Genomic DNA, 144,179 nt, shown 5'->3' on the forward strand with positions numbered 1-144,179 from the left:
GTAATGATCAAAAAAATGTATCTTAAATTTTCTAACAGATCAAGATACACATCTATGCCTCATGGATACTCATTGAAAATATCACTTTCAACTAAATAAATATAATTTTTATTAATTGACTGCTCATTATTTACATAAGAGAATAAAAAATCTTCAATGAAGTAGAGAATAGCAAATTTTAGAGCATTGGTGTAATACCCCATACTTTTTCCACCTTAATTTCATTCCTAGAATGTCAAGGATTAACTTCTAAAATGAATAAATTTTTATTTCATATGAAATTTTCCAGATTTAGACCTTCCATGGTGTGGAAAATTGAATAAGCTTACCATCGATATCAAATTCGCTTGAATCCGATACTCAATGAAGAAGTTAGGGCATTTTTAGTAAGCAGTGTGTCAACTGGGTAGTCACCGGGTCACGATGAAGGAAAACTTCATAATTTTCATTTTTCAGTGGACCTCCATGATATTGACGCATCGCGGAGAGTTCTAATTTTTTATTTGTCAATTTCCAGTAAGCTTACGCGATTTCACCTCATTGCGACGATGGTCAAAATAGCATTTCAAAGGAGCACCACGATAGCTTGTGTCACGGAGCATTTTCAATTCCCAATTGTCCGTTATCCAGTGAGCCACTGTGATAGTGGCGCGTCGCGGTGGTCTATTAAATTAGAATTTTGTTCTTTTTTCCAGTTCGTTTACAAGTTTAAAGAGGGTATTTTGGTCAATTCCCAAGCCCCAATCCATCCAAAACATGAGATTAAACCCATTCTAATCGTATTATGTTCATTATTCATCAATTTTCTCTCAAACAAAAACCCTAGAACTCAAAAGTTTTTTATCCAAGAAATCAATTCCACCATTGTTTCTCCAAGAAAGTTCAAAATTGAGGATTTCCAATACAAGATAATCAAGAACTAATCTTCAAGAACTCAAATAGGAATCAATAATTCAAGTTTCTTCGTCTAATCATCAATCAAGGTATGTGGGGTTTATGAACAAGGATCTCCTTCTATCCTTGTTCCCAAAATCAAGTTTTAATTACAAATTCATATGATTTTAAATGATTATACATGAATTTTGGATTAGGGTTCATACCAAATATCATTATTTGCAAGATTATGAGAGTTTATAAAGTATGATTTCTCTATTCATGATTTCAGATTTCAGTATTTCAAATACTCCAGCTTATGTGAGTTATTTACATTTAGCATGCATTGTTTTATAAATTATAATGACGAGATGATGTTTTACTTCTGCATTTCACCCACATATACTCAGTACATCCTCAAAGTATTGATCCACATGTATGTCTATGTGCTACATTGTCTTATAATGTAGGTTTAGGTGCTCAGTATCAGCAGCGTGAGTAGTTCGAGCATCTTAATCTACATCCTACAGTTGGTGAGTCCTCATAGTTTGGGGACTTGATCATGCAAATTCTATAGCTTATTAGTTTTACACGATTCAGTATTTCTCTTCAGACAGTTTGAGTTTCTTGGAAGGTTTTCCCATTGACTCTCTAGTTATTAATCATAGAGGTTTGTCAGACTACTATTTTTGATTTAGATTATTCAGTATTGAGATTTTAGACATTACTTCAGATTATTCTCAGTTATTTCAGATAGTTTTACTGCGTATGGTATGACTCTTATGTCTATATTTCCTTTATTATGAGATTCAGACTTAGAACCAGACAGACAAGGTTATCTTAAGGATACTCATAGTCTTGAGCACCGTGTGACATCTCGGGACTAGGTTTTGGGGCATTACAAACTTAGTATCAGATCTTAAGGTTTATAAGAGTCTTAAGGAGTCAGAAAAGCCACGTTACATAGAGTCTTGATTTATCATGTGTTAAGCGCATCACATTTATGAGAAAGAGGCTACAGGAAATTCTTAGGAAATTATCTCTTTATTTTATGATTTATCATGCTTATAGTGTTTCTATCTTCTTTTACCTCATGCTCTTATGTCAAAGTTGAAAATGCCTCTTTATCGAGCTAATGCCCACAGGAATGATAACCAGCCACCTCAGCCCACAGATCCTTTGAATGAGAATGTGTCCCATGCTGAGTTTAGGGTTACCTTTCAGGCGTTGGCCCAAGCTGTGACTGCTAATGTTCAGGAAAACCATCAGGCTGCAGTCCCACTTCAGCAAAATGGTAATTTAGCAGCAGCTAGTATCAGATATTTTTTTAGAATGAATCTGCCAGAGTTCTTTGGGTCAAAAGTAGGTGAGGACCCACAGCTTTATTTAGATGAGGTGAAAAATATCACCCAGATTATGCATGTTTTTTAGGAAGAGAGTGTAGAGTTAGTATCCTATAGATTAAAGGATATAGCGTATGATTGGGTAGTGATGTAGAAGAATGGTAGAGGTGAGAATGTTGCTCCTATAAGTTGGCAGGCATTTCAGGATACTTTTCTAGGCAGGTTCTTCCCATGTGAGATGAGGGAAGCTAAGATAAAGGAATTTGTGAATTTGAGGTAGGGCTCAATGATAGTGAAGGAGTACTTCCTTAAGTTCAACCAGTTGTCTAAGTATGCCCTTGATACGATGGTTGATCCTAGAACAAGTATGAGTAAGCTTGTTACTGGAGTATCTAGTTTGGTAGTAAAGGAGTGTAGGACTGCCATGCCTATTGGAGACATAGATCTTGCTAGATTGATGATTCATGCTCAATAAATTAAAGCAGAGAAGTTGAAGAAAAGAGAGAGAGGAAACAAGAAAGCTAGAACAGGACAGTTTGAGTATATCCAGGCTAGGTCTAAAGGGGAAATCCTTCATAATTTTAGAATTGTTCGTCTATGCCAGCACCATCTTAAGCTAGTGCTCCTACTCTCAGAGGTAGGCAGGAGCAGTGGGGTAAGTCTTCTATATCCAAATCTTAGAATAGTGTAAGTAGTAAGCCCAGTTATCCTCCATGTGCTAGGTATGGTAAAAGCCATCCTGGTGAGTGTTTAGCTGACAGAAGGGTTGTTTTGGTTATGGTAAGTTGGGTCATGGGATTAGAGATTGTCTGAATATTAAGTAGGGAAACAGAGATGGTCGTCCTCAAACTCAGGCTACTAGTGCACCAACTCCTTTAGGTCTCCCAGTCCCTTCTTAGGGTACATCATCCAATACTGATAGTGGTTAGCGCCAGCATTGGTTTTATGCTTTACCATCCCATCAGGAGCATGAGGATTCACCATATATTGTTACTGGTATGTTTCGTGTCTTTTATCTTGATGTTTATATGTTGTTAGACCCCGGGTCAAGTTTCTCTTATATGACCCCATTAGTTGTAGTCAATTTTGAAATAAGTCCTGAAAAGATCCCTGAGCCTTTCTTGGTTTCTACCCCAGTAGGTGAGTCAGTTGTTGCCAAATAGATCTATAAAAAGTGTCCTATCACTCTCCTTCATATAATCATGTTAGCAGACTTAATAAAGTTAGATATAGTTGACTTTGATCTTATTCTTGGTATAGATTGGATCCATTCTTGTTATGCCTCCATAGATTATCGCACTCGAGTGGTGAAGTTCTAGATGAGCCAGTCTTTGAATGGAAAGGTAATTCAGTATCCCCCAAAAGTCATTTCATATCCTATCTTAAAGCCAGACAGTTGATCTCCAAAGGGTATATCTGCCATCTAGTTAGAGTCAAAGACACTAAGTCTGAGACCCCGAAAGTTTTGTCAGTCAGCATAGTCAATAAGTTTCCTAATGTCTTTCCCGAGGATTTGCCAGGGGTACCTCCCAATAGGGAAATAGAATTCGGTGGTTACCTTCTTCCAGATACTTAACCTATTCTATACCTCCATATCGTATGGCTCCTACCGATCTTAAAGAGTTGAAAGAGCAACTCAAAGATCTTTTAGATAAAGGTTTCATAAGTCCTAGTGTTTCTCCATGGGGTGCTCCCGTCCTATTCGTACGAAAGAAATATGGTTCATTACATATGTACATTGACTATCATCAGCTGAATAAAGTTATAGTCAAAAAGAAATATCCTCTTCCTAGAATTGATGACCTATTTGATCAACTCTAAGGTGCAAGTTATTTCTCAAAGATAGACCTTAGATCCGGCTATTATCAGCTTAAAGTAAGAGAATGTGATATTCCAAAGACAACCCTCAGAACTCATTATGGTCATTTTGAGTTTCTAGTCATGTCCTTCGGACTAACAAATGCCCCAGAAACTTTCATAGACTTTATGAACAGAGTGTTCAAATAGTATCTGGACATGTTTGTCATAGTCTTTATTGATAATATTCTTGTCTACTCTCGTAGTGAGGATGATCATACAGACCATCTTAGAATTATATTACAGACTCTTAGAGATCAATAGTTGTTCGCCAAATTCAGCAAGTGTGAATTTTGGCTAAGATCAATAGATTTCCTTGGTCATATTATTTCCAGTGAGTGTATTAGAGATGATCCCCAAAAGATAGAAGACATAAAAAATTGGCCTAGACCTATCTCTCCATCAGACATTAGAAGTTTCTTGGGTCTAGATGGTTATTATAGACATTTTGTTGAGGGTTTCTCATCTATTGCGTCTCCTATTTCTAGATTGACCCAGAAGAAAGTTAAGTTTTAGTGGTCAGATTCCAGCGAGAAGAGTTTTCAGGAGTTGAATACTCGACTTACTTCAACCACAATATTAGTATTACCTGATGGTACAGATGGTTTTGTAGTGTATTGAGATGCCTCTAGAGTTGGTTTAGGTTGTGTTTTGATGTAGAGAGGTAAGGTCATAGCCTATGCCTTTAGATAGCTTAAACCTCATGAAAAAATTACCCGACCCATGATCTTGAGTTAGCTGCGGTTGTGCTTGCTTTGAAAATCTAGAGACATTATTTGTATGAGGTACATATTGATGTGTTCACGGATCAAAAATTTTGCAGTATGTATTTACCCAAAGGGAGTTAAATCTTCGATAGAGAAGGTGATTAAAATTGTTAAAGGATTATGATATGAGTGTGTTGTATCATCCGAGCAAGGCCAATGTAGTGGCAGATGCCCTCAGTGGATTTTCTATAGGCAGTGTTGCTCACGTGGAGAATGATAAGAAGGAGTTAGTTTGTTAAGTCCATCGATTAGCTAGGTTGGGTATTAAATTGGTTGATCCAGCTGAAGGGAATGTTTGGGTTCAGAGTAGTTCCGAATCTTCTCTAGTTTCGGAAGTGAAAGAGAAGCAAGATGATGATTCTAGTTAGGTCAAACTGAAGGAATCAGTTAAATACCAAAGGTAGAAGTTTTCTCCCAAAGGGGGAGATAGTGTGTTGAGATACAAGAGTAGATTATGTGTGCCATGTGTCGATTATTTGAGGCAGCTGATTATAGTAGAGGCGCATGGTGCGCATTACTCCATGCATCCAGGTGCCACCAAGATGTACCGTGATTTTTAGGAAATTTATTAGTGGAGTGGTATGAAAAGAGATATAGCAGAGTTTGTAGCCAATTGTGCAACTTGTCAATAGGTTAAGGTAGAACACAAAAGACCCAGTGGTATGTTGTAAGAGTTTGGTATCCCCTCTTAGAAGTGGGAAGAGGTGAATATGGATTTTGTAACTGGTTTACCCCATTCGCGTCGTCAGCATAATTCGATTTGGGTTATTGTAAACAGATGGACTAAGTCAGCGTATTTATTTCTAGTTAACACGTCTAACACAGCTAAAGATTATGCTAAGTTGTATATCAGGGAGTTAGTCAGATCGCATTGTGTTCCTTTGTCCATCATCTCACAGAGGGGTACTTAGTTTACCTCTTAGTTTTGGAGAGCCTTTCAGAAGGGTCTTGTTACCCAAGTTCACCTTACTTTAGCTTTTCATCCACAGATAGATCGTCAGGCAGAATAGACCATTCAGACTCTAGAGGACATATTGAGGGCATGTGTTCTTGATTTTAAAGATAGTTAGGATAACCATTTGTCGTTGATTGAGTTCGCTTATAATAACAGTGACCATGATAATATTCAGATGGCTCTATTTGAGGCTCTTTTTAGGCAAAGATGTAGATCGCCAGTTGGTTGGTTTGAAGTGGGTGAAGCCACTTTTATTAGGCCAGACATGGTGTTTGAAACCATGGAAATAGTTTGGTTGATTAGAGAGAGATTAAAAGCATCCTAGAGTCATCAGAAATCTTATACAGATATAAAAAGAAGAGATATTGAGTTTGAGGTTGATGATCTTGTGTATTTGAAAGTTTCACCCATGAAAGGTGTGAAGAGATTTGGCAAGAAACAGAAGCTTAGTCCTCGATATGTAGGCCCCTTCTGAATTTTGAGACGTTTTGGGAAGGTAGTGTATGAGCTTGAACTACCTGCGGATTTATCCTCAGTTCATCCAGTATTCCAAGTGTCCTTGTTGAAGAAGTGGATGGATGATTCATCCGCTATAGTTCCTCTAGAAAGTACAAATATTCAGAATTGCCTTTCATACAAAGAAGTTCCAGAAGAGATTCTTGATCATCAGATCCGTAGACTAAGGAACAAAAAAGTTCCCTTGGTCAAAGTTCTGTGGTGAAATCAGTCCGTTGAGGGTGCTACTTGGGAAGCAGAAGAAGACATATGTACCAAGTATCCTCATATCTTCCCCACAAACTCAGGTTCAGTTGAAGGTAATATTTTTCTTCATTCAGTTATTTTCCCAGTCTCAGATTTAGCTATATAGTTGTTTCCATGAAAACTCATTCACTCACAGATCAGTTCAGCAGCTCATTATGTTGACAATCAATCATTCAGCTTATTTCAGTTGTGTATGATAGCTTATAGCCTCTGATTCTTCAGTATTTTCAACTTAACTAGCCATATTCGAGGATGAATGTTCCCAAGGGGGAGATATTGTAATACCCCATACTTTTATCAGCTTAATTTCATCCTTAGAATGTCAACAATTAGCTTCTAAAATGAATACCTTTTTATTTCAAATTGAATTTACCAAATTTAGATATTTCATGGTGTGGAAAATTGAATAATGTTTCCATTGATATCAAATTCGCCCAATCTGATACTCGGTGAGGAATTTAGGGCATTTTTAGTAAGCAGTGTACCAACTAGGCAGTCACCGCGTCGCGGTGAAGGACAATTTATAATTGTCATTTTTCAGTGGACCTTCGCGATATTGGCTCATCGCAAATAGGTTTTATTTTCTATTTGTCCATTTCCAGTAAGACTATACGATTTTACCACATCGCGATGATAGTCAAAATAGCATTCCAAAGGGGCACTGCGATAGCTCTACGTCACGGAGAGTTTCCAGTTCCCAATTGTCCCTTATCCAGTGAGCCACTGCGATAGTGGCGCGTCACGGTGGCTTACTAAATCAGAATTTTGTTCTCTTTTCCAGTTCTATTTAGAAGTTTAAAGGGGGTATTTTGGTCAATTCCTAAGACCTAATTCATCCAAAACATGAGATTAAACCCATTCTAAGACTATTATGCTTATTATTCATCAATTTCTCTCAAACAAAAACCCTAAAACTCAAAAGCTTGTTCTCTAAGAAATTAATTCCACCATTGTTTCTCCAAGAAAGCTCAAAATTGAGGATTTCCACAACAAGATAATCAAAAACTCATCTTCAAGAACTCAAATAGGAATCAATAATTCAAGTGTCTTCATCTAATCATTAATCAAGGTATGTGGCGTTTATGAACAAGGATCTTCTTCCATCCTTGTGCCCAAAACCAAGTTTTAATTACAAATTCATATGATTTTAAATGATTATACATGAGTTTTGAATTAGGGTTCAGACCCAATATCGTTATTTGCAAGATTATGAGATTTTAAGTGTTTTTAAAAGATGAATGGCATGCCTATTTTCATAATCTCATGCCTATTGCAGTAAATTTTAGATTTTGAGTTGAATTATTATTATTTTTATTACCAAGAATGATTTTTATGATGTTTCGATATGAGATTGATGCATGGGTTATCATCCCAAGATTGAGTATTAGTATTTCAAGAAAGATGATGCTTTAAGCCTATTATGATCAGATTTATTTTAGATTTACAGCAAAGCTTTGATCTTTTGATCCTCAATTTAGTTATGAAATCCACTTTACAGATTTGTTACAGATTACAAAATTTAGATCAGCTTTATTTACAGATTTAATTATATAAATGCATAATTGGTTTCAGATTAATCCTTATGCTAGTTTTTAAAGTGGCTTTCCAATAGAATGAGCATACAGATTTAAAGGGAGTAATATTTAGCACCGAGCGAGAAGTGTAGGATTAACGTGTCCTATCTTTCAGAAAACTACGTAGCCAACGTAGGTACAGATTATCAGATTATTCCCATTTCAATATGAACATCTTAGCTTGTGATCGATCACAAGGTCAGTAGGTTATACTCCCTCGCAAGAGTATGATACCTCTCCCTAACATGAGGTTTCCTCCTTAGGAGGACAAGACGTTGGACTTCATGTTACCTCACATGGTTTATGTCAGTTAGAAGAACCTACCTTACAGATAAGCTTCAGATAAAGTATTTTTCCCTAACAGTAAAGGCTTTCAGAAATGTATAATAGAAAAGCTTTTAGAAAACTAGGTGTAAAGGCTCACAAATTTATTCAAATTATGCTTCACAGAAAGATATTATCTACAAATTTCAAAATTCTTTATTATTTAGTAAAAAAGTATTAGGATAAATTTTGCAAAATTTAGTAAAGCTGAACGAAAAAAGTATTAGGATAAATTCTTTATTAAAGATAAAAGTGAGCTAAAAAGTTGTAATTAAATAATGTAACATCTTAAAATTTATTATTTATGTAAAAAATGCAATTCTCAATTCAATTTCAATTATCCAACCCTGATGACCCAATTTCAACCTAATGACTGATCTAATTCAATTTATCATCTCATCTGTCCATTATTTAGATCAACTATTCAGATTGAATACCCAAATCCTTCCTTTTAATCAATCTAAACACCCTAAATCCCTAAAACCTATAATATTTTCCCGTCATACCAGCCATTACCCATACACCCACGATCTTCACTCTTGTTATTGGCAAAATCCTATCGACTCACCTCAAATTCCTCTCCCCTCTTTTCTTCTCACCGTACCACCAACACCATGATTGCTCCGGTGAACTATCCATTTGGAGAAACTATTTTGAGCAAGTTCCAAGAGATATTCCACTCGAAAATAATTTGAAAGACCTCCTGGTTTCTTATTCTCAAGTCCTATGTGATTGCAGTGTTGTCGAGGCAACTTGAAGTCATTTGGTTAAAAATTTTATGATGGGTTCTTGTAGTCCCTCTCAGGTTGTTAGAAGCTCAAATCTACCAGTTCAGAGAGAAAATGTTCGAAGAGAAATGAAGCTTCTGAAAGAAGCTAGAGAGGAAAATATCTCATTACGAATCTGTGTGTTTACAAAAAAATGTTTCTCTTGCCCTATAAACATAGGCTTTTAGTGTATATATACAAGACCCGAAAATAAGAGACTCAGACAACTAAAAAATGGGCCTATATACCAGTTGGGCCAATGTAAAAGTATGTATAGATGAATTAATAAAAGAATTAGCCCACTCCACAATGATCTATAGTGTCAACACCCCCCTCAAGTTGGAGGGTGAGAGAACTCCCAACTTGCAGAGAAGATAATGATAAGCATCACCAGGCAAAGCCTTAGTAAAGATATTGGTCAGTTGAGAAGCACTAGGAGTATGATGGAGACTGATCAACCCAGCACCAAGCTTGGCACGAACAAAGTAACAATCCAACTTGATATGTTTCGTGCAATCATGGGTGATCGGGTTCTTGGCAATATGGATGGCGAACTGGCTATCATAAAAAACAGGAACATATAGAGAGATTTGGAGACCAAAATCAGAAAGAAGATGCGATAACCAGGTAAGTTCACCCACAGCTTTACTCAACGAATGATATTCAGATTTAACTAAGGAAAGAGAAACCACAGGCTGCTTTTTGGACTTCCAGCTGATCAAACTATCACCAAGCAAGACATAAAACCAGTGACAGAACGACAACTGTCAGGGCAAGACGCCCAATCACTATCACAAAAAACTCAAAGAGTTAGATTAGGAGAGTTACTAAAGAACAAACCAAAACCAAGAGAACCTTTGAGGTAAAAAGATGTAAAGCAGCCTGCATATGAGGCACACAAGGATGTTACAAATACTGACTCAAATACTACACAACAAAAGAGAGATCCGGGTGAGTGTGAGTCAAAAAATTCAATTTTCCTACGAGACTGCGATAAGCCTCAGCCTGAGCCAAAGGATCCCCCATATCAGCATACAATTTCTTATGAAGTTCCAAGGGACAAACCATAGGAGAAGCAATAACACAAGCATAATCAGATAACAAATCAGTAACAAACTTACTTTGATTCAAAAGCAACCAGCAGCAGAGTATAAAACCTCAATGCCCAAGAAGTAATGTAATAATTCCAGATCCTTGATCTTAAACTGATCATGTAAAAAAAACTTAAGGCAGAGATCTCTTCAAGGTCAGTACCAGTCAAAACAATACCATCAACATAAACAACCAAGTTAACCAGAGAATCAGAAGACCCCTTAGTGAATAAAGAGTAATCATTAAAAGAATGAGCATATCCCCTCGACTGAAGAGCATTACATAATTTTGCATACCATTGACGAGAGGCCTAGCGAAGCCTATAAAGGGACTTATTAACCTTGCAAACCATAGGGATAGAACAAGAAATTGATACAGTAAGACCGGGGGCAACTTCGTATAGACTTCTTCATCCAAATCCCCATGTAGAAAGGCATTGTTAACATCAAGTTGGAAAAGAGACCAATGATGTTTAATAGCAACAGCCAGAAGGATCTTAATGGTGATCATTTTGACCACAAGGGAAAATGTTTCGTAAAAATCAATGCTTTCAATTGGAGTGTCACCCCAGACCACCAAGTGAGCGTTATACCTTTCCAAAGAACCATCAGCTCTATACTTGATTTTGTAGACCCACTTGCACCCAATGGGCTTCTTACCAGATAGAAGAGGGACAATGGACCATGTATTATTGGCATTCAAAGCCTTAAATTCTTATCTCATGGCATTTTTTCATTTAGGAAAGAGAGCAGCTTGAAAGTAACTATAAGGCTCAGAAACAGGGTCCTGACCAACCATAAAAGCGTAAGAAGAAGAATAGGAGTAGCGGGGAAGAAAAGAAAAGTCGCAGACATAGTCTTAAAGGTAACCAGGAGGATGTGAAACCCTGCATAATTTCCTAGAAAGAGGGACAGGTGCAGTAGCATGAGAAAAAGTAGAGGGTGAAGAAGTAGAGGCTATTGGGGAAGGTGAAGCAAAGGAATGATTAGGTAAAACAAGATCATCAAAGTAAGAAAAAATAAAGGGACACATAGGAGGGGATGAAGAAGAGGTACAGAGAAAAGGAAAATTAAACTCATGAAAAAAAACATCCCTAGAGACAAAACGAGACCTGGAAAGAAGATTATAAAGTTTGTAACCTTTTTTAGCAAATGGATACCCTACAAATACACAGGGAATGACACAAGGAGAAAGTTTATCTTTATAAGAAATAGGAACTGTGGAGTAACAGAGACAGCCAAAGGCTTTAAGACGAGAATATGAAGGACCTTTGTTCTGAAAGAGCTCTTGTGATGCAGTCTAGGAGAGGGAAATCTATTAATAAGATAGGTGGCAGTCAATTGGCAATCACCCTAGAATCTGATGGGAAGGTGAGATTGGAAAAGTAGAGCTCTAGCAGTTTCTAAAAGAAACTTATGCTTCCTTTCAACAATTCCATTTTGTTGGGGAGTATGAGTACATGAAGTTTGGTGAATAATGCCTTTGGAAGCAAAATATTGAAATCCAGATAAGGAAGAACCAAGCTCCAAAGCATTATCACTTCTAACAGTTTTAACATGAGTATGAAACTGAGTTTCTACTAAGGTAATAAAAGCATTGAAGAGATCAAAAACATTGCTTTTAGCACCCATAAGATATATCCAGGTGGCTCTAGAGTAGTCATCAACAATGGTAAGGAAATACCTAAAACTATCATAGGTGAGGGAATGATAAGGGCCCCAAGTATCAATGTGAATAAGTTCAAAAGGAGAAGAGAAAGTAGAAGAACTATCACTAAAAGGTAATCGAGGTTTCCTAGCAAGGGACATATAGGACAAGTGAAAGATTATTTAGAGGACAAACTACTTGCAATGTTAAGATTATATTTTATTTTTTAGAAGGAGGCATGACCAAGTCTATAGTGCCACAAAACATCAATTTTATTTATAGAACTATCAGTAGTTACAGAAGAACAAGGAACAAATAAACCAAGAGTAAAAGGGGTAGATGGAATAATAGGGGATACATCAAGACCACAAGTAGAAGTAAAAGAAAAAAAAGGACCAGCTAAGGAATCTGATGACCTGAGAAATTTGTAGAGACCATAATCAAGCTTACCAAGCACCACTGGCTTCTTCAGAGAAGAGGCCTGTAAGGTGCAAGAAGACTTGGTAAAATGTAAGGTAAAACCAGGTTGGCCAACTAATTTGGATATAGATATCAAATTACACTGGAAACTAGGAATATATAAAACATTGTGTAGGACAAAGTCAGGAAATAAAGTCAAAGAACTAATATTGGTGACTTTGACCTTATATCCATTGGGCAAGGAAACCAGATAAGGAATTCGAAGGGATTGAACATTAAACAAAAGTGAAAGGTCAGAAATCATATGATCAGATACTCCAAAGTCTATAATCCAAAAAGTTCTAGCTATCCTGGTTAGCAAACATATATGAAGTAGCTTACTAGTAAAATTAGCAGAAGTTAAAGATGGGCAGGTTGTAGACATGTCAGGGAGATGAGCTCTTTGCAACAAAATAAGCAGCTTAGAAAATTCCCCTTTGTTGAGACCAGGAATGTCATAAGGTTGGAGAAGTTTAGGGTCAGAAACAGAGTCATCATTCCCAGGAGTATTAACCTTTTGGACAGAATTGGCAAGTTTAACATGAGCAACTGTTCTTTTAGATAGTGGCTTAGAGAACTTAAAACTTGGAGGAAATCCATGAAGTTTATAATATTTGTCAATAGTATGACCTGGTTTCTTACAATACTTGCAAACTGGAGATGAAGGTCTGGCAGCTTTGAAATTTATTTTTAGAGTGGCATATGATATTGAAACTGCAGCTTGGAAAGAGGCAGACTGCTGAGAGAAAGAAGAACTAGAGGATACATTCCTCTATTTCTCATCGTCTAAGAGGATACTATAAGCAATACTAATGGAAGGAAGGGGCTTCATCATAAGAATATTGCTGCGCACTTATATGTAAGTATCATTGAGACCCATCAGAAACTGGTAGACTTTTTGTTCATTATCAGAGGTCTTAATACCACCACAAGTGCACGCAGCATTAGTATGGGCAGAGAGGGAAGCAAGCTTGTCCCAGAGTTATTTGATTTTGTTAAAATAAGATAAAATGTCTAAATAACCTTGAGAAATAAGAGCTAAATCTTTACGAATCTCAAAAATGCCTTAACATATCTCTCTTCTAACTCAACCCAAATATCCTTAGCAAAATGCAGAAAACTCAATACTCGGGCAATATCCTTGGACAATGAGTTAAGAAGCCAGGAAACTACAAGATCGTTACACCGTTGCCATTATCGAGATAAAGAAGATAAGTCAGGGGGTTTAGATGATGAACCATTTATGAAATCAATTTTATTTCTGACAGATAAGGCTAACAAAATGGTCATGCGCCAACTACCAATCCCAGTCCCATTAAAAAGACATGAGACAAGAGAAGCACCCAACACATCATAAGGATGAAGATATAAAGGGTGACATGGGTGAGTATAGTCCTTACTGTGTAACTAGTAGCCGTAGAACCTGATGGATCCACTGTGGTCGACATAATCACCAAAACAAATCATAAAATAAAAGAAGAGAAATGAGATACAGCTACCAACACCCTCAGAACCGGAAGGAGACGACCTTGAGAATCTACAAAAAGATTTAGCCCACTCCACACCGTCAGAATCGCAAACACAACCACTAAAACGACTTCAATCAAAATCACTGAGAAAAATGAAGAAACCACCAAAAAATCTGGTGAAAGACCAAAAAAAGGAATAACCAACAGTCACCGAACTTCATCTGAGAAATCTCACTGAAAAACCTCAAGGTTAGGATCGGAAGAAAGCTGATGAGCAGATTTACCAGGATCTAAGCTTTGATACCATGTTAGAAGGTCAAATCTATTAGTTCGGAGAGAAAATGCTCAAAGAAAAATGAAGCTTCTCGAAGAATCTAGAGAGGAAAATATCTCATTATGAATCTGTGTATTTACAGAAAAATGTTTCTCTTGCCCTATAAACATGGGCTTTTAGTGTATATATGCAAGACCCCGAAAATAAGAGATTTGGATAAATAAAAAATGAGCCTATACACCAATTGGGCCAATGTAAAAGTATGTACAGATGAATTAATAAAAGAATTAGCACACTCTATAATGATCTATAGTGTCAACACATGTATGATCTTTTATACTTATTATTGTGTTAAAGGTTGTTGATTTGTGTTCAAATGTTTGTTATTGTTATTTGTTTCATCTGTTGTTAATAGAATTTTACTGGTCTCAATTTGGCATGAACTTTGATTATGACATAACCCGAAAGATAATACTAATCTCAAAATTGGCTATTATGATTGTAATTTGGATTGAATTCTAGATACTTAGTTATAGACCAGTATGTCATGTGATCCCCATGTATTATTCATAATTTTGGACTCCAATCCTTTGATATAAACGATCCTAATGTGATTACTCTCCTTTCTAAATCAGATTTGTAACAGTCTTGTGTGCAATTATGGTTCTATGAGATCTTTGCTCGATATAAATTATTTGGCAGTATGTGACAACTTTGGGCATTATTTATTTTTGACAATCTTGACTCTAGCTGTTAATTCATCCCTCCCATCCTTTCCTTAATTATATGATAGCACCATGACTTGTTTATTTTTGGTAAATTTGAGCTTATTTTACACTTGATTGATTCAACAATCTATTTAAGGAAAATAATTTGCCTTGATTGATCTTGAAAATATTCTCTCTTTCTTTTATCATGTGATTGACTACCACCCTAATAATTAGTAGTCCTCCTCACAATTGAGATTGGACATGGACACTCTCAAGGAGAGTTTTTATCATTACTTTCCCTTACATAATATTTTGTCCTCATATTGGGTGGAACTGGAATTTCTTCACGTATTTGTATCACTTTTCACTCTTTACTAATTGCTCACAAGGTCTTATTTGGTGCTACTTAAAGTATGATTTTTGGGTTCTCTTGTTACTTCTGCTATTAACTGGCTAGTTCCCTTAATTAAGCATTCAAATTTTTGTGGGTTTGTTCTATGAAACTTTAAATTCTGCATTATTTAATATAGTTAGGAAAAGAAAATGCCTTAAGCATTTAATGGAAAGCATCCAGGTGTGTTCTCTTAAATTCTTAAGTAAAAGCTTTTTATCTAATTCTCGTTTCGTTAGATGTCTGTCGTTAGTATTTATTTGGATACGGTCTTAATATGGATGGTTTCTTTTGATGTTGTGTTATATGACCTGCTAGATTTCATATGAATTTGTTTTCTGTTTTGGTTTGTTTCTCTCTGTTTACCACCCATCCAGATACTCTAGTTTTACCTTCTCCTTTTTCGGATCACCATGCTTAGAATCAATGACAAACTCTGGAACTATTTGCTTCTTTTGTGATTCTTGAAATTTTGGAGATCTTGACATGTAAGAATTAGTAGCTAAGGGTTGCTACAGGTCTTTTCAGGTTTGGTAGGGTTATGTTTACAACAGTTTCATATTTGTCATGATGTTTTGCAGGTTTCATATCAAAAATCTAATTTGATTTGGGGTAAAGAGAAGAGTTGCCTGGGATTTAGGAGGCTATTGAGACTGTCCAGTTCAACTCTTCAATTTTTTTTCAGCCTTTTATTCTTGTAATCCTTTGGCTTGGAATAAGTGATGCATAAACAGTATTGACTTAATCTAATAAGTAAAGAGCTGCTCAGGATTGGGAAATTATGGCCAATGTGCTCACTTTCCAATTTATAATTTTTCAGATTTATCACTTTTGTTTATTTATTTATTTATTTTTATGCAAATGTTTTAAACTTCAACTCAATTATTTAGATCAATTTTTACGTCTTTATCAAAGTAACAATTCGATTTTATTTTTCACAATTTGGACTGGATGACATTGTACTTTCAGCTATACAAATACCAGCTTCTAACATATAGTTAGCGGGAAGGTAAAAGGAATTACTAAGTTTAATTTCAAATTATAATTTTTGGACCGATGCGTCCCTGGGAGTACCACTTGCCAAAAATTTTCAAAAAAAATGGAGATTAGGTGTGTCTATCTGTAAATATTTCTATGTGTTTATATTCTAAAATTCAAAGTTTTCAATTATGTTTAAAAAAGCATAATATTATCATTTATAACTTAAGAACGACCTCCAATTAAAAATGTTGCAAATGTCAAATGAGTGTGATTATTAATATCAAGGCATCATTCCTTTAAAGCAACAAGTATTTTATTTTTTCAAAGAAAAACAATTCTCTTGATTTTATTCAAATCTTAAAAAATTTTACTCTATTAAATGAAGTTATTTACTATGTTATTTTTATTCCTTTATTTATTTTGGAGTAGTTTTGTTTAATTTTAGCTATTAATTAGCCGATTTCCTATATATTCATTTCAATTCTCTCTTCTTGCATATCCAATTTCCTTCATCTTTTTATTTAGCTTTCATATTCTTACATTAATTAACAAGTATGCATGCTTAACTACTCTGTCACCCAGTTTCATATTAATTAGGTTAGATTGAATTTATTGCCAAATCTATTTATTTGTTTATATAAAAATATTTGATATCACCTACTTATTTAAATTAATGTATTAAGTACACTCAAGTCTCGTTTTTACTTAGTTTAAATAATAATAATTAAATTTGCATGTTAATCTCTTTTATCGCCTAGATTAATATTATTAGATAATAATGAATTTTTGCCTAATTTATTTATTTATCTTAAATAAGAATTTTTCATGACCAATCATGTACATTTTTTCAATTTACTTTTGATAATTTAACATGTTTAATTTTCCAACTCATAATTTATTTTAATAATTAGTTTTCTCCCTTAATTTGTTTACCATTTTTTTTTAAAATATAAATATTTATTTAACTAATAACATAACCATTTTTCTTAATTAATTTTTCTACCTTTGCTTATCACGTAATTCTCAACATAATATATGAATTTGGTTGAGACCCACATTGCTAGACCTCGAGAGGTGCTTAACACCTTCTTTTTTAGGTAACCTAAATCCTTACCTGAGAATCTGGTGACGCAGGCTAATAATTGAATAATTATTAGTATTAATTAGATAATAATGATTTTTTTGCCTAATTTATTTATTTATCTTAAATAAGAATTTTTCATGACCAATTACCTAGTTATTTAAACTTACGGTAATTAAGATTTATTCAAGTGTACTTACATGTACATTTTTTCAATTTCCTTTTGATAATTTAACATGTTTAATTGTTCATCTCATAATTTGTTTTAATAATTAAATTTCTTGCTTAATTTGTTTACTCTTTTTTACAAAAATATATAAAAATATTTATTTGACTAATAACATAACCATTTTTCTTAATTAATTTTTCTACGTTTGTTTATCACGTAATTAATTCTCAACATAATATATAAATTTGGCAGAGATCCACATTGGTGAACCTCGAGAGGTGTTTAACACCTTCTTTTCGAGGTGACCTGAATCCTTACCTAAGAATCTGGTGACATGGGCTAATAATTGAATAATTTCTAATTAGTTTAGAATGGTGTCCTAACGCACCTCAATTCGTTAGGTGGCGACTTTTCTCTTTTAAATCATTCTAAAAGGAGTTGTCACGTTGAATCTGGTTTTTCGCGAGAAAAATGGGGCGCAACTATCAAAAATAAGTACTATATGCTGTCATATTCACTATGGGAAATAGATTTGTCTATATAGGATTTATGAAAAAAAATTATTCTTAAAAAATGAAACACAATCATCTAAACGCAAAGGCGGATCCAGGATTCTGAGGTACTAGATATCATGCCGTCCAAGTAGGATTTGCGGGTCGATTCTTTTAATTTTGGGTTACAATTTGGTTTATTTATCATTTTTTTATTTTATAAGTAAATCGATCAAATACATCTAGTGAGTTATATTCTTTTTTTAGATATTCTGAGATCAAAAACTCCTAAATAGTTTAAATTTTTTTTCGATATAAGAGGTCCTATTCTTCAAAACTTTGAGAGAGAAAAAGATATTTTTCATGTTAAAAATTTAAATTTATATAAACTATATGATACAGTTATCTTAATATATTCATATTCCATTACCTTTATATGTTGAAAATGTTGTTGCAAATATATAATTTGAAAGAATTAAAAATTATAGCTTCAACTTAATCATCTTCACTTAGTTCAAACGATCAAAAACTTTAAATTTTAACATCTCTAACATAATAATATCCATAATTTTATAGACTTGAACTTTTTTAAAAAATTTAATATGTTCTTAATAATATTTATGTGACGTTTAAGATTTAATACTCATTAATTCACACAAATATACTTGAAACACTAGTATCAAGAGATTAATTAAGAGAAAGTTTTAAAAAAGCAGGAATTAATTAAAGAAAAACAACCTATTTAAATTAATAAAAAATAGCAACTAAATGAAATTAATGAAAAAACCTAAAAAGAGGAATAAAAAGACAACTAAGCCCTTGACACACATCTAACGAAAGACACAAAAATGAAGTGGAGGTGGCTGAAGTGCTGAGCAGCTTCCCTTTGTGCAAGCAAGGGAAGGAGGCAAAAATTACAATGCTCATATTGACAGGGATTCGATCTCTGGTCTACAGGGTGGTATTCTCTGTCTATTGCCAGTGGCACTAACGGCCAATTTGTATATGGGGTAGAAAGTATATTATATATTAAATTATTCTGCAATATATACAGTGTCTCAATTGAGGGCTACGAGTATCGTGTCACCCCCATGAGTACACATAGATCCGCCCCTGTAATCGTGTCATAAGTATATCAAATTATAATAGTCTAGTATCATTTGTTACTTTGAGAACAAACTGAGGCGTGTATAATATGAAGAACTTTTCTCTCAAACATTGTCAAAAGCACGACCAAAGCCATGACCTTTTCCATGCTTAGTTTGGTTTAAGTTCATGTTACTCACTTTAGAGAATGAACTAAAATCAATAGGTCGACAATTTTCATAATTTTTCATTCCTATAATCAAATCCAATCAAAATATGTTTGTAAGAATTACATTCTTCAAGTCATCACATCTATTTTTCATATTCCTTAACATTAGAGAATCTTTAACTTTGAGATGATTTAATTTAAAGCCCTCATCAAGAGGTAAATATTGCTTTGGCATGGTCTTAATTTGATGTCTAAATTTTATTTTTGATGATACAAGCTAGACTAATCACATCAAGATGTATTTCAACATCAAACAACCAGGACAACAAATTTAAATTTACTTTCAGGAGTCAACTGCAGATTTACTACTCGAAAGTACTTATGAACTTTATCACTACATAAACAAATTCAGATGTATCAATTTGAGGTTAAATTTAGATTTATAACTTCAGAAGTAAATTTTAGATTTACCACTTTGAGGGGAGATTTTACAGATACGAGGATGAGTTTTGAATTTACCAATTCTGAAATAAACTTCAGATTTACCACTACAGGGGTCGTGAATTTTAGATTTACCACAACGGAAGACCACTATGGGATAAATTTTAGATTTACCATTATAGGGTAAATTTTAGATTTACCACTTCAGAGGTAAATTAGAAAACATTACTGTACCCGAAATAACTAGAGGGATAGTAAGTTTGACATGCAATGAATCCACACGAGGGAGTACCATTGATGACGGTTGTACCCCTGAAGTAGAAATACCATAAGCAGATTCTGGTACAGATGGTGAAACATCACTTGAAGTCTAGTGAATGCTAGGTACACTCAAGGAAACACTCTCTAAGCAACTCAAAAGGTGAATCAACAAATCCTGAAGCACTGGTATCAGCTGAGCTCTGTGAGACCTGACCTAGCCCCACACCCCCTATTAATGGTCATCTCTAGCATTCACAAACTCAGGATCAGAAGAGGTTTTCCTAGCACATTCTCTGGATGGGGCAGCTCCTCGTACCCATCCTCTACCTCTGGGTCAACCACGACCCCTACCTCATCCTCGTAGACTTGGCAGTCTTTTCAGAAGGAACTTGGTACAAAGGTTAAGCTTAGTACTACTTTTTATCCGCAGACCGATGGTCAGTATAAACGTACAATTCAGACATTAGAAGTGTTGACACCTAATTTTTTTCCTACACAACTAAGTTTAATTCCGAGTTTCTTCGATTTTAAATAAAAGTACAATATTTTTGTTTTGTTTGAAAAAAATGTTTCAAAGCATTTATCTAGAAAAAAAAATTATTTTAAGTAGCGATTATATATTATTGTATTCAATTATATGAAATTAAATAATTTTGCTATTTAAATTCTATTTTATGAAATATTGAATTTTAATTAAGCCTTATCTTGAAAAATTAATTCAAATGGGTAAGACCTTGATTTGAATATATTTTGTTCCAAAAAATAATTTATATGGATGAATATTTATTTGGTTATATCTCATCAAGAAGCTCGGGATTAAATAAAGTATTAATTAGTATCGTATTTAGATTTAATTTAGCCAATCTATTAGATTTAGCCATAATTGAAATCAAATTGGTCATAATTGCAATGCAATCCGCCAATTGATTTTTAATTTGGTCAAACTTAAATAAATTTGTCTAAATTTTAAATCCCAATTGGGGTTATATTTTAAATAACCCAAAAATTCCCAAAAACTCTCATAATTTCTACCCAATTTCCACCAAAAATAATTTCAAATTTGAACTATATTGTACGATTTCCCCTCAACCTTGTCCTTTTTCTAATTTTGAAATTAAAAAATTGTACTACATTTTCAATCTTATTAGTTTTATTATCATTTTCTTCTTCATCTTTTTCTTCTTCGTAGTTCATAGTTATAATTTTATTTGTTGGGATTGTTTGCTGTAGATGGCCTTGAAGGCCATAGGACGTTGTGGTATCGATATTGTGGTTATTTTCATGTTCATAGTATAAAAATGAGCTAGCAATAGTTGTACATACCTTTTTGACTTTGTTGATTATTATAGATAAAGTTTGAATCTATGTTTAAAAGATGTACTTAAGCTTTGTTTAAATTCATTGTTGGTAGATATGTTTGTTTTTAGCATGAAAAGTTGTTTCCTTTATGTTGAAAAGAATAGTTAAAATTTTGTTGTTTCTCCTTTTTGAATTTATTCTTTGATTATTATAGATAAAGTTTCAATCTTTGCTTAAAGATGTACTTATGTTTTGTTTAAATTCATAGTTAGCGGATATGATTATTTTTAGCATATAAAGTTGTTTTCTTTATGTTGAAAAGAATAGATAATATTGATTGTTTCTCCCTTTTGACTTTATTCTTTGATTATTATGAATAAAGTTTCAATCATTACTTAAAAGTCGTTCTTATGCTTCGATTAAATTCATTGTTGGCGGATATATTTGTTTTTAGCATGTAAAGTTGTTTTCTTTATGTCAAAAAGAATAATTACTATTGTTTGTTTTGCCTTAATAAAATAGTAATTGGTTAAGTCAAGAACTTTTCATTTGCATGCTAATTATTTTAATGGATTTCAAAATACTCATATGAGAGATGAAGTGCTAGCTATTTTTCATCCAACATGTTTATTCCTTTTTTCGCGTGTTGATTTGTCAAAATAATGAGAAAGTTTGGTCTTTTGTGGCTAAATAGAATTATTTAGATATTTTCGAGTCATGCATAGTGTGATTGTTGAACGATATTTCACTTTTAGAAATGCTAAATTTTTATTCTAATTTTCTTACTCCCTTTGAATTGTTATATGTGCTCTTTGTGTGTGTAAAGACTTGAGTCGTGTCTCTCTTTGATTCATAATATCAAAAGAGAATCAACGATATCTTAGAAAGATAAACCGTAGGTCGTTACTCGTTTTCCCTAAAATGTTGATTGTAATTTAAATATATGAATCTTCGTTAATGTCACCTTAATTGAAATTTAAAGATTCCCTTTCTTGAAAAGTTAGCCTTTATTTTATTTTGTTATATGGATTAGTGTCTATATTTTTTCAATTTTAGAAGTCATGCTTATTTTTCTTATTGCCTCATCCCTTTACTTTCGCAAGCTTACGTTGTTTGTTCTCGCATTAATTCATTGAATATGGCCTTCTTCCTTTTACCTTTATTCATTCTTAATATGAACATAAATCATAAGGAATGTAAGTGGGTGTCTCTGCTTTGAATTTTATCTATTGACTCTCATTCTTGTTATACGTGTGCAAGTGTGCTTATTATTGTAATTCAAAAATTGGTTCTTGATATTTTCTTTTGCTTTGAAATATGTCACTTTTATGCCTTAAATGTATATTAATTTCTTTATATTTTCTTTGCATGTAAAAATATCTCGAGTCCAAATGGACTCCTCTCCTCTTGCATTTCGTAGTGGTCCACTGAGGCCACCTCTTTGAGTCAATTTTGAAGTTTAAACCAAGGTTGACTATATAGCGTGCGGGTGCTAGAAGATAGACGAAGGAGAAAACTGGGTCAAAACCCATTGATGAGGTCACTAAGAAACTTGAAAAGTGTCAATTTTTATTATTGTCTTCTTTTTATTTATACATTTAATCATTCATTTATTCATTCATTTGGCGCCTCGAAGCCAAAGTTGTATTTTAATACAGGTGAAGCCGATTCTTGGCCAATGGATCCAAAAAAATAGTTTAGGACAGGTTACGGGCCAAAACATGATATTTAGATTAGGGTAGGTGCAGGTGGGCTTAAAGCCCAATTAGATTAGGACAGAGTTGATGAATTTGGGCATACGAGCCTAAATCTTCTAATTCTCCCTTTTTTCCTTTACGTGCTTATTTGCTATTTATTTCTTAGACTTGGTTAAATTTCCTACTAAGTCATCAAAAATTAATTTTTTACAAGTTTCATCCTATATCAGTTTCTTTTCAAAAACCAACTTCTCATTTTCAAAGTTAGTTAAAGATGGGTTTCAAATAGTCCGGATAACAGCAAGTTAGAAGACATTTTAGGTGCCTTAAAAACTTTCCTAAAATGTTAATAAAACCCTCTTACCCGGGATTTTCTTAAAAGCCTAAGTCTTTTTCTATTTTAAGACTTAGGATTTTATTTTAAAAAGTTTTCTTAATTTCTTTTTCAATAGATTAAGTGGAGACTCTATAATGTCTTAGATTGTTTTGAAATTTTCTTTAAAGTTTCGAAATAGTTTAAAAAGTCGAAATCAATGTTTTTCAAGCCTTCGAGTTAAAAAGGGATAAAACTGAAATGGAGACTCTGTTGGGGACTTTAATTAGGTTCTAACCAAATGTTTGAATTTATTATCTTTTGACTAGCTGTTTAAACTATTGACGTGATTATATGTTTCAAATTTGCAAAATTTTACTATTGCATTTAATGGCATAATCCCGCATGATGATTATTAAACTGTTTTGGGGTTTCTTGGATGTCCCAGCCCCTGTTGTTCAACTCCAAATAAAGTGTTGGAAATACGACGATTTATTAGCACGTGAGGCGTCTAATGGTTGTTCGGATTTCCAAACCTAAGTCGTCCGCTTGGGAGCCTGGTTCAAACCCACTCTAGAAACCTAGGATAGAGCTAAACCAAAATCCTATTTTAGGCATGAGCCTAGGATGACCCAATACCCGAGGTGGTATTGGACCCATTAGAAAATATGTCCTGCGTCTATTTGCCATGATTCAATTAAAGACGAAGCATATTTATGTATTGAAGGAATATATGTTATTTAATCCAATCCATTATTCTTTGGGGTAGGGAGAAGGCTTACTCTGTTTGCTTTCGTATGAGGATGCTTCAATTATCCACCAATTGAGGAAAAATTAAAATGAGTCAGGCAAGAGGTTGATCAATTTGGACGATTGCTTGATTTCCCAAACTAATGATCTAGAACACAATTCAATTTCAGAAGTTCAATTAAAGGGCCTTTTGGTCTTTTCCTCTCTATTAACTCCCAACCCACGACCTATATTCCCAAAGGAGCGTTATTTTCCTTCCCTTTTTAATAAATTAATAAAATCATCTCTCCCCCTATTCTCAAGAACATCAAGATTAGGATTTCTCTCACCAAGTCACCTTTCAAGTCCCAAAGCCCAAGCTCTCTTCACAAGTCAAGAAATTCTAGGTATGTGGGGTTTATGAACAAGGTTATTATTTCATCCTTGTGCCTAAAAAGTGTACTTTTAAGATTTAATTTACTTGTTTAGAATTAGGGTTCATACCTTAATACCCATAGTCTTAAAGTATGATACTATCATGTGATTGAAAGCTTTAAGTGCATCAAGGTTTACATATGTCTGTATTTTGACTTATAAGATTCATATTGTGATTTGAATTGCATTATCTTGACTGGAATATTATTGAAAGATTTCAAGATGATTATTTAGCATGATGTTTTGTTATGAATTTCTATGAACTAAGGCATGCATTCCAAGTCCTAAGTACAAGTATTGAGTTTACAGGAGGTTGATGCTCTTAAGCCCCATTTATATGTTTTATAACATGATTTAAAGAAAAGCTTGATCTTTTGATCTAAAGATAAGACATGAAATTCACAACTGTTCATCTTAATTATGATCTAAAGTAAAGAGAAGCATAACTATTTCTCATTCTACAAACCCTTATGCTATTTTAAGGTGGATTTCTTAAGTATGAGCATATATATATATTCTAGGAGTAGTATTTAGCACCGAGAAAGGAATGCGGATGAGCGTATCCTAAATTCCTGTAACTACGAGCCACTATAGGTTAAGATTTTTTCCAATATGGATGAAGTTCACCGATCACGTAAGTTAAGGTTCTATTCCCATAGCAAGGGTAGGATAGCTCCCTAACGTGGGTAAGACGTTGGACTCCATGGTAGCTCACATGGTTTATGTCGGTTAAAAGAATCTCCCATAAGAAACAATAAAATTAAAGATTTTAGAAACCAAGTGTTATGGCTCACTAAGCTTGGTTACATGCTTCATTTTTTGTGTTTTATGATCTTGCGGTCTTTAATTTTACTCAAGTCCAAAGTGAGTCATTTACACTTAACATGCATTATTTGAAGGTTTACACACACACACATATATATATACAACTCTCATTTTATCTATGCATTCACCCCCACATACTCAGTACATTCCATAGGCACTGACATACATATATGTTTATAATGTAGGTTCGGGTGCTAGCCTCTAGTAGCTCACATGATTTACGTCGGTAAGAAGAATCTCTCATAAGAAAGAATAAAAAGTAAAGATTTTAGAATTTAAGTGTTATGGCTCACTAAGTTTATTCACATGCTTCATTATCCATGTTTTATGATCTTGCAGTCTTTAATTTTACTCAAGTCTAAGGTGAGACATTTACAATTAGCATGCATTATTTGAAATTTTACACACACACACATATATAGCTTTTGTTTTATTTATGCATTCGCCACCACATACTGACCCATATATATGTCTATGTGCAACATTATCTTATAATGTAGATTCTGATGCTCGTCTCCAGCAGCACGATTGGCTACGGGCATCATCACCTATATTCCGACTTTAAGTGAGTCCTCATAGTCCGAGGACCCAGCTTATCTGACTTTCTTTCAGCGATGAAAGTACTTCAGTTATTTGATTTCCGTTTATGTTTGAGTCAGCTTGGGTCTGTCCTAGTGGCTCTCTAGCCAGTAGTAGAGGCTTGTCAAACTATGTATGTTTTAAGATCAACAAGTTTTTTTTATGTTCCCAAGTTAATGACTTTCATTAAGATATGACATCGCTTACTTTCAGTTTCTATATAAGTTAGTCCTCTTTTCTTCTGAGTTGTAAGTTAAACAAATATCATGGGTTAGCTTAGGGCTATTCGTATCCTTGAGCACACATCCTAAGATGCTCAATCTTCACCTGGTGACAACACAAGCAACGAAATACAAAGTTTGCTACATCCTTCTTTATACCATCCCACTAGTACTGCTGCCTTAAATCATGATACATCTTGGTCACCCCTGGTGAATATTATATCTGGAACAATGCACCTTCTCCAAAATTAGTCTCACCCATCCACCAACTCACGACACATAATATCAACTACCAATCCTTAAAACACCATCAAAATCAAGAAATATCGCATTTGCCTTACCACTCAACACTTTATATCAAATCACTCTCAAACTATCATATCATCAAACTGGTGAGCTTGAATCTGCCCATTAAAGAAGATATAGCATCATCAAAGGATAACACATATCTGGGTGACAAAGTAGGTTTTTGATGAATTCAAGGACGAAAGAAGAAGATGACATAATTGTAAACGAGCTTCGTAATCTAAAGCAGGCAATGAAACACCTCAAGGAAACTTAAGTCAATGAGCATTTGAACTATGAAGATTTATGTATCCATCTAGATGTTGATTTGCCAGTCGGGTTCAAGCCTCCTAAGTTTGACTTGTTTGATGGAACCGGCGATCCTCATACTCATTTATGAGCATATTGTGATAAATTGGTAGGTATTGGCAAAAATGAGAAGCTCATAATAAAGTTATTTGTTAGAAGTTTGTCTAGTGAGGCTCTCATTTGGTACACCAAACAAGACCCTCGTCATTGGTGCAAATGGAGCGACATGGCTGAAGACTTTATGAATCATTTCAAGTTTAACATAGAAATCGCACCTGATCGACTTTCCCTCATTAGTATATAAAAAAAGCCCTTTGAATCATTTCAAGAATATTCTTGACGATGGAGGTCCGAAGCAGGAAAAGCTCAACCACCAATGGACGAAAGTGAATTGATGAAGTATTTTATCCGCAGTCAAAAGGGTGTCTATTTCAAAAAGATAATGTCCAAATTAGGGCAGAAGTTTGTCGATTGTGTCAAGATGGGGAATTTTATTGAAGAGTCAATTGACTCTGGAAGGATTAAGTCGACAAGCATCTCGAGCAAATCTACTCAGTTGGAGTTCATTGAAGGAGCTAAGGTAGAGAATGAAGAAGTATCTATTGTGATACCACACCACTCAACACCTAAATCATCTAATCACTTAAAAATCCTGATAAGGAACTAATGTAAATATCGAGTCACAAACTACATCATGCCTACAATATCCAACAAAATTACCTTCAACCCCAAGCTCCCACATACCAAAATCCATCACGACCATGCATTCCAGTCCAAGTGTCAGTTTATCAAAATCAGACACCTTTTGTGCCAAGACAAAAATCAAAGAGTTAGAACAGTCGAAACCGTACTCAATTTGTTGAACCATTGACACTTTTGTTTGAAAGACTGAGAACTGTAAATTTATTACAACCCAAGCTGGGGAAGATTCCGAGCTCATTGTCTAAATGGTTCAATAAAAGAAAGAGATGTGTTTTCCACTCTGGAGTTCAGGGGCACGATACTGAAGATTGTAATAGGCTAAGGCATAGAACTGAGTGGCTTGATCAAGGTCAGGGCAATCCAATGTGTCAAAGTGCAACCAAATGCAAATACTGATCTAATGCCCAGTCATGAAACTGAAAGAGTGTATATGACATGAGGGACACCATCCTCCACGCCGAGCCGGCAAGGCTTTCATAGAAGCTACTCTACAGAGAAATGCTAACTTTAGTGGAAATACGATGGCAATTAATCCAGGTTGATTGACTCAGAAGTAGGCAATAGAGTCCTATATTTGAGGGCATTGGATTCCCCTCTAATTATCATGTAACAGAACTACGTTCTGACCTGATTTCTCATGGTGAGATACATAGGCAACCCTTATCGGGTTAGGTCGCACTTAAGTAGAATCACTTCCTTTTTGTAATTGGAACTACATGCGACCTGATTCCTTTGGTGGGATACGTCGGCAGCCTATATAAGGCTCGGTCCCTTTATAATACAAAATTTTATTTTTCCCTAATGACGAGCTAAACTTGAACGTGACGGTATCCAGGAAACCCAAAACAATCCGTCAAGACTATCCCAAGATACGCAGCAAAGAATCGTTAAGAAAGTCTCTCCAAGGGACTGGGGCAAAATTTTGAAGAACACTTCAGAAATCAACGAAGGCTAGGACGTTCAACTTGGAAATGTTACAATTAACGTTGATTTGTAACAAATAACGCAAGTCATCACAAAAGTTGCAAGATATTAACAGGGGACAACATATCTATAATATCAAAGAAATGCACCAAGTGTCAATACGAAAGACACTCCCACCACTTAACCAAAGATCTTCTCTACAAATATTGTTAAAAGATACTATCAATACAAATGCTCCAAAATTATATCGACAATCAGCGCAGGATCGAAGACTCATTACTTTAGTCATAAGGAGGTCAACCAAAACTTCAGGAGGATTTTCAGAATATGCTCAAAAGCATTCAAGCTTGGATTATGACTAATACATCAATCGAGGATATCAACATTCAATATCTGTTGACACATGAGATAGCATACGTTGGTGTCAAGGGTATCTCATCATCTTATGAATCAACATCCGAATTCATCAAAAGCACAAGATTCAAAGGTATGTCTTTAAGTCGCTATCTGAAAGCAAATGACATATAAGATTTCTTTGAAATTGACAATTTGAGGATCATCTATAAGTCATATTATTTGAAATAAAATAGTGTGCAAGATTACCTCTGAGTTGATAGTCCATAGGTCATTCGTAAGCCGCAATAACATCCTAACCGGATAGTATACAAAGTTACCCAAAAATTGATAGTCCGAAGGTTATCCATAAGTCGCAACTAAATCCTTATCGGAGAATTTGTGAGATCATCAAATTGATACGTGTAAGGGTTCTCTATAAGCCACGTCATATCCAAGATCGATTATATGCAGGATTACCCTCGGACTAGCAATTTGAGAGATATCTGTAGGTCATATTGTGTCCAAGGTCGGATGATATGCAGGAACACCTGAAAGCTAGCAATTTGAGGGATATCTGTAAGTCATCTCTTATCCAAAGTTGGATAATGTGCAGGATTACCTAAAGGCTAGCAATTCAAAGAATATCTATAAGTCACCTTGTATCCAACATTAAATAATACGCAAGATAATCCAAAGATTGACGATTCAAGGGGAATATATAAGTCGTATTGATACAAAAGATCCGCAAGACTTATCCGAGATCATATGCGAAGAATTACTGGCAATAACCAGAGAGGTTATCATTCCACAAGCATTATAGGTGACTCAAAATGGTTACTGCATCAACATAAGATTACACCGACGCAGGGACCTTTTTGCATAAAGTATCGTTGGTGTCCAAAAGAGGCATCCTACTTTGAAGACATATTCAACTGACAAATGATTATGTGATAACCAAAAAGGTTGTTGTGTTTGTTGTTGCAAGTTATTTACTTCCAAATGGGTACACGAAAGGATGAATGTAGTGGACCAAACAAGAGTTCATATACGAAGATACTCACAAGATAAGGAGACTGTCGAAAAGGCATCCAAGAAATATTCAGAGTTTACGCAAAGAAGACTCGCACTGTACCCAAGCCTCTTACTTCCATAAAATGCAAGTCAGCAAGACTATATATGAAGATAGATTATACAGCGCATTCACTACTCTCTCGCTCAAAACCATGACACGAAAGAGCCAACATTGAGACGTAAATCACAATGCTTGATCAACTCCAACAACTTACAAAAGCATCGCCCAAATTAAGGAATTCTTTGATGTTAGGAAGAAGCGATAAAATATTGAAGACTCTAACATAAGAGACACCGCACGTAATTAACTAAATGGGCTTTTGAAGGCAAGATCACAAATATCAATCTTACCATTCTTCACCCACCCACTCTTATGGCTAGATTTTCTTGATTCTCCTCTCAATTTTCTTGATTCTCCTTATGTGGAACTACATTGTGACTTGATTTCTATTCTAGGATACGTAGGCAGCTTAAGTTAGGCTCGGTCATATCAACAACAAATTTTTTTACATCTTTTCAAATTTTGTTTATCACCTCAAGCCACAACAACCGCGTCATTTTGATGGTAGTCCGAAAGCAAAGAACAAGACAGAGAAAGTTTTCCACCAGAAAGCAAACAGAGAAAGTTTGATGCACAGGTCCTCGTAACTCAACCCTTTCAAACCCTTGATGCCTTCAAGTTGTTTTAATATTTCAACCATAGATTGCATAAGGACGGCATTTTCTGGAGGTTTGGATTTATATTAATGGTGGGTAAATGGTTTCGTTTTGACATAACTTGTATCTAAAGTATGGTGCTTGGATCATGAAAATAAGGCATATTTGAGGTAAAAGTTGGTGGTATATTGTGGATATATAATGTTGTTTGCGAATTTAATGAAGCTGGTCATGTGTTGTATTGTGGTGGGCAAGAATGTGGATATTGGTTGTTTTTAGGAAGCGTATATATGCGACTTGGATTATTTGGGGTTTCTAAGATTGGAAGTGATGGTAAGGGATGACTTATAAATGTGGCGTAAGATTTGATAGCAGTGTTATCCTCAACTTGTGGTTCGAAAGGAGCATTCAAAGTAAGAGGTAGATTGGACAAGTTACGGGCTTGTGACAATTCTCCTAGTAGTTAAAGAATTTTATGTTTCATTTGTAAGATTATCTCATTATGCTCATTTCTAGCATCGTTGTTATCACCCATTTCCTTGTATTGGTGACTAAGCTTTAGGAGAAGAAGACCGAGCCCTTTTCAATTAATGTGAGGAGCAAGAGAATGCATGAATCAATCCTTGGGGTGTGGGAGAAAAAAAAATTAAAAAAAAGAAAGAAAAGAGAAAAAAAAAGTCAAGTTATTAAGGTGAATATGATATATAGTGAAAAAATAAACTTGTTAATATGAAAGAATAACATATTCTATAATGTGCAGAGCCTTATTAAGTCCAAGGTAGGTCTAGGATGACAAATATATGTGACTTATGATATTATAATCCAAGTCTGACGCAATAGAAGTTTTGAATTATAAATTCCTAACCTCATTTGCTCAATCTTTGGTTCGGACTACTTTATCACGATCACAAGAAACATAGCATGAATATTTGTTGTTGGTAGGGATAAGGCGAGAATAAGGAAATACATTTCAAACAATGTTTCACCTTGAGCGAGAAGAAAAATGATGAATTTTTTTTTACATATTTGTCATAGCGCAGATTTTCAAACGAATCAATGTTTGAAAAATAGCAATTTGAACAAAACAGGAGCGAGTGTACCCAGTAAAAGAAGAGATATCATGATAATATGAGTCATTTTGTCAAGGAGGACGAATGGGTGAGTTAGGATTTAAGCTTTAGAAGTGAATTGATGGTAAAAGACAAAAGATAAACGACAAACAAGACTTAGGTACTGTGCATACTTGGAGTTGATGGGGTGAACAAGTAAATAATGATAAGATATTAAAAGATGCACGTAGAATGTTGAAGGCATTTGTTTTGAAAAGAGGAGAGGATTGCAGATTTGAAAATTTTGACGTATTTTGTTTGAAACATTTGAGAAATTGAAAGATTCTAAAAATTCGTTGGAATAAAAAGCTTCTTAGTCTCACCCTTATGACATAATGGAAAGGTGTAAGATATAGAGAATATGATTTGATAGAAAAAAATTGATGGAATGATAAGGATTGTTTCACATTTTCAAATATTAGGACGTTTTGTAAAATAGAGGAAAAAGAAAGACCGCATCCGTATAAAGGATTGCCTACGTATCTTGTTGGAACAAGAATCAGGTCAGACATAGTTCGAAATTTTGAGAGTTATAGAAGTTGAATGGCAAGTGGGATGAATTGGAGGATTTTGAATATGCCCTAAGAGTGCATTGTAGGGCCATAGCATGAAAAGAATATTAAGAGTAAGGAGCTCTGAAGTGAGGGACACTAAGAACAAGGAATGACTAAGACAATAATGAAACAACAAGATAGATAATACATACATAGAAATGCAACACATAGCAAATAATTGTGCATCCTTATAGGGTTGTGAACCCCTTTAGACTTTGAATAAGACTAACATTCAACGCATCAAGGATACCAAGGCATCCTAGGTTGAATGGGATGCGTATTCCTTAGTAAAAGAAATATGTAGCCAAGACCTAAAGGACAGAAGTGGGTTTATGACATGATTCCCTCGAGTGGACAACTCGGGAATGGAAAAGCTTGTGACTGTCGACGCACCGCTGATCGACCGATCCACAAGGCATTTTCCGAAGGGTGTTTTAGAAGAGAACGTCTATGTAACCACGCAACCGTTCATAAAATAAAATCAAAGAGGTTTCAAGTAGAGAAAAATATGAGCGGAATGCCAGATATATAAAGCAGCAGCACATAGCATATAGCAAAGTATAATAACATGCTTAGAAATATAATAAATAAATAAATATCAAAACATATAGCCAACAAAAGGGAGAAGGGAGGAAGGGATGGGCATGAACAGATATGAAAAACACGTAAAAGGGGAAGCAGAAAGGCTAACATGTGAAAAAATGATTTAAGATGTCAATAATCATGAAAATTCACAATCAAAATAAAATTCAAGAAAATAATAGAATCCCACATAAAACATAAACTCATAATGGTTAGAACCTAAGATGCCCCAGCAGAGTCGCCATTCTGTCGCGCCCCATTTTCCTTGCGAAAAGCGGGCTTCGACGTGACAAACTCTTTTTGAATTTTTTTAAGGGTGAATGTGAAGAGCCGCCACCTAACGAATTAAGCTGCGTTAGGGCACCGGTCTAGGCTACTACGAACCTATTTTTGTTGTTTAGTCTTAGATCACTAGAAATTTCTATAAAGGTTCAAATTACCTCGAAAGGAAGGTGTAGGCACCTTTCGAGGTCCACAAAGGTGGTTCCCGGATGAATTCGTATTTTATGTGGGAATTCTATGTGATCAAATAAAGGGTCGCTTTTTATTAACTTAAATGTTGACTAAGTGATAAAGTAATTAATGAGCAATCATTTAACTTACTTATTTTAGCTATTAATTATCTAAGTGATAAAAATCGGTAAAATATGTAAATAGGACAAGCAAGGAGAAAGAAATGACATAATTTATAACAAAAGGGACTTCATATATAATAAACTAACTACCCCAAATAAATAAGCGTATAAAGTAAAAAAGGAATAAAAGGAATTCGTCAAATCAAACAAAGAAATGTTTTTGGTGGCATTCGGATCAGAACCCCAACTTGTTTATCATCATCCAACCCACTGGCCAAACTCTTAGACAAGTCATATGTCTTACCTTTAATGTATGTTGGAGATTATCATTTTCGAATGACTACCCGTCCCATCCCACCTAGGCTGGTTGTAAACTCTAAAGGCGTTCTAAGACAAGGATAAAACTAGCGTCTTTAGTAATTTCTATCGTCCCGCCAATCGTACAAAAGATATTGGAATTTTGTTATTTTGGTTTTGTGGTCTAGACAAAATAAAACTATGTTGCCTGAGACTCAAAACGCGTAACAAGTAGGACGTCACGTAGCACATAATTATCCCAAGTTAGCCTCTTGGTTAATTAAAGTTGATTAATGTGATAAACATATAAAGATAAATAATTATTTATTTGTGTCATTAACCTATGGGTATGATATCTAAGTGTTCAACAATTGATTAATATGACAAAAGGTAACTGTGAATCGTGTATGTAATAATGTGTTGTCAAATTATAGAAAGAGGATGTCAAAGTGTGGTCAATATGTCAAGGCATTGTGCTCACGAATTTCATTGTGCAAATGTTATAAACTAATGAGTATAAGAAATTAACAAATATTGAAAATACATTAACACGCTAAGGCTACTTAATCTAGTGTTTAACATGTTGGAAATGCTCAAAAACCTACATTTTAACATACTGGCAATTGTATTAGTGCGCAAGAAATTCATGTTGACATGCTAAAATTGCAATAACATGCTGAAAATACCTAAAACCCAATGCCTAATATGCTGAAAATTATACTAATGGTACAGAAATTTCATATTAATATGCTGGAAAATGCAATAACATTCTGAAAATGTCTAAAATCTACTATTTTAACATGCCGAAACTTATTTGCTTTAACACGCGTGAAATATACTGCTTTGGAATGTTGAAATGTATTAACGGGTAGAAGTTTAATGTTAACATGCTCTAAAAAACGCTAGCAGCTTAGATTTGTATTTATATACTAAAATATGCGACAACATAATTAATTTCAGTTTTGGCAGTTTTTGAATATTGAAGAGTTCATTAATATGCATACAATTAATTGTTAACATGCTCACCTCGTTATCATGCTCAAATTTATTTTAATATGCCTAAATTGTGTTAACACAAACAATGACATGTTAATAGGTTGTAGTGTTTAACATGCAAAAATTTAATGTAGTAAGCTAACATACTGAAAATATTACCATGCTTAAATTCAATGTGGACATGTTAAAAAAAGGTATTAGCATCCTTAAACTCAATTTAATATGTCGGGTGTTAATTAAAAAAAAACTTAAAGCAGGATTTCTAAACGAGTCAATTAATAAAAGTGTCTAAACGATTCATGTGCTAATAAATCCTAATTTTGTGTGCCTAAATAATCCACGTAGCATGTACCACATATGAAAATCTAAGTTGTGCCTATCTACACTATTCATAGAGCACGTAAATCCCCGGCCCCCAAAGAAGTCCCCAAATTTTATTACTATAATAATAATGTCTGTACAATATTATTACAGGCCATATGAATAATACACTAAAATTAAGAGAAAACAAAAGAATAATCCGTCCTCATTAATTTTCACGGCAACTCTTCAAATCCCATAATCATCAATTTAAACCCGCGAGACAGAATGTAATAGAAAACAAAAGAAACCTATAACAGCAAACGTTCTTATAGACATGCTTTCTAAAGGTTTTCACAACATGATGCAGTCAGCACATAAAGAATGAAAAATTACATCGATTTGAGGACTTACCAGTAAGCAGTAAGTAAAAGAAATAATGAGAATAATAAAGCCAAGCACTTGTAAGAATAATAGCAGGGTGCTTCCAGTAAGCCTCGAAGGAAAACCAAAAAAACCTTTAAAGTATCTAATTTCTTCATATTAAAATAGCTGATGATTTTCGTTTAAGAGAGTAGTGATTGTCATTCAAGAGCTCTCCCTTCAATGAAAAGAGAGGGGTTTACATAGTGTGAAAAAAGGAATCCACCTAAGCGTAAAAAAGATAAGAAATATATGTCAATCAATTCATGAAAATTTTTCTATCAATATAAAATTATATTTATGTCAATTGACTATTAAGAAATAATCATAAAATCAATCCAAGCATGTAAAAGGAAAAGAAATATTAGTCAATCAAATTTTCTTTCCAACATAATATCAAAGACAACCCAATATCCACAATGCCAACAATTACATACCAGAATATTGACATCCAGTAGAAAATTTATGAAATCACTGAACATCATCAAGTAGAAAATTTGGGGTGTAGAATGGGCAAATAATGTTCAACATTAATGCTTACCATATATGACGAAATCAGTAAAATAATTAAAATTATTTCCTGATTTAAATTAACAAAGTGTAAAATCAGATCCAAATTTATCAAAAATATATTATACACCATGTCAAAGTAAATAAGATATTTAAGATTGTCGCAAAGTTATCAATTCCAAAGCTAGAGTGATGAAAATTAGGGATAGAGCATAAAATCAGTTAAGATATCAGTACAACATGATTTGAGGCAGATTACAATTGAAAAATTAGAAGAATTAAGGTTCAATAGTTTATGAAAATTAAGGCTTTTAACATGTGATAATCTAAACAAGTTAACTAACTGAAATTGTAATAAATTAGAACAAAAATGCCTAATGAGTTTCGTTAATTTCAAATAGCAGATTTTGTCCAAAATAAAAGAAGGGGTGGAATATGAAATTAAACCTAGGAACTAAACCTGGAGCGGATTCTAATGAATTCGTCATTTCCCGATGACGAACGAGTTGCATGGCTGATTGAATTCGGTAGTGGTCTTGTGGGCTCGGCTAAAAGGCATCGATGGTGTTGTCATTGGTCGTCAGTCACATGGCAGCGGTTGCTGGTGGCATGGCAGATATGAGATGGTCAGAGATGGCTGAAGCAGCGTCGGTGTCGACTTCTGGAACGGAGCGACGACGGGATGAAAGGGCGCAACGGCGGCTCTGGGCCTTCTCCGGTGGCTGGTTTTTCGCTGCTGTTGGCGCTAGACTTGGTGATATTTTTTGTCAGTGGGAGAAAAGGGAGGAGGCAGACTAGTTGGCATTTGGTGGCGACAGTGTTGTCGTAGGTGGCGGGTGACAGCATGTCTAAAAAAAGAAAGAGAGAAAGAGGGTGGGCGACTGGTAGATTGAAAATGATTATGGTTTTAGGTTATTTGTGGTCTTAATAGGAAAGGAAAATTATATTTTATCTCAGCCATTGGATCAGTTTTGATCAACGATTGAGATTTAAAGGTTGAGAATTTGATCAAAATTTGACTAAAATTAAAAAATTGAATCACAGATTGGCTATAATTGTAATTAAATGGCTAAAATTGCAATGACTTGGGTAAAAATTGGGGCTAAAAAGATAAATAAATTCAGCAAAGAATATTTTGATTTTAAGCTGTTATTTAAATAATAGTAAATAATAATAATAAATAATAATAATAATAATAAAAAATAATATATAATAACAATAATAATAACAATAATTAATAAGTATTGATAATAGTAAATAATAATTATAATAATATATAATACATTATAAATAGTAAATAATGTATTTTTAAATTGTGAGTGTGCACATTTACGTATAAAATAATTTAATAAATTTTAATAAAACTATGTAAAAATATCATATTTGAATTAATAAATATTATAAAAATGATATTAAAAGTTAATAAAATAATTTGTGCTTTTTTCTAAATTATGAATGTGACACGTCGACATATATTTAATATAAGAGTAATGTGTAAAAATATTGATAATTAAAATTAAATAATTTTGATAAAATAGCAGCCTAAAAGTAGTATCGGGGGGTCAAAATTGGATGTCAACAGCCATCACTGTACCCGAAGCAACTAAAGGGATAATAAGTCTGATAGGTAATAAATCCACATGCAAGGGTGCCATAGATTATGATTGTACCCTTGAAGCAGGAATGCCATAAGAAGATGTCAATGCAGATGGCGGAACACCACTCAAAGTTTGGGGAACACAAGGTACACTCAAGGGAACACCTTTCAAGCGACTCAAAAGGTGAATCAACAAATCCTGAAGCACTAGGTAAAATTTGAGCTCTGTGAGAGGTTTGGGAGAGGTTTTCCTACCACGTCCTCTAACTGGGTAAACTCTTTATGCCCATGCTTTACCTTTGGGTTGACCATGACCCCTACCTTAATCTTGGACCGAGGATCTCATATCGGGTATCGGCTCGACATCCCTAGACCCAGTCTTCATCATCTGCACAGAAAAGAATGGAATACAAATTTAGAATATTGGGTATGTACAACCTGCATGATAGGGAATTAAATTAGAAAAGTTTTTTCCTAACAACATCTTACAACCTCTCAAAGATAGATATAAATATTTACATACCTATCCGTGAGACTCTACAAGACATCTTGCTCTTACACTGATGAAACTGGTGAATCTGGTGCTCTGATATCAATTTATCACGATTCAAAGTTGAGGTCATTATGGCAACTACCACAACTCAACCTTGGTATTTAAGCCAAACACTCAAAGAGGAAAATATTGAATTAATACACAAAGTATGACAATGAGAATTCAAAAAAGAAGTCAAGTCAACAAATAATCTTCAATAAGTGAAAGTTTGAAGTAAATGACATAAACACCCCCAAAACCTAGTATTATAAGTACAAGAGCTTCTAAAATATAATCGAGTCTAAAAATACATAATCTATCTCTGAATATGAAACAAAGACATTAAAATGATAATAGGGAGTCTGGTCCCAATGCTATTTTTCTCAATCCATAGCATGCTTTACTTATTTAATAATTACTCATTCCAGTCTAAAGAAAGTTAGTCATACCTACCTTGAGGCATCGAAATCTAATCCTAAAGTCCTTCAACATTGGACTTTCTCTTTCGAAAAACCTCAAAATCAATTAAAACATACAAATACAACATCTACATGTTAAAAAAGCTAATGATACCTATAACAACCATTCTTAAGTAGCTTTAAAAAATAGATTAAAAATTAGTGGGTTAAAATCGAAGTTTTATTTTAGAAATAAATTTTCCAAGGTTATAAGAGGTTACAGTTGAAAACCCACAAAAAAAAATAAGGTCCAAATTAAAGAAAAATCATTTTTAAGTTTTACCAGCAATAATCCTTAAAATTCTGTTTTGAATTCTTGATTAAGGAGTGTTTTTGATGGTATAATCAATGTAAAGTAATGAAAATAAAGTTTTAGAGATTACCCAAACTCAAATGGTGGTGAAAACCCTAAAAATCGTCTAAACACGAAGCTCCAAGGTTTAAAAATAGAGAAAAATTTTGAAAAATGGACTATATATATATTTTTCCAACTTTGGTCGCTTAAGCGGCTAACGGGCACCACTTAAGCGACTGGTGATTGCTAAAGTGGCCTGACCACCGTGGCTAATTCGGCTAAAATGGTCTACCATCAGTAAAACAATAAAGTGCCCACTTTAGATATAGGGTGACTGGTCAAGTGACTGCTAAAGCGGTGCATTTCGCTTAAGCGGCAACCACCAAAATGGTCTTTTGGAGGCTAATGCGGCTGCACCAACAACTTTGCTATTTTACAAAGTTGTCGATTAATCCCTCGAAATTCATTTAGAATCCTGTGAACGCAAGAAACTATGCTAATAGACTAAATTTAGCGTTCCGAACTCAATGACAACATCAAATTTTAGAAAAAAAAGACTGTTTTTAATAAATTAGCCCCCGAGGCCCTTCTAAGGCAAATTTCACTAGTTTTCAAATGGATGATCAAAATGCAAACTAAAGGTTCCGAACTTGAATTAACCCTGTTACTAACTTAAATTTGACATTTCCTATATAACAGAACGTCCAATTGTCGTCTGGCACTCAAAACATCAAAAGTTGACCTAAGTTATCTATAAGACTTTCAAAGCCACTAAAAACCTCAAACTCTTTCAAAACCCTCTTGAAAACATTGAAAATCGTGTCAACCATCACCACACTCCAAAATCAACATGTAATAACTATGGAGAAGAAAAAAATGATCAAATAATATACAAATTAAAATTTCATAAATTAGGTCATTACAAAAATATAGCCAAAGAAGTCGGATGAGAGAGATTTTGTTCTTCTTCAAAACTGATCAGCAAATTATTTGAATTGACTTCATATTTATGAAAGAAAAGAAGTTGCTCCAAAGATTTTCAAAAATTGCTTACAAGTTTTCTGCTTGACCTACTTGCAAATTGCAACCCATCTGCTTAATTGTATGTTTGAAAAAAAAAAATTATTGCAAGGCTTTTTTGAATAATGCTTGCAAGCACTCCAAAGATTTTCAAAAATTGCTTAGAAGTTTTCTGCTTGAGATACTTGCAAATTACAACCCACCTGCTTAATTGCATGTCTGAAAAAAATTATTGCAAGATTTTTTTGAATAATGCTTGCAAGTTATTTGCTTGAGCTACTTGCAAGGCACCATTTCAAGTTTATTCAGAAAACTGTATAATAAACATCCACAACATAGTGCATTTATAAGATATCCTAAAATTTACATATTTTAAATTACTTTCTTCATTTAAAAAAGAATGACCAACTTTTCACTTTAGTCATTTTAAAAAAGAAGATCTTTTTCTTTTTTAGCAATGCTGTAGTTCTAACTTTCAACATAACATGTTTAAGATTATAAAATTAAAAAATATTTTAATATATTTGATATAACTTTAATTTTTGATTATAAAATTCAAAATATTTCCGTATTAAGTCAAAATCTGTGATATTTTTAGGAGAGTACTTTTTTGGTAACTAGATAGCTAAAATTAAAACCGTAGTGCTTTTATCTGAGTTTTACTTGTGCATTTACAACTTTCAAAATTGCAGCTACCTTTTTTAATGCTAGAAACCGAAAGGTGGCTGTTGATGAATTTTTTAATTATACAAACGGGCCCGCGTTTATTTGCCGCATCCTTAAATTCTCCGCCGCCTAAGTACTGAAATTAAGGTCTTCCACAAACAACCTAATGCTATTTGTCTCTTTGCTCCTTTTATTTATGTCTTCTCAAGGGAAAGTATGTCACAACCTGTCTTTGCTTTAAATGGACAGCATATTACTTGTCTTTTTATTTTAAAAATGTTATTTCAATTGACTTTTTCTGAGCCGGAGGTCTATCGAAAACAACTTTGCTAGCTCTTCGAAGATAGTAGTATGGACTGCATACATTTTATCCTTCCCAGACTTCACTGTATGAGAATACACTGGGTTTGTTGTTGTTGTTGTTGAGCCGGGGGTCTATCGAAAACAACCTTGCTAACTCGGTAGTGATATGAATTGCATACATTTTATCCTTCCTACACCTCACTGTGTGGGAATATATTGGGTTTATTGTTGTTGTTGCATTTCAATTGACTTTTTTAATCTACAAAAAATCAGAGGTGCTAATTTTTTTTAATACTATCTACACTATCTCTATTACCATTACATAAATTATCAATGGTCAAATTTAAAATTTTAAAATATAATTAATAATATTAATTTAATAAAATAAATTTTTAATAAATATTTTGGAAGGGCCATAAATAATGAAATTGGGGGAGTATTTCTCTCAGTTTTACTCCTTCAAACGTGCATTCTTATAAGGTTTAAATGCTCGATTATTTAGTTCTTGGAGATGACATCATTGATGATCTAAACCCCTTGATCTCCTCTGAGCTTTATTATTCTCTTTTCCTTTACTATAAAAGTGCAAAATAAATAAATAAATCTAGCACCTATTTCTTTTTGGTACAGTCGGAAAAACAATTAAAATTTCTTAAAATCTTTGGTGAACTGCATCATTTGAATCTATCAAGAGCAAAAACTCCAATTCCTAAGATGCCATCCACGACAATAGTTTTGTTGGCTTGCTAGGCCAATTTTGATTTTGTAAATCATTACAAATATTGCTCATATAGTCTTTTTTTAAACAAGAGATTGAAAATATCAGAAGAAAAAATTTATGCTACCTCTATTTCATATTAATTAATTATCTTATCAGAAATAATTGTCCCATATATTTGTTATCCATCTTATTAAATTAATAAAGTATTAATTTATTTTTTTCTTATTAATTTTATAAATATATTTTTTTGAAAGTGTCCACACCTTTTTATAAAATTTTCAAATTTTTTTTTAAAAATAAATTAATAAAATTATTATTTTATTATCTTTAAACATACATATAACATAGAAAATGAATAATTAACATAAGATGGGGGGAGAATTAAGTATTTATGAATCACCATTACATGCCAACTTGTGGAGAGACGAGGGAGAAAAAGTACCTATGAATAACCCTTACATACCAGCTTAAAGAGTAGAGCGGCAAGTGACACCTGGAAAGTCTGGGTTAAAACCAAACCTTGTTCTTCAATGTGGAGTAGTTGATATACAAATGCTTTGGCTATCAATATTATTATATCTTTATTTAATTTTGTGGGCCGCTGATCTACAAGTTTCATTGGCAGCTTTATTCGCTTCTCTCGATTAGTTCCGCTTAACTTACCATAAATTGAGCTTCTACAAGCAGGTAAAAATTTATTTCGTAGATTTAAAATTTTTAATTTTTAATTTTTAATTTTTAATTTATGAATTACAGTAATAATTTATTACTGTCATTCTATTTGTATTAAGATGTTATTTGTTTTCATTAAAATTAAAATGTTGAATTAGAATGCACACTAAAATTTAAGTATTTTTATCTGAATGTACACATTACAACAAGAATAACAACAAACTCAGTGTATTCTCACAAAGTGGGGTTTGGGGAGGGTAGAATGTACACAGATCATACCGCTACCTCCAACGAAGTAGAGAGGTTATTTTCGATAGACCCCCAGCTCAAGATAAAGAATAGTAAGTAAGAGCGTAATGCACCATTAAGTATGGTGGGTGGCATAACATGAAAGAAATAAGACATACTAAAAACAAAATAGAAATTAGAGCAATACGAAATAAGATAAATAAGCGCAATATGAAATAAGAGATAAGAAATATGGCATCCGAAAAGTACGACCCCCACTTATGGACACAGTCCTAGGATTACTAACCCAGCTATACATGAGCTCTTTTACTACTAGCTACAACCCACGCACGCGACCTAGCCTTTTACCCTTATCCGCGACCTCCACACCTTCCTATCTAGGGTTATGTCCTCAGTAAGCTATAGCTGCTCCGTATTATGTCTAATCACTTCTCTCCAGTACTTCTTCGGCCTACCTCTCCTCCCCCGAAGGCCATCCAATGCTAGCCTCTCACACCTATAAACTGGGGCATCTGTACCCCTCCTCATCACATGCCCAAACCATTTCAGCCTTCCTTCCCGCATCTTGTCCTTCACCGAAGCCACTCCAACTGTATTGCCCCGATTTGCTGAATCACAACATTACACGGTGCTCATGACGTACTAAAAATTGATATATCTGATGGCATAAATAGTTGTATCTGAATGTAACTGATAACATGGGTGACTGTATCTGACAGTCCTGAATCTGATAAAACTATCTGAGTTCCTTACTGTATCTGAGTCGACTGTATCTGACAGTCTTGATTCTGAAGAACTATTTAAGTTCTTTTACTGAGACTGGTACTGAAACTGTGGGAGGTAGTATTTAACCGACATGCCCCTGATACACCATTATGGCTGAGATGGGGTCCAATCTGTAACCCCAATTGGAAGGGTGTCAATACTGCGCCACTGGTAAGGATAAGCTGTGGGCAACCCTCATTTGATAGTGTCCCATGTACGAGAACGGTGGGGCACTTATCTGATAGTTCTTATCCACCTCATCAACCCTCATCGACAGTGTTGATGTCTCAACCTATGCTGGCTACATAGTTCTGGAATGCAAGGATGACTGCTAAGGATCACATCCTCATCTGATAGTGTGTATCCCCATCCTTGGGTTCACTCGGTTCTAATTTCTACTTCTATATGAATGGACACTGAACATGATTTACTGAACTGAACATGGACTAAGTTACTGAATTCTGTTGACTGACGGAATATTACTGATAGCTGACAACTGACTGAGTTCATGAGATCATAGAGATTTTCTGAGTCATAAGACTGTCTGAAGTTTAAGGATCATGGCTTGACTGGGAGTATCGTGAAAACATGACATGGCTCTAGGTACACAGCTAATGTTTCAGGTACAAGTACCTCCAGGAGTCGATGGAAGGAAACTGACAAAGCATGACTTACTTGAATACATAATAATCTTCATAATACATTTACTGAAGCATTTCATCAAACATGTGATAGGCATAAACTTGTACTTACATGGGGATTTCATGATGTCATGCTAATTAGAAACTTTCCCTTCATCTAGGCATTCAACCAAACACATAGTAGGCATAGAATGTGTAAACAACATCATACAACAATTAACTGTCGTGATTCAATTCTAATTTAATCATTCAAGGGTTTAGTCCTAGGATTTCATGAATCTATACCGATACAAATCAACCCATATGGAATTTAATACTCATTCATGGAATACAATTCAATTACTCATTATCAAGATGAACAAAAGCATCCCAATCATGAAATTCATAAAAAAAATCCATAACTTGAATTTAGAAAAGGAATTCTTGGGCTTCATGGACGAAAGGAGTCTATGAATGAACACTATGCATACCTTAGTTCGTGATTTCGTAAAGATTGATGGTGAAACCTTCTTGAAATTGGATCTTCTATAGAAACCCTAGCTTGTTCTTGAGAGAAACTTGAGAGAAGAGAGTGTAGTTTAGGTGAAAAGTGTCTGAATCACGTGTTAAAAGGGTTAAATAGGGGCGAAAAGTTGACCCTTTTAACCCTGAACGCGTCTTGTAATTTCAGTAAAAATTTCCCGAATTAAACATCTGGTGCGACGCGGCACTATCGCACCGTGTCACTGGAATTTGATAATTGGGAAATTGAGGGATGGCGCGATGCAAAGCCATCGCGTTGCCCCTTCCTTCGTAACCTGGAACTTTGGCGCGACGCAGGGGAAATCGCACTGAGACACTGGAAAAAGGACAATTCTGAATTTGAGTGCTGGCGCGACGCGCCATAATCGCGAACACCTACTGGAAATTACCAAATTCCATTTCCTCTTATGGCGCGGTGCGCCACTGACTAATATGGCGCTGTTTTACGATGGGAATTTGAAATAGTCATAACTTCTTACCCGGTTATCGGATTTAAGCAAATCATATATCGATGGAAAACTTATTGAATTTTCCACATGAAAAAAAGTGAAAATATTGAAAATTCCTCATGAAATAATTATCATTCACTTTAAAGGATAATACTAGGCATTCTTGGGATAAAATTTGCTAGAAATCTTTGGGGTATTATAATATCTCCCTCTTGAGAACATTCGTCCTCAAATGAGACTGACCGAGAGGGGAAATAATAAGATGAACATGAACTGAACATGAATAACTGGAACATGATCTCATGACTGACAAGCTGAACATAACATACTGAACATGCATATTTGATTCATGAATGCATGATTGAATGTTTCGAGGAACTCAGTTTCTCACAATAAGAATGCATTTCTGATGCATAATTATATAATTGAGCTGATACATGAATACATGACTGAATATGAAATGGTACTTGATACCAGGTTTATACTGGAAACATGAACATGAAACTGAATACCAAGTTCGTGATGAACACTGATCATGAAACTGAGTAAGCTTAAAGAGAACTGTTACCTTGAGCATGATCTGAGTTGGAAGAGAAGATGTGAGGATACTTGGTATGAATATCTGCTTCTTCTTCCCAAGTAGCTCTCTCGACGGACTAATTTTTCCAAAGAACTTTAACTAGAGAGACTTCTTTGTTCCTCAATCTACGAGTCTGATAGTCTAAGATTTCGACTGGAATCTCTTCATAAGAGTGACTGTTCTGAACATCAATGCTCTGAATAGGGACTAAGACTAGTGGATCACCTATACACTTCTTGAGCAAAGAGACATGGAAGACTGGGGTGAACTAAGGCTAGATCTGAAGGCAATTCGAGCTCATAAGCTACCTTGCTGAAACGACTGAGAATCTTGAAGGGACCGACATATCAGGGACTGAGCTTTCTCTTCTTTTCGAATCTCTTCACTTCATTCATGGGAAAGACATTTAGATAGACATAATCACTAACGTCAAACTCGAGGTCTTTTTTACGAACATCTGCATAAGACTTTTGTCGGCTCTAAGCAACCCAGAGTCTTTCTCTGATTAACTGGATTTTGTCTAAGGCATCAAATACTAAGTCAGGACCTATGAATGAGGCCTCACTAACTTCAAACCAACCAATTGGAGATCTACATTTCCTACTATAGAGAGCTTTCAATGAAGCTATCTGAAAACTGGAATGATAGCTGTTGTTGTATGCAAACTCAATCAAAGGCAAGTGGTTATCCTAAATTCCCTTAAAATCAATTGCACACGCCCTTAGCATATCTTTTAAAGTCTGAATGGTCCTTTATGCTTGACCATCTGTCTGATGATGGAAGGTTGTATTGAGATGAACTTGGGTACCGAGACCCTTTTGGAATGCTTTCCAGAAATGAGAGGTGAACTGGGTACCTCTGTCTGAGATAATGGACAATGGAACACTATGCAATCTAACCAACTCCTTAATATAGAGTTTGGCATAATCCTCAGCTAAATAAGAGGTATAAACTGGAAAAAAATAAGATGATTTGGTTATTTTGTCTACAATGACCCAAACTGAATCATGCTGATAACGAGTTCGAGGCAAACCCATCACAAAGTCCATGTTCACTACTTCCCACTTCCAAGTAGGAATACTGAACTCCTAGATGGACCCACTAGGCTTCTGATGCTCTATCTTAACTTGCTGACATGTAGAACACTTATCCACAAACTCTGCAATGTCTCTCTTCATCCCGTTTCACCATTAGATTTCCCGCAAGTCACGGTACATCTTTGTGGTCCCTAGATGAATAGAGTAGCATGCGCCATGCACTTCTGTAAGAATTCCCTGCCTTAAGTCGTTTATACCTAGAACACAGAGATGACCCTGGCAACACAAAACACTATCTCCCCCTTGGGAGAAAACCTCTACTTTCTGATCTTGACTTGACTCTTTCAACTTGACAAGGCTGGGATCTCTATCTTGATTTTCTTTCACCTCGAAGACCAGAGATGATTCTAAACTACTCTGAACACATACACCACTCTCTGAAGAATCAACTAAGCGAACGCCTAGTCTGGCAAGCTGATGGACTTCTTGAGCTAACTTCTTTTTACTATCCTCCACATGAGAAACACTACCCATGGATAGCCTACTGAGAGCGTCGGCCACTATGTTGGCCTTGCCCGAATGATAGAAGACACTCATGTCGTAGTATTTCAAGAGCTCTAACCACCTTCTCTGACGAAGATTGAGATCTTTTTGAGAAAAGACATACTGAAGACTCTTGTGATCTGTGAAGACATCTACATAAACTCTGTAGAGATAATTCCTCCAAATCTTAATGCAAAGACTACGGCTACTAACTCAAGATCATGCGTAGGATAATTCCTCTCATAGGGTTTAAGCTGTCTGGAGGCGGCGTAGGCTATGACCTTACCATGCTACATGAGGACATAACCCAAACCTACTCTGGATGCATCACAATACACCACGAACCCATCTGAACCATCTAGAAGAGCTAAGATTGGGGCTGAGGTAAGTCGAGTCTTTAACTCCTGAAAACTCTTCTCCCAAGGGTCTGACCACTGAAACTTGACTTTTTTCTGAGTCAATCTAGACATAGGGGGAAATAGATGAAAATCCTTCAACAAACCATCTGTAATAGCCAGCCAAACCTAAGAAACTCCTGATATCTGATGGAGAGACAGGTATTGGCCAGTTTCTTACTGCTTCGATCTTTTGAGGATCAACTCTAATTCCATCACCAAAAATGATGTGACCAAGAAATGCTATTACCCTTAGCTAAAATTCACACTTACAGAATTTGGTGAATAGCTGATGATCTTTGAGAGTCTGAAGTACTATTCTGAGATGGTCTACATGATCGCGCTCAGTGCAAAAATAGACCAAAATATCATCTATAAAGACTATGATGAACATGTCCAAGTACTGCTTGAATACGCTGTTCATCAAGTCCATGAAAACTGATTGGGCATTGGTACGACCAAATGACATGACTAAGAATTCAAAGTGACCATACTGAGTACAGAAAGCTATTTTTGGAATGTCACTTTCTCTAACTCTAAGCTGATGATAGCCGGATCTAAGGTCTATCTTAGAGACATATTTAGCACCCTGAAGTTGGTTAAACAATTCATCTATTCTGGGAAGAGGATACTTGTTCTTAACTGTGACCTTATTGAGTTGATGGCAATCAATGCACATTTTGAGAGAATCGTCTTTCTTACGCACGAATAAGACTGGTGCACCCCACGGGGAAATACTGGGTCTGATGAATCCCTTATCTAAGAGATCCTTTAACTGCTTTTGCAATTTTCTGAGTTCTGCTGGTGCCATTCTGTATGGTGAAATAGAGATAAGCTGAGTATCTAGAAGAAGATTAATGTCGAAGTCTATTTCCCTTTTGGGAGGAATTCCTGGAAGATCTTCGAGAAAGATATTTAAATATTCATTCACTATTGAGACTGATTCAAGGCTAGGAGTTTCGGAACTAGTGTCCTTAACTTGAACAAAATGATAGACACATCCTTTAGATATCATTTTCCTTGCCCGAAGGTAGGAAACAAGCAGACCCCTGAAAGCGGATACATTACCCTTCCACTCAAGGACAGGTTTATTTGGAAACTGAAACTGGACTATTTTATTTCTGCAGTCGACTGTGGCATAGCAGGAATAAAGCCAATCCATGCTGAGAATGACATCAAAATCAGTCATCTCTAATTCAACTAAGTCTGCTGAAGTGACTTTCTGAAATATCATAATCGGGCAGTTCCTGTGTACCCATCGGGCTATGATGGTTTTTTCCACTGGGGTAGAAACTGAGAAGGCCTCTGCTAGAATTTCAAGACTGATTCTGAAATCAACTACTATATAGAGAGTAACAAAAGACAAAGAAGCTCCTAGATCTAGCAAAGCATAAACATGCACATGAAAGATCTGTAACGTACCAGTACCTACATCAGGAGAATTTTCCTGATCTTGTTGGGCCTGAAGAGATATAGTCTATTTAGGCGTTGCCCGCTAGTAGCACTGGTGGTGGCACCTTGCTGATTCGAGCGACCGGACTAAGCTGAGAAATAGAGATGACTCTGATAACCTGACTGAGGGCAGTCTCTGTCTCTGTGACCTGGCTTGCCACAACCGAAATAGACATCACTGCCATCTCTACAAGCACCCTTGTGGTTCTTACCACAAGTCTGACAAAGGGGATTAGTTTGGGCATTGCTAACACTGTCCTAAGACTTAGAGCCTGACACTCTATCTCTGAACTTAGGAGTTAGAGCATTGGCTGAAGAAGGAGCTGAAACTAATGACTTAGGACAAAATTGAGAACGGTTTCCTTTTTCTGATTTAGCCTGACTAAAATTGAATCTACCTATCCTAGCTTTCTTATTCTGCTTTTCCCTTTGCTTAATCTTCTGCTCCTCTATCTGCTGATCATGGGTCATAAGTCTGGCTAAAGTCATGTCACTATTTAGCATGGCGAATCTGCACCTATTAACCACGCTATCATTTACCCATGAAGCGAACTTACTCATCTTGGCTATGTCGTCTGCAACCACATGAGGGGCATATCTGGCTAATTGAGTAAACTTTAGAGAATACTCTTTCACCATCATATTTCCTTGCCTGAGGTTGATAAATTCTAGCACCTTAGCCTCTCTAAGCTCTTGGGGAAAGAATCTATCTAAGAATGCAGTGACAAATTCCTCCCACTCTATAGGACCTGCATCATCTGACCTTTCTGATTTCCACTGTTTGAACCAAGTATGAGCTATATCCTGCAATTGATATGCAGCTAGCTCAGCACTCTCAATAGTAGTCACCTTTATGATGTCTGTCACCTTCTGCACCTGATCTAGGAATTTCTAAGGGTCCTCTTTTACTTTAGACCCATGGAAGGACGGAGGATTCATTCGGGTGAAGTCTCAAATCTTAGATGCAGCTGAGTTGGCCATTAGGTTGGCCGAAACGACAGTTGGTCGCTCATTATGGGCATCTACTAACTGAGCAAGAGTGGTAAATGCAGTCCTAAACTCCGTATGAGAAACATGATCACCCAAAGGTTCTTCGGGCTGAGGGGCTGACTGATTTCTTCTCTTAGGAGACATATTCTGAAATAAAGAGAAGAAGAGGATTAGACTGAGAGATTGACTTATTATTATACTCATTGGCACGATATGAATACTAAAAGAAGGAAAACTGTTCCTAAACATCTCATAGCCTCTTGCACGTAAATGTGGCGCGCAACATACCCATGCACAAGACTCTACTAGATGCGTCTTTCAGACTTTCTAGGACTCTATTGAACCTTAGGCTCTGATACCAAGTTTGTAATGCCCCGATTTGCTGAACCAAAATGCTATACGGTGCTCATGAGCCTGAAGAACCACAAGCTAACCCATGACTGATATCTGTACCTGTACACTGAATAAAATATTGAATAATACAAAAACTTGCACTGAAAGACCATAAGGTTCAATACTAAACATAACATACATGAGATAACATCTGTGGGGTAATACAATACCCAAAATAAAACTATAAACACTGAAGTCTGAAACATAATAGTCTGCATCTAGTCTGAAAGACTCTACTGTCTAAATAATCTGAATAAGGAGCTGATAGGACATGTCCCCAACTAACTCCAAATAATAAGTAATCAATGAAATAGTGGAGAAATAATCATGTCCTCGAAGGATGAGGACTCACTTCTATTCTGACTGCTGAGACTAGAATCTACTGTTGATCTGGAACTCGTGTCTCTGAACCTATGGTGTAACATAAAAAGAAAGCACCATAGCGCAAATGCATCAGTATAATGGAATGTGTTGAGTATACATGTGAGGTAGGCTAATGCAAGGGTTAACATGCACGAATAATGCTAGCTGTCTATCTAACATGAATACGAGAATGCATATATAAATACGTAACTGTAACTGACACTGTGATATCGAGATATCATGATTACTGAATCTGAATACTGATGACATGGGTGACTATATCTGACAGTCCTAAATCTGATAAAACTATCTGAGTTTCTTACTATATTTGAGTCGACTGTATTTGACAGTCTTGAATCTAAATAACGATCTGAGTTCTTTTACTGAGACTGGTACTGAAACTGTGGGAGTTAGTATTTAACCGACATGCCCCTGATACGCCATTATGGATGAGATGGGGTCCAATCTATAACCTTAATTGAAAGGGTGTCAATACCGCACCACTGGTAAGGATAAGCTGTGGGAGACCCTCATTTGATAGTGTCCCATGTATGAGAACGGTGGGGCACTTATCTGATAGTTCTTATCCACCTCATCAACCCTCATCGACAGTGTTGATGTCTCAACCTATGCTGGCTACATAGTTCTGGAACACAAGGATGACTGCTAAGGATCACATCCCCATCTGATACTGTGTGTCCCCATCCTTGGGTTCACTCAGTGCTAATTTTTACTCCCATCTGAATGTACACTGAACATGATTTACTGAACTTAACATGGACTGAGTTACTAAATTCCGTTGAATGACAGAATATTACTGATATCTAACAACTGACTGAGTTCATGAGATCATAGATATTTACTGAGTCATAAGACTGTCTGAAGTCTAAGGATCATGGCTTAACTGAGAGTATCGTGAAAAAATAACATGGCTCTAGGTACACAACTAATGTTTCGGGTACAAGTACCCCCAGGACTCGATGGAAGGAAACTGACAAAGCATGACTTACTTGAATACATAATCATCATCATAATACATTTACTGAAGTATTTCATCAAACATGTGATAGGCATAAACTTGTACGTACATGGGGATTTTATGATATCATGCTAATTAGACAGTTTCCCTTTATCTAGGCATTCAACCAAACACATAGTAGGCATAGAATATGTAAACAACATCATACAACAATTAATTGTCATGATTCAATTCCAATTTAATCATTCAATGGTATAGTCCTAGGGTTTCATGAATCTATACCAATACAAATCAACCCATATGGAATTTAACACTCATTCATGGAATACAATTCCATTACTTATTATCAATATGAACAAAAGTAGCCCAATCATGAAATTCATAAGAAAATCCATAACTTGAATTTAGAAAAGGGATTCTTGGGCTTCATGGACGAAAGGAGTCCATGAATGAACACTATGCATACCTTAGTTCGTGATTTTGTGAAGATTGATGGTGAAACCTTCTTGAAATTGGATCTTCTATGGAAACCCTAGCTTATTCTTGAGAGAAACTTGAGAGAAGAGAGTCTATTTTAGGTGAAAAGTGGTTGAATCACGTGTTAAAGGGCTTAAATAGGGGTGTGAAATAAACCCTTTTAACCCTAGACACGTCTTGTAATTTCAGTAAAAATTTCCCGAATTGAACCCCTGGCGCGACGTGGCATTATCGCGCCGTGTCACTGGAATTTGACAATTGGGAAATTGAGGGATGGCACGACGCGGAGCCATCGCGTTGCCCCTTCCTTTATGACCTGGAACTTTGGCGCGACGCAGGGGAAATTGCGCTGAAACACTAGAAAAAGGACAATTCTGAATTTGAGTGCTGGCGCGACGTGCCATAATTGCGAACACCTACTAGAAATTGGCAAATGCCATTTTCTCTTGTGGCGCGGCGCGCACTGACTTATATGGCGCTATTTTACGACGGAAATTTGAAATGATCATAACTTTTTACCCGATTATCGGATTTAAGCGAATCATATATCAATGGAAATCTTATTGAATTTTCCACATGACAAAAATTTAAAATCTTGAAAATTCCTCATGGATTGATTATCATTCACTTTAGAAGCTAATACTAGGAATTCTTGGGATGAAATTTGCTAGAAATCTTTGGGGTATTACACCCACCTTCTCCCGGACTATCTCATTCCAAACTCTATCCCCTCTAGTAAGTCCACACATCCAACGCAACATTCTTATTTCCGCCACCTTCAATTTTTGAATGTGGGATTTCTTGACTGTCCAACACTCTGCACCATATAACATAGCTGGACGGACTGCCACTTTATAGAATTTGTCTTCAAGCTTAAGTGACACCTTCTTATCACACAACACACCCGAGGCGAGCCTCCACTTCATCCAACCTTCTCCAATACGGTTAGAGATATCCTTATCAATCTCGTCATTTCCTTGAATTATAGACCCAAGATACTTAAAACTATCCCTCTTACAAATATCCTCGGAATCCAGCCTCACCACCACATCGTCCTCCTGCCTCAAGTTACTAAACTTGCATTCCATATACTCCTTCTTGGACCTACTCAACCTGAACCCCTTGGACTCCAGGGTTTGCCTCCAAACCTCTAATTTTTCATTCACACCTGCTCGCATCTCGTCAATCAACACTACATCATCCGCAAACAACATACACCATGGTACCTCCCCTTGAATACGTCGCATCAACACATCCATCACCTACGCAAATAGGAACGGGCTAAGAGTCGAACCTTGATGCAAACCTGTCTGAACTAAAAAATGTTTTGAGTCCCCTCCCGCAGTTCTCACCCGAGTATTTCCTCTATCGTACATGTCCTTAATAGCTCTGATGTACACCACGGGACCCCTCTTGCCTCTAAGCATCTCCAAAGAACCTCCCTAGGGACTTTATTATAAGCCTTCTCCAAGTCGATGAACACCATGTGCAAATCTCTCTTTCTTTCCCTATACTGTTCCACCAATTTCCTTACCAGGTGTATTGTCTCTGTCATCGAGCGATCGGGCATAAAACCAAACTGATTCTCTGAAATGGACACGATTTTCCTTAATCTCCGCTCCACCACCCTCTCTCAAATTTTCATAGTATAACTCAGCAGCTTGATACCCCTATAGTTAGTGTAACTCTGAATGTCCCCCTTGTTTTTGTATAAAGGATCATCGTACTCTACCTCCAAGCTTTAGGCATCCTCTCCATCTTGAAAATGCCATTAAATAAATCAATTAACCACCTTAACCCTGCCCTACCTGAAAACTTCCAAAAATTCACCGGAATCTCATCAGGCCTCGTTGCCCTTCCCCTCCACATCATATGAATAGCTTCCTTGACCTCCTCAACCTTAAAGCTTCTACAATAACTGAAATCACGTCTCTCCTCCGAGTGTTCCAGCTCACCTAACTCAATGCCTCTGTCCCCTTCCTCGTTCAAAAGCCTATAGAAATACTCCTGCCATCTCTTCTTAATATGGGCATCCTTCACCAAAAATCTACTATCCTCCCCCTTAATGCACTTCACTTAGTCAAGGTACCGACCCTTCCGCTCCCTAGCCTTAGCAAGCCTATACAACCTCTTTTGCCCGCCTTTCTCCTCTAACCCCGCATACAAGCTCTCAAACGTTGCTGACTTTGCAGTCGTAATTGCAAGCTTAGCCTCCTTCTTTGCTAATTTATAGACCTTCCAATTCACCCTCTTCTCCTCTGCATCTTTACTCTCAATCAGCTTAACATACATCCCCTTCTTAAGCTTCACTTTCTTCTTAACACCTTCATTTCACCACCAATCCCCCTTATGTCATCCTACCCGACCCCTCGAAACACCCAACACTTCTCTAGCAGTCTCCGTGATGTAACTGGCAGCCTTATCCCACATGGAATCCACGTCTCCCCTACAATCCCACACCCCCAAAACCGCCACTTTCTCTTCTATCTTCAGCGCACTATTTGGCGTCAAGCCACCCCACCTAATTCTAGGCTGACCTTGCTCAACCCTTCTTTTTTTGCTCCTCTTCATAAATAAGTCCATCACCAGGAGCCTATGCTGAGTCGAAAGATGCTCACTCGGAATGACTTTACAGTCCTTACATAAAACCCTATCCCCCCTCCTTAGCAGCATAAAGTCAATCTGAGTCTTGGTTATTTCACTTCGAAAGGTAATCAGGTGATCCTCCTTTTTCGGAAAGCTCGAATTCACCACCACCAACCCAAAAGCCCTCGGAAAATCCAACAAAGCTGCTCCCTCCTCATTCCTATCACCAAAACCAAAACCTCCATGCACATTGTCATAACCTCCCGGCACAACCCGAATGTGCCCATTGAAGTCTCCCGCTATGACAATCCTCTCCGAAATGAATGTACATATTAAGAGCTTTAAATAATTAAGACCTTTCTTTTAACATTTAAATCTATAAAATAGTTGTCCTTACTTGAAAATTTTAGTAAATATAAAATTAGATAAGATACTAAATTAATCTAATACTATATTAATTAAAAAATAAATTATGTTACAGCAGTTTGAGGTGACGATTATTACCGATGATAATTGTAAATGCCAATTAGGGATTGTGTTGGGTGATTATGGTTGTTCAAGATTAACATTAGTGATTAACGGCGGTTGGTCATCGTCGTATAGTTTGTGGCAGCAATTAATAATTGCAGTGGACAATTGTGATAGCAAGTTAGTGTTGATGGATAATGATGATGGTTGTTAATATTTTTCCTTTTATTTTACTTGTCATATTTGAGTTTAGTTTATTCATTAAAAAGATATTGACTAACATGATTATTTTATCACATTATCTTTTATTTTAATGTTTAGTATTAAGTGTCAGTTAATTTGTTATTTGAACTTGTATCTTCTTGGCAAAGATTCGATTTTTCACATTCTAATCTTTTTTCATTTTCTATTCTCCTATCCCTAATTTTTAAAAGTAATTAATGCTAAAAATAAAATATAAAAAAATAACTATTTTTTTATATATTAAAAATAATAAATAAAAATAAAAATTTATTTTTGATACATACTTTAGATAATAAAATAAATGAAATATATATAGTGATGGTTCTTAATAATAATTATAGTTTAGTGTGCAGTCGGCGTCTGGGGGAGCAATTCAGTATATATAACTGTATTACTGTATGATGTGTATATTCCGTCTTCCAAGTATACCAACTGTTCTCTCCATTTCTTTTTTTTCTTCTTCTTTTTTTAAGTCAATCAATACAAAATTTAATTAATATTTTAAATATATTTTTTAGTGGAATTAAAAAATTATATAATAATTTTTATATATTTACATTTTAATTTTAAAAAATGTAATTATTATAATGTAATTTATTTTAAAGCTTAATTAAATTAGTTACAAAAAATAAAGGGAGCAAATAAAAAAGAAATAAAGAAAGTATATTGCTTTATGCTACTAATTGCAAACGGCCACTACTATTTGTACACCTTTAGTATTTAATGATCCATTTAACGCAAAAAACTACATTCCACTTCTTCCATGCACAAAATTAAATTCACGAAAAACACCCCCTTTTTCGATCTCCTCTTTACACTATATATATTCTACTCCTCTTTTCTCATCATTCCACAAATTCACAACATTCCTCGAAAACTTTTCTATATAAAAAAAAAAAATTCCTACATTTTTATTACCAATAGTGTACAAAATGCAGTACCAAGAACAAAATTCATCCTGGGGAAATCACCAAAACACAAGGGCGAGGCGAATGTCATCGTCTACCAACTCGTTGGAGAGGGTGGTGAAGCTGGCATCCGTAAGTGCGGTGGTGATATTCAGCTCGAGCAGTTGTTGCATGTGCCATGCAGTGAAGAGGCTGTTCAGTGAGCTCGGTGTGAGTCCAACGGTGTACGAGCTGGACCAAGAACCTAACGGTAAAGGGATGGACCGGGCGCTCTCCAAGCTTCTCGGCAACTCACCAGCCGTTCCAGTCGTCTTCATTGGTGGACAACTGATCGGATCAATGGATAGAGTTATGGCTTCTCATATTAATGGCACTCTTGTCCCTCTTCTCAAAGAAGCTGGGGCTCTTTGGCTTTAATTCCCATATGATGAAAGAATTCGATAGGAAGGTAAGGCATGTGAAGCTCTAGCCTTAGGTCCACCAATATTAAAGCCTCCCAAAACATTTTAATATTAAATGTAATGTAGTACTATAATTTATGTAATTACTGTATTAGACTTCAAATGTTAATCTTTTATCTTTGATTTGTTAAATGCTATGGTTGAGTGAGTAACTAGTGAGAATTTTTTTCTATGTGTAGTCCTTTTTTTTTTTCTTTTTATATGTTTACGGCTATTTTATTTTCTAAATCAACCCAATTTCTCTGAATTAGCTGTTTTTTCTCATGTTTTATTGATCCATACTTCGGAAAGCAATTTTTTTTTTGTGTCTCGTCTTCTAACTAAGAAATCCTCCAAGCATATTACAAGGCTTGGAACTCACTAGATAGTGTGCTCACCCAACCCCTCTACTCTTTCCACTTTATCAAATTTATATTTTTCTTTGGGGGAATTCAATATCGTGAAGTATGCCTAACCCACACATCTGACATTGCATTCTCACCACTAGATCAAAGTCACGTGAGCTTCTTTTTGTATATCATTATGTATGAAATTTATTAAAGAAATTTAAGGATTTTTTAAATATATTTTTGCTTAGGCCACCAAATCCGTTAAGCCACTCATTTTTTTCTGGTAGAACAAAAGTTTTATTAATCATCCATCAAAATCACTTATTACAAATTACAATCTAGAGTATATAACAAAATCAAGAACTGTTGCTATTCCTACTATACAAGTTCTCAATCCATGCTCTTCCTATTTTTTAAATAGGTTGTCTTCTTTTTGCGCGATATTCCAAGCATATTTGGCTATTGCAACCTCATTCCATGCTACTATACCTATATATCATGCCAAGCCCTCCATTCTTCTTTGGCCAACACACCTGTCGCACCCCATTTCGAACAGATCGAAACAGTCCGCAACGTATGGTGATTCGTAGTGACTCTTTATTTTTTTGAAAAATTATTTATTTTGTTTCGAGTTGCCACCTAACTTTTAGGGGAAAACTAGGAAAATCATTTTTTAATGTGAAAATTTTATTTTAGTCTACGAAAACCAATGAGATTCTAAATAAGGGATTTAGTTACTCTATAGAAAAGTATTAGGCACCCCTCAGAGCCTATCCGAAGATATAGTCCTTAAATTTAGTTTTAAAAAAATATTTGAAAAATATTTAACTCGTTATTTGCTAAAAATAGTAACAATAAATCTTTATTATTATTGTTTTTAATTTTGAAAGAAAAACTTAAGTTATAGAAGATGTAATGCCGCCATATACAAGAAAATAATATAGTTATTGCACGATGTACACAGAAATGAATATTTTGAAAAATATCAGAAACAGTAACATTTTATTGTGATAATATAAAAGGTATAAAATCTTATGATTTTGTGAGAAAATATGTTTAACATATATGAAGTTGAATACTTGAAAATATGTTTAACATATATGAAGTTAAATACATGAATAAAATTCATTATGAAATAAGAAAGTGTAGTTTTAAAGTACGCAAGAATTTACTTAAAATAGACCTAAATATATGAATATTAGAAATATGTAAAAGGAAGTGAAATTTCATTTGATTTATGAAATTTCAACAGACTAAACTAAGTTGGAAATAAAATGTGACAATAAAGTGCATTATATAATAGCATTGAAATAACTTGTAAATTATGTAATAGTAGTGAAAAAGATAATAATAATAATAATAATAATAATAATAATAATAATAATAATAATAAAGTACACCTTGTATACGGCGACGTAAGAATAAATATATACCTTGCATTTCGGAAACTTTTAAAATCTGGGAAAAAAGAAAACTTTGAAATAAAGTTAGAAATAGATATGAAATGTACCAAATATTTAAACTACATTGAGTCAATAAAAGACTGCAATTTGATAAGCACGTTATTTGTAAAACCAACACTTGAGTAATTAGAATCATTTGTGACTTACTTGAAAAATTCTAATCAAGGCGCTAAATATCGTTAATAAATATTTTTGAGGACAAAAGACAATTGTTAGCCGTTTTGATCAATTTCGAAAATGTGCTTTTCATTTGAGATTGTACTTAAAACCAAATTTTACAAAGGTTTATTTGTGATTATAAAGTAAATGATTAAATAATGTGGTGTTACTACATCTACACATGTCGAATGGGTAAAACATTAATCGAAGTAAACCAAGAGATCTTTTAAACTAAGCAAAATTAAATAAAATAAAAGCTAATCCATCAAACCACACAAGTATATATTCAAAAAAATATAACGTTAGTGAAATAAATACGAATAATAAAGTAGTGAGAAGGGTAAAAAACTAGATACTACAAGCTCTCGTAGAAGGAATTGGCTCCTAGCAATTTAGACCCAAGCTCTTGTCAAGGCAGCAACAAAAATACAATAATCAAAATTTTTGATCAAGTCACGTCAAGTATTTCATTCCTAAAATAATTCCATAAAAAGTCAAAATTATTTTTCTATCCGGAGAATCGACGACAATAAACAATAACAAAACTAGGACGGAAACAAATCGTATGAACCAAAATAAGATGGGAAAGACGAGAGTGAAACAGATGAGTGAGTTCACACCTTTTTTCGGGTAGCAAGCTAAGGGCTTTCACGTCGAGAACTTTTCGGCCAGCAGATTCAACCGCAGAACGTCGACTCGAACCAAATCGAAAGGGAAATAACAATTTTGAGACCCTTTTCGACGAATTCTTTACTTCCCACACTTGATTTCTCTCTGTTTTTCCTTTGAGTTGTTACTCTTTTTTTTTTTTCAATTTTCAAGCCCCTTTTCCTAATCTTTTTCTCTCAAATTTTCCCCCTCTTCCTGGAGATGGAGAAGCCTCTCTATTTATAGGTATAAATACGGACTTAAAAGTTTGGATTTGAAACCTAAAAATAAAAAAAATGAGAAGGAAGGGAGGGAGATTTCAAATTTTCAAATTGCTAAATCAAATCTTCAGCTTTGAAGCCATTAATGGCGGTCTTGACCAAATCTTGAATTTTACGCACCAAAATAGTGCCTGTTTTCATAGTTATAGTGGATTCGAGGGATTTTCAGGGTAGGGGAGATGGTCGTACAGGAGAATGGTTGGAGGTTATCTCCTAGGGTTTAGGTTTTGGGGGTGGTGGAGAAGAGGGAGAAGGAAAAGAGAGAAGGGGAAAGAGGAGAGAAAACTGCTAGTTTGACAAGGAAGATGAGATGTGTGATAGGTCTTCTACACATGTGACTTGTGTATTGGTCACGTGTATTTGGTTTATAATAGGCTGATTTTGTTGACTTAAATTTGGATCGTTCGATCATTTGATTGGATGGTTCAGATTTAATTTTAGAATAAAAGAAAATGATAAATTATAACAACCCGAGACTACCCCCTAGTCTTCACACGGTGCTTATAACCCCGAAGGACCATAAGCTAACTCATGAATGATATCTGCTGAGAGCAATGAATAATAATACTGTAATTAATGCAGAAAATGGGCTGAAATGCCATAAGGTTCAAAATATTTGAAATACTGATAAAATATAATATCTGTAAAATTGAATACTGTTTGAAAATCTAGTCTGAAAAGCCTCTAACTGAATCTGTTTGAAAGTGGAGTTGATGGGACAATCCCTCAACTAACTCCATCTACTGAACTACTACATCTACTAAAAATATAAAATAATAGAATATCCTTGAATGATGAGAATTCACTGCTTAATCTACTGCTGCTGGCTGAATCTGAATCTACTATGGTGGTCGGGAACCTGAATGTTCGAACCTATGATATGAAATATCATAGTGCAGAACAGTATGCATCAGTACGTTGGAATGTACTGATATGCTAGATGAGGTAAGGCTGAATGCAAAGGTTCATATGTATGAACAATAACTGACTGAATGATATAGAGTAACTGAATATGAGAGTACATGGATAATTGAAACAACTGTAAATACTAAGTATGTAATATGTGCATATATGTACTCTATAACTGAGCTTTTCTGAAGCTAAGTACTGAGTTCTGATAACTGAGTAACTGATATCTAGAGTTACTGATAATTGATTTACTGATACTGATTGACTGTGTCTGACATTCCTGATTCTATAAAACTGAACTGAGTTCTAAACTGGAGATTGAAACTAAAACTGTGGGAGGTAATCATCTAACCGACATGCCCTTCTCTGAGCCGATTAGGGTCCAACCTGTAACCCCAGTTGGAAAGGTGCTAATATCGTGCCACGGGTACTAACATTGGCTGTGAGTTAACCCTAATTAGCAGGAAGACATTTTGTCAGCCCTCGCTAACAGAAAAACTCATGAGAGATGTGTCAACCCTTATCTAGCCGAAAGTTATCTCAACCTACGCTGGCTACGTAGTTCTGTAACTCAAGGATTGCTACTAAGGGTCAAACCCTACACTAACAGGAATACCTCCATCCCTGGGTTCGCTCGGTGCGGAATCCTACTCCCAACTGAAAGACATTGAACTGATTATACTGAACTAGACTGGACTGATACTGAGTTTACTAAGTTTTTCTAAGTTTTGTAACTGACTGAGTTCTACTGATCATGACATGACTGATACTACTCTGTCAATGACACTGGCTCTAGGTAAACAACTAAATTATTAGGTATTAAATACCCCCAGGACTCGATAGCATGAAAATTAAAGCAAAGCATTATCTTGAATAACATAACAATGTTCACTTGGTCATAATTCATTCATAGAGACATTTCATCAAATACTTGTAATGCATTAACTTGTACATGGATGGGGAATACATGTTAGCATGCTATAATGGCATTATTTCATTCTCATAGGCAATTTATCAAACACAGAAGAAGCATGCTTGGTTCATTAAATCATAAACACTTAGGGTTAACATGGTTACAACAATCAACTTGCAAATTGAAGGATTTATCATGAATATCATGTAATTCAACACATACTAGAATTAATTCTTGGAACTTGTAATCTAAATCATGGATTTAAACTTAAGCAACATCATGAACATGAATTCAATCTAATTCAAACATGAATCTCAGAAATCATAAATCTTGTATATTGAAAAAGGATGGGCTCCATGAAAGGTAAGGATCCATAGATGAACATCTAACATACCTTAATTTGAGAGTTTCTTGGAGTTCTTGGAGAAATTCTTGGGATTGAACTTGATTCTTAAGAGTTAGGGTTTATTTTCTTGAGAGAGAATTATCTTTTGATTTTGGAAAAAAGTGAATAATGAAGGGTTTAAACATTTTTAGGGATTAAATCCCATATCTGGATGAATTAAAATCATGGGGAAAGACTGTTTTAATCCTGGGCACAACTTTAAGCTTTTGTGAAATTTTTCCAATCTGGACCCTGGCGCGCCGCGCCACTATCGTGCCGAGCCACTAAGAAATGACAATTGGAAAATTGCATGGTGGCGTGATACAGTGGAATTGCGTTGCCACCTTGGTTGTGACCTGGAAGTTCACTGCGATGCGGTGGTATCACGTTGGAACACTGGAAAAGGACAATTCTGAAATTGAGCCTTAGCGCAAAGCGCCAATATCGCGGAGGCTCACTGGTTTTTGACAATTGTCATTTTCACTGGCTCCGCGACGCGCTGATGACTCAGGTGGTACTCTGTCTTACTAAAATGACCATAACTCTTCGCCCGGGTATCGGATTTGGGCGAATTTTATATCGATGGAAAGCTTATTCAATTTCTCACACAACAAAAGGTCAAAATCTTGAATATTCCACATGTATAAAAGTGTATTTATCTTTAAATCAAGTCTTTAATATTTTTAGGACGAATTTCAGCTAGGTAAAAATATGGGGTGTTACATAAATTATATGTATAAATACAAAAATAAGTAAATATTTAGAAATTTTGAGACTTATTAGACTAGAAATAATTTAACGGATTAGATCAATTTGTGTGGAATGGCGAAGCGGATATGAGAATTGTTCTAGGTTTCGGGCTAATTTTTGGACTTCTGAAATTTATAAATAAGAGTTGGATTTAGGTAAAATAAAAAATTGAAATGGAGTTATCATTGGCCGGAATACTCTTTTTCTACTGAAATTAATTTTATCGATGCTCCCTACTACCCTAAATTTATTTTTAGTGCATCGTATATAAATTATACAAATAATTTAGTATATGCATCCAATTTAGTAATTTATAATTTTATTTTTTATAGCATCAACAAAATATACATATAACAGGGACAAAATTGAAATATATGCTTATATGAGATTATAATAAAAATATATCATATTAATATTAATGATTATATATGACTATAACAAAATATACCCATATGCACTTAATAAAACTATATATTTTGAAAAATATATATTCATATAGTCACAATATATCGTCAGAATAAAATTAGGAAAAATGTGAATACGTTTATCAAAAGATTATTATTTATTTATTTATTTTTGAAATTTTGATGTTGAAATAATTTTTTTATATTTAATTAAAGTATTTCAACATATGATAGAAAAATAAATACTCTTTTTTTTATTCTTTTTACAAAATTCATAAAAAAATACGAATTTATTTTGAAACATTATTTAAGGTCGAGGAGCACTGAAAAATAATTAAAGGAAACAGAGCGAGCCAAAATTAGGTGTCAATAGTTTCCCGTGATTGTCCGAAGATTAGTGTGAAAATCTTTGGGCAGTCACGTTGATGTAACCAATTTTGTCTAGGACTAAATAAAATATTTGAAAGATTATGTTTGGGCTTTGATTTCTGAGCTGCCTACATATCTCGGATTTCACAAGAAGTCAGGCCATTTGTAGATGTCCAGGCTCCGATTTTTGAGTTGCCTACGTATCTTAGATTTTATGAGAAGTTTGGTCATTTGTAGTTCAAATTGTAGCAAAATTTTGATGAATATCAAAATTTGCTCCAGTGTAGAATTATGGTGACATTGGGTTCTTTCGAGGGTGATAACAAGAATTTCAGCATGAATGAAATGGATACGGGTGCACTTGTCCCTGAATTAGTTATTTGGTATAGCTGTAATAAGGAGACGTTGAATGATAATATCTCCTGAGGATTTTGAGAGAAAAGAGATTGTGGGTTTTCAAAAATTTTCCCAGTGTCGGATTAAGACGGCACTAGGTGACGACATTAAAAATTATAAAAATAAAAACGTGAGTCGAGTTGGGTTGAGTTTCTTCGTCGAAATCCTTAACGTAGCTAAGGATTCTTGACATTCTGCTAGCCTGTCCCAGTTTGCTGCTAAGAGGGTAGTTCCACGTTGTGATGTACATCTCATTATTGCAAATTGTATTTTCTATCAAAATAAAACTCACGGTAAAATTACCAGTTAAATAAAAAATATGAAATATATAAGAAAAAGTAAGGTAGCCGTTTGACTTATGCAGGTGTTGTAATGATGTATCTGGTTGTCTTCGGGAGTTTTAATGTTGATTGAAGTCTCCGATGGTCTACGGGACTGAATGATGTCTCTGGTTGTCTTCAGAGAGTGCATAGCGTCTCCAGTTGTTTTTGAAGACTTGACGATTAATGATGTTTGTAAGATTTAAGGTAAAGTCGTTAAAGTTGGTAAACTAATTTAAAGTAATTAGTAAAGTAGAAGGTAAAGTAAGAGTGTAGATGCTCGGCTTATGTTGATGATGTAATGAAGTTTTCGGTTGTCTTCAAAAACTTTAATGCAAAGTGAGGCTGCTGTTTATCTCCAGGGATTCAATGATGTCTTCTGATTGTCTTCAGAGAGTTAATGATGCATGATGTTTCCAGTTATCTATGAAGACTTGATGATGACGGTGTCTACGTTTGTCTTCGAGGACACAATATTGATTGTTATAAAATCCTCTAGTTATGTTTAGAGATTTCCTGATGAATGAGTCTCCGGTTATCTTCGGAGACTAGTGTTGATTGTTGTAACTCCTGAAAGGAAACTTTAGAGTAAAGTTATTGAATAAAGTCATGGGGTAAGCGTAAAGTAGATGATGGATAATAAATAAAGCCGTGTGGCTTATGATGAAGCAGTCGTATGGCCCAATGATATATCTGCTTGTCTTTGAAGACCCCAAATCGGTTCCTGCAAAAATTCAAGGTGAAATTATCAATTGGAAAAAATGAATTACAAAATAAGATAGTAGATTAAAGAACAAAATGAGTGGAGTCGCTTGGCTGCAAATAGTGTTATTGATTTGTTGAGTGTTGTTCTCTGATCTTCGACATTTGTCTTTGATGAGTAATTCCTCGTAGGGGCCAAATCATGTTCATGGCCATGATTGGTAGCCTTGACGTCAACTTAGCATTTTCATTTTGCATCTTTGTTGTCCCTGCACCTAAAGAAAAATTCTTAGTTGGGAGGGGGTGTTGATTCGTGTTGACTCGAAGCTTGACTTTATTGACCTTCTATTTATTTCATCTGTTCAAACCTTTGTGATCTCTGTTGAGACTTGGCAAATGAACCAGTAGTAAAATCTTTGTAAGAAAATATTTAAAGGATACATATACGTATGTGCCCAGATATGTATAGTTTTCAAAACTTCTGCCAATCTTAGACTGTAACATTTTTGAAACAAAATGAATATCCTTTATCTTTTACTCCTTGTCCGATGGTCCAAGTCAAATGTATCTTGACAATATCCAATCATCCTCATTTTCAACTTTTCAAAATCTGCCCCACTTTTGGTAGTACAGAAGGTATATATACTTTGTAATGATGAGACAGGACCTTATATAGGTTTCCTACGTATCTCGTTGAGAGAATTAGGTCAGAACATAGTTCAAGGTACATAAAATGATTTGGAATTTTCTAATAAAGGGGTCGAACCTGCTATAGGTTGCCTACATATCCCGCCTAGGGAATCAGGCCACATGTAGTTCAAAATTACATAAGGAAGAAATTCTAGCTTTATCTTAGTGTGACCGAAGCGTATGTGGGTGGCCTATGTATCCCACCGAGGGAATCAAGTCAGGCGTAGTTCTCCTATTATAAATAGAGGTGTATATAGGTCGGGTTGGTTCGGTTTTTTTATTAAAATATAACCAAACCAACAATGTCGATTTTCTAAATCTATAAACCAAATCAAACCAATATACAATCGGTTTTTATATTTCGGTTTTAATCGTTTTTTTTGGTTTTTTGGTTTTTTTCTTGGTTATTTTACAATTATAATGTGATTGAAGAAAAAATTAAATGTTTTCACTAAAAAGATAAAAGAATAAAACAATGGTCATAGAGTAGTTCCAATTAAAATTAAGTTGGCAAATTACTAATATTATGTGGATACTCAGTGGTTCAATTTGTAAGTCACTAGTCACAATAGCTTGTCTGAAAGTTTTCTTCACATAAAATGTGAGCATAAAGAAGAATGAAGAATTGGAGACAACTTATTAAAAATTTAACTCCATAAAATAATTAACTATAACATAATTCCACAAGAAAAAAGAGAAAGAGAAGAAACAAACCTAAATCAAAACTTGACGAATGAGGAGAATGAGAAAAGTAAGATGAAAGTAAGATGAGGAAATAATGAGAACTCTCAGAAAACTTGGAAAGTAAAATGTAAAGTGAGGCAATTGAAGAGTTATAGGTTTTTATATTAATATTGGGTTTTGTATTAATCTGTTACTAATGGATAAATATTAGGTATAAGGACAACAATAGCACCTAAAACTAAAATAATATCATAAAAATAACACTCAAAATTAAATACCCTATAAATAGCCACAAACTAATTTCACTAGCTAACCTTCACTGTCATACGCTTAAACATAATCGAAAATGTCGTTAAAGTAACTTTCTCTTTCTTTCTTTCCTTTTCATTCACAATTTCCTTTCCATTCAAAATCCCAAACCTCCATTCTTTTACCTTTCTTGATACTTCAATTAATCTTTCTTATTCCATAAATTTTGTATAAAATCTCCAAAAATCTGCATTCAATTAGCTTTCTATAATTTTTTCCCATTGTAAATTTGCTCAAAATTGATACAAAATAATGGCTTCAACTTCAGCTTTAGTTTCAATAATGATAAAATACGGAGGTCAGTGGATATCTGATGTTAAATTTAAGTGTATCAATATGGTATAAAAGAGTATCAACTGAGTATAGGGATTGCATGTGCATGCAAAGAATTCCCTCTCCCTCTTTTAAAAAGTATATCAATGTAGTATAAAAGTGTATCAATGTGACATAAAAATGTATTAAATGGGTATAAAGACTGTATATGTATCCATAGGTTCCCCTTTTTTTTTTTTTAAAAAAGTGTATCAATGTGGTATAAAAGTGTATCAAACTGGTATAAAAGAGTATCAATTGGGTATAGAGACTGTATGTGCATGCAAAGGTTCCCCTTCTCTCTTTTAAAAAATGTGTATCAATCTGGTATAAAAGAGTATCTATTGACATATTCTTTTTTTTTTTTTATCTTTACGTGCATCAAAACATCTCCAACTCACCGTGATTGAGTCAACCTCTAAGAAGAACATGTCCGACTCACCGTGATTGAATTAGCCTCTGAGAAGAACATGGAACAAGACATGGCTTTTCTTTTACCTTGAGACCTCATTAATTTATTTTTTTCTTCTTCAAATTTAAAGAACTATGACATTGCTTCAAGTACAAACCTGTATGTAATGATTCTGTAAAATAATCATCATTAACAACAAATTTGAGAAAATTGACCTCTTTACCCATTAATTTTAACTTTCCTTTATTTCCTATTTTTTGCTTCATGTCCATAGTTTTCAATGCTCCAATGCAAGAAACAACAAATCAATTTTTGATATTGATCATAAAATACTGTAGTTTGATCGATGCATAATAGAGGAGAAAAAAAGAAGATTTGAGAAAGTATATTTAGAAAAGAAAAGTGATTTAAGAGTAACAACTATAAAGAACATTTAATTTCCTTAATTGTGTAAGGAGAGTGGTTTTGGGCCAAGTGGCTAAAAAAAGGAAATAAATTAGGCCGACTGGCTCCAATTGTACATATCTTCATAGTGTGGGTCATTTCTTTTTAAAATGGTCATTTCATGTCCTTTTTCCTAAATATTATAACTAAAGGCCCTAAGAATATATATATCTATTTTCTGAATATAAAAAAGTTATAAAAGTAATTAGAAAGTATATTATAAGTAATATTTTTTTACGTATAAAAATTTAAAATTATATATGTATTATGTCGGTTCGGTTTAGGTTCGGTTTGATTTTATTTTTGCTAATACCAAACCAAATCAAGAATGATCATTTTTTTTTGAACACCAAACCAATCAAACCAAACCATATGTCGGTTTTTTTCCTCGGTTTGGTTTGATTCATCGATTCGGTTTGACTTAAAAATTTGGTTTGTACACCCCTAATTATAAATAAGAGATTTTGGATTTTGTTCTCTATAGTAAAATCGAACCCTATGTGGGATGCCTACGCATCCTACTAAGGGAATCAGGTTGAAACATAGCTCGTAAGTACATATAAGTGAAAGCTATATTACATAAAACCTATCTAAATTCTCCCTTTATGTAGTGTCTTGACTTCCCTTGAACGAGTACTCTTCGTGCTCGAGCACTCTCATGTTTGTCATGTTCCTTGGTTGGTTGTTTGAACTTTATGTTATGCTTCAAAGTCTTCCTTGAAATTAGACTTTGTTTATTTGTTTCAGTGTGTCACGATTGTAATTGGCAGATTTAATAATTTATATATAAAAATAGAGAGTAATATGTCATAGAAAATAGAAAATTCATTCATAGATTTTGCAATTAAGCTTTCCAAAGATGAGGAATCACAACATAAAGTTTTAGGCATGATCAAGCCTCAGTTTGAGAATCATGCTATTTCAAAAGTATTTCAAAAGACCCACTACTTGTTCAATCTACCAAGATCCCAGGTACGGAGAACAAGTCCAATTCTTCCAAGCTTCTTTTGATTCAGCATTCCAAACAGTTGGTGTCTTATCGGTAGATTGAACTATCTTGACTTGTTGTTATTGAAGTATTCAAGAGTTATATTGAGCATGAAGTTTTGGTATGAATTACCATTAGTTTAAAGCATGAATTTTAAGCCCTAAGTTTAAGTGTTGATAAATCAAGAAGATTATGCTTTTAAGCATTCTATGATAAGCTTATTTCAAGATTTAAAGCAAGAATTGATCTTTTGATCCTCAGTTAAGAGATGGAATCCACATTTGTTTATCTTGATTATAATTTAAAGCATAGAGAAGCATAAATGATTTTCATTATAAACCCTTATGCTATTTCAAGGTGGATTTCCTAAAGTATGAACATTAAGTAATAAGCGAGTAGTATTTAGCACCGAGTTGGGTATGCGCCCAAGGTCATATGCCCCAGAACTACGAGCCAACGTCATTTAAGCATATTCCAAATATGGATGAAGTTACAGATAGTGATCACTTTAGTTAAGGTCATATTCCGATGGAAAGGGTAGAACAACTCTTCCTAACGTGGGTAAGATGCTGGACTCCATGATAGCTCACATAGTTTATGTCGGTTAGAAGAACCTCCCTAAGAAAGAATAAAATAAAAGCTTTTAGAACTAAGTGTTATAGCTCACAAAGTTTATACTTATGCGTCATTACTCAAGATTATGATTTTGCAACTTTTGTTTTATTCAAGCCCAATGTGAGTCATTTATACTTAGCATGCATTATTTGAAAGTTTGTATGAATATTCAGCTTTTGGTTTACTTATGCATTCACCCCCATATACTCAATACATTCCAGAAGTACTAATCTACATATATGTCTATGTGCTACATTATCTCATAATGTAGGTACCAGTTGTATCTCACACATCATAATTAGACAGTGTGCAGCTTCCAGTCAGTGGTAATGAGCCCTTTTGATTCGAGGGCTCTAGTCAATTATAGTTTGAGTAGCATATTATTTTCTTTATTTATTATAATTGATAAAGGATACCTGGGGGTCATGTCTCGGCTACCTATATTCAGTATTAGTAGAGGCTTCATAGACAGTCTGTAGAGTTGATGTATTTTATTTCAGTTTTGGTTTTGTATAAAAAGAGTTGTATTCGTTTTACATAGTTTTGTATTGAACCTACTTAGTAAAGACTTCCCTTACACATATTTCTTTCAGATTAATGTATCTTATTTAGTTGCTCATGAGTTATGCCAATATAAGGGTTAGTATGGTCCTAAGCACCATGTGATGTGGGTAGTCTCGGGGAGTTACATTTATTTTTTTGGACCTATTTGACCTTCAAATACCATAAAACCACATCATATACATATAAAAATACCTTTATACTTGCAAATTTCCATAGTTTTAAGTATCAAGAGTATCAAAACTCTTGCCTAATCACGAAAATTTGAACAAAGAATTGGAAGAGTTGAGGATTCACTACTGAAAATTACCCCTATGACAACGGTTCAAAACCCGTTGCAATAGACATTGAAATCATTGCGATAGAGCTACCACAATAGTTTAGAAGGATTTCCATATGTGATCATTGGAATAGATATATGGCAACGGTTTATGTGATAGTTATGCCAACCGTTGCCATAGACTTACCTTTGGCAACAGTTTTGTGCCCCTCCTATTAAGATGCTTCAAGTTAACTATAACAACGGTTATTAACCATTGTAATAGACCCTATTGCAATGACAATACAACATTGCAATAATCCTATTGCAATGCTTCAACTTAGCTATTGAAATAGTTATCACCGGTTGCAATAGGCCCTATTGCAATGACAATACTGCATTGCAATAATCATATTGCAATGCTTTAACTTAACTATAGAAATAGTTTATTGCAATGCTTTAACTTAACTATAGAAATAGTTATCACCAGTTGCAATAGACCCCATTGCAATGACAATACAACGCTACAATAATCCTATCGAAATATTTTATTATTCTATTCAACCATTTTGAAAATATATTGCAACGCTTATAATACACAAATATATATACACGCATCACAAAATAAAAATTTTCATTTATAATAATCTAAAATATACAACAAACTAGTAATCTAAATACAAAATCAAAGCCAAATGATTAGTTTTCACACACATAGTATCAAGTTCGAGTGGCGATAAGTTTGAACAAATTCAATATGAAAAAGGTCAATATTAAAGTATCTATATCAATAATTCAAAAATCTTCTCAAGTAAGGTCAATGCCTTCATCACATATTCTTCATGATATCCTTCTTCATGTTGGACACCTATAAAAAGAGAATAAATAATCTCAATTAGCACTTAAATGACAATATATTTTTATTTAGAATATAAGAAGGACACCTATAAAAAAGAGAATATCAAGTAGCAAAACAATGTAGTAGACAACACAAGTCAATCCAAATACTCCAAAATTCTAAAGAATAAGCTCTTTGAATGTTGATCAGCAAGCATTCAATATGACATAGAATGGTTAGAAGCAGTACCACCAATGAAAGCATTAAGGAATGGCTATCCACTATTCCTGAGGAAGGCGACCATAAAGCTTTGACACAATGCATTTCAGGCTCCAGTGTATTTGCTTCATACAGCCATAAGAGCACTCAACTTTGGAACCCCAGATAATCCAGTAGCACTATTAAATTGCCTATATTCTTGTGTGGAGTTTCATGATCTTTGCAAGTTTTGTAGAGCAATTCTTTCTCTCTAACATAGAAAGATGACTGCGATAAAAGACTTTAGTTGGAAAGGGCAGAAAGTGAAGAAAAAGAAACAAATTTGCATTACAATACCCTTGGTGTATTATTTGGACAATATGGGATACTTTTTAGGGAAGGAAAAATCACACGTCTCTTATAAAAACTTTGGAATTTAAGCACTCTTCAAATAAGTGAAACAAAAAGAAAATGCTTACACTTACTGTTTCAATCAGTAGCTGCTTTACTAGTTGAAAATGACATAAATCAACATATTTATTTTGGTATCATATATAGGTAAACAAAAAGAAATAAGAGGCCACGAGGTTCGAGAAATGCTTATATTTACTGGTTCAATCAGTTGTTGTTCAACTATTAAACAACATATAGACTCATCACCTGATCTATCTTGATGTGCCAGATGGGGCAACCCCACTTTTCCCCCCTAATTTTATTCAAACAGGACATGCATCCAGCCACATGTCCACAGGGGATGCAAGCTCTTTCCACTGGAGAATCTAAGTATATTATACAAGATAAAGAAGCACTATCAGGATTATTGCTTTCATGTGCTTTGGATTCTTTAACAATTAGAGAAAATAATTCAACTGGGCTGGCGTTGATTAATTGATAATAAATTGGCCCATTGTCAATTATGTCATCCATAAGAGGAGGTGCTATTAGGATAGATACAGTAACTAGATTCTCTGGCATTGCTTGGACAAAAGTAGACATATCACTTAAAGAATAGACTTTCTCTACTTGAGTTCCACTTGAACTGCCTTCCTCCGCTTGACAGCCTCTACTACTAGCTGAAGAAGCCTCGGTAAAAGAGCTATGACTCTGACTGGCAACCTCAATAGGGTTAATCCAACTTCTGATGTTTCTGTTCCTGATCCTGGGTGATTCTTATGATAGGTTTATCTTTGTTGTGAAGAAGATTGAAGGGAGGCAGTAATCGCCATTGCTAAATCAACCGCCTCTGTGGTTGATAGAGCAGTCGTAGGGCCGAAAGGGGTTTGAGATAAAAAAGGAAATGTTGGATACATGACCTGAAAATATTGTACAACAACTAAGATATATTTTTTTAACTAGCCAATGACTAAAAAACACTTCAATGAGTTCAATGGTAGCATAGTCCTTGTAATGATTTCTTAATAATAATAAATTAGTAATCAATTGAGAATTACTAACACATAATACATGTCTCAGATGCTTAAGTATGTAAGCAATAGAATAAGAATTACATGCAAAAGTATTATCATTTTAGATACTTAGGAGAAAATTTGACCAATAAGAATTAAGCCTAAATGTCAAGCACAAACTGAGAAAGCAATTTTAGAATTGATTAGAACAACTGGAAAATTTCTAACTGACTTGAATAAGCTCTCAACAAATTTAAACACCCCCAAAACAACAACATACCCACTGTATTCCCATAAGCGAGGGGTAGCCCCATATATATAAGTTTAATACATAGTAAATGTCTCTTAATCTTGTCACGATAATCCATTTAGACACTCAAACTAAGTCATGTTCCAATCAAACACTTTAACTCCTAGTAAAGTGTTCCAACTAGACTCTTCCGATTCAAAATTTGGAAAAACTTTTATGCGTGTTGTCATTCGCTTAATTTAAGTTAACCGCAGGAAATATGTCATCTCCTTTAGCCATACACATCAATCTCAAGTAAAAAATTTATATGATCTTACAACTAATCGAGAAGAATGGATATAATTATAAAAATGACACATTTTATGTGGTTGACTTAATTACTTAATAGACGGATGAGAACACATGCTGAAAATTCCAAATTTTGAACCAAAAACGTCTAACTAGGACACTTTATTAGGAGTTGAGGTGTTCAATTGAAAAGGTTAGTTTGGTTGTCTAAATGTAATATCTTGGCAAGTTTAAGCGGTTGGTTATGTATAAAGCCTATATATTTAACTATATGTGTAGACACTAGAACATACTATAGTTAGAGAACTACAACTACCAACATATTATTAGGTAATAAAACTGCCTTGTTGTGACTTTCAACTTCAATATACAATTGACAATCAATGGATTCGGAAAATAAGAGGGATCTTGGAGCATAATCAACTATGGAGTGTAAAGAATGAGAAGTTCCAAATGGTTATCCGAGCTAGAGTGTTAGGAATTATTATAAAAATTAGCATATATGAATCATTCCTTTTTCTACCTAAAATAGATGTAAAGAGATTTCAGCAGCACGACAAGCTAGCAAGTCTTTATATCTGCCTTATAAAGAGCCTTGATATTTGGCTGCCCAAACTCAAGTTGGCTCCATCCACAACAAAATTACTTGTATATATAACTTATTTATCAGGGTACAGACATATCTAATCTGACTCAAACAATTGGCACATTTAGAAAAGAAGATAGCCAGACCTCAGGGGCCATCCATCTATATGTTCAAGTCTCAGCCATCATTACACCTCCGTTATTTAGGAACCGAGCAACTCCAAAATTTACCACTTTAACAACCTTATCATAGATTATAAAGTCAATCAAAATAAGCATGATGTAGGTAATCCAAAAATAGAGCAAATAGAACAGGTAAACATTTAAATGATGAGCACTTAAAAAAAGGAGAAACAAATAGGTGCAAGGATTAATCGCAAGTAGACATTAGATGTGAAGATCCATTGTAATTCAAAGCTTCCAATTTTATAGTTTAGTGAGACATATTGTTCCCTCAATATAACATTTGAATTCCTTGTCACAAAAAATCTAATTAAAATAAATTATAACATTTCATTTTGAGCTATTGCAATTCAACCAATCCCATTTCGACATATTGCCAGTAATAGTAAACCTCCAGTCTAATAGAGTAAGCACTGAAAATAGTAGTTCTTCAAAAAGTAGAAAATGAAGAAATGTTGAAGAATCACGGATAAAGATTGATTTGTGACCAAAGTAAAAAGAGTCGGTGCTTACAAATCTAAGTTGCACAAAACTAAGAATGGAATTACTTCATGTTTTGAGAAACTCACATTGTTTGAATCCATAAGTAGATTTTTCATCTTCAGATCCCTGTGAATAATATTATTTTAATGCAAGTACTCACATTCCTTTACAGACATCAATTGGAAAACTTAGCAATTGCGAGAGCGTTAATACAATATGGTTTTTATGCAGGTACTCGTACAAGCTCCCACCAGGCATGTATTCTACACAAATGACAAGCATTAACACAAGAATAAGTTTCTCAAAAAACACAAGAATAAGTTACTCCCTTTGTTTTAATTTGTTTGTCTTACTTTTCCTTTTAGTCCGATTTAAAAAAAATGCTCTTTCCTTTTTGGCAACTCTCTAATTTTAACTTTTCACATGGTTTGTTGAAGACCACAAAATTGAAGGACACTTTGGTACATTCTATATACAAGATTCAAAAATCTTCTTTACTTTCTTAAACTCTTTGTTGTGACAAAATTTAAATGGAGAGAGTAATAGTTATTATTTCCATCAGCTGATTCAAGTCAAGTCCACTTATATCTTTGAAAAGAGGTCGTCCACATTATGTGAATATTTCAAAATTTGAGCACTATGAGCACACTACCTTGCATTGAAAACTTAAAAAGGTGACAAAAAATACATGTATGGAATTACATGCTCTTGTTTGCTAAAGAACCCTAAGCAATTAGTCCACCGATTAATTAGTTAAACATGCCTGCTCGGGTGGCAATATGAATCCTCTATATATTCCATTTTATTTGGGGGAATATTAGTTCATCACTGAGTGAGTAATTTGTCTTTAAGAATAATTAAGAATTCTCTAGAACTAAATTGCATAACAACAATAACTAAATGGTGCAATTAAATAAAATAATAAGGTATAGGAAAAATTATAGTATCGAACAACCAAACTCACTCTTCAGTTTACTATTAGCCAGTGGATAATGTGAAACTTCAATTTTACTAATAAAAACAGCCAACAAGCCATAAAATAATTATGATGACAGTCTCGAAGAAACTATGCAACTTTTGTCTCAACAAGAATCATACATGTAATTATGCACAAATGAGGTGAATTTGTGCATGCACCAATGAAACTAACAACATTTCTGTGCTGGACTTGCCTATATGTAATAAGATCAAATTGTAAGATTATGGTGAACATCTGAGGGTGGACCACATTAATGAGCATGGTATATGATCTTACTTTTCATTTGGTAAATAGACTACAAACACGCATAAAGCTGCATTGAGTATTTTGTATGTATATATACTAATAAATAAATATACTATCTATAGGACACATAATATTACCAATTAATATGTGATGTGATTTAATATTAAGATATCATATCCTAGAATGGATCTCTCTGACAAACACTAATGTTTTTGTTATTACAGTTTTTTCACCTCATAATTTTGTAGTTACGCATGATAAATTTCGAGCCAAGCTACTAGTTTTAGAGTCTAACCTTGCATTTCTTCTATAGGTGTTTTCATGGCTTGAACCTGCGACCTCTTGGTCACATCACAACAATTATACATTGCAACATGAAATAGCAAAAACCTAATAAGATGAATTAAGGATTAAAATCAATATAAACATTCAAAAAAATAAAAAAACAACACATGTCATTTGTTGAAGAGCACAAATGTAGTAAAAAAGACAAATATTGAAAAGTACTACCTATACCTCATCAACCATATCCCACCATCGAAACTCATTCTGAATCTTATTTCTCACAATATTATACAACAATGTGGGATAAAAAAGCGCACGAACCCCTTCTCCAACCAAAGCCCTTTTGTGTCCAAAGCAGCCAATAGACCTTGACAAGTATCATCACAAAACCGATCCTCCTTATTTACTACTTCCCCCTCCTTCAATTCTTTAATGCTCATTGTTTTTGGACTAAACAAATACAAATAAACCTTAAAAATTGATTGGATCCAACCTTGCCTCTAACTTACTAAAAAGGTTCAAACTCTATTCCTATACAGTATGAAGAGAAAGAACTACAAGTAAAACTGAAATCAAATGCAGAGGCTACATCAATCAACTACTGGATCCAATAAGCAAAAATTGCACATATTCCTAGGCCAAAATGAGTTGGACTCTCCTAAAAATTGATCTACGGGCATAAAAGAAGAGCCAATATTTTTCTTTGAATGAAAATAAGAAACAATAATTCCAAAAAGAGAAAAATTGTATTGGGTCAAGAAAGGATAAAATTAACTATTACAAAAATTTTTAAAAGGCTACTTAGACTAAAATTTATAGTGTTCATTTAGATATATCTGCCTTTCTCTGTGGTATTATGGAATCACTTTCTAAATGAAATCAATTTAATTTAGCTCAATTAGCCAAATTTACTACTCTCAAAAAATGAAATATTATCTAAATTGACTCTAAAAAAACAAACTAGGACAAGTAACAATAAATGGAGAGAGTAACTTTCAGAAAATCCAATTGACAAATCAGAGCTAATTTTTCATTAAGCTTCAGTATATAAAACGATTGATTGCAGTAAAGAAGAATAAAATTACCAAAAAAGTAACCGACGGTGATGGAAATACCGATAATGGTGGTAATACAGAGGTAATCGAGTGTATTGAAATTAGCAATGGTTTTAGTAAATGCTAGATTCTGATTTACTAGTGGATATTTTGGCTTCGCCGATGCTATAATATCAGTAAACATGGTACTGTGAAGTATTTGGGTGCTTTCTAGGATTCCTTCTCTATCAATTATCAAAGATTTTTGATTTAAAGAGACATGGATTTTGAGAAATAGGTTTTTGATCGATGAGAAAGAGAAATAGGTGTTTTTGATGTTTTCTATAGGCGGATTTATCATGTGAAATATTATAGAGGGAATTAAGAAGTGTTGCGATAGATAATTTTTTTTGATTAAGTGTTGCCATAGATACTTCTATGACAATAATTTTAAAAATAGTTTCTATATATATACCTATTACAACAATTTATTTTTAATAGCAACGGTTATAGTGCTAATAAAATAATTATTTTTGGCAACAGATGGAAGCATTTCCATAGATACTCTATAGCAATGCATTTATAACCGTCGCTAAAAAGTCTGTTGCCATAGGCCTAATTTTTGGTAGTGATTCAACTAGTTGGAAAGGATACTAAAATAGTTCATCTAAAACTGTAGAATCAGATGATGTACTCAGAAGAACCTGGTGCCACTGACGAACTAGCAATAAAGAATGCAAAGTGCAACAAAAAAATTATAGAGTTAACTAGTGAAGTCAGAAGACTGAATGTTGAAGTAAACTCTTTCACTAAATAATTACTGGATGCTCATGCTGCTGTAGCTGATAGAATGGACGTTTTGCTAAAATCATTCTCCTCTAAACCCCCCTCTACCTAGATCCTATTTTATTTGTCTCTTGAGTCAGTTTCTAGTTCCTATTCCTATAGTGGCCTTTGCAAATAGTTGTTTATAAAATTTTTGGTACATTGTAATGGTACTAGCCTTATTGGATAATGAATGAATTTCTTCTTGTGTGTTTTAATTGTTTCCTTTACTTTAAGATATTCTTCATGTTAATGTTGTCCCAATAGTCATGAGTTAATTAGTCTCTACTTATCTTTATTTATGGTTACTGTCAATACTTTTTAGTGATACCAAAATTGGGAATACTAATTTCATATGGTAGGGAAATTTCATGTGTAAGGACCAGGTATGATGAGTGTGATGTGCAAGTACTAGGTATCATGAAATGAGCTAAGAAATATGTGTGCTTATATGGTGCATACTAATAGGGGGAAGTAAGTGATATGCTGAATAGATGAATGAAAGAAGTGTCCAAATGCACTAAATATAGGTGCATGATGACAGGGTAAGAATTTAGAGATTTTTTACTTCAAATATCAACAAGGGACTAGGTCACTATGTTGCATAATGGAGGAAGCATGATGATAGGGGAAACATTCATCTTCATGTGGTAATTACACTAATAAAATATGATGAATATACACTGATGCTCAAAGTTAAATGATTGATTTTTCATCATCAAAAAGGGAGAAAATTGTTATTTGTATTTTGATGATGAGAAGCTAACTATAAGGGACCAGGTCCTTGGATGTGCAAGATACAGTACAACTGGCACGCGTAGTCTGCACAGTTTTGTCATCTTGTGTAACAAACTTGAAGGTCCTCTTTTGTACTTATTAGGATAGCTGGACTAATGATATTTTAGCCCTAATCCTCCTAAGCTATAAAATAAAAGAGATTCCTCTTTATCAAGTGGTTTTTCAAAAATACAAAGAGTGAAGAGAGGTGCAAAAACCCTATTTCAACACTGCTCAAGACTTTAGCTATGTATGAGAGCTTAAATTGAAAATTGTTCTTGAGTGAGCACTGATTTGTAATCGAACTGCTCATTCTATAAGAGTAGTGTTTTTTTTTGAGTGCTAAGGTTGAATTACCTAAGTTTGTTGGTGATTAGAGTTAATCAGTGTAGAGGGTCCTTGGTAGAGTTACCAAGATGAGCTTGTAGTAGAATTGCTATAAGCGAAAGGAGCCTAGAGTTTGGCTGAAATATAGACCGTAATCAAGAGTTTGATTAAAGTGGATTTCTTTGGTTCTTTTTAGGTCAAGCCATGGGTTTTCCCTTCTTAGGTCTCCACGTAAAATCCTTGTGGTTTTACCTTTCTGCACTATAATTTTTTTTCCCAGCACCTCAGAGCTGCTTTATTGTTCTATCGCTTGTGTTTGATTTTGAGGGACCATGTCCCTTACTATGTGTTGCAACCCCCAAGGGTTCCAACACAATCCACCTACCATAACACAATGGTATTAAGCAATAATAATACATTAGCAATAGATAACCCAGCATGCAAACCAATGACACTACCTGAACAAGTAGCAACTATGACACAACCCCTACCCCTCACATCAAAAAAGTCCTTAACCCTCAACATATGCAATAAATATCAACATAAGGACTAATAATAAGATCTCATTATTACAGTGAAGTTCAAATAGTGTGCATAAGAGCCATAGACTTGCCTTTATTTTCTATGCCCCAAATTTTTAGATAGCTAGACAAGGTCACAATAGGGGTTTAATTGGCTAGTAATGTAGTTTTGGGGATAGGTATGGTACATATGGATAAGTGAGTAAATCCTCCTTGGCACTACACTACTTTGGGATCCACTTTTCTACTCTTTAATTTTCTCCCTTTTTCTTGACTTTTCGGACCTCGAATGCAGTTTTTATTTTCATAACTTATTGTTTTATTTTCTTTTGTTCTTTTTTAAAAATTTTCTAATTAATTATTTTTTTCTCTTTTTTCTTTCTTTTTCCACACAATACCATGCCTAAAACCTTTTTTTCGTTAACAACTTTTTAACAAACCTAATATCTGTCACATACCAATATGATAGCGATCCTCAACTTAGGCGATTTACCTGAGTTGATGTGCATAGTGTCCAGGAAGGGAATAGGGCTAAATAAGGTTCATCGTAAGTGAATTCAAAAGGTGAATGGTCTAGTTCATGTATACTATCTATTTAGGCTCAAATTTTAGGATCAATGGATAATTTTTGCCATTTGATAGGATTTTTAGGTTTATAGTGGACTTAATCAAGAATGGCTGTGGTCCTTTCCTGACCAACTATATTATAACTTTACTAAAACTACTTGGGAAAGTTCAAGATCACACACACACATCTACTTTGGAACATTGTACACATACTTGGCTCAGGGCTACATACTTAGTAACTAGTTATTCGGGTCATGCAATGTAGGCTACAATTATTAAATTCCTAATACTAATTCCATAACGAGATCCACATTGTTCAAAATTAAGGGTACGCACACAATACAGTAAAAATAGCACAAAATCTTATGGAGGGGTATCATTATTCATCAAAGCCATAAATTGTATGCTCTTTTGTTTTAGTACACTAAGTTCTCCTATTTCTCTCTTGGTTGCACAAAATATAAAAATAACATAGAAACAAAAGTAAAGGTCCTAAACATGCCGATTCTAAATAGATAGTGCATTCGAGGGAAAAGAAATATGAAAACTAAAACCCTCATATGTGGTACACCCCGACCCCCAACTTAGAAATCATGCAATGTACCCATTGTATAATAACATAGAAAATAAATTACTCGGGAAAGAACATAGTTCTGGTGCACTAAACGCCTGTCATAGACTCATCAATAGAGGTATTTGCTCTTCATCTTCATTGGCCTCAATTATGGTCATGGCACTTTCAGTTGAGTTGGCACTGGTGGCGATCGACACACTCAAAGGTGATATATCGGGGGCAATCTCTATACCCTCTCCACCATCCATCATAGTGTTAGCAGTAGCCATAATAATAATAGTAGGCAAAACCTTATTCATCTCCAAATTGGGCAACTCTAATTTCCACTAGCTCTTCTTCTCTTTCCTCTACTTCTTCTATCCCTATCCATTCTTTTTTATCTTCTTATAGGGTTGGAAATCATTCTCTATTTTCTCTATCTCCTTATCTACCACCTTACCTGAACTTTTATCAGCTGGGGCCTAGTTATATAAATCTATCACCTCAATATCAATGCCAAATCTATAAATATAGGAGCGGTAGAGACATCACAGTCAGAAGTTGCCTCTTAAAGGTTTCTTTAGCTGTATTCTTTAAGTCTCTAACTTAGCAGTGACTATGCTCAAATACAAAGCCTTGACTATCTCAAACATAGCTATTATTCTCTCTTAAAACTATCAAGATGGGTCTTACCCCGTATCACTATCTTAATTTTATCCTCCACATATGGTTTCAACACCACCTATAATTTTTTAATTGTCATATCTAGTACAACTTAATTTGTTATCACGACCCAAACTTAGGCCTCACTATGATGGGATTCTCAAGCCTACCATGGGCTAGAGACAACCCCCTTAGCCTTACCTCAAGAGCATAATAAAAGTAAATAGCAAAAGCTAAACAAGTCTATGAAAGATATAAAAATCCAAAGAAAGATCAGAGTTAAACATAACATCCAAGACATCCCAATTTTATCCATAAAAACATTTGAAGCAGAAAAACTAAGTCGGGACATGTACCTACTATGAAAAAAGAAGTCCAAAGTACTAATACAATAAAAAATAATAATTAAATGACAAGGCCTTATAAAGGGTTGAGGATCACCACTTCACAGATGATCAATAGAAGTACCCAGCCACCTAATACTACATAGAAGTAACAAAAAGTCCTTTGAACCTATATCATGAAATGATGCAGCATTCGAGGATGGTCAGTGGGGCGAGCCTTGGCATATAATGTAACCCCCTCAAAATTTTGAGCATTTTATTTTTGTCCCTCCCATGTTTGAAAAATTGATTTTTGACTTAAATGGTGTTTAGGCATTTGAATGAGGGGAGAGTTTCAAAATTTTGGATGGGGTTTGGGTGATTTTGGACCATGAAGACAGTAAGCCTCCATAATATTGCTGTGTCATAGAGGCTTCACTTCATGATAGACAACGTGGCATAGAGAATAGCCTCCATGATAGGTAGCGTGGCATGGAGGTTAGTCTCTGCGATAGGTAGCGTGTCACGCTGTTGGGTAAACTTTGTGCAATTTTTTCGCTCACTTAGGATGAGGGCTATTGGGTTAGTTTCACCTATGTATGACCCTTAAGCATAATATAGCCTATTCCTTTCAGTTTTAAGAGATTAAAAATCCCAATTCCACTCGCAAACTCATAACCTCAAGAGAGACTAAGAATTTCATCGTATGTTCATCTTCTAGTTTTTAAGTTCTGAATTACTTTCCAATTCTCATATGTCTTAGGTATGTACCTCTTTCTCTATATTTGTACTTTCTTAATGACATGTATATTGGTTTATTATTCATGGTTTTGAGGTTGGGTATGAACTATGGGTTGAGGGTTTTAGATGTAAATTATTTTAATGTTTTCTCATGATTACTACTAAACTATTATGCATTGAATTATTGGTTTGTACACTCATTGGGGGTGCATGGAAATAGTGGATAGAATAGGGGTACAATGGACTCCCCAAATTTGTAAACTTTGGCAATAAGAGTACAGCAGAATCCCCAAATAATTAGTTTCAAGTATGGAAATTTATAATAAGCTCAACCTACTTGCATAATTGATTTTGGAATGCAAATTATCTTTTATTTTGGCTTATTGTATTTAAAACTAATGCGTTGCATAAATGGTTAATTGGATAAGAAAGATAATGAAAGCCTTCGAGGGTATGAAGGAATCCCCTGAGTAATTTTAGTAATGAAAACCTTGAGGGGTTTGAAGGAATCCCTTAAGTGATTTTAATAATGGATTCTACAAGATACGAAGAAATCCCCTAAGTATCGGCTTAATGACATTGCTTGAAAGCTATAGCCGGTATGACGATACCACTTAACAATACCTTAATAATTGACTCCTGGAATTGTGGATGGGCTATGTGTTAAATGTTTTAATTGGGCTTAAATGGGTTTGTGATAGCTAGCCGTGAAGGTGTAAGCCTTGAAGGACTGATACTATACACTTATGTTTACAAATGTGAGGGCTGGTCTTGATAACCATAAGATTGTGGGGTACGAAGAAATCCCACAAATATATATATATATATATATATATAATTATTGACAAAAGGTGCACTAGAATCCCCGGCCTTCTATGATATCTCCAGTTTGTGCGGCTAACACGCACTGAGGCTCGACCAGGGGGTTATGGCTGGACCCATGTATCCCACAAGTGGTTTTAGGATGGTTAAGCTACATAACCCAAGTTAAGGTTTTAAAGTTCATGATAAGCCCTGTTCCCTCCGCCAACATCTTATATATATATATATATATATATATATATATACATATGGATATGAATCTATGTTTACATATGTATTGGTTTTACTAGGTTTTAGATTGATGACATTATTTTATCTAGTACCTTTGAGTTATAATCTAGCTCTCTAACCACTAACCGTATTCATACATTGTATCCCCACGCAATGTAGGTATTGGAAATACTTCTACTCCTCTGGCATAGTGACTAGGTGATTAGGGGACAGCTCGTGAGTCAGACCAAAGTGGTGAGCTTCCATCCTTTAGAATGCCCCATCTTATGCTTTGGGTTTCCTTATATTTTGACTCTTTCTTTTGGATTTGTTTTTTACTATGGTTAGGGGCATGTCCCAACCAAACTATCTTTGGTTTTTCTAGAGGTTTTGTTGGATATTACTATAGACATAGGTATTATAGTTGGTTAATGATATTGGTTATTGGTTGGTGGTAGTTGTATATTAATCTATCATAGATTCATTGAGCTTACATATCTTATTCTATTGTATGTTTGGAATCCATTTGTTTCTGGGTATATTTGGGTCAATTGGATTAGGCTAAGGGGGTGGTATCCGATCCATGGCGGACTCGAGATACCATTATTGCCAAACCCTGGTTTGGGTCGTGACAAAGTTGGAATCAAAGATAAGGTTCATGGTCAATTGGGTGTCTACAAAATCATGTCAATTAGAGTCTCTTTTATGGGTGTGTAGCGTGCTACACTTATAAGGGAGAGGCTATGAGACATTTAAGAGTGTTTCCCTTTTTTGTTTTATTTTTGGAAACAACCTCTCTACTTTTTCGGAGGTAGTGGTATGGATTACGTATACTTTACCCTCCCCAAACGCCACTTTATGGGAATACACTAGGTTTGTTATTATTGTTGTTGTATTTTTGGGCTATAGAGTCTAAGGTCCTGAATTCCTCTAACTCTCATTTATTTGCCTTTCAGATCATGCCTCCCAGATGATCTAATGCTTTTGGAAACTCATCTGTCCTGCCTTAGGACAATGTGGATGGATCTTGTCCAACTTATAGGGTACAGACCCGATGAAGGGTCGCTATTTTTGGTTGCCCCTATAGAGTTCCCCCTGTTTCCATTGATCCTCCTCCAGTTGGTGGCACTCATATTTATTCTCCTTGGGAAGATATTACTAATGCTGAGTTTTGTTAATTCATTCATTTATTGGCCCAGTTAGTGACTTCTTAGTCTTACCTTTTGGGTTATATTGGTATTTCTATGAGTTTATTTGGGGCCACTAAAGTTGGCTAGTTTATGAGGTTACGCCCTCCAGCTTTCAAAGGTACTAAGGTCGAGGAGGATACTCAAGGTTTTATATATGAGATAGAGAAGATCTTTTGGGTTATATATGCTATTGATGTATAGGGCGTGAAGGTTCGCTGCTTACCAACTAAAGTATGTAGCACACCAATGTTATGAAGAGTAAGAGAAGCTTAGGGGTGATGATGCTGATTTCGCTTTGTGGGATGACTTCTCTAGTACTTTTTTTGATTGCTTCTTTCCTTAGGAGTTGCGGGAGGCAAAAGCTGATGAGTTTGTGAACTTGAATCAAGGCAGGATGATGGTTAAGGAATATGCCCTGAAGTTCCACCAGTTATCACGTATGCTCTTCAGCTAGCATCTAGCATGAGGGCTAGAATGAGGAAATTCACTTTTGGTTTGTCTTGTGATTTGGTTTTAGAGAGAAAGACCTCCTTATTGAATAAGGATATGAATATCTCTAGACTTATGGTGTATATGCAACAAGTTGAACATGAAAAAAAGAAGCAAGTAGAGGTGGGGGAGAGGCAGAGTAAGAAGTTTCAATATACGGATCAGGGTGGTGGTCAGCAGCAGAGTGGTAGAGATGGTCTAAGAAAAAGTGAGGCAACTCTGGTTTCTATTTGACGGCTACAACACCTTATCCAAAGCCATTAAAAGATCGTCGATTTTAGATTGGTGATGGCTATAAGGAAAAAGGTGCCCAATCTCAAGATAGTAGGGCCCAGTCAGCTCCATCATATCCTCATACATGACCCAAGACTGAGTCTTGTCATATGGGCATCTCGAGCCTAACAAGGACCAAAGATTGGCCTATTAACCTAACCATCACATCAATCCACGAGTATTGGATGAACCCCAAACAAATAACAATGAAGTGGAAACAAGACTATTAAACATAACTTCAGAATGTCTAATCATTCCATTAAAGTCTACATGCTAAACCAACATACCCAAGTCCACAGTCATCCACAAAGTGTAATACCCCGAGTCTGAACCCTGGATGCTACATGGTGCTTACGACCCCGAAGGACCACAAGCTAACCCATGATTAATATCTGCTGTGAGCACTAAATAATAACACTGAAATAAATACAAAATAATATACTGAAATGCCATAAGGTTCAAAGCATGTAAAATACTGATAAAATATAACATCTGTAAAACTGAATACTGTCTAAAAACCTCTAACTGAAACTGTTTGAAAGTGGAGTTGATGGGATAATCCCCCAACTAACTCCATCTACTAAATACTGCTAAGCTGAAGTACTGAATTAAAAGCATATCCTCGATAGATGAGGACTTACTGCTAAATCTGCTACTGCTAGCTAAATTTGGCTAAGAGCGGTCAGGAAACTGAGCATCTGAACCTATGATATGAAACATTATAGAGCAAAAAATGGGTATACGATCCATACGTGGGAATGTAATGGTATGCTAAATAAGGCAAGGATGAATGCATGGGTTCATATGGATGAGTAATAACTAACTGAATAATATGCAAGAGTTGGATAGCATATATGGAGGATCTGTAACTACTGAACATACTGTGGGTATTGTGACTGAGTATAGTAGAACTCAATCTGATAACTGATAACTTATAACTAAACATATTAATAATTTGATATCACTAATAATCTGTATTACTGATAACTGAGTGACTGTATCTAACAGTCCTGATTCTGTAGAAATGAATTAAGTTCTACTCTGAAGACTAAGACTAAAACTGAAACTGTAGGAGGTAATCATCTAACCGACATGCCCTAAATCTAAACTGATAAGATAACTGAGCTGGGGTCCAATCCGTAACCCCAATTAGAAGGGTTCCAGTGTCGTGCCACAGGTAAAGACAAGATAAAGAGTAACCCTCAACTGGTAGGTTCCTTTAATGAGAACGGTGGTGCCCTTTTTTGACAGGTAGAGCACCTCATCAACCCTCAACTGGCAGGTGTGATGTATCCACCTACGCTGGCTACGTAGTTATGCAATACAAGGATTTCTTCTAAGGATCACACTTTTTGCTGGTAGGTGAGCCCCCATCCTTGGGTTCACTTGGTACTAAATCCTACTCCTAATTGAAGGACACAAAACTGTTATACTGGACTGAACTGGACTGAATTCACTGAGATTACTGAGTTTTCCTAAGTTCTATAACTGACTAAATATCTACTAAGTTCTGTAATAGACTGAGAGTACTACTGATTATGACATGACTGATACTATTCTATGACTAACACTGGATATAGGTAAACAGCTAAATTATCGGACATTAAATATCCCCAGGACCCGATAGCATAAAAAGTAAAGAAAAACATAATTTTGAATAACATAACAATGTTTACTTGGTCATAATTCATTCATAGAGACATTCCATCTAACACTTGTAATGTATTAACTTGTACATCAATGGATAATACATGTTAGCATGCTATAATGACATTATTTCATCTCATAGACAATTTATCAAACACATGAGATGTATACTTGGTTCATTAAATCATAAACACTTAGGGTTAACATGGTTAAAATGATCAACTTGCAAATTAAAGGGTTTATGATTAATATCATATAATTCAAGACATACTAGAATCAATTCATAAAACTTGTAATCAAAATCTTGGATTAAATCTCAAACAACATCGTGAACATGAATTTAATCTAATTCAAACATGGAAATCATAAATCATAAATCTTGTATATTGAAAAAAAGGATTCTTGGGCTTCATGAAAGGTAAGGATCCATGGATGAACATCTAACATACCTTAATTGATGAGTTCTTGGAGGAATTCTTGGGATTGACCTTGATTCTTGAGAGCTAGGGTTTGCCTTTTTGAGAGAGAACTACCTTTTAATTTTGGAGAAAAGTGAATAATAAAGGGTTTTACACATTTTTAGGGCTTAAATCCCACACCTGTGTGGAATAAAATCATGGGAAAAGATTGTTTTAACCCTCGGTGCAACTTTAATTTTTAGTAAAATTTTCCCAATTTGTACCCCTGGCGCGATGCACAGCTATTGCGCTGGGCCATTGAAAAATGATGACTGGGAAATTGCATGGTGGTACGATCGGTGGTATTGCATTGTCACTTTGTTTGTGAACTGGGAGTGCACCACGACACGGTGGTATCACGTTGGTACACTAGAAATTGATAATTGTGAACTGGATCTATGGCGCGATGCTCTAATATCCTGAAGAAACACTGAAAATTGACAATTTCTATTCTAACACACTCCGCGATGCTCTACTGGCCTAAATGACGATATTTAACTACTGAAACTTTAAATCACCATAATTTCTTATCTGATTGTTGGATTTAGGTGATTTTATATCATTGGAAAGATTATTGAATTTCCTATGCACCGAAAGGCTCTAAATCTGAAAATTACTGAGTATTTCAAAATTTTTATCTAGGATAATCCATGTACTGAGGGTTAATCTAGGCTTGGAAAATATGGGATATTATACAAAGCCTCTACAAATCTGATGTTTATAATGAGTTGGGACTTGACCACGATAATAGCCAAAACCAAGTCTAAAACAAGTCTATGATATAAGATAGAAAGACCATGAAATGTATGCCTTCTGAAATATGGAAGCTCACCACTTCAAAGTCAACACACGAACTGCTCGAACACCTGGTCACTGTGCAGGAAAAGAAGATGAAGCTCCAGCCCATGTGTCATATGGGAACACAGCGTCCGGAGATAGATAGTGGTTGGAGCACTAGCCCGTAACTAAAGGGTAAAGATACAATAGTATCATTATTTAAAATCAAGGCAAACCATCATAAGCAACCACATTTATATATATAAGCTTAGAAAGTTTGGAATTCCCGGTTATATCGAGAAAGAGGAATCTAACCTCAAGCCATCTTATGAAGCATCTAAACTCTAACCACAAGCCGTTTCATTAGGCAAGTGGACTCTAACCACAAGTCATCTTATGAACAGGTGGACTCTAACCACAAGTCTTCTTATAAAGCAAGTGGACTCTAACCACTAATCATTCCATTGGGCAAGTGGACTCTAACCACAATCCATCTTTTAAAGCTAGTAAACTCTAACCATAAGTCGTCGTATCCATTACAAGTCGATGTTAGGACTCTAACCCCCTTTTCCATGCATTCACATACACTTAGTTCAACACTCAAGGACTCTAACCAACTTAGCTGATTCAAGCCATCAAGGCTATAATTCAAAAACATACGTGACCACAAGGACTTTATGAATCATTTTTCAATCAATTACTTTAATAGGACAATGCATTAGTTAGAGCCACCATTCAAGTCAAATTATTGTCATCAATACCTATACAACACTATTTATTCTTCATTAGCATTCATGTACAAAACTTTAGTTCAAACACAATTCAATTTCAAGCTTAGGGACTCAAACCCCATTTTACAAGTCAAACCAAAAAGGTTACCAATTAACTCATTACATAGCCAACAAGGCCTTTACAAATTCATTTACCAGTTATTCTTACTCATTAAGCCATTTCCTTAGTTCAAAGTACTATTAATATGTGACTAGTTATTTCTCTTAGATATTTTTACAAACACCTTAAGGGCATACCTTTACTATGACCAAAACCCAAGTGAAAACCATCAAGATTTGGGTTACTCATACCCGATTTGATAAAATGCAATCAACAAGCACCCACATGTGCAAACCATCACAAAAAACATAGATAAACACATGTTTGAACAAGAGTTAGCAATACCCATCACTATACATTAAATCCCTTAAAGTTTGATTTCAAAAACTTCCATTCAAAAGTCAAATCAGTGTTTAGGACATATAATAGTTGATAAATAACAAAGAGGGAAGAGTCACATACTTTATACATAAGGATTCACGAAGAGATTCTTGGTCTCCAAGCTCCTAGATGGTCTCCTTGATGAACCCCAGCCTAATCTTATTAAAGAAATTTAGAAAGTGTTTTGAAATATTTTTATCTTGTCTAAGTGAAGTATGAAGTGTCAAACAATGTTATAAGTATAGGACCTAAGGGTTTAGGGGTGGGAAAAGTTCAAATATCCTCAGCTTAAAAGCTAAAAATTAAACCCAAGAGGGTATGACTTCCATACCTAAACCGTACCCTAGGGTAAAAGTGATACCCAAAATTATACCCTAGACCTCACCTTGGACTGTCATAATGACCAACATATGACTATACAGGGTTAAGTCATACCCTAAGGTATGAGAAGTACCCTTGGAGTCATAACTTGGTTAGAATTATCAGTATCATCTGCAAAACATCATATAACTTGGCAACATACTGTTGGTACCCTAACATATGACTAGGGAGAGGCCAAAGCATACCTTAGACATAATTCTATCATCCTAAACTTCTCATTATATGAGAGGGTGGGTTCTAGTCGTACCCTAGCATATGAGTGGTACGCTTAAACTGTACCTTGTCCAGAAACTCAACTTAGGGAATTTTTCTAAGGGTTCAAAGCCAAGGTTTTTCATCCTTCTTGGAGACTTTGTGGTTAGTTGCATCATGGTTTCTATGATAAGAGGAGGAATTGATGTTTTAACTATGGTCAGCTGGGACATATGCTGAGAAATTATCCCATGGGTAAGGTTGCATTAGGGGATAACAATGTTCTAGTTGCCATATCATTAACATGTGCACTAAAGGGTACTACTTCTAGTACCGAAATTGGCTAGAATCGCCTGTATGCTCTCACTACCCATCAGGAGTTTGAGGCATCTCTTGATGTGATTAGTGGTATGCTAAAACTCTTTTCTCGTGACATATACTATTTACTTGATTCAGGGTATAGCTTTTCTTATATTACCTCATTTGTGGCTGTATATTTTGGTTTTAGTCTTGAGTGTATTTTAGATCCTTTTGTTGTTTCTATCCCAGTGGGTGACTCGATGGTTACTAAAAGAGTTTATACAAGTTGTGTGGTATCTTTTGTTGGTAGGGAAACTTTGGTGGATTTGATTGAATTAAACATTTTAGATTTTGATGTCATCTTAGGGATGGATTGGTTATATTCATGCTTTGCCTCTTTAGATTGTCAAATTCATAAGGTCATTTTTAAATTTTATAATGAGCTGGTTATCAAGTAGGAAGGGAGTTCCCTTGTACCTAAGAGAAGGTTTATATCATCTCTTAGATCCTGAAAATTGATTTCCAAGGAGTGTCTTTATCATTTGGTCTGGGTTAATGTTTCTAACTCGGAGGGTCTTTCTTTATAATCTATCCTATTGGTTAAGAAATTTCCTGAGGTTTTCCCAGATGACCTTTTGAGTGTCCCTCCCGAGAGGGAAATTGAATTTGGGATTTATCTTCTTTCGAACACCCATCCCATCTTTATCCTTCCCCATAGAATGGCTCCATCAAAGTTGAAGGAACTTAAGGAGCAGTTCAAAGATCTTAACAAGGGTTTTATCCGCCCTAGTGTATCTTCGTGGGGTTTACCTATTTTGTTTATATGTAATAAGGATGGTTCCTTTTGGATGTGTATAGATTACCATTAGTTAAATAAGGTAATGGTGAAGAATAAGTACTCTCCTCCAAGGATTGGTGACCTATTTGACCAACTTTAGGGTGCTAAGTATTTCTCTAAGATTGATTTCCAATCGAGTTATTATCAACTAATGATTAGAGAGATGGATATCCCTAAGACTGCCTTTCGTATCTGGTATGGACATTTTGGATTTTTGGTCATGTATTTTGGGTTTACAAATGCTCCAACATCATTTATGGACTTGATGAATTAGGTGTTTCGTCAGTTTCTGGATTTTTCATTATTGTGTTTATAGATAGTATTTTGGTGTATTCTAAGAGTGAGGCAGATCATGCCAATCACCTTCGTATTATGTTGTAGACCCTAAAAGATCAGTGTTTGTATGCTAAGTTTTTGAAGTGTGAATTTTTATTGAACATTATTACTTTTATGGGTCATGTCATTTCTAGTGAAGAGATCATGGTGGATCCACAGAAGGTTGAGGAAGTGAAGAAGTATCCTAGACCAACAAATCCAACCAATATTCAGAGCTTCTTGGGTTTGGTTGGGTATTAAAAGAGGTTTGAGGACAGCTTCGCTTCCATTATTTCTCTGTTGATGAAGTCAACTAAAAAAAGGTGAAGTTTTTGTGGTTGGAAATTGGTGAGGGAATTTTTAAGAAGTTGAAGGGTAAGTTGACATCTGCTCCAGTCTTGACCCTACCTGAGGTTACTAATGGGTTTGTGGTTTATTGTGATGTGGCCCTTATGGGACTTGGTTGTGTGTTAAAGAAGCACGACAAGGTGGTAGCCTATTCTTCTAGTCAGTTGAAATTTAATGAGAGGAATTACCCAATTCATAATTTGGAATTGCTGGTTGTGGTGTTCGCATTGAAAATTTGACGACAGTATCTATATAGGGTTGATGTTGGGTGTACTTATGCACCATAGTGTTGTTATCCTAGCCTATTTAGCTTTCTTTTGATGATAATTCATGTGATTTAGGTGTTGATGATGATATAATTAAGTATTTAAGGATATGATTACAATGTTTAAAAGTGTTTTCAAATAAGTTTTGGTTTAAATCAATCATTTAGAGTCTAGAAAAGAAAACTAGTTTTACTAGCTTGAGCTGGGTTTTGATCTAGTCTATCGTGATGGATTCTAATATGTCAAATGAGTTCCCAATGTCATTATTGTAGATTTATGAGATTAACAACTTGTTTCGAGTGTGAAAGTTTTAATTTAAATGAGCCAAGAGTCAATAATAAGTTTAAGCGTAAGTAATCGAGACTAGTGTTTCGTTTGAGTTTCTATCTTGTAGTTCTTGATGTGGTGTTGTGTTGAACTCTAATTCTTGGTGTTTTATGTTGTAGGATGATTGACGAGTTAAGGTTTGTGATATTTTGATTTTGAACAAGCTATAATTGAAGGGAAAATAATACTACAAGGCAAGGAGGGACGATGAACACTTAGACCAAATTTTGGAAGTAATTTCCTGTATGCGCAAGCGATATGCCCGCGTCGTCCCATCCATAGCAGGCTATAGAACCCGTGATACCCTATCATCACTAGTGAAATATACCATGAAGTTCCCCTTTCATAGTGGTGGTTCTAATCCCGTGACGCCCCAGGTAGTTTGGTGCTCCCATGGGCGCAACAACCCTTCTGTTTACATGTCGGCAAAATTCCCTCTAGTATAAATAGATCTTATGTAGACTTTGTTAACGATCTTTGGATGTCTTGTAGCATTGTGAGGGGCTTCTAAATACTTTACTTAGGGTTTTTATTCTTAAAATTATCATTTTAATAGATTTGATTATGTATTCAATTAGTTGGATCATGATTATATCGATTAGTGGCTAAATGCCCCCTTTCCGGGGTTAAAGCCAAGATCATGAATACTATCATCTTGAATTAATTTTGTTTAATTTTCTATCATATTTGGTTATTTGTTTATCCCTTTTTGACCTATTTTAAGGAGTAGCTAACCTTAGAATACATATATTGTCAACCTTGTGATCTCGGGAGGGGGAATAGAAAGATAGAACATGGGGATAAACAAAGTAAGGTTCTTATTCCTTTATGAAATAAGGAATTTGAATTAGCATCTAGGACAGGGATATACCTATAAGCATTGCTTGGTTCACATGTAGAAGTATAGCTTTAAGCACTTAATTGGATTATTACATCCCTACTCAAGGATGTAGTTGTAATGTCCAAGTTAGGTATACGATTAGAGGTTACGTGACCATGATCATGCGATAAACCTTACGAATCAACAAACAAGATAAGCGAGCTAAAGAATGAAGTTCAATAGTGTAGTATGATTGTTCGAAGTACTCTAAACCTAGGCTTTACTCTATTGATTCTCTTAAGTCTTTACTTTACGCATTATTTACTTTAATTTTAGTTTAAAACTTTCAAACTCTCATTTGATTACACACGCACTAGATTAATCTAAATAGTAAACTAGAATTCAATATTTGTTAGAACAAGTCTCTGTGGGATTGACATTTTGCTTTCTTGAAGGCCACTATATTACGTGGTTGACCACGTACACTTGCGTGTGCCCTTGGGCGCTGCCAAGTTTTTGGTGTCGTTGCCAAGGAACTGTAATTTGCAAACTATTTTAGTTTTACTTATAATTTTTAGATTTATTTGGTTCTTTATGCTTTGTCTTGGTTTTGTATTGGCAGGAAATAGGTTTTCAGGACAGTAAGCTGGAAAGGGATAGGAATTGGTTGAACTAAGGCCCAAACTCAAGCAGTGCTTCCATCAACGAAGGAGAGAAGGAGTCCTTCTCCCCCATATTTTACAAATTGGAGAATATCAAGACAACCCTGCTCTCATGGCTGAAGAACAAGTAGCACGCAGGACAGTTCGTGAAGTGGCAATCCTACTTCCAACAAATTTGACCTTTCCTTTTCAGAAACCAGCTGCTGGAGGTAATTTTGAGTTGAAATAGAATATGGTGCAAATTTTGATCAGCAGTGGACAGTTCACAGGGATTTTACATAAAGATCCACAAGTACACCTATGAAACTTTCTTGAGATCGATAATACATTCATCCCTACGGGTATGTCAACAAATTATGTAAGGCTAATACTATTCCCCTTCTTAATATTGGGGGAATCGAAGAAGTGGTTTAATGCCGAGCCAACAAATATTATAACAACATGAGATGACTTAGACCAAAATTTCCTCATCCGATTCTTCCCCTCTAGCAAGACTACGAGCCTTCGTAGTGAGATTGTATGCTTCAAACAAAAGCCAGACAAGAATTTATATCATGCTTGGGAGTGGTTCAAAGCTCTTCTTTGAAACTGTCCACACCATCAATAATCCAATGAGGTATTAGCTCATACTTTTGTAGAGGCAATTAACCTTAACACAAAAATTTTCCTAGATTAAACTACACGAGGTCAAGCTTTGGAGTTAAAGTATGATAAGTTGTATACTTTGTTGAACCACATTGCTTAAGGGATTCCCGAGTGGCATTCAGACTCAAGGAATGCTACATAGAAGATTACAGGTGTGTTGGAGTTAAACTAATATACTGCTATATCCACCTAGATTTTGGCACTTCAAAATCAGATAAGCAACATGAAGTAGGGGGTTGCATAGCCTGCAGCCACAGTTAATACAATTCAACAAGCTGCAGGGTAGTGTGAGGTTTGTAGTAATAGTGGCCATTCTGTAGTTATATGTGTTGTAAATGCTGAGTCCATGATGTATGTGATAAATACTCAAAAGTAGAATTATGGGAACGCCTACAATCTAAAGTGGTAGACTCATCTACTAAATCATCCATGGAATGCCCAACAACAACAAATTTAGCAACCACGGATTCAAGGGAATCAGACCACAAATAGCAATATGGAAGAGATGTTGAAATAGGTGTTAGATTATCAAACACATTTGGTAGTAGATATAAAGAGTTAGCGGGAAGACATGAAGACATAGCACGCTACTACAAGGAACTTGGAGTTGCAGTTGGGACAGTTACAATAGGCACTAAATACTAGGCCTCAAGGTGGTTTACCAAGACATACTGAACCTCTTAAACAAGTCATATCAATCACTTTGATGAGTGGTAAAAATCTTAATAAAGAGCCTCCAAAGGCAACTAAGGAGGTAGATGTAGAGAAAGCTCCTAAAGAGGTAAAGAACAAAGTTGCTGAAAATTGGAGAAAGTCTAAGTACTTGAAAATAAAAGTTACAAAACAGGAGAAGGAGAGACCACAATAATCTTTCCCACAAACGTATATAAAAGCGAAGGAGGTTGTGTGCTTCCAGAAATTGTTTGACATGTTTAGAGAGCTTCACATTAATTTACCTCTTTAAGATGTTTTGCAGGGAATGCCCAAGTATGCTAAGTACTTGAGGGAGGTAGTTGCTAATAAATTTAAGCTGTAGGATTATAGTGCCCCAAATCTGGTACCCGAAATACTACACGGTGCTCATGACCCCGAAGGACCACAAGGTAACCTATGACTAATATCTATACCTGAACACTGCATAATATACTGTATGAATGAAGAAACAAAGACTGAAAGGCCATAAGGTTCAAAACTATAACATAACTGATAAAAATATAACATCTGGATGGTATATGAAATACCCAAAACAACTAAAATAACTATCAGAACATGATAGTCTGATAAGACTCTAACTGACTGAACTGTCTGAATAAGGAGTTAATGGGACATGTCCTCAACTAACTAAAACTAATAAATTAATTAATTATATAATAAAGTAATGGTCATGTCCTCGAAGGATGAGGTTTCACTGCTAACTCTGACTGCTGAGACTGGAATGCTACTGATGCTTTGAAGCTCGTGCTTCTGAACCTATGGCATAAAATACCATAGCGCAAATGCGTTAGTACATTTGAATGTACTGGTATGCATGTGAGGTAGGCTGAAAATAAAGGGTTCATATGTATGAACTATACTAACTAACTGGGTAACATGAATGTGAGAATGCATGCATAAATACATAATAACTATAACTAAGTTTGTGACAACATGATTACTGAACCTGAGAACTGATAACATGAGATATTGATAACTGTATAACTGAAATAACTGATGCTGAGCGACTGTATCTGATAGTCTAAATTTTTATAGAACTTGCTGAGTTTTATACTGTTTGGAGTTACTATATCTGATAGTCCTGAATTCTATAGAACTATTTGAGTTCTATTACTGAGACTGAGTGACTGTATCTGACAGTCCTGATTCTGCAATAGAAACTATAGGAAGAAGTTATCTAACCGATATGCCCCTAATACGCCATTATGGCTGAGTTGGGGTCTAATCTGTAACCCTAATTAGAAGGGTGTCAATATCGCTCCCCCAGTAAGGACAAGCTGTGACTGACTCTCGTATGACAGTGTCCCCAAAATAGAATGGTGGGCTCGTCATCTTACAGTGCTTATCCACCTCATCAACCCTCATCTGACAGTATTGATGTCTCAACTTATGCTGGCTACAAAGTTCTGGAATGTAAGGATGACTTCTAAGAATCACACCCTCATCTGATAGTTTGTGTTCCCATCCTTGGGTTCACTCGGTACTAATCCCTACTCCTATCTGAACAGGCACTGAATATGAATTAATGAACTAGACTAGACTGAATTAACTGAGTTCCATTGACTGATGGAATAGTAATGAGATTACTATATTACTGAGCTTTCTTGAGTCACGTGACTGACTGAATTCTATGGATCGTGGCTTGATGAGGATATCGTGAAATCATGACACTAGCTCTAGGCACACTGCTATATTTTTTGGGTACAAGTACCCCGAGGACTCGATGGAAAGAAACTGACAAAAACATGACTTTCTCGAATACATGACCAACATTACAATCCTTAATTCATTTATTAAGGCATTTCATCAAAGATTTGACATGCATAAACTTGTACATAAATGGGGATTTCATATTATCATACTAATATGAAGCTTTTCTTTCACATAGGCATTTAGTAAAACACATGTGGAGCATGCTTTTGTTATACAATCATCAACACATCTAATAATCATGGATACATCAATCAACTTGTAATTTGAAAGGGGGTTTATCATGATTTTTACGCAAATCTTCATATACTAGGGTCAACCATTGAAATATGTAATTTAAAACATGAATCAAAACCCCACAACATCATGAACATAAATTTCAATTCAATTTAAATCATGAACATTCATCAATACACAAATCTTAGATTTTAAAATGAGATTCTTGAGCTTCATGGATGAAAGGGACCCATGAATCAACACATGACATACCTTGATTGTGAGTTTTTTTGAAGTTTTTGGACTTGAAGAACTTGAATTTCTTGGTCTCTTGAAGAAGGATTTAGATCTTGTTCTTGGGGATTATCTTTGAGAGAAAATCCTAATTTGGTGTTGTGAATGTATAATGAACTTTGAGCCTTGGTCTGATATAATTAGGGTTTAAAACGGGTTTAAAAAGACCCAAATACCTTTTAAAAATGACTTAATATTTGCTGAATGGGACTTACAATGGCTTGTGCAATGGTCCTTCGCTAGCTCTATGGTCCATCATTTCGATCGTCGTACGTGAACCAAAAAAAAGACTCACTGCCTTATGGCGACGACTTGGCGATGGTCCATCGCAAGTTTAACGATTTGTCATGCTATCCGTAGCACCTTATCTCAAAGGTTGACTCATTGCCTTAGTTGCGATATTCTAGGCGATGGTCCATCGCTAGATCGACGATCTGTCAACCTGGTCGTCGGACTTGGGCGATTCTGATAGTTTTGAGTAAAACATCCATAACTTTTTATTTCGATACCGAATTTGGACGAAATTAGTATCGTTGTAAGACTAATTCAATTTCCCATATGATAAAAAGTGAAAATCTTCAAAATTACATGTGTACAAAATGAATTTATATTTCAAAGTAACTTTCTAATATTCTTGGGATGATTTCAAGCAAGGTAAAAGTACGAGGTATTAAAATTTCTTTCCTTTGAGAACATTCATCCTCGAAAAAGACTGAGTGAGAGGGAAGAATATAAACTGACGTACATACTGAACAGGAAAAATTAGAACATGATCTCATGACTAACATGACTGATAATTGAATATATCATATTGATCATGCATATCTAATGCATGTATAACTGATTCATGAATGCATGGCTGAGTGTTTTGATGAACTAAGGCTCTCACAATAAGAATACATATCTGATGGATAATTTTATGACTAAACTAGTGCGTGAATGCAAGACTGAATATGCAATGGTATTTAATACCAAGTTTGTGATAGAATTCTGAACATGAAATGGATACCAAGCTTGTAAATAAAACCTGAACATGAAACTGAAAAGCTTAAGGAGAATTGTTACCTTGAGCTAGATCTGAGTTGGTGGAGAAGAGGTGAGGATACTTGGTATGTATGTCTGATTCTGCTTCCTAAGTATCTCCCTCAATGGACTAATTTTTCCAAATAACTTTGACTAGAGGGACTTCTTTGTTCCTTAGTCTACGAACCTAATAGTCTAGGATTTTGACTGGAATCTCTTCATAAGAGAGGCTATTCTAAATATCTATACTCTGAATAGGGACTACGACTGCTGGGTCACCTATGCATTTCTAGAGCAAAGAGACATGGAAGACTGGATAAACTGAGGTTAGATCTAAAGAAAAATCGAGCTCATAAGCTACCTTGCCGAATAGACTTAGAATCTTGAAGGGACCGACATATCGGGGACTGAGCTTTCCCTTATTGCCGAAATGCTTCACTCCCTTCATGGGAGAGATCTTGATATAAGCATAATCACCAATCTTGAACTTAAGATCCTTTCTACACACATCTGCATAAGACTTTTATCGGCTCTGCCCGGCTCGGAGTCTTTCTCTGATTAACTGGACCTTTTCTAAGGCATCGAATACTAATTCAGGCCCTACGACTGAGGCCTCACTAAATTCGAACAAACCGATTGGAGATCTGCACCTCCTACCATAGAGATATTCGAATGGAGCCATTCGAATGCTGGAATGATAGCTGTTATTGTATGGAAATTGAATCAAAGGCAAGTGGTAATTCCAAATACCCTTAAAATCTATTGTACACGCTCTTATAATATCTTCTTAAGTCTGAATGGTCCTTTCTGATTGACCATCTGTCTGAGGATGGAGGCTGTACTGAGATAAACTTGAGTACCAAGACCCTTTTGGAATGCTTTCTAGAAATAAGAGGTAAACTGGATGCCCCTGTCTAAGATAATAGATAATGGAACACCGTGCAATCTGACCAACTCTCTGATGTAGAGTTTAGCATAATCCTCGGCTGAATAATAGGTATGGACTGGAAGAAAATGAGATGATTTGCTCATCCTATCTATGATGACCCAAACTAAATTATGCTGATGACTAGTACGAGGCAAACTCGTCACGAAGTCTATGTTCACTTCTTCCCACTTCCAAGTAGGAATACTGAACTCCTGCATGGACCTACTAGGCTTTTGATACTTTATCTTAACCTGCTGACATGTAGAGCACTTAGCCACAAACTCTACAACATCTCTCTTCATCCCACTCTACTAATAGATTTCCTGCAAGTCGCAGTATATCTTTATGGTAATTAGATGAATAGAGTAGCGTGCACCATGCGCTTCTACAAAAATTCACTGCCTTATGTCATCTACACCAGGAACACACAGACAACCCTGATAACGCAATACACCATCTTCCCCTTAGGATAAACCTCTACTTTCTGTTCCTTGACTGACTCTTTCAACTTGACTAGACTGGGATCTCTATCTTACTTTTCTTTTACCTTGGAAATTATTAATGATTTTGAACTACTCTGAACCCATATGTCACCCTCTTATGAATCGATTAAGCGAATGCCTAGTATGGCAAGATGATGGATTTCCTGAGCTAACTTCTTCGTACTATCCTCAATATGAGAAACACTACCCTTAGACAATCTACTGAGAGCGTCGGCCACGACCTTAGCCTTGCTCGGATAATAAAAGATACTCATGTCATAATCTTTCAAGAGCTCTAAACACCTTCTCTGATAAAGATTGAGATCTTTCTGAGAAAAGAGATATTGAAGGCTCTTATGATCTGTGAACACATCTACATGAACTTCATATAGATAATGCCTCCAAATATTCAAGGCAAAAACTACGCCTGCTTACTCAAGATCATGAGTAGGATAATTCTTCTCATGGGGTTTAAGCTTTCTGGAGGCGTAGGCGATGACCTTACCATACTGCATGAGGACACAATCCTAACCTACTCTTGATACATCACAATACACCACAAAACCATCTGAACCATGTGTAAGAGCTAAGACTGGAGCTGAGGTAAGTCGAGTCTTCAACTCCTGAAAACTCTTCTCGCAAGGATCTGACCACTGAAACTTGAATTTTTTTTGAGTCAATCAGGACATAGGGGATGCAATAGAAGAAAATCCCTCAACAAACCGCCTGTAATAGCTAGCCAAACCCAAGAAACTCCTAATATTTGATGGAGAGATAGGTCTGAGCCAGTTTTTTACTAATTAGGTTTTTTAAGAATCTACTCTAATGCCATCACCGGAAATGATATGGCCAAGGAATGCTACTGACCTTAGCCAAAACTTGTACTTACTAAATTTTGTGAATAGATAATGATCTCTGAACGCTGAAGTACTACCCTTCCACTCTAGGACAGGTTCATTTAAAAATTAGAACTGGACTACTCTATTTCTGCAGTTGACTATGGCATAGCAGGAATGAAACCAATCCATGCCGAGAATGACATGAAAATTAGTCATCTCTAATTCAACTAAATCTGCTAAGGTGACTTTTTGAAATATCATAATTGATCAGTTCCTATATACTCGTAGGGCTATGATAGTTTTACCTATTAGGGTAATACTGAAAAAGGCTCTGCTAGAATTTTGGGACTGACTTCAAAATCAACTGCTATATAGGGAGTAACAAAAGACAAAGAAGCTCCTGGATCTAGGAAAACGTAAACATGCATATGAAAGATCTGTAATGTACCAGCAACCACATCAAGTGAATTTTCTTGATTTTTCCAGGACTGGAGAGCTTAAATCCGATTTGGGCGTTGCCCACTAGTAGCGCAGGAGGTGGCACCATTCTGGTTTGGGCAACCAGACTGAGCTGGCAAACGATTCCACTGATCCTAATAACATGACTGGGGATAATCTCTGACTCTGTGGCTTGGCATGCCACATCTGAAATAGACATTGTTACTAGCTCTACAAGCACCCTTGTGGTTCATACCATATGTCTGACCAAGGAGATTAGTTTGGGCATTGCTGACACTACCCTGAGACTTAGATCCTGGAGCCTTATCTCTATTACCATCCCCAAAATTAGGAGCTGGAGCACTGGCTGAAGAAGGAGCAGGAACTGATGACTTAGGGCAAAACTAAAAACGGTTTCCTTCTTCTGATTTGGGTTGAGCAAAGTTGAAACTACCTATTTTTGCTTTCTTATTCTGCTTCTCTCACATCTTAATCTTCTACTCTTCTATCTACTGAGCATGAGTCATAATCCTGGCTAAAGTCATATCACTATTCAATATCATAGACCTGTACTCATTGACCACTCTATCATTTACCCCAGAAACAAACTTACTCATCTTGGCCCTGCTGTATGCAACCACATGAGGAGCATATCTGGCTAATTGAGTAAAGTTAAGAGAATACTTTTTTACTGTCATATTGCCCTACCTAAGGTTTATGAATTCTAACACCTTAGCTTCTCTCAGCTCTATGGGAAAGAACCTTTCTAAGAATATGGTGACAAACTCCTCCTACCCTATGGGTCCTGCATCAACTGACCTTTCTAACTTCCACTACTTATACCAAGTGTGAGCAATATCCTATAACTGATATGCAGCTAGCTCAGCACTCTCAACATATAACACACCCATAATGTCAGTAACCTTCTGAACCTAATTGATAAATTCCTGAGAGTTTTTATCTGACTTAGACCCAAGAAAGGATGGAGGATTTATTCAGGTGAAGTCTCGAATCTTAGTTGCAGCTAAATTGGCCACTAGGCTGGATAGAATGACAGTTTGTCATTCATTCTGAGTAGCAACTAACTGAGTTAGAGTAGTGAATACAGCTCTGAACTTTGCATGAGAGACATGTTCGCCCAAAGGTTCTTTAGGAGGCATCTTCTATAGAAAAAAAGGAGAAACTTATTAGACCAGACTGAGAGATTAACTAGAGATTATGCTCACTGGCATGACATTAATACTGAAAGAAGGGAAACTATTCCTAAATCATCTTATAGCCTCCTGTACATAAATATGGCACAGAATACACCCATGTACAAGACTCTACTAGATGCGACTTTCAGACTTCCTAGGACTCTAGTGAATCTTAGGCTCTGATACCAAGTTTGTAATGCCCCAAATCTGGTACCCAGAATGCTACATAGTGCTCATAACCCTGAAGGACCATAAGCTAACCCATGATTGATTCTGTACCTGAACACTGTATAATATACTGTATAAATGAGTAAATAAATACTGAAAGGCCATAAGGTTCAAAATAATAATATAACTGATAAAAATATAACATCTGGATGGGGTATGAAATACCCAAAATAACTAAAATAACTGTCTGAACATGATAGTTTAATAAGACTCTAATTGACTAAACTGTCTGAATAAGGAGTTGATGGGATATGTCCCCAAATAACTCCAACTTATAAATTAATTAATGAGATAATAGAGTAATGGTCATGTCCTCGAAGGATGAGGTCTCACTGCTAACTCTGACTGCTGAGACTGGAGTGCTACCGATGCTCTGGAGCTCGTGCTTCTGAACCTATGATATAAAACACCATAGCGCAAATACATTAGTACATTTGAATGTGTTGGTATGCATGTGAGGTAGGCTGAATATAAAGGGTTTGCATGCATAAACTATACTAACTGACTGGGTAACATAAACATAAGAATGCATGCATGAATACATTTTAACTATAACTGAGTTTGTGACAACTTGATTACTGGACCTGAGTACTGATAACATGAGATACTGATAACTGTATAACTAAAATAACTGATATTAAATGACTGTATTTGACAGTCTAGATTCTGATAGAACTAGCTGAGTTTTGTACTATTTTGAGTTAACTGTAACTGACAATCCTAAATTTTGGTAGAACTATCTAAGTTCTATTACTGAGACTAAATAACTGTATCTGATAGTTCTGATTCTGTAACTAAAACTATGGCAATTAGTTATCCAACCGACATGCCTCTAATACACCATTATGGTTGAGTTGGGGTCCAATCTGTAACCCCAATTAGAAGGGTTTCAATACTGCACCACCGATAAGGACAAGCTGTGAGTGGCCCTCATCTGACAGTGTCCCCAAAAGATAATGGTAGGGCCTTTATCTGATAGTGCTTATCCACCTTATCAACTCTTATTTGATAGTGTTGATGTCTCAACATATGCTAGCTACATAGTTCTGGAATACAAAGATGACTTCTAAGAATCAAACCCTTATCTAACAGTGTGTGTTCCCATCCTTGGGTTCTCTCAGAGCTAATACCTACTCCCATCTAAATAAACACTGAACATGGATTACTGAACTAAACTGGACTAAGTTAACTAAGTTTCATTGACTGACGGAATAGTACTAAGATTACTATATTACTGAGCTTTCTTGAGTCACATGACTGGCTGATTTCTATGGATCGTGGCGTGATTGAGGATATTGTGAAATCATGACACTAACTCTAGGCACAGTGCTATATTTTTTTGGGTACAAGTACCCCCAGGACTCGATGGAAATAAACTGACAAAAGTATGACTTTCTTGAATACATGACCAATATCACAATCTTTAATTCATTTATTAAGGCATTTCATCAAAGATTTGACATGCATAAACTTGTACATAAATGGGTATTTCATATTATCATACTAGTATTGCACTTTTCTTTCACATAGGCATTTAGTCAAATACATGGGGAGCATGCTTTTGTTATACAATCATCAACACATCTAATAATCATGGATACACCAATCAACTTGTAATTTGAAAAGGGGTTTATCATGATTTTTATGCAAATCTTTATATACTAGGGTCAACCATTGAAATATGTAATTTAAATCATGAATCAAAACCCCACAACATCATGAACATGAATTTTAATTCAATATATATCATGAATATTCATCAATTCACAAATCTTAGATTTTGAAAAGAGATTCTTGAGCTTCATGGGTGAAAGGGACCCATGAATCAACACATGACATACCTTGATTGTGAGTTTTTTGAAGTTCTTGGTTTCTTGTAGAAGGATTCGGATCTTGTTCTTGGGGATTATCTTTGATAGAAATTCCTAATTTGATGTTGTGAATGAATAATGAACTTATGAGCCTTGGTTTGATATAAGTAGGGGTTAAAACGGGTGGAAAAAAACCCAAATACCCTTTAAAAATAACTTAAAATTTGCTGAATGGGACCTCAATGGCTCGTGTGACAGTCCGTCACTGGCTCAATGGTCCGTCGTTTCGACCGTCGTACATGGACCAAAAGAAAGACTCGCTGCCTTACAGTGAAAGCTTAGGCGACGATTCGTCGCAAGTTCGATGGTTCATCAACCTGCCCATCGCACCTTTTCCAAATGGTTGACTTACTGCCTTATCTACGATGATTTAGGCGACAGTCCATCGCTATATCGACGATCCATTAACCTGGCCGTTGCACCTGGGAGATTCTGACAACTCTAAGTAAAACATCCTTAATATTTTACTTCGATACCAGATTTTGACAAATTTGGTATTGTTGGGAAGCTAATTAAATTTCCCATATGATAAAAAGTAAAAATCTTAAATATTTCACGTGTGCAAAAATGGATTCATATTTCAAAGTAAGTTTATAACATTCTTGGGATGATTTCAAGCTAGGTAGAAGCACGGGGTATTACTAGGATGCTGAGATAGTAGCACACACTGAGGATCGTTGCTTTGTGGTGACTTAAAAGACGTCCAAAAATCTTAAAGACCCTGGGAAGTTCACTCTCCCTCTTCAAATTATCAATAACAAGGTGGTCCATACACTGAGTGATTTAGTGGCAAGTATCATCTTGATTCCCCTCTATTTGTTCAATACTTTAGGCTTGAGAAAGCCGAGACCGAGCTTGGTTCTGCTACAGATAGCAAATGGGACCATAGCCCATCTTGAAGGAGTCATAGAGGATGTTCTCACTAAGGTTGGTAAGTTTATTATTCCTGCTCACTTTATTATTTTAGATTTTTAGGCAGATAAAATAGTAGTAGTCATCTTGGGACCTCCATTCTTTATAATGAGATAAGATTTGATAGATGTGAGAAAGGGCACACTCACAATGGCGTTGGCAGATGAAGAGGTAATTTTTAGAGTGTACAAACTGCTTAATACACTATCCCATTACAAAGACTTGTGAATGATTACTGTGATTGAAGGGGATAAGTGTGGGGTAGTGGATCCTATTCCACAAAAGACCTCTTTAGAATTCCTCATTGAGCAACCTAAGAAAAAACCACCTAAGCCCAACATGATGCAGATTGATGATCCTGAAAAGTCTATTATTGAAAATTCTATTGACCTTAAGTGTTCACACTCAAAAGGTCAGAAACGAATGAGAAGATGGCCTCTAAGTGTGATAAAAAAATGAAGAAATATGATTAAGTTAATGTGGGTCATTCCGCGACACTAAATCAGACACTGCTTGGGAGGCAACCGAAGTTAAGGTAGTTTTTATTTTTAGTATTTTAGTTTTTGGTTCATGTAGTTTTTATTTTTGTTGAGTCACAGGTTGATGGGAAGTCTAAGTATAGTAAAACATGAGCTAAAAGGCATGGCAAAGACTAAGTGTGGTGCCCTGGACCCTCTTGATATTTAAAGATACTACTAGATAGGCCTAGTGGCCTCAAGGAGTATTTCTATCTCTACTTTTAAGTATACTTTGGAGACAAAGTAGATTTTTAAGTGTGGCATGGGGAAATTCCCTTTTTTAGGGTAAATTTATTTTTTGTTTGTGTTAGGAATAAATAAGGTATTCTTGTTGGTGCTATATTTGATTGCATGATGCAAGTGTTTTTTTTGTAAAAGCATGTTGATAGTGTGAATTACTACTTTTTCGACTCCTAGGCTTATGTTTATGACTCTTGTACTTGTTGGCTTAAGTTTAATTCATGTGATTGTTTGGGTGAGAGTTTATGATGATCCTACTTGAGTTGAGCATGTTCCACGAGTGATGTGAGGATGTTGTATATTTCATGTTGTGTGTAATGTCTAGAACTTGACTGGTATGTTTCCAAAGCAAAATAAATAGTGTGGGTTTAGGAAATGATATAGGCATTTCTTTTATAGCGTTGTTTCATACCTTCTTTTGACCTACCATTGTGCATAATCTTAGTTAACCCCATTGATCCTTTAGCTTTTTATTTGGCAGCCTCATATGTAGCCTAATCCCTTTTTTGATTGACCTTTATTTGATTCAAAGCTCCTAAGCGCTTTTGTTGAAATCTAATTAAGTTAAGGAGTTGGAAATTCAAGAAGTAAAAGGTGAAATTGAAGCCCCTAAGTGTTAGCTGTTGGTGTTAAAAAAGTGATATGTGTTATGGTTAGGAGTTAGAGAAATTTGTGCGTGAAAAGTTCCTATTTTTAGCCCAGTCATGTTACTATGAACCTGTTTTGCCCCTATTCCTCCTTGGACATTGTTCTCCTCAATTAAGGCAAATTACTTAAGTTGAGGGTGGCTATCATAGGCGTGCGTAGCATAAAATGGGTGTGAAAAAGGGAAAAATTAAATGGTATGTACATAGAATACTCCCATCATAGTGTTGAGAATGAGTTTAATGAGATGAGGTGAAAAACAAAAGAATAGGATAGACAAAAGTGGTGTAAAGTGGTTGTTAGAGGTAAGTTAATTATAAAAATGTGATGTATTAAAGCACTTAGGGAAGATAGTCACTATTAAGCCAAAATAGTTTCTACCTATCCCTTAGACTACATTACAACCATTAAAGACCTATTTGATCTTAAACTTCATCATTCTAATGTTAGTGGAGTACTACACTAAGGTCAAGCCTATGGTTCATTATGTGTAACTTGTGAATTCATTTTGAGAGTAAGAGTAATTTGATTCTTGTACCCATTTTATAATAAATTACATTTATGTGAGTGATTATGTGTAACTCTTTTGTTTTGATGGCACATGTTCGATGAATGTTAGGTGATTTACATTTTGTCTTAGATTGATCAATATGCATGAGTTTTCCAACTTAGTGAGTCAATTCTTTGGGCTAGGTTGATTTTAAGTAGTGTTATTGAACTGTCAATTTTGTACATAACATGCTTAGTGTAGAAACTTGCATTCTGTGTAGTCATTGTAGTACTAGATTGAGTGTCTTGCATATAGTGGAAGTGTATATTCACCTCAACTTATGATGCTTAGTGTAATGAATTATTCTAGGACGAACAAGGCTTTAAGTGTGGGATGGTGATGTTGGGTGTACTTATGCACTCTAGTGTTGTTACCCTAGCCTATTTAGCTTTGTTTTGAGGATAATTCGTGTGTTTTATTTTTTAATAGTTATATAAATAAGAATTTAAGTGTTCAAGGATGTGATTACAATGTTTAAAAGTGTTTTCAAACAAGTTTGGGTTTAAATCGATCATTTAGAGTCTAGACGAGAAAATTAGTTTTACTAGCTTGAGCTAGGTATTGACCTAGACTATCGTGATGGATTCTAATGTGTCAAATGAGTTCCCAATGTCATTATTGTTGATTTATGAGAGGAACAACTTTTTTAGAGTATGCAAAGTTTAATTAAAATGAGCCAAGATTCAATAATAAGTTTAAGCATAAGTGGTCGAGACGTGCTTTGTTTGAGTTTCTAGCTTATAGTTCTTGGTGTGGTATTCTATTGAACTCTAATGCTTGGTTTTTGATGTTTTAGGATGCTTTAAGAGTCAAGTTTGATTATATTTTTATGTTGAAGCATCTAGAATTGAAGTCAAAATAATACCACAAGGCAAGAATGGACGATGAACACTTAGACAAAATTTTGAAAGCAATTTCTAGTGTCTTCAGATGATATGCCCGTGTTGCCCCAGCCATAGTAGGATATGGATCTTGTGATACCCTATCTACACCGGTGCAATAGACCAGGAGAGATCACTTCCACAACGGTGGATCTAAGATGCCACAGGCAGTCCGGTTCTCCCATAGGCACGACGCCCCTTCCGTTTACATGTCGGTGAAATTCCCTCTAGCATAAATAGATCTTATGCACACTTTGTTGATGATATTTGGACATCTTGGAGCATTGTGAGGGGATTCTAAATAGTTTATTTAGTGTTTTTATTCTTAAACCTTAGATTTTTAATAGATTTAATTATGTATTCAATTAGTTGGATCATAATTATGTTGATTAGTGGCTAAACGCGTCCTTTCCAAGGTTAAAGCCAAGATCATGAATACTATTATTTTGAATTAATTTTTTTTTAATTTACTTATAATATTTTGGTGTTTTTTAATCCTTGTTTGAACTATTTTAAGGAGTAGCTATTCTTATAATACATATATTGTCAACCTTATGATCTCGGGAGGGGGAATAGGGAGATGAAATGTGGGGATAATCAAAGAAAGATTCTTATTCCTTTATGAAATAGGGAATTTGAATTAGCATCTAGGACATGGATGTACCTAGAGGCCTTGCTCGGTTCACATGTAGCAGGATAGCTTTAAGCACTTAATTGGATTGTTACATCCCCGCTCAATGATGTATTTGTTGTGTCCAAGTTAGGTAGAGAATTAGAGTTCAAGAGATCATGATCATGCGATAAACCCTATGAATCAACAACCACGATAAGAGATCTAATGAATAAAGTTCAATAGTATAGTATAACTATTCGAAGTGCTCTAATCCTAGGCTTTACTCTATTGATTGTCTTAAGTCTTTAATTTACGCACTGTTTACTTTAATTTTAGTTTATGACTTTCAAACTCTCTTTTGGTTACACACGCACTAGATTAATCTAAATAGTAAACTAGAATAGAATATTTGTTAGAACAAGTCTCTGTGGGATCGATATTCGGCATTCTTGAAGGCCACTATATTACTTGGTAGAACACGTACACTTGTTTGTGTGCTGCCAAGGGTCCATATTGATATTTATTCTAATCATAAGAGCCTGCAATATGTATTCACCTAGAAGGAGTTGTATCTTAGTTAAATGAGATGTCTTGAGTTACTCAAAGACTATGACAAGTGTCTCCACTATACCTTAGGTAAAGCTAACGTAGTTGCTAATTCTCCTAGTAGGTTATCTATGGTGATCTTATCATAGTGGATGAAGAAACATAGGATTGGTGAATTATATTCACTATTTGGATAATATTGAAGTTTGTCTCTTATATTCGGAGGATGGTGGTGTATTTATACAAGAGGCGGGGAAGTCATCTCTTGGTGCTGAGGTAAAGGAGAAGCAAGTGTTGGATCTTAATTTGATGCAAATCGAGGATAATATAGGTAAGAAAAAGGTGATGGCTTCTGAGATTGGAGGTGATGGTATCTTGAGGTACCAAGGATGTTGTGTGTTCCCGATGTGGATAGGCTGCGAGAAAAAATTTTGGCCGAAGCTCATGAGTCGCTATATATGGTTCATCCTAGTTTAACAAAGATGTACCATGACTTGAAAGAAATTTATTAGTGGAATAATATGAGACGGGATATGCCAAATTTTGTGGCAAAGTGTATGATGTGTCAACAAGTGAAGGTGGATCACTTGAAACCCGGTGGGTTATCTCAAGAAATTAAGTTTCCTATGTGGAAGTGGGAAGTGATTAATATGGATTTCGTTATCGATCTTCCACGGTCTCAAAACCAATTTTATTATATTTGGGTTATCGTGGATAGGATGACTAAGTCTGCTTATTTCTTGCTGATGAGAACTAATATTCTGTCGAAGACTATGCAAAGTTATTTATTCAGGTGATCGTGAAGTTGCATGGTGCTCCAGCTTTCATAATTTCTAACATGGTACTCAATTTTCATTACGCTTTTGGAGTTCGTTCCAGCGAGGTTTAGGGACTAAGGAGAACCTTAGCATCGCTTTTCACCTTCAGACGAATGGAGAAGTGGAAAGGACTATTACAACTTTAGAGGATATGTTAAGGTCTTGCGTGATTGACTTTAGTGGTAGATGGTTTGATTATTTGCCTCTCATAGAGTTTACATATAAAAACTTCTATCACTCTAGCATTGGTATGGCTCTTTAAAGGTGTTGTATGGTAGTAGATGTAGATCTCTTATTGGGTGGTTTGAAGTTGGTGAGACAAGGTTATTCGGTCCTAATTTAGTTTATCGAACTATGGAAAAGGTGAATGTGATTCGAGAACGACTTAAGACAACCCAAAGTCTCCAAAAGTCCTATACGGACATGAGACGAATGGAGTTGGAATTCAATATGGGTGATTGGGTGTTCTTGAAGGTGTCTCCCATAAAGAGAGTTAAGGGATTTGAAAAGAAGGGGAAAATCAGCACCTGTTATATTATCCCTAATTTGATTTTGAACAGAGTTGGGGATGTTGTATATGAGCTAGAATTGTCTGCAAGTTTGGGTTCTATTCACCGGGTGTTTCATCTTTCTATATTGAAGAAATGCGTGGGTGATCCTTCCTCGGTGGTGCCTATTGAGCGTGTTGGTATTTTGGATTCCCTGTTATATGAAGAGGTCCCGATAGAGATCTTGAATAGACAAGTTCGTAGATTGAGGACTAAAGATATAGCTTCAGTAAAGGTCCTTTAGAGGAACCAAAAAGTTGAAGAAGCCACTTGGAAAGCTAAAGAAGATATGAAGGATAAGTACCTATTCTTGTTCCATGTGTTGGATGAAGGTGCAGAAGTTATAAATTTTGTTTCCCCTTAATACTATCTGGGTTTACCATTTGATTCTGGCGTATTATTACAATTCTCGTATGAAAAGTGTCCTAGCTCCTTATTGGGGGATGAATGATCCTAAGGGGGGATAATGTAACATACTCAAAATTTGTGAATTTTATTCTTGGCCCTCCCATGATAGAAACATTGATTTTGGACTTAAAATGGTGTTTAGGCATGTGAATGGGGTAACTCAAGAGAGTTTCAGAATTTCAAATGAGTTTCAGGGTGATTTTGGACCATGGATGCAGTAAGCCTCCACGATATCGGTGTGTCACTGAGGCTGCACTCCACGATAAGCAGTGTGGAGTGGGGATAGCCTCCACAATAGGTAGTATGTAATAGAGGTTATCCTTCGCGATAGGCAGGGTGTCACATTGCAATGGGAAATTCATGCAATTTTTGTTTTGTTTACTTGGGATAAGGGGTATTGGGGTATTTTGACCTATGTACAACCCATAAGCATAATACTACATATTCCTTTCAGTTTAAAGAGATTACAAATCCCAATTTCCACTCTCAAACTCAAAACCCCAAGAGAGCCTAAGGATTTTATCATACGTTCATCTTTCGAGTTCCAAGTTCCAAATTACTTTCCAATTTTCATGTGTCTAAGGCATGTACCTCTTTCCCTATAATTGTATTTTCTTAATGGCATGAAAAATTGTTTATTATTCATGGTTTTGATGTTGGGTTTGAACTATGGGTTGAGGGTTTTGGATATAAATTTCTTGAATGGTTTCTCATGATTACTACTAAACTATTATGCATTAAATTGTTGGTTTGTACACTCACTAGGGTGAATGCGAATGGTGGATGGAATAGGGGTACAATGGACTCCCCAAATTTGTAAACTATGGCAATAGGGGTACAATGGAATCCCCAAATAACTAGTTTTGTTATGGAAATTGATAATAACCTCAACCTACTTGCATAATCGATTTTGGAATGCAAATTATCTTTTGATTTGGATTATTCTTTTTGAAACTAATGCATTGCATAAATGGTTAAGTAGATAAGAATGATAATGAAAACCTTGCAGGGTATGAAGGAATATCCTGAGTGATTTTAATAAAGAAAACCTTGTAGGGGTACGAAGGAATCCCTTAAGTTATTTTAATAATAGTCTTTGGGGTACGAAATATTCCCTCAAGGGTCCGCATAATGACATTTCTTGCAATCTATAGTCGGTATGAAAATACAACTTAACAAAGCCTTAAAAATTGACTCCTGGAATTTATAGATGGGTTATGTGTTAAATTTTTTAATTTGGCTTAAAGGGGTTATGCTAGCTAGCCATGAAGGTGTGAGTCCTAAATGATTGATACTAAAAACTCATGTTTGCCGACATGAAGGTTGGTTTGGAGACCATGTTCTTTTGACGTATGTAGGAATCCCCCATGAATATATATAATTGTATAATAGTTGGCAAAGGGTACTCAGAATCCCCAATCTTCTATGATATCGCCGGTTCGTGTGGCTAACACGCACTGTGGCCTAACTAGGGGGTTACAGCTAGAACCATATAGCCCGTGGGTAGTTTTAGGACGGTCAAGCTACAAAAATTAGGCTAAGGTTTTAAAGTTCATGATAAGCCCTATTCCCCCCAGCATCTTATATATATATATATATGGATGTGCATTGATGTGTATATGTGCATTGGTTTGACTTGGTTTTAGATTGATGGCAATGTTTTATCCTGTATCCTTGAGTTACATGCTAGTGCTCTAATCGCTAACCCTTTTAGGACGCTATGTCCCCATGTGATGTAGGGATTGGCCAGACTTCTACTTCTCCTACATAGTGACTAGGTGATCGAGGATAACTCGTGAGTCAGACTGAAGTGGTGAGCTTTCATCCTTTGGTAGGCCCCATCTCATGCATTGGGGTTCCTTGTGTTTTGGCTCTTTCTTTTGGATTTGTGTTTGGCTATGGTCAGGGGTATGACCTGACTAGACTATATTTGGTTTTAAGTGGCTTTAGTGGACATTACTATGGACATCGGTATTATGGTTGGTAAACAGTTTTGGTTATTGGTTGGTGGTAGTTGGATATTAATCTATCATAGATTGTTTGAGCTAACCTATCTTATTCTGTTGTATGTTCTGAATCCATCTGCTGCTAGATATATTTGGGGCTGTTGGATTAGGCTAAGGGGGGTGGTCTCCAGTTCGCAGTGGATGCGAGATAACCATCATGGCTACACCCTGGTTCGGATCATGACGTATAACTCAAGGGATAGGGACAAAATAATACTTTTACCAAAATCTAGTAACGAATCACATGCACAACATTTATACATATATATAGAATGTCGGGATAGGGACAAGGGTCATAAAACATGATAGTTTAAAATATTGGCCTGAACTATGTAGCTCGTACCAACCTAAAGAAAACCATGGGCTATATGGTTCCGAATCCCCCTACCGGAAAGGCCCTAGCCCATGTTAGCTGCATGTACTGAGAAAAGGCTAAAGATACCAAGGTGTTAGCCATCCAAAATATAATGTGTTCATCAACCACATGGTCATATAAATCCCTCCCCCAATATCAGTAAATGTGGTTTCTAGTGTTGCCCCACCTCTTCAGTACTACATCTTCTTAGTGAGCTATATAATTCCCTTTAAGCCCAAATTAAAACAATTTGCACATAACCGAACCATTAACTAGGGAGTCAATTATTCAGAATTTACCAACTTTGTATCGTTATACCAATATACTTGTAAGCTATCTTGTTGATGCTAAACCAATCCATGTAACAATTACACTCCCAAGTTCTATTTAAAATCTAAAATCGTGGCCACCAAGGGCATTCCAAAACCATATTTATCCATTCATCCTTCAATGCAATCCAAAGTTTTCAAAAGACAAGTTAGATTATGCAAATATTCATACTCAAGATTAAGTTTACCACGTGGGTTGAGACTAATACCATTAAAAAGCCAAAAATTCATCAATTTTGGTGAAACTCATGTCACCCATTTCAACCGTTATAATAATTCAGCAATTCAATCCTTAAGTCATAAATTAAAGCATGAATAATTCACTTAAAATATGGAAAAAGTAATTCAAGTAATAACAACCAAAAAACCTCTACAAAATTTCAAATCCATCAATTCAAATCATATGAATACTCAAAAAATTGATGCCACAATGTAAAATTCAAGTTAAGGAAAGAGAAATAGTCCTAAAATATAGTAAAATTTGAAGAGAAACGATAATGACTCTGAGACAATATGATGACCATACAATATTTTATCAATGAACCGAAGATCTCAATTTATCAATCTATACAATAGTTCATTTTCTTCATGTTAAAATCCTTAATTACCTTGTGCTCAATAATTTGATCTTTTGGGTTAAATTAATAATATCCATTTGTGGTAAGAAGACATCATAAAATATAAGCCAATTTATTGAGGAAATCCTTGTAAAACCCTTGAATTGACTTATTTTGGGGTTAATGAGGAAAAGTGTGGTGTTTGATCTGGACAAGTAAAGGAAAAAGGGCCATCTATGTGTCTAGGCAGCCTCATTTGTTATATGTGAAGGCAAATCTAGGAAAGAATCTTAGATCCAAGCCACTAGGTTTAAGGTATCCTTAATGAAAGATAAATCCACAGTCTTAGTAGGAATAGAAGGCACAATTGATTTCCAGCACAATAGGGTAATCGACTTAGGGAATGGCAAGGCAGAGTGATAAAGTTGCGCCCACTTCTGAATCTCTTCCACAATGATCTAAGGAATGTTCCACTATAACTTTTCCATAAAGGTTATCACCATCCCTGCCTTGTCAGCACTCCATGTGTTTTTTTTCCAACTGCTAATATATAGTGCCGCATAATAGATCACCAAACCTTGGTGGTGAAACTCAAAGTGTGTTTGTAGATTACAATACAATTAATGTACTCTTTTCTTTGGATTAGAGCTGTGGTATACCAACTATTTTAATGCATAAACTTTCTTAAGTACGCAACATCTTAAACTTTTTAAGCTCTAACATATGGTAATCATATTCTAGAGTTTCTACTACTGGCTCAAAGTTATCACCAAACAAGGCTATAGAAAAAGCCTTCTTTGATATGTCAATTAGTGTACCTCAGACTAACACTATGTCAAACCTAGGATGCTTTCTTATGTCTTTCACCTTCCCAGAAGGAGTCATACTCTCAATTATCGTCGAATACTTGGCGTAGAAATCATGTACCAACTTTTATCCATAGTTTCCCAGGGTCTTGGTTATCCACCCAAGCTGATATTTCTCAAACACTCCATTTAATTCAGGAAACTTTATAGTGCCTTAGGGAGCATGCAAGGTTTTTCTTGGATGCTCCAATTTTAGTTCCCTTTTTTACTCAAGAATACCCCATTATTGTAGTAGGCTCTGGATTTTAGAATAACTCATCTCCTTAAGTTTGTCCCTCTTTGGGGCTGATTTTTAGAAGCAGCTTCTTCAATTTTTTTTTATTGGAACTACCAGAACCATCCAAAAATTCTTATTTCACTAACAAACCTTCTTCAATAGCTTTAACAGCTACTGGTCCACCCTTATCTTGGTTGGTAGTTTGGACTCACTCCTTAGACTGGAGAGGCTCAATAGGATTGGTTGTGGGAACCAATGTTGTAAATGGTGCAGCCTTAGCCTTAGTAGACTTCAACTTAGTGATTTAAGGATTGAGTTTCCCATTATCACTACTCTATGAATAGTAAACCTCCAAACTACTAGACTCTTGTGACTCAGTCTTTGAGGCTGATGTTTGGTCTTTGAGTGTCCATTTCTTTGCTATTTCCTTGAGGGAAACCTTTTCTTACTTTCTCAAGTTCACTTTACGGGCCATAGACCTATTGACAAATGGTTAGTTTTAGTTTAAAAATAAATATAGGTGTAGTAATTCCTCCAGACGACCCTTGGTACAATCAAGTTAAGGTACCACGATTGTCCTTTCAATCGTAGTAAGCTTTTACTAAAAAGTCCCGAGGGCTGTCACATCTGATTACTACAACCCACTATGAATGTACATAGGAACAACGATCTTAGGTTGTATAATGGAGTATGAAATGACACTAGCAGTTTAAAACTCTAAGTTATTGACCCAATTTGACTCTATTGGAACAATTAAGGGTACTCAAACTTTCCCCTCTTTCACACATTCACACAACAATTTCACAATACATAATTATTTAAATTTAGTTGCATAGCTCCCTCTAAACTAAATTTGGTGTTCTTCTATGCACTCTATAAGGTTTTTTTTTACTCAACTTCCCATTTAATTTTACTCATGATTCATAATTCTAAAGTATGAGAGGGACATTTATTATTTGGAAGTACAATTTCTTTAACTGAGAAGGAGTTCAAAAAATGAGGGATTATACACTGGAGAGTAGTCAAATTAGCAAGATTCTAGGTTAGAACTGAGTATTTTTGCTCCTATATTTCTTTTTTTCTCATGATTATGATGTGAATATTGAGTTTGGTGAATGGATTGTATCAGTCATGGGTATAAGGAATTATAAACTAGGAATCAAGTCGGGTTGGGTTGGGTAAACTTCTAAAAGTTAATGATAACCCTAAAAACTGGCGCATACTAATAATCATGGGATCATATCACGATTGTGGTATCTCTTTATACCAAAAAGGTCGTAAAAACTTACTTAGGAACCTATGAAGCTTAACGACAACATTGTATGTAACAATCATTGTGCCTTAAAATCATAGGCTCCAGCACCTAAATATTTTTTTTTTAAGAGTGTGAACAGACATTGGATACCACGATCATGATTTCATGTTATGATTGTGGTTTCTCAATAGTAGGATCACCTCCTGGAAATTAATTTTCACGACTACATCTAGACAACAAAACCCATGATGTGGGAATATCCCATGATCATACATTGATTTTATGGGTTCTATTTTTGTTACATCTCCTTGATTTTCTTTCTACAGTGTTCCTACACATATATTACACACTAATTTGTGATTTCTCCATCACTAATGTTCATTAAGAAGGCCGTGTGGATTGGCAAGGGTCTTCTTTGGCTAATGACACCTCATTCCTGATAATATAAAATAAGCATAAAATTCTTGGAGTGCCTTCCAAATAACACTTGATTTAACATCGCGGCACAATGTGGTTAGATTGGTTACTGAGACTTCACCAAACTAACCCATGGGTTGTCTCCTATGAAACTCTTGATTTAACATTACTACATGACCCAAGTGTTCTTGGTTAGTAATACTTTAACAAGAACTATATAGTATAGTATCTTGACCTCATCTATATTATCGAGGTATGTTTCACTCTTTGGAATTCACCTTAACTTTTGGACCTTATCATTATCAAGATCAATGGCACCATATGGATAAATCATCACTATTTTATAAGGTTCTCTCTATCTTCACCTCAACTTTCTAGAAAAAGCCTCAGATTGAATCAAATAGCAATACCATGTCACTAGTTGAGAATTCTCTTTTCTCAATCCTATAATCATGATAAAATTTCATCCTCTCTTTGAATAAGGTTAAAATTTCATAGGCGCAAAGACAAAAATCGTCTATATTATCTAATTTTTCTAGCCTCAACTTTGCAGCATCACTCCTTTGCAAATTTAACCACTTTTGTGCCCATCATACTTTATGCGCAAGTTCAACTAGTAAGTGGCATGCTTTTCCAAACACAATATAATATGGAGAAGCACTACTAGGAGTATTAAATGTTGTCTGGTAGGCCTACAAGGCATCATCTAACTTTATAGTCCAATCTATTCTATCGGCATTCATAGTTTCTGCCAGGATAGACTTGATCTTTCGATTGGAGACCACAACTTGTTACTTGATTGAGGATCTTTTTTTTTAAATACCACATTTCTCAAGAAAGGCTTCGAATAGATTATTGCCAAAGTTCAAGACTTCATCACTAATGATTATCCTTGGATTACAAATTTGGAGATTATATTCTTCTTGAAAAATGATATGATACTCTCCCCTTTGTTTCTTGGAAGCACAACTTCCTCTACCCTCTTCAAAACATAGTAAACAATAGCTAAAATATACTTCATACCATAAGATCTCATAAATGGGCTCGTGAAATCAATGGCTCATAGATCAAATAACTCATGCTCTAGTATAGTGGTTATTGGAACCTCTTTTCTTTGCAAGATATTTCTTTCCTTTATCACTAGTCACATGCCCTTGCATAATTATATGCATCTTTGTGAATAGTGGGCCATTAGTACCCATATTTCAAGATATTATGCACCATTTGCACATCACTATGATGGCCCCCAATTGGTGATGAGTGACATGCCTCTAAATTACTCATCATCTCTATCTCAGGAACACATTTTTGACCTATTCCATCTACATAAATTATAATAAGTATGACTCATCTCAAAAGAAATTCCTTACATCATGAATAAACTTCTTACACTAATGAAATAATAGGTCCTTGGAACCACATTACTTACAAAATAATTGGAAAAATTTCAAACCATTGAATTAAGTCTTATGATGCGGCTAATAACTACTTGTTTAGAAAACTTTCACAATCTCAAGCTCTTCCTTCAGTTTTACCTTACTTCTTTCTTAAACCGTGATAAGTCATTAACCACTTGATTTTAGTTCCCTTTCAGTCCTTGAACACAAATTTAAATTCTTAAAACAGAAGTACCCAACAAATAAACCTAGGCTTTACATCCCTTTTTACTATAAGGTACATAAGATTTGAGTTTCAAGTATTCGTAATTACTTTTATGCCAATTGAATATGATTAAAATTACTCAAATGCAAACACCACAACAAGAAAATCCTCTTTAGTCATAGTGTTATTTTATTTAAGTGGGCTTAAGTGCTTTTCTTACATAATAGAGGGGATGTAAAATCTTCTCTAGCCGTTATCCTAGGACTACTCCTAGTGTTATGCCACATGCATCACGCAAAGCCTCAAATGGCATGGACCAATTAGGTGACACAATAATAGGGGTTGAAATTAACTTTTTTAGACACTCAGATGTCTTCAAATATGCATCATCGAAACACAAACTACACCTTCTTGTCTAGCAACTTGCACAAGGGATGTACTTTTTTACAAAAATCCTTGATGAATCGATGAAAAAATCTAAGATGCCCTAAAATGCTCTGAATAGCTTCCATGAAAATTGGTAGAGGAAATTTTTACAGTCATCTTAATATTTGCCTTTTCAACCTTAATCTCCTTCTTTGAAATATTGTGAACAAGCATTATTCATTTTTTGACCATAAAGCAACACTTTTCCCAATTTAGAACTAAGTTGCTATCCTTATGTCTCCTTATGACAATAGAAAGATGATCTAATCAATTTTCAATTGATTCACCAAAAATCTACAAGTCATCCATAAATACCAGAATAGAGTCCTCCACCATGTCAGAGAAAATAAACATCTTGCAATGCTGAAAAGTTGCTATCGCAATACATAGACTAAAAGGTATTCTCTTGAATACTAAAGTCCCATATGGATAAGTGAAAAGTGGTTTTATCATAGTACTTTAGATCAATCAAAATCTAATTGTAAATTGAGTATCCATCAAAAATATAATACCACCCTCTACAGGCACGACGGTCTAACATTTGATCCATGATGGGCATCGAAGAGTGATCCTTCTCAGTCCATGTGTTTAGCTATCTATAGTTCATAAATATTCTCCAACCCATGAATAGACTCATTGGAATAAGTTCATTCTTATTATATAGAACCACAGTTATTCCACCTTTCTTTGGCACATATTAAATCAAACTTACCTATTTGTTGTCGGCAATAGGGTAAACCACCCCCTCATCCAACCACTTGATAATTTCCTTTTCACTACTTCTTTCATAATTGGATTAAGTATTCATCAATGCTCAATACTTGAAATACAATCCATCTTAAGTTGGATTTGTGTTTGATAATTCTAGGTAGACTCCCAATAATATCATCAATGGACCATCCAATAGACTTTTTGAACTTATACAACAGAGACACTAAAGACTCTACTTGTTGATATACAAATAAACTATAATAATAATCAACAAAGTATTGTTGGCTTTTAAAAATAAATAATAATAATGAGGTGGAAGAGCCTTGAGCTCTATGATTGGAGGCTCTTTAATAGAAGGCTTAGCCGGTGGTGTCACTCTATTTTTCCAATAAAGGTCTAGCGACTTTGGTGCAAAATTATATGAACCCCTCAAAAAGTGGGCTCACTTTCTCAACATAGCCATCAATGTCATCACCTTCAAAATTAATAATGATTATTGTAAAGTATTTCAACTCTATGCATCACCTTGATTGGAGCTACCAGTGCCTCTTCATCGATTATATCAATCACAAAAATCACACACATATTCTTTGGTTACATTATGGATTGGCATACATTGAAAGTCACATGCTCACCATTCAATCAACACTTTATCTACCTAATTTATATATCAACAAATCCATTTCTAGTTGTAAGAAATGGTCTCTCCAAGATAATGAAAACATCAAAGTCAACCTCATAATCAAGGATGACAAAATCAACAAAAATATAAAGGACGCAACCCTTACCAAAACATCACATAAAATCTCTATGGGCTTCTTCATAGAATGATCTACTATAAAAAGTATCATTGATATCGTTTTGGTACCCCTGACCATAAGTATTCATGTGCTACTAGAGGTATCAAATTTATGATATTTTCCAAAGTCACAGAAATCCTTAAAAAAATATGAAGACCCTATGGTACAAGGAATCATGAATGCTCCAGGATCTTCCTTCTTCTCAACTACAAACTAGGAAGTGATTTCACTATAATAGTGCATATTATCAATGGTCTCAGACTCACAATTTTCTTCTTTGTTACCAACTCCTTCATAAACTTTGAGTAAATTAAAATTTTATCAAGAGCCCCAACTAGAGGGATATTCACCGTCTGTTCTATCAAAATGGAGATGAACATATGAAACTTTCACTCTTTTGCCATCTTCTTCAATATTTGTAGAAAAGGAGGAAGAGATCCTGGAATAGTAGTCAATACTTGTGCGACCTTATTTTCCTTCACCTTTCTTCCTTAGCCTCTTTTCCAACAACTAGAAGCTGTTTAAGTATATTCTTATCAACAATTAAATTTTTAAATTTGAAAATGTTTTCATCATTAAAAATCATAGGTCTATCTCATTCTCAATAACCATGGTCATACGTGGACGATGGTCATCTTCCCACTCCTAGTAGTAATTGCCAAGAAGTGACCATTATTTTTAGGATTTTTGATAGTCTTTCTCTTAAGTGTACCTTATTAATGTTGATTTAATAAGTTAGAAATGTGACCATATTACTGCCAAGCTACTTAATGAAAGTAGCATGTGATTCAACCTTTTGACTTATCCTTCAAATAACTTTCCTAAGCTCCTTAGGGTAGTCTTTTATCTTTTCTAACCTTTTCACCACTTTTGACATTATTTCTTACATCTTTGAATTTCTTGAATTATCATCTCAAATCCCAAATGGAACATAAAGTCTACTTTATCCTTATAGTCATCCTTTCTCCTTCAATCACCATCTTTTCCCAAAATTTTATCTCCATATCTAGAATAGTTAAAGTTGTTATTCTTGTAGTAGTTTCGGTCATTATTTATTTGCCTAAAGTTTCAATTATGTTGATTATATCATTGGCCCTTGGCTCAAAAACCTACCACCTGATTGTCAAGATACTTAGTTTCCTCTTCTGAATTAGAGTCATCATGCCTAGGTGCCTTACCTTATAAACCAATTGCAATCACCTTTTTTATCCCTGCTTATACAAACTACTTAGTAAATAATTTAAGATCAATCCTCAACTAAGATACCTCTTAAGCAACTGAGTCATCTAGCACTCTTAGCACTACAAATGCCTCTATCATATAATTATTTGTGGGCATGAATACATTATGAGTATGCCAATCCTGGTTGGTTTTACTAATTTGATATAGAATCTTAAAAGCTTTCTCCCAATGTAACCTCATGAATGTTCCTCCCGTGATAGTGTCTATTAAAGCCTTATAATTCATATATAAACCTCAATAGAAGATCTCAAGCAAAGTATGATCTAGTAATCTATGATTTAGGACATTTTAAAGTTTTTTCTTATACTGTAATTAGGACTTATTGATACCAAACGGTATCTACAATAGCACAAAATAGTCCACAAACTCACAAAAATAGTCCACACATACAAGACATCAAACGGAAACAACAAACACACAAACTTGAAAGATAAGGAGATAGATAACTTAAAACAAAGAGAATATAAAATATAGCAAATAAAGAGTGTATCAAACTCTAAAACCTCTACAAATCATATTAACAAGCACCAAGTTATTACGGGAACACAAGAGGAACTCGGTTCACTCAAGCACTCTCATTTCTAGCTGTCTCACATCACAAGTAGAACCTTTCACTTATGAAGCTTAAAATATTTGGTGGTCTACTATATTCTTGAGAGAAAATATGGTGTTCCATGTTTCAAAGTGATTTTAAAATGAGCTAACTAAGAAAATAAGACTAAGGGGTTCCTACTTATAGTCTATTACAAAAGAGATGGGAAATGACATATTTACCCTTAATGAAGGGGGTGGGTTTGGAGTTTATAAATGGGGATGACTTGTAGTGTTTTTAAGACACTCAAGGCATGTCTTCACACTTTAATACATACACTCACTTGGATGAACTTAAGACATGCTCAACCGCATCTATTTTCATAAACACGCCTTGTAGTCTTTGTAGTTCCCGAGCTTGGACAAGGCTTTCCAAAAGGTTTAAAAAGGTCTTTAAATTCCTTTGCAAATCCTAAATGTGGACCTCCAACAAAAACTTGTAATCCTTGTACTCCTTATGATTATGTCATCCTCTCCAACTTGAAAGGAATTTGTCCTCAAATTCGCACCTTGCAAGACCAAAGAGAGGGATAACAAGCACACAATCCTCATGATGAGAGGGTTAGTATTAGTACCATAAATTATATAGACATGCCAAGGGGGGTAAACCTTTGGAATACAAACAACAATCCTTGTTATGATCATGAAATGCATACCACAAGCATCACAAAAGACATGAGTAAGATAAACATCAAGGAAAGAGGATTACAATCCAAAACTATCACATATGTCGTCAAGCTAAGGTTGTTCACATTTGGAATATACTCATGGGTCCTTTGTGTGTGACATGAAAAGCTTAGCATGAATGGCACAAAGGAGGTGGATTTGGTAAATATAAAGATATAAGGAAACTACAATGGTACTAATGGCTTTACTATACCAAAAAAGTAAGATTACCTTCATCTTAGGAACCATAAGATACATTTGTTTCATTACCTCTACAAAGGAACTCATCAAATATAGTGCCACAATTGATCTTAAGATCCAGCTTAACCATATATCATCATCATGCAAATAAGAAAACTAGGTACCAAACTGCCTACCACTACGGAATACACATTCAAAATTAGCATGGTTATCATCATAGGTAAAGAGGTAGTGTAGAAAGGAATCAAGTGTGAAGACATCTTGCTGAGGGGGTACACTTTTAAAATTCAACCAGAAATTCTTTATTTTTATCATGAAACACGTAGTTTGAAATTTACAAAGGATAGGGATAAGATAATCATCAAGGAAATATAAGCATAAGCTAAGGCAACCCTTTTTCCAACCCACTAGTGTTCCGGGATCAAAGGGATGGTGTAACCAAGGGTAAAAGCCGACATTAACCAATCCTTTTACTAGGCTATCATCCAAGACTAAAGAGTTGTGGCCTAGAATTCTTCTTTTAAGAGAAAGCACACCTTTATTTAAAAGTTTTCCAAGCATATGCTTACCTTGAACAAAGCTAGTAGCACGGTTTGCATCACACAAGCTTAAAGGAATATGTCCAATATCGTGGTCAATATTACATGAAAGAACACTAACTTGAGAATTTTGAATCACATCACTCACATGATCAAGTAGTGAACTATCCTTAAGAGCAAATTGACCAACATATGCAACAAGAGAACTACCAAGGAAAGATTCATGCTTTTCTACACTATGTAAATCCAAAGCTACTTTACATTGGATACTAATATCCTTATCACAACATTACAAGCCTAAGGAAGTGTAGAGTGCAGCAATTATACCTCGGTGTATGCCACAACAGTCCACTTGTTTGGAGCTCTCAACCAAGGGTGTCACTAGCTCATTTCCCATGTTATCGTGTGGAATCCCTCTTTGGTCCTTCATTGATAGCATATGAACTTCAACCTGTATATAAAAAGGGTCAATGCTAGGCAAACCACTAGCATATGGGTTAGTGAATATCAAAGATCCTTTGTGGGAAAATCCCACAAGCATATTTTTCTTTCCCTTTCCTGCTTCACTACCCACAGCTTCCCTTTCCCTTGCCCTCTTCTCTTCACATTCTTCTTGTATCTCACCACTAAGTTTCTCTCCATCTTGAGGCTTGGCCTTATTATTCTTGGATCCTAACTCTCCCTTTTTTTCTACTTGGATGGTATGTTTCTGGGTTAGTGTAGCTTGGGTAGGAGACATTGGATTTAGTAGAGTGTAAAGTCTTTGAATTGAAGGATTTTGGAGTGGAGGATTTGGGTTTAGGGATGGAATTTGGGTTCCATTTGCAATTATACCTACAAAAAAAGAAAACGTCAGTTTAAAATACGCTAGACATTCTTTACACTCGGCTTCCTCACTTGGTCCTTTAAGTGTTGTAAGCCGGCTATCAATCCTTGAGTGCTTAGGAATGAGTCTACTCTTGAGTTGGAGTGGATTTCAGTTAGAAGACTTAAAGAAGTTTTGTATGCACTTGAATGAAAAACAACTATGAACTATAAATGAGCAAAGCACCACAAGTAACACTTACACAAAAGAAGTACTCAAAAACTAGTTCATAACTTAGTAGGTTGTTACTAGTTGTCAACTAGTCTAGGAGTCAATGAAAATAAAACTAATAGAGACAAGGAAAGAAACTATGGATGTCCAAGAACTTGAGTTTTTTTTTTTTTTGGTTGTTGGCATGGCCCATGATTTTTATTGTTATTTTTTTCTTTGGTCGTTGATATTGTTGTTGATGTGGAGTATAATGTTTTCAAGACATAAGTTGTTTAATCTTATTTGTTGGTGATGAATTTTCGGTTTTGGAGTAACAAGACAAGGCTTTGGATTCTCTTTCCAAAGTTCAAAAAGGTGTACATCATCTTTCACGAACTTGCACTAAAATGGCAAAACACCTTTTTGCCTTGTCTTTTTCCTTTCCTGTTTTGGCCTTCCTTGAAAGATGTTTTGACACTCTTTTGGTAGGCAAGCTTTTGGTAGGTGTTTGTTTCTTTTCCACTTTAGTGTTGTCTTGAAAGCAGTCCTAATGCAACATAATACCTTACCTCTCTCTTCTCTTTTTCAAATCAAACAAGGCATTTTTTTGAATATTACTCAAGAAAAACATGAACAACAACAAGAACACTTTGAACAATAACAATAGCTAAACCGTCCAACCTTTCAACAACAACTTAACAAAGCTCAAATATTGGACTTTAGGCTTAAGTATGCTAGGGAAACAACAGGATGACATACGAAACTACTAAGACAGGTAAAATAACACCTAATCTAGACATAAATTCAGCCAAACAACAACACCACTTCGTCCAAGACACCCAACCCGTAGAATAACTTCTTTTTGTAAGATTTTCGACCTTGGACTCCTCTTGTAATGTTAGGAAACAAAGATCTAACACTATAACACACAAAATTCACAATAAAACTAGGAACAAATCTTGGCCAAAACAACAACAAGACACAATTTCGGCCAAGACAACAAGAATGGACAGATTTACTTCTTTTTGGAATTTTCAGCTTTTCAACACCTCTTTTTTTTTTATTTTTTTTATTTTTTGACTTAGAGAGCCCAAGATTGGTAGTGAAGGAGCGCAATCAGCCTTAGATATGATACCAAATGATACCAAACGGTATCTACAAGAGCACAAAACAGCCCACAAACTCACAAAAACAGTCCACACATACAAGACATCAAACGAAAACAACAAACACACAAATTTGAAAGATATGGAAATAGATAACTTGACACAAAGAGAATATAAAATGTAGCAACTAAAGAGTGTATCAAACTCTAAAACCTCTGCAAATCACATTAACAAGCACCAAGTTCTTACGGGAATACAAGAGGAACTCGTTCACTCAAGTACTCTCGTTTCTAGCCATCTCACAACACAAGTAGAACCTTTCACTTGTGAAGCTTAAAATGTTTGGTGGTCTACTCTCTTCTTGAGAGGAAATATGGTGTTCAATGTTACAAAGTGATTTTAAAATGAGATAACTAAGAAAATAAGACTAAGGGGTTCCTACTTATAGTCTATTACAAAAGAGATGGGAAATGACACATTTACCCTTAATGAAAGGGGTGGGTTTGGAGTGTATAAATGAGGCTGACTTGTAGTGTTTTTAAGACACTCAAGGCATGTCTTCACACTTTAATACATACACTCCCTTGGATGAACTTAAGACATGCTCAACCGCGTTCATTTTCATAAACGTACCTTGTAGTCTTTGTAGTTCCCGAGCTTGGACAAGGCTTTGAAAAAGGTTTCAAAAGGTCTTCAATTTCTTAGCAAATCCAAAATGTGGACCTTCAACAAAAACATGTAATCCTTGTGCTCCTCTTGCTTTTATCACTTATATAACACCTCCAAAATTAAGTTCCTGAAGTTATAAATGTTTTCTTTTAGTTACTACATTCTGGAAGATGAGAAAAATCTCGGCAATAACTAAGTACTCAACTCATTATAAATAGTGAGTGGTCTTTATTGCAACTGTATTAACCATAGCATAGATCTATGTCGCAACTCTGTTAACCATAACATAACCCCCCATTAGAGAGAAAAGAAATAAATCCCGATAAAGTTCATCATATGAAGGTTCAAATAAGCAATAGCAAGGACTATGAGTGCCCTCTTTAAGTTCAGAGACTGTATGATAGAATTGGTGATGCCAAACTTAGTTCTCAAAGGTAAGGTCGATATATTAATAGCACCTATTTTAACTGACTCTATAAAGTCTAACTCAACTTTAGTATCATCAAACTGAGGAAGATATTGTTGTAGAGGTTGTTGCCTTCTATTTCTTCTCTACTTTTCTCATTTCTTAAACATCAAACAAGTAATGGTTTACTACTTTGTAGTTTTTTGAGGACTTGGGTTCTATAACCCTTAGTTCAAAATTAATTCAGCATGAGCTTTTTTATTAACCATTCTTTTTCTAGCTCTCAAAGTTCTTTCAGTTTCTGTATCAAGTGGAATCAAGAGATTAACTTGACTCTGAGTGTTTTGCATGCACCAACATGTGCCTTATAAATAATAAAAAAGGTTAAATTAGGAAATAGAAACCAATAGTCCAACAAACACACAATCAACTCTGTAATCGCACTCCTCGTTAATTATGGAAAAATTTGAGGTCGCCCTAGTTACATCTTTAAGCAAAGTATAAGGTGATCTTTCATCAAATATAGAACCCAACAAGGTTAGGATCGATCCCACAAGGAATATGTCAAAATATTTATGTGTTTATATAAGCAATCCATAAATAAGATCTAGTAAAAAAAGGGTTTGGTATATTAGAATTCCAATAGTAAAAATTGTTTACTTTATTATATGTAATTAAGATATGAGAGACATAAGGACTGTGTTCCCCAGGACATGGTAACTCCACAACTTCTTCTACTTAGTGATCTCATTTGATTCTTGGCATGTATAATATATAGGTTATGTTTACCTAAATGGCTTTCTGGACTTGTTTATGTAACTATCCTCAAATAAGTTTTCTCCTCTCCTGAGTTTTGAACTACTAACCCCTATCTTAGATCAAAAATTAGCTATCACAAACTATCGACTCAAGTTATTAATTGAAGTATGATAGCTCCAAGTCTCTATATTTTATTCCTTTTTCTTCTATATTAGTCATCCTTTCGTCCAAAGTAAAAATAAGGAAAGTTCTTATGTCAACAACTTTTAAAAAGATATCAAACTGATGAGAACAATAGTACACACCAAACACCCTTTGAGAATTATTTCAAACTATGAACACTACATAATTAATCTGTCATGGTTCCCACAACTCTAGTTGTGGTGTTTAGGTACTCATTATTTCAAGCACACAATAATACTTCTATGAAGAAATCATAAAAATGAACTTTCAAGAATAGGATAAAAATCACAAATATCACTTTGAATTAAAACCCTAAAAATCATTGTTAACACTTTAAATGACAAAAATATGTCTCAAAAGTATCAATAATGTGTAAACTAAGACATTAAACCTAATAGTATTATTTATAGACAAACATAAAACCTATCCTAAACACAATTAGATTTTTTTGGGTCGGCACACCAAACAAAGAAAGGTACAATTGTGCTTACATACTATGATCATCCTTAGTTCATGTCGGTTGACACATGACATCTTTATTTTTTAGATCTTGGATGGAACAATACTCAGTACAAGGTTGCGGTTTCATTGTACAATTGTGACGTCCTTTCGTAGATAATACCATTGATTTCTTACTTTGCAGAATACTTCTTCCACGATCTTAAGTATGGGATCATGGAATCATGATATAGTTGTAGAAATTGTTGTTTGTTATTCTCCTTAATTAACATCTGTAATAATGCTTTTTACAACCTCTTTCCATGATTAAATTTATAATCATAACATCCACGTATGATTTTAGAATGCTTTCTTTTAAATAATACTTGAATGTCCACAATCTATCTCAACCTAACACAACTATGGTATGATTGTAGTCAAATTATTTAGTTGTAGGATGTCTTTTATGATGTTGTTACATCCAAAAATCAGCACTTTAATTCTCCGAACATGTTTCACCCGCAAATACCACAAAACCACATCATATCCACATAAAAATACCTATGTACTGAAAAATTTTCACTATTTTAAGAATTGAAAGTGTCGTAAGTTCATGGAACATCAACAACAATTATTCCTAATCCTACATTACAAGCCAATAAAAGTCCTATAGTGATCCTAATTAGAATTTTCAAAACACTAAGGTATAGAAAATAAGGTAAAGCCTATGGTAATTCATGTACACCATCTATACTTCATTTTGAATGTGAGTGCTTAAATCCAATCCTTCTCTTGATATTTATTATGTATTTTGAGTGTTAGGACTTATTTGGTGTGAGGTTGTTGGGTTGCATCATAGTTATTGCTTGTTTGGGTACCATCATCAGTTTGAGTGCAAGGAATTTTGTTGATAATGTAATGCCATCACTTGACACAAAGTGAACTTTGATTTTTATGATATATGATGGGGGTTGAACTTGTATTTTGACTTATGTGTGTTATATTTGTTTTTTGACAAGTATGACCGTTGTAGGACTCCTATATTTCTCTTGATTAAGCATTAGTTGGGTTATGTTTTAGTCTTACTTGTGTTTTGTTCACTTGAGAAGATGCAAATATCCTAATTTGAGGGTGTTAATGTGTCATGGACTTATGACACTTTTGATGCTTAAAACAAAGAAAATATCTACTTTAAAGGCATTTCTTTATGGGTATGATGTGTGTTTAATATATTTATAGGTCAAATAGGTTCGGAGAAGTAAAGTGTAGGATTTTAGAATTAAAGGCATCAAATGAGATTACCAAGGACCATTGGATCTGAAATGATCGTACCTTGCTATCATGGGAAGAACCTGAGAAGGTGAAAGAAATATGAAGGAGAACAGATAAGAGATCCTATAATCGTACCATGATATTGCAGACTTATCCTGAAGCCTATGGGATGATTATTCTACAATGTAAAAAATCAAAGATAGAACCTAAGAGAGGATGACATGATCTTATAAAGAAATGACGAGCTCATATTGAGCATTGTTCCAACAAATATCTAAAGGATGAAAAAGTCATCCAAAAACCAACAAACACTAAGGACGATTATGGTATCTACCAAAGATCGTCCCTTCCTTCATTGGACTACTGACTTAGAAAATCTTATTGTGTTTATGATAGGTTTTATGTTTGTCTATAAAATCTCCTCTTAGGTTCATTATTTCATATTACATTCTCTTACTACTTTGAGGAATATTGTTGTTTTTTGAAGTACCAATATTTATTTTTAGGTTTTTAATTCAAAATTTGTGGATTTTATCTTATTCTTGTAAGTTCTTCATTATTTTTTCTTCTCAAAATTCATATTGTGTGTGTGTAATTATGAGTATCTAAAGACCATAACTATTGTTGTGGGAACCATGATGGATTAATGAAATTGTTCAAAGTACGATATGATTCTCTAAGGGTGTTTGTGCATGTATTATGATTCTTTTTGATTTGATTGCTTTCTGATGGTGGCCGATGTAGAACTCACCTTATCCTTACTCATAAGGAAAGAGGGTATAATAAATGGGAAAAGGAAATTAACAATGTGATTTAGAGCTATAAATCTCCATTTAATTATCTTGAACTAGTAAATGGGATAGGAAATATAGGATCAATGATTGGGGTTAGTAATGCAACACTGATGAGACATCAATTCATGATTAGGGATAGTCATCAAATAGAGGCATAAAGTCTTTTGGATAAACATAACCTATTGATTGTATATGCCAGACACTGGTGAGACCATTAGTATGAAAAACCTATGGAGTTATGAAGTTATGGCGAACAAAGTCCTAGTTCCCCTCTCACATTAATTACAAATCTAATGAAATCAACAGCTTGTTATTATTTGAAGTTCTTAAATTCCCTCTGTTACTAGAAATTATTTACTAATTATTTAGATAGACATATGGATAGACATTTAACATATTCCTCATGGGATTGACCCCAACATAGTAGAATTATATATTTGATCATGATCACTTTATACTTTTATTAGAGTTGTAATATGGGCGACATTAGCTTCCCTTGCATAGTCTTCCTCTAGCTCATTGACATTGTTATATTACTGTTCTCCTTCTTGAAGAACAATTGTTCTCCAATTAGCATATTAACTAATTCTATGCACCCATCCTTGACATTTAAAATATTCAATACCCTTATGACTATTTGGTCAGTTTTTTTCACCTCATTCTTTTGGTCTATACTTTAGAACATTCTTCTCAAAGGATTACTTTAAATCTTTTCTCTGGTTCCAAGTGAAGGATATTTGGATTCCTCTTTGCTATTTTCCTAAGATTATAAATACGAATGATCTTTAGACTTGATTGTTTTCTCCTTTTTGATATCTCACTCAACTTTTATAGTTGTCTCTAAGATGTTGTCTATACTAGAAAACTTGTGTAGAACAATTCTAGAGAAGATCTCTTTATTAAACCCTGCCTTGAACCAAATCTTGGTATGCTCTTCATGCTCATTGTAATAAAATTTCCATAGTAATTTTTGAAATTCATCATAGTACGCTTTCATACTCTTTCTTTCTTGTCTCAAATAGTAAAACATAGAAAATAGCTCTTGCCCATACATCTTTGAAACATACTTGGTCCTTATAATTGCTTTTGTCATCTCCCATGGTGGGTGTTGCCCTCCATAAGGAACTCCTTCTATTCTTTTTGTTGATTCCCTCCAAATTAGAGCATACCTTTCAAATTATGAAATAGCTAGGTGATATTCTTGACATAGATGAAATCATTGATTTGGAAAATCATATCACTTTATGACTCTAATTTAAGGTAACCTTCAGGATCATACCCTTTTGGAAAGTAAACTACCCAAAGTACAGAATACTATCCACCCAACCCAATTATTATTTATAATAATTAAGAATTTTATTAGGTTGGAAACCTCCTTTCGGAGGTCTCTTGAGAAAGAAGGCAAATGTTGCTGTTAGACTTATAAAAAGAATAACATTTTATCTAACATAAGAAAAAGAATATACAAACTAAATACAGATTGCAGATTCTTCTCCCTCATAGTCACATATTGGACCTCTTTGTAAGAAGCAATCCCCGCCGTTTCGGCTACCACAATAGTGATCTGACAACAACTGGGCAAAATCCATCTCTTTCCATCTCTAGTGCTTATTGCTTGCCAAAAATCCTACTTCTACAATTGACCGTCTAACCGGAGTGAGGACTCAGCAGGAATAGCCGGACGCGAGAGAAAGACAAAAACAGTTATTTCCAGATGCTTCTTTCAGAAGAGCACCCACCTTAATACCCATGATAGTCTCATCGACCACCATCACCTTGATTGTGGTAGTAACATCTTTGGCCTCTACTCTAAAATTAATCCACATTATCATCTCTTCAACCTCCCCCTTGAGGTTTATTCCCATTATTTCTTCCTCCCGATAGAATTCGACCATGTATACCTCTCCATCCTCAAAATACACCTTGGCCTCTTGGCCTATTACCTAGATCTTTATACCCAAAATTATATTTAACGGGTTTCTCAAACTCTCCTTGTTGTCTATTTCCATCAACTTTTACTACTTGGTTGATGAAATTTTGGTTTTGTGGGGCTTGGTAGGGTGGATATTGGTTAGGTGAAGCTTGGTAGGATATATTTTAAGTAAATAAGCTTGGTTAAATTGGTGGTCAAACGACACTTCATGGAGCTTTGTTGATACTGAATTGGGGTAATGGAAATTTCCTTTAAATATTGGGTCTCACAATTGGCGGAAGGTTTTGGGTGTAATGGTAGTGGAAGTATTTTGGGCGTGTCCACTTGATGAAGCTTGGAGATTGGTAGGAGGAGTATAATTTGAGTTGTTAGAGGACCCTCCATGTTTATCATCCTGTTATCCATGTTCAACATTCTCCCATTCATTTTTTATATTTGACCCTTTATTTCATTCATGTCTTGTCTCATCCCCATGATTGCCTCCATTAAGGATTCCATTTAAACCCTCCCATGGAATATTGAGTTTAATTTCCCTATTCCATGGTACCAATCAATAAGAAACTAAATAAAAAAAAATAAACAACATTAGTATTAGTAAATAAAAGTCTCACGATCACTAGTGTTTTCACAATTTTAATTGCTTCATAAATTAGCTCGGCAAATGTTGAAGCTTGCTTAAATACAGTGGTACACAAAGGTGTTAATTGCTAATCATGGTCAAAGTGGATTTTATAAAATAAAAATATGGATTACTTAATTAGAAACTAATAGATTAGAGTCAAGAAGCTATCAACAAAAATAAACAAGAAAAGTAGAAGAAGAAAGAAGCATGAAAAAAATCAGACTCAAGAACTGAGTAACAAAAAATAAAAAGAATTACTTGATGTTAATTAGTTTTAAAGAATATAAAAGATGAATGGGGATTAGAAATTAGTTATTAGGTAATTAAAGTTGTTATTTAGGTGTTAAGTAGTTGAGAAAATAGAAGAAATATGAGTGTAGAAGAAGTAGAAAGTTTTGACACTTAAAAACATCGGGGTCTCAAAAGTTCAAACACTTCCGAAAAACTTGGGGTCTTAAAAATTTTTACAAGTCTTGCTCTATGAACCATATGGTTGTTGCGTTAGTAGCTAACTGCTGGTTGGTGCTGATGTGGTAGTTCAAGAGGAATTTAATTTCTTTTTTTAAATTTCAATAATTGTCGAATTTTTCAGATTTTGTACTCCTTTTGCCCCACCTTATCCAAATTTGGGAGCACAAACTACATTAAACACCTTTCAATTGAGAATTTGAATCAAAATACACTTTTTTGCTCCTTCTTCCTCAAGCAATCACGAATAACACCAAGAACATCAATAACAAACCCAATTCAAAACTTCACCAAATCACTCCAAATTTTTGGACTAGTTCCCCCTCGACCTAGAGAACAAATCCACTAAATTTAAGCTCTAATTTAACCTCAATTGAAAGATCCACTTTCAAAACAAATCTTTAAAACCCAACAATGGTGATTTTGCTTTCCAACTCTAAATGACATAAAATTTTGAAATAGACTTCAAAACACTAGATAATATGAATCTAGTGTCAAAAACAACAACAAAAATACAAAAAAAATTGACATTTTTGAACTAATTTTTTTGTAGTTGCAAAACCCAAGACTAGATTCATAGTAATAAATCTAAACTCGTCTTTGATACCAAATGATGTAAATCAAACAAAGAACAAGCAAACAAAATATTAAAATTAAAAAATATTAAAAAAATGATTAATAGATATACAGAAATAGGAAACCAAAAGTAACTAAAGGGCAAATTAAACTCTAAAACCTCAATTTAGTCAATCCTACAAAGCACCTAATCTTACGTCGAATTTGAGTGAAATTGATTCACCTTGAAACTACTCAAGTAAATATTCAAAAAAGCTTAACCAAGATCTCAACTCTCAGAGGAGTATTTTTCATATTCCACATAAACTGAAGAATGAAATACCTAAACTAGTTATTTATATTCTTGACATTATTACATTAAGACCCAAAAGTGACCCTTCAAGGAAATTGCAAAATAGCTAAAATGTCATAAATAGCCAAATGCTACGCAAATTCTTCATTAAAATTTCTTTATTTTATTAAGAAGTCTTCAAGACACAAAATTCCTTCTCTGGCATTTGGATGTGATCTAGAACCTCTATCATTATAAACATCTTTGTAGAATTTGAAGGTCCCGGGCATGACTTATTCTAAATGACCTTGATGTGACTAGGTTTTCATAAATTTTATTTAGTGGATTTGGTGGATATGGTAGACTAGTGTCATGTCAATATTCAGTGTCAAGGTTGAGATTGGGAGCAGGGAGGGACAAGATAAAGTGGATTAAAGTAACTTATAGGTTGAGACTAAGGTCTTGGAACATAGAGAATGTATAAGAAAATTCCATAATTCTAATGAAGATTCTAAGGAAGAGGAACATTAATATAGATAATTAATAAGGGCGAGAAATAGACAGGCATAAGTTGTGGTACTCAAGAGGCATAAGGCATAAGAACGGAGTAGAACTTTAGTATATTAAGAGCTTAGAGAGCAAATAGTAGAGGATAGAAGGGACAATTATAGGATGATGTTGGCTAAGTTTGTCATTAGAGGATCTACTTTGAATAATATTAGTGCATATGCACCATGTGGTCCTGGATAAGGAGGAAAAGCAAAGTTTTTGGGAGGCTTTGGATGAGGTGGCACGGGTTGTTCCAAAAACAAAAAAGATTTTCATATGAAGATATTTCAATGGGCAAATCATGTCATCCTCGAGGGTATATTATGTGTATAGAAGATTTGGTTTTTGATATGTCAAAATTAAAACTCTTCAAAACGAGTGTAAGTGGTCCTTGTCAAATATAAAATCCATAATGGTTGGGGTTGAATCCCACAAGGAATACAATTGTCAATTAAGTTTATGCGCATTAATTGGCTCTTAGTCAAGTTTCCTAATTTTAATTTTATCTGTTGTTTTTGTATTTACAGGCTATAGATTTTGAATACCACAAACTAGTAGGTCAGGAAAGCCATTATTACCTTATAATTTGAAACCTCAAAGAACTCTAAAAAGGAATATGGATGACCAACAAGATACTGCAAGACTTGTTGCTTTAGCCGATGCACAAATTAACCAACAAAATGTCAAGGCACCCATACATGTGCCAAATATGGATGATGAGGACATGGGAGATGAAGAGTTGGTTGATCTAATAAATAGGTGACGTGCTGAAAAAATAGCACCAAAAAATTAGAATCAACAAGCAAGAGCAAATGCATCAACAGTCTACGGTGCAGTTTGATATAGATGATGATGATGTTGATTTAGATGGAGTTGGTGCATGGAAGCAATCATTCCACCACCATTATCTTATGGTATGAAATTTAATATCACTAGCCAGATAATTTAATTTCTCAACTTGAAAGGGTTGTTTGGTGGATTATCTGGGATGATACTAACATGCACTTGGTGAATTTCATCAACATCTGTAAGTTATTCGACTATCCTAGAGTGGGGCAGAATGCAATTGTCTGAGGATATTCCTACTGTCTCTGTCTGGTGAGGTAACTCTATAGATTAATGAATTGGAGCCTGATTCTATAACAAACAAGAGACAACTAAAAGAAGTTTTCCTAGAAAGGTTCTTTCTGCCTTCCAAGAGGTTACAGTTGAGGGATGAGATCAAAAACTTTAGGAAAATTCCAAATGAGTCTCTTCATAAAATATGGATGAGGTTTAAGAAGAATTTAACGCAGTATCTGAACCATAAGCTGACTAATGAATATTTGATGAAGATATTTTATAGGGCTTTAAATTCAAATACAAAGCCAACCATGGACAATGCCGTCGAGAGAGTTTTCATGGATTACACTTTTATTGAGGCTATATATATATTGGATAGATTGACAAAGACAAGTAGATCTTAGCATACCAGGGATTCTAAGGGAGGAAGCAACACTTACTCAAGAGGGATTCCAGTGGAATAATGTTAAAGATAAGAGGAATGTGATCAAGATATGACTCACATAAAGACACATATAGATTTGCTCAGTAATTATTTGGTCTCAGGAAAGGTGGAAAAGGTTAATTTTGTGGGGTCTTATAGTAGGGTAACTAAATCTGATTCTAAGAAGGAGGCAAATAATTTGAATAACCAAGGGGTTTATGGACTGGTGGTCAAGGAAACTAAGGTCGAAACTATCAGCGGGTAAATTATTATGATAAGTGTAGTTATAGAGATGTGACCTAGGAATCTGGAAGAAGAAGGGTGATCAAAGTGGATTATATATACCACCTAAGGGTATGACAATGCACCAAATGATTCTGATAAGATATCTATGGAAGCTATGATGGCTAAATTTCTTAAAGGGGTACAGTTAACTAATGCAAGTATCAAGGAAGTGATGAGTGATTTGTCAACCATGAGATAATTAATTGACTCTCACTTCACCTCTATTAAGAATCTTGAACAATAAATGAACCAACTCTCGGCGACCTTGAACCAAAGAAAGAATAGAAAGTTATAGAGTGATATAGTTCACAATCTGATAAATGATGACATATGTATGGCTTTTATCTCTAGATTTGTTAAAATATTGTCTAGACCACAGTCAGTGGTACTTAACAAATTGATGATGTGGAGTTTGAAGATGAAGTGAATGATGCTATACTGACTAAGTCTGAGAAGCTGGGGGATTTAGAGCAAAATAATGCAGAAGTATAGCAACCATACAAATTGAAAAGTACTATCAATATGGGGCATGAGAAAGAAAAGTAGGTGGAAGCATCTATAACAAGAATTCCCAGGCCACCACTGCCCTTTCCATATATGTTGAAAAGAAAGCAAACAAGGCCAAGTTTAGAAATTTCATACCTATACTAAAGGAGTTATCAGTGAATGTACCTTTGGTTGAGGCATTAGAACAGATAATGAGATATTGTAAATTCATGGACCTTATGACAAAGAAGAGAACTATTAGTTACGAGCCCATGGATAATCTTCATAATTGCAGTACCATTACAACTAGATCACTGCTATAGAAGAGAGCTAATCCAGGAGCATTTACCATCTAGTACACGATTGGAGTGATTAGTTTTTCTAAAGCTCATTGTAATTTAGGGAAAAGTATCAACCTTATGCCATTAGATATTTATCAGCAACTGGGTTTAGGGATAGCTAAGCCAATATCTATACGTTTGTTGATGGCAGACTAATTAGTGAAGAGATCTGTTGTATTCTCTATGATGTGCTAGTGAATATGAACAACTTTATATTCCCTATAAATATTGCAATCCTTAATTTTGAAGTGGAATTTGAAGTGCTAATAATCTTGGGTAGGCAATTTTTAGCAACCTGGAGAGTACTAGTTTATATAGAGCAGAATTAGCTGAAATTTAGGCTCAAAGATAAAGAAGTAAATTTTGATGTCTACCAATATATGAAGAAACTGAGGAAAATGAGTGTTGTCTCAGTTATTGATGTTATTGATGTGGTGGATCTAGTGTTATCGATTGAAGAAAGGTTTGTGGTGGAAACCTTAGCTGCAGTCTTAATGAATTTTGATAAGGAGAGGATTGATGATTATGATGAGTCTGTATGCGTATGACTAGAATGGAGTCATATTCATATGCTCCTAAGAAGTTTGATTTGGAATTGAAAAATAGATCAACATCACCAATAAAGCCCTCTATTGAAGAACCATTGGTCTTAGAGTTAAAAGACCTATCGAGCTATCTTTGGTATGTGTGTTTAGGTAAAAGTAATATTCTACCAGTGATCATTACAACTGATATGGTGGAGCATTCAGTTGATTTTTTTGTTCCCATTTTGAGACAATATAAGAAGGGTATTGGGTGAAAAATTCTCGATATTATAGACATTCAACTAGAGATATGCACTCATAAGATCCATTTAGATGAATATTACACTTCTACTATAAAGCATGAATGTAGACTCAACCAACCAATGCAAGAGGTAGTGAAAAGGAAAATATAAAGTGGCCAGATATAGGTGTGGTTCACTCGATCTTGCATAGAAAATGGGTAAGCACAGTCCAGTGTGTTCCCAATAATGGAGGTATGATAGTTGTATCCAATAAGAAGAATGAGTTGATTCCACTCAAGCCAGTGACAGGTTGAAGGGTATGTATGGATTACAAGAAGTTAAATTCTTTGATATTGAAAGATTATTTTCCAATGCCCTTCATGGACCAAAGGCTAGACCAGTTGGCAGGAAGGGGTTGGTATTGTTTATTAGATGGATACTTAGGTTACAATGAAATATAGATTACATCTAAAGATAAAAAAAATAGCATTCACTTGTCTATATAGAACCTTTGCTTTTCAGAGAATGTCATTTGTCTTGTGCAACGCACTAGCCATATTCCAAAGGTATATGATGTCATTTTCTCGGACATAGTGGAAGACACTTTGGAAGTTAGGATGAACAATTTTTTTATGGTTGGTGATTTGTCTTATAGTTTCTTGATGAACTTAATAAATGAACTGCAATGTTGTAAGGAGTTTAACCTTATCCTTAATTGGGGAAAATGTCACTTCATGGTGAATGAGGGCAGAGTGTGGGGAATAAGATCCCAACCAAAGGAATTGAGGTTGACAAAGCTAAGATTGAAGTCATTGAAAAACTACCTCCTCATATCTCGGTGAAGGAGGTGCATAGTTTTATCTGCCATGTAGGATTCTATTAAAGGTTTATCAAAGATTTTTCCAAGATTGCAAATCCATTTTGCAAATTAATGGAAAAGGAAATCAAGTTTGTGTTTGATGACGATTGTCGGGAGGCCTTTCAGTGCCTTAAAGAAAAATTAGTTGCTACTCCTATAATTATTTCTTCAAATTGGTCCAAACTATTTGAAGTGATATTTGATTCAAGTGGGGTTGCAATTGGGGTTGTTCTTAGGCAAAAGAAGGAAAATCTCTTTCATCCTATTTATTATGCCAGTAAAGTATTTAATGGAGCACAAAATAACAAAATGGTTAACAAGAAGGATCTCCTATTCGTAGTTTATGCTTTCAAAAATATTTAGGCATACTTATTGGGAACAAAGGTAGTGGTGCATACAAACCATGCAGTGCTAAGGTAATTAATGGGAAAAAAATTCCAAACCAAGGCTAATACGTCGGGTGTTATTGCTTCAGGAGTTTGACTTTGATGTCTGAGATAGAAAAGGGTGTGAAAATCATATGGCAGACCATCAATCTCAATTTGAGAATGAAGGGAAGAGTTCAAAAAAGATAGAAATTGGTGACTCTTTTCTCGATAAGCAAGTTTTTGTTGTTACTATTGATATTGTGCCATGGTATGTAGACTTTGAAAATTATGTGGTCAGTGACATCATTCTAGATAACCTTAGCCTTCATTAAAAGAAGAAGTTTCTACATGAGGTAAAAAGGTATTTATAGGATGAACCTTAGTTATTTAGATATTGGGCTAACAACATTATTAGGAGATGCATACCAGATGTGGAAATGATGAATATTTTGGAGGAATGCATTCTTCCATAGTTGGGGGACACTATACAGGTGAACAAACTTCCAAAAAGATATTGCAGAGTGGTTACTATTGACTGTCAATACATAAAGACACTTATGAATTTGTGAGGGTTTATGAATAATGCCAGCGACAAGGGTCTATCTCTAGACACCATGAGATGTCGATGACTAAGATACTAGAAGTGGAGTTATTTGATGTGTAGATCATAGATTTCATAGGCCCCCATGTGTATTCTTATGATCTTAAGTATAGCTTGGTAGCTGTGTACTATGTGTCTAAATGGGTAAAGTTGTGGCTCTAGCAGATAATAAAGGTAAGAGAGTGGTTTCATTCATAAGAAAGAAGTTTTTATCTTATTTTGGTGTTCCAAGTACCATAATAAGTGATGGAGGTTCTCACTTTTTCAATAAGATGTTTTGGGCTGCTTTGGCTAAGTATCGGGTAAAGCAACACAATGTATCCAAGCCCTATCACCCACAAACTAGTGGGCAAGTGGAAGTGTTGAACAGGGAAATTAAGATTATTCTTGCCAAGAAAGTTTATACAAATAGAAGTGATTGGTCGACAAAACTAGATGATGCTCTTTGGGCATATAAAACTTTCATAAGGACGCCTATTGAAATGTCGCCTTACCAACTAGTCTTTGGTAAATCTTGTCACTTACTAGTGGAGTTAGAACATAAGGCATTATGGGCACTCAAGAAGTTGAACTTGAGTTGGAAAAAAGCAGCTGACATGATGCTAGACAACTTAATGAAATGGATGAGTTTTGACTCTAAGATTATGAGCGGGCTGATCTTTACAATGAAAGAATGAAGAGGTACCACGATCAGAGAATCAAAAGAAGTGACTTCCAAGTAGGTGATTAGGTGTTGTTGCTCAACTCGAGATTTAAGATTTTCCCTAAAAAGATAAAATTGAAGTGGTCTGGACCATTCAAAATAACTCATATTCTTCCATCTAGAGTGGTCAAATTGGAAAACAAAGCAAAAATATGTTCAAATTCAATGGACAAATGATCAAACAATACATTGCTCCAATGGATAAGGTAAAATTGTTGTCTACCATTTATCTAGGTGAAGTATGAGTAATCAAGATAGCGTAGTCATGCCGCGACATTAAATCAGTCTCTAGTGGGAGACAATCCACAATGTGTTGTAAAATCACGTAGGTAGTTATTTTTAATTCACGAGAAAGCTTAATGTGTGTGTTAAGTGTGAGGGAATTGTAATTGCAAAATATTAGAGTTGGAGTATTCTGGATAAGCATGGATGGGATGCCTGATGGGCCATCAGTCACTCGATGGACCATCGTATTTACCTTTGCAAGTAGATTGTATGGCCTATATACTGTATAAGGCTCAACAACCGAAGGGATAAATTGTACCCTTTATGAAGAATCATCACTGAGACCATCGACCATTGGTTATTCTTCTGTTATTCTGGTAACCATGACGGCTCCTTCGATGGGTTATCGCATAAGCCACGGACTATCGCTTGGACCATCAACATCAGTCATAGTTTATTTAATGGTTGGGCTGGCCTAAATCTAAATTTTGTGTCACTCTTGTAAAATTAGGCCCATGACTCAACCCAAGTATGTCCATTTATAAGAAGCGGAGTAGTTACATAGGTACATGCACGTCTTTTCCCACTTCACCTTCTAACATGGTTGAAACTCCCACAATCATCCACTTTAAATTACATCATTCTCCCACAAACTTTTTAGTTCCTTCCTCTTGCTATTTAAGTCAGGAAAACCATCCCATTGTTCTATCATCCCCTTCATTAAGTTCACTCCACTGCCAAAGCATGTTTTGTGTTTCTTTGTTTAATATTTACAAATTTTTAGTAGTTGTGAAGTTACATTACATGTCCAGGTATTTTTCTAACCTTGATTCTTCAGAGGGTTAGGGTTTAATGTTTGAAATTCTTGGAATTAGTGGATATTTTTTCCTTACATTTGTTATGATGAGTTAAGAAAAATAGTGTTTGTTATATAATGGTGGAACCTGTATGGGTGAAGTTTGAGTAACCTTATTATAGCATGTATTTTAAGGGAATCTCGAGTAAAGATTGAGATTTCTATCAATTTAAAAGTGTTGGCACACCAGCTGCCTAATGGAATGCCCCAAAGAAGAAAGATGAACTAGGCTAAGTGAAGGACAACCCTACGAACTGTCACCTTTCTGACGGACCGTCATTATCATCGTCAAGAAGGGGTACTCTAAAATGATGGGTTCTGGAATAGGCCGACGACCACACCAATGGACATCAACTCTATGATCGACTATCAGGATCACCATCATTGTTTTCATTACAATAATGCTTAACGATGATGACCCATCGCAGGTGTGATAGCCCATCAACCTGACCGCCATCCTTAAGTAGAATCAAAATTATTTTTTGAAGTTAAAGGTTGTATGTTGTTTATCTCTAGATTTAGGTAATATGACAAAGAAGCTACCTTCGTGGAGAGGTGGGGGTGATCGAGACCAACCCGAGAAAACACCACCTCAAGAACTAGAAATTAATCAGAAGGGGATACTGAGGCTAGCCCCAGCCTACCACACTTTATAGAGCAGGAAGAAAAAATCAACCACACTCCCAGTCTAATGAGGGTATTGAATCATCAAGTGTGAGGGCTAGTAGTGAAAGTAACAATGAAAATAATGGCAATTCAAGCTCAAACCCAAAGGTTGAAGGAGGAAAAAAGGTCATCACCAATCCTATCATAGATCCAAAATCAGAAGAGGGTGATGTAATCTAGAGCAAGGACCCAGAGGTTTAGGGATAAATTAGATGAAAAGTTGAGGGAACAAAGAAGCACTTCTATGATAGTCACCACCCAATACAAGGTAGAAGAATGACGAGGCCCATTTCATAAAAACATTAAATTATCCCAAGTGACCTTCATGAGTATTCGAATCTAGAGAGGAGATTAAATTAATGTGAGTTGGGATATCTGAGCAAACCTCTAGGATCATACTATGAATTTTTCACTAATTATTTGGCAATATTAGAGAAGAATTGCCCAAAAGGATTAAAGTTGTAGATATGTGTAACAAGAAAAGAATTTTTCACCATCAAATGAATTTTGTTCGAACAAAAGTTTACTACTTTGACCATCACACTGGAGCTTGAGCATCGAATAACAACAACAATGACCAGCTACCATGGCGTGCTCGTTTTCTGATAGATGATGGTAATCCTTCATGGATGTAGCTTAGAGAAAGGATAGGAAAATTGTCCTTAAGTTTTAGGGCAAATCTTTGGTGGTCCATAGTCAGGCTAAGGAAAATGCTGACAAGAAAAGATACAAATCTTGACCCATATAAAGCCATGTTAGTGGCAAGCTTAATAGAAGGCTTGAAGGTTGATTTTTGGAAGACAATTGGAGATGAGATATTTGTGTAAGCCTACAAGACTTCCAGTGCATTACCATTCCCATGTCTAATCACTAAGCTTTACAAGCAAGCAAATGTACCCATAATTCAAGGAGTGGATAATTAAATTTAAGCTATAAACAGATAGGATACTAAAAATACAAATGATTACACAAAGTTTGAGATAAGAGTTCATAAGTTGCCACATTCGAATCACAGTCTGAACCTACACCAAATGCATCAGATGCACCTTTAGGTATGTCATTGCCTTTAGCTACTATTATTCTATAGGGAATATCTATAGCTTCAAGATCCATGCCAACACCTCCCATGACTGACATGGTGGATACTACTTCTATTCCATCTAGATACTCGAAATACAGGCTAATCTAGGAGAACTTCGTGAAAATGGTTAAAGCCCAGAAGAAGTTCGAGTAGCAATTAAATGTATGGGACAAAGAATTTAAACCATTTATGGATAGAGTAGTAGATGAGGCTTTGAAGCTTTATGAAAATCTACATGCATGGATGGATAATATGGAGGAACATATAAACAACAGGCTGAGAGAGCTATTAATTCTAGATTTAGCAAGGATCATTAATGACCTGAAGCAGGAGCATACAGACATTGTAGAGTTTAAAATATAGCTAGTCACAAGTATGTTTGACCCAGCCTTTGTGGAGATTAATGGGGAGGAATATCTTGTAGACCTCATAGGTAAACTGATGAAATAAAAAAGCAAAGTTGCAGATGAAAGTGGTGAGAAAAAAACATCTAGAAAAAGATGGCACCGAGATGAGATATTTGAATAAAGGAAAATGTAGAAAGCAATGAGAATTTCAAACAAATATGAGGATGCAAGAAGAAGCGTGTTGAAGATGAAGTGGCTGGTGTGTCCACTAGTTCAACTTAAGAAAGTGGTCACAGGCTAGCTCCACTACTCATTCCTACTCCAGTTACTGAGGATGTTGCTAATTTGAGCACCTCAATCACAACTGGGGTTACTACTACTATTACTGAGGCTAATAAAGCCTCTCTTGACTCAATAAATTCACAAACCTAAGGGATGTACAAGTATTTTACTCGTTTGTACTTTATTTATTATGCATTGAGGACAATCCATATATTTTAGTGGGGGCGGGGTGTTTGTATGTGAAATCTATCACCGTGGGGTTTTGTTTCCTGTGTTCTTTTCCTTTATGTGCTATCTAGGAGAACCGACATGTTTAGGATTTTAATGTATTGCATGTTTTAATTGTTTCCATGTGATTATAAATATGCACTATCTTATTACTTTCA

General features: G+C 35.1%; 1 protein-coding gene across 1 annotated transcript; it reads left to right on the top strand.

Moving 5' to 3' along the window:
• Nucleotides 1-55,909: 55,909 nt before the first annotated feature.
• Nucleotides 55,910-56,928, top strand: LOC107855305 (glutaredoxin-C1-like). Its single transcript, XM_016700304.2, has one exon. It carries the CDS (start codon nucleotides 56,000-56,002, stop codon nucleotides 56,390-56,392), a length of 393 nt encoding a protein of 130 aa, XP_016555790.1. The 5' UTR covers nucleotides 55,910-55,999; the 3' UTR covers nucleotides 56,393-56,928.
• The last annotated feature ends 87,251 nt before the right edge of the window (nucleotides 56,929-144,179 follow it).

Source organism: Capsicum annuum, unplaced genomic scaffold, assembly GCF_002878395.1.
Source record: "Capsicum annuum cultivar UCD-10X-F1 unplaced genomic scaffold, UCD10Xv1.1 ctg5038, whole genome shotgun sequence".
In the NCBI taxonomy this organism is placed as follows: Eukaryota; Viridiplantae; Streptophyta; class Magnoliopsida; order Solanales; family Solanaceae; genus Capsicum; species Capsicum annuum.

What these genes read in the sequence shown, in the direction of transcription:
- LOC107855305 (XM_016700304.2), top strand. Translation starts at nt 56,000, where the DNA reads ATGCAGTACCAAGAACAAAATTCATCCTGGGGAAATCACCAAAACACA.